This window comes from Capricornis sumatraensis, chromosome 19 (assembly GCF_032405125.1).
Source record: "Capricornis sumatraensis isolate serow.1 chromosome 19, serow.2, whole genome shotgun sequence".
NCBI lineage: Eukaryota > Metazoa > Chordata > Mammalia > Artiodactyla > Bovidae > Capricornis > Capricornis sumatraensis.
Window position 1 is genome coordinate 49,725,090 of NC_091087.1, and position 144,179 is coordinate 49,869,268.

Consider the following 144,179-nt stretch of genomic DNA (forward strand, 5'->3'; position numbering starts at 1 on the left):
TTTGACCACTTAATGTTCCCAGAAGTAAAAAATTGTAGTTTGTTTTCCCTTCTGTGTAGCATCACAATAATGAATGGCAAATTATGCCCTTCCCCTCATGTCTCCATTCTCCAAAGTGAGAAAAAAGAACTTGGACCCTGGAAGGGAGTATATTCATAGCTCCCTGGCTTAGTCAGACCACCCTCCCTGACCACCCTATCTAAACTTCTGCCATAAAGCTAAGCAAATAGTAGCTAAGTACAGTATATATTTAATGGGTTGTTTACATAGGTTGATGTAAATGAGGTGACCCTTGAGTCTTCTGTTTTCACCACAGAGTAAAGAAATGGACTAGGAAGGGCTGAGAATAACTTTGATACCATATCCTCAGAGACATGTTGTTAGAGGAAAGTGTGGCTTAAAAATAGGATTGGCAATAAATCTGTTTGGGAATAGTTTACACCATTATGTTCTACAGTGAAACTTTTTCAAACAATAAATACTTGAAATATCAAAAGATAAAAATGGGTAAAAAGCAGAATTACCTTTGGTGAGTAGAGTTTGGAGAGATCCCAGACTGCTGCATACTGAGACCCTTTAGGAAGTACCCTTCAGGCTTAATGTTTATAAACCCATTATTTCTATTAATGAGCAGATTAAAGGTCTTGGAGGGAGAACTGGACTTTTTATATTAGAATATTCTGCAATGCTGTACCTTATGGATCCATAATAAATAGTATGTGATTTTTGTTAATTGTGATTCTGAATGTGACTTCAAGATTTTCCAGGATCTGAGTTTGAAGATTGATTCATTTAGTCATCAAATACTTGATCTTCCATGTATGTCAGGCGCTGATCTGAGTGCTGGGAATATGGTTAAAAAATCTCCATCCTAACGCTTTATCCTGGATCCTACCAAGATACGCTTCCACGAAAGCTAATTTATGGGAATATGACTTTAGCATTCCTTTCAACCTTAAGGTTGTATGCTTTTACCTTAAAGAAAATACGGAATATGATTGACTCTCCTATAGGCATTAACGTTGTTTACTTAACTCTCTCTTATATGTTAAAATGGCTTTCTCATTTCCTCTTCTAATTTTTATAGCTTAAGTTTGTATTGAGATATACTTAAGAAAAGTATATTATGAAATAGGCAATATTATGCCACATTCATCTTTTAGTATACAGTTGATATTTTTACTCTAAAACTTTTCTAGGTAAGTTTATCTAAGATTGTGGAATATATGATCATCTTTGGGCTTGAATCTGTCTTCTGTCTTGAATATTTGTTTACTTAAGGGATATTTTCTTTATTTGACCTAAAAAAAGATGGAGCAGGGCTTCCCTGGTGACTCAGTGGTAAAGAATCCTCCCTGGTCTGGGAAGATCCTACATGGTGCAGAGCAGCTAAGCCCGGGTGCCACTACTGTTAAACCTGTGTTCTAGAGCCCAGGAGCTGTGAGTACTGAAACTTTGTGTGCCTTAGAGCCTGTGCTCCGCAACAAAGGAAGCCGCTGTAACAAGAAGCCTGCACACAGAAATTGGAGGATTGCCCCTACTCTCTGTGACTAGAGAAAAACCTGTGAAGCATCAAAGACTGAGCGTAGCCAAAAATAAATACATTTTTTTAATTAGAAAAAAAGAATGTAATTACAAAGCTGCTTCTGTGTAATTAGGCCTTTGAAATGTACTTTTCTGTAGTAAATGTTTGTGATTTAAAAAATGTTAGTGTCAAAAATAAAAATTAGGTGATTATTCTGACTGAATACAGGCATACTTTGTTTTATTGTGCTTTGCAGATCCTGAGGGTTTGCACATTGAAAGTTTTTGGCAACCTGTGTACACCAAGTGTATAGATGCCATTTTTCCAACAGTGTTATTTTTTGATTAAGATATGTACATACAGACATAATGGAAGCACAGTTAATAAACTACAGTATAGTGTAAACTTTCATATGCATTGAGAAACCAAAAAATTTGACTCACTTTATTGTGTATTTGCTTTTTTGTGGTGTCTGCAACCAAACATGCAGTATCTCCAAGGTATACCTGTACATTATTATAGACCATAGTTTTTATTCTGATACCTTAAATTTTGACAAAATTTTGGAACCTTGAATATATGTATATTTCCTCCATAAATAGCTTTATGATATCTTTTAGGTTAATAAATTGTAGCACTTATTTAGTAAGCCTAACATGCTTTACTTTTTTTTTTTTTTTTTAACCAGGGAATTAAGAACATTTGATTGTAGTATTTATTAGGCTTCATACATTTATTGAATAGCTACTATGTGGGAAGGACTATTTGGGGCTCTTGGAATATGATGATGGAATGAACAGATTTGTGCATTTGTACATCTTTTTTAAACCTAGAATGGGGAGGGGAGAGGGATAGAGTTAATGACAAATAATAAAGTTGTAAATTAGGATAAGCAAAGGGGAATTTGGAGATTGATAGGAAAAGTAAGGGCAAAAGTAGGAACATGTTTAGCTTGTTCAGGATTCTTCACTATGACTGGAATAGAATGAGGAATGAGGAGAATAAAATGGGAATAGGCCAGAGAGTAAGATATGGTTAGAGAAGGTAGATCTTGTAGTAAGCCATTGAGAAAACTTCACTTTTACTTTCTTTGGAGCCACAGGAGAGTTTTAACCTCAAGAAAGGGAGGGTCTGATGTATGTTCTAAAAGAAATAGTCTTGCTGCTCTGTGAACAGACTGAGGAAGAGGAGCAGGAGTGGAAGCAGAGAAATTAGTTGAGAAGCCTTTGGAGTAATGAAGAGCCAGAGATGAGAATGGAATGAGATCAGACTTACAGCAATAAAGGTAGTGAAAAGCAGTGATTTCTGAATGTGTTTTGAAGATGAGGCCAGCTGGAATTTCCTGACAGCATGTAGTAACTTGGAAGTGTAAAATATTTTTTTAAATATACTTTTTATTAATTCATGAGTGCAAGAGGTTTGTGAAAAGTTACAAAATTTAGTTTAAATCCAGAATTACTAAGAATCTTTCAGTTGGCTAGATTTCTTATAGAACTTTAAAAAAGAATTTTTTTATTTTTGCAGAAAGCCACCTCATGTTATTAAAACTCCATTAAAAGAATCGTGTTGTGTTTGAATGACTTAAAACATTTCAAAACTTAGTTGTAGAGGTAGCTTCATGTCAGCACAGTTGTCCAACTTTAAGATTATACATTGTCATTAATTTCTGTACAGATACTTATTCTAAACATTTCCTTGAAAGTTTATAGGATAATCTTAAAGGCAGGAGGAGAAATTACATTGCAGGTTATTACAAGTAGCACTAATGCTTAAGAAGGGCTTCCCTAGTGGCTCAGTGGTAAAGAACCTGCCTGCCGGTGCTAGAGACATGGTTGAATCCCTGGGCCAGGAAGATCTCCTGGAGAAGGAAGGAAATGGCAACCCACTGCAGTATTCTTGCCTGGGAAATCCCATGGACAGAGGAGCCTGGTAAGCTACAGTGCATGGGGTTGCAAAAGAGTTGGACATGACTTAGTAAACAACAGTGACAATGCTTAAGAAGGTAAAGGTTGGTCATCAAGAGATTCAACCCTATAACTTTGAGTAGGTCATTACTGCTTTTTATCTTGGTTTCTGTATTTTTTTTTTACAAAGATTAAGTTATGTCAAAAATAGAAAAGCTATGTCTAGATCGACATAGTCAAGGATTAACCATTAAAAATACTTGAAAGGGGTTTTCAAATTGAATCTAACAGCCTGCCTATAGACATTGGCCATTAGCTTATTAGTGGGAAATTTTGAAAAGGCATTCTTTTTTTCTCAGTACAGAAGAAAAACTACCTTGGTTAGTTAATGGAGTGCAATTTTGACTTGAATAGTGAGGGCCAGTAGATTAATTACATAAACTATCCAAGTGTCTGAAAGTAAATTTCCTTATAAACTTGTACAGAAAGTATAGCTTTCTTCCTTGAGGTAGTTATACCATACTCACTCAAATGACAAAATCTTTTCGAGGACAAGATGACAGTAGTTTTCTAGTCTAGGGTTTCTCAAACTTTTTTAAAATCTGAAAATACTTTTAAACTAAAGCTTCTGAGTTAAGTAAACCTGTAAATCAGATAAAGAAGGCACTGCTCTGGTGAAAAGTTGGAGATAGCAACTATTTATTTGTCCAGCATTCTTTCCTGCCTCTAGATAAATGAATTTTCTCACCAGATAATCACTGTATGGTGACTCATGACAAAAACTCTGGATCTGACTTCAAAAGGCCAGCAGGTAGCCTGTCTGAGAACATTGTTAGTAGAAGGAACATGGATGTTCTTCACTGTGTCTTAGTGATAGTTTACTGTGAATTTGGTCTCTAAACCACACATGTCACACAAAGCTACCTTGTTTTTAATTTGAACTTTAATATTTGTAAGTCAGAGACTGCCACTAATTAGGATGTGTCAAAGCCTTAGTACTGAAAATTTGTCAATACAAGAGTTTTCTCAATTAAATAAAAGCCTAGTTTTCAGTGATAAAAGGATGATGACTTCATGCTTCCATTCACCTTATGTTTAAGGGCTTTTTCTTTCTGAAACTTAAAAAATTCATTTTGTGGTAGTGTTTTTATTTTGACTTTTATGCTGGATAACTTTAGATAGAAAAGTATCTCAGTCTTCTGAGGTTTATGCTCTAGGAGAGCATGAATGATTCTTTTAATGTGTTTGGATAAGTATTTGTAAAAAATATTAACCAAGATATAACCATTATGATAAGGATTAGATTTGTAGTTGAAAATTTTCCACAATACTCTGGTCCATATAACATGCTGTTACTTCTCTATTGAAAATTTTGTGTTTCCAATTTTAAACTGGAAAGCAGGGAACAGTCTTTCACTGCTTTGAATTGCTCTTAATTTTCAGAATAGATGTTTGTCCACCAGAGTTAATCAAGAGCTCTGCGTAGTTCTGGTGTTTGTAGAATTCAATGTAAAAATTCCCCAAAGTAATCGCTGGTTATGTTTTCTTTTGGTGTGTACATTTAAAAGGATATCGTCTGCAATTTTTCACCTGTCTAGTAAGAAAGAAAGATAGACTTTGTGTTCTGCTGTTTGCAGGGTTTTTTTTAACTATTTGTTATGGAATCACTATGCTATTTTCAGAAACTAATTTCCCTTTTTATTGCTCTTTATAACTTTTTTATCCAGTTGGTTCAGTGTTTTCTTTTCAGTAAATATCCATTAAGTAGCCCAATTGTTGTTTTCTGTAGTTTAAGTAAAGAATGTTAAACTTGGTGCTCAGTGCAAATATTCAGTTTGATCACATTAAGTTTTAAAATTTTTTTTACTTGATAAAAGAGAGTTAATAGAATTGAGTGGGACTGCCCTAATTTCTTACACTGCTAGTTATTGTATGTACTGCTCTCAGATAAATACTGGTAAATCACCAGCCTGAACAAGTCATTTTTTTTTTTTTTTATAAATCTTCAACAGCTTCCTTGATTCCAACAATCAGCATTTTTTCTTTGCATTTAACATTAACAAAGAAAAACTTAGTTCTTAAATCTGTTTAGATAGGCAGCTCCATTTTATACATGGGGGAACCATGTCTCAAAAGATTTAGGGTTTTACTGTTGTTGTAAACTCATAATAAATGTTAGGAATTTAATTTGAAGTCATTTCCATTTATTCATGATTTTCTAGTACTGATTTTGGTGCTTCAACATTATATTACAAAAGTGAACCTAATATTTTGCTTGAGTGTTTGGTGGCTGATACATTTAAAATTAGTATTTCATTAAGGTTGCTAGGATAAACTTAGAGAATACAAGAATAAATCTTGAGATTTTATTTTAAAATATTATTGTATTAGAAATATTAGTCAGAATTTTAAATTGCAAGAATAATTTCTTTTTACCATTAATATAGCAGATGTGGACTATAATCTTAATACATATTTACTTGCAATTTTGAGGGTAGTGGAGAAACCACATACTTGGGGCAAACAGTGGTTATTTTCTGACCTTTTATTTTTTTTTCCCTCATGGTCTTTATGATCTTTTATTTTGTTTGGATTGAAGATATTTTTCATATATGTTGATGTACATGACTGGATATTTTCCTTGTGAAATTTGGTATGGTAGAAATTATGTATTGCTTTTAATTAAACATCAAAAGAATGTGAAGAGTCTCCAAATAAAACCATTATAAGAGAGTAATTCATTGTTTCCACACAGATAACCTGAATTAAATTGCATGCAAGTCTTATAGGTTATTTGTTGTTGTTTTTATATCAAATAATTCTAAAAGATTGTCTCAGATATATAATCTTTAAACTCTTGAGCTTTGTGCTACTCAGAATATGATCTGTGAGCTTTTTGTAAATACTCTGAGAGGAAATAAATGCAGGAATCAAGAACATTTAGAAAAAGTTTGGCAGTAATTTTTTTGTGTCTTGAATCTAATAAGAAATTGGGACCTACATTTTTTAAAAGATTTCATTCAGATTAAAAATTTCATTGTGTTTTTAAAAATTGACTTGCATATATGAAATAAAAATTGGTCCTTAGTTTGAGAAGTGTTGATCCAGTTAATCACTGTAATGATTTGTATTAACTTCATTTTTTTTCCATTTTCTTGTTTATGTATATGAATATATTAATTGTTTTTTATATAATATTTGATAGATTGCATAAGACTTAAAAATTCTAAGATCTTGCTAAATTCACATGAAATTCCATTTTAGGGAATAAGGTTTGAGGAACCATGTAATAGAAAGCAGATAGTTTTTTAAGTTGTGGAGAGTTGTTAAGGCAACTAGTTTGTTTTAGTTATTATCAAACATAGCCTCCAGACAGAGAAGACAGGAAAATTGAGGGAAGGGAAGGACTAGAAACAAAATGCATATTTGGTTAATAGGGTTTCATTTTAAAGTTTGTAAGATCACATTAAAATTTGTATTTAGTTTTTTTAGTTGTTAGATTTGCCTTAAATTTTGAGGTCGTCTTGCACTTTTAACGGTAAATCATAAACTGTCTTTGGTGATTTCTTAAAATACTGTGACATCGTTAACTTGTCTGGTGCTTTATTATGAACATCTTTAATGTGTATATAGTTCAGCATGTATAATTCATGACTAAGGTTTGTCCTTTTTCTCTTTCTAGGAAGATGATCCATATGATCTTCAAGACCTTTCTGCACAGAAATGAGGGAAATACAAAGAACCAAATGTAGTTCTGAAATGTGGGATCTGTATTTTGAGATGATTTTATTTTCAAAATGAGAAGTATATCTGGTTATCTTTATGAATGTAGAGACATGACAAGAGAGTTATGATGGCAAAAAACAAAGAGCCTCGCCCCCCATCCTATACCATCAGTGTAGTTGGACTCTCTGGGACTGAAAAAGACAAAGGTAACTGTGGAGTTGGAAAGTCTTGTTTGTGCAATAGATTTGTACGCTCAAAAGCTGATGAATATTATCCAGAACATACTTCTGTGCTTAGCACCATTGACTTCGGAGGACGAGTAGTAAACAATGATCATTTTTTGTACTGGGGTGACATAACGCAAAGTGGTGAAGATGGAGTAGAGTGCAAAATTCATGTCATCGAACAAACTGAGTTCATTGATGACCAGACTTTCTTGCCTCATCGGAGTACGAATTTGCAACCATATATAAAGCGTGCAGCTGCCTCTAAATTGCAGTCAGCAGAAAAACTAATGTACATTTGCACTGATCAGCTAGGCTTGGAGCAAGACTTCGAACAGAAGCAAATGCCTGAAGGGAAGCTCAATGTAGATGGATTTTTATTGTGCATTGACGTAAGTCAGGGATGCAATAGGAAGTTTGATGATCAGCTTAAATTTGTGAATAACCTTTTTGTCCAGCTATCAAAATCAAAAAAACCTGTAATAATAGCAGCAACTAAATGTGATGAATGTGTGGATCATTATCTTAGAGAAGTTCAGGCATTTGCTTCAAACAAAAAGAACCTTCTTGTAGTGGAAACATCAGCACGATTTAATGTCAACGTTGAGACATGTTTCACTGCACTGGTACAAATGTTGGATAAAACTCGTGGCAAGCCTAAAATTATTCCCTATCTGGATGCTTATAAAACACAGAGACAACTTGTTGTCACAGCAACAGATAAGTTTGAGAAACTTGTACAGACTGTGAGAGATTATCATGCAACTTGGAAAACTGTTAGTAACAAATTGAAAAATCATCCTGATTATGAAGAATACATCAACTTAGAGGGAACAAGAAAGGCTAGAAATACATTCTCAAAACACATAGAACAGCTTAAACAGGAACATATAAGAAAAAGGAGAGAAGAATATATAAATACTTTGCCGAGAGCTTTTAACACTCTTTTGCCAAATCTGGAAGAGATTGAACATTTGAATTGGTCAGAAGCTTTGAAGTTAATGGAAAAGAGAGCAGATTTTCAGTTATGTTTTGTGGTGCTAGAAAAAACACCTTGGGATGAAACTGACCATATAGACAAAATTAATGATAGACGGATCCCATTTGACCTCCTGAGCACTTTAGAAGCTGAAAAAGTCTATCAGAACCATGTACAGCATCTAATATCAGAGAAGAGGAGGGTAGAAATGAAGGAAAAATTCAAGAAGACTTTGGAAAAAATTCAGTTTATTTCACCTGGGCAACCATGGGAGGAAGTTATGTGCTTTGTAATGGAGGATGAAGCCTTCAAATACATCACTGAGGCTGATAGCAAAGAGGTGTATGGTAGGCATCAGCGAGAAATAGTTGAAAAAGCCAAAGAAGAGTTTCAGGAAATGCTTTTTGAACATTCTGAACTTTTTTATGATTTAGATCTTAATGCAACACCTAGTTCAGATAAAATGAGTGAAATTCATACAGTTTTGAGTGAAGAACCTAGATACAAAGCTTTACAGAAACTTGCACCGGATAGGGAGTCTCTTCTACTTAAGCATATAGGATTTGTTTATCATCCCACTAAAGAAACGTGTCTTAGTGGCCAAAACTGTACAGACATTAAAGTAGAGCAGTTACTTGCCAGTAGTCTTTTGCAGTTGGATCATGGTCGCTTACGGTTGTATCATGATAGCACCAATATAGATAAAGTTAACCTTTTCATTTTAGGGAAAGATGGCCTTGCCCAAGAGCTAGCAAATGAGATAAGGACACAATCCACTGACGATGAGTATGCCTTAGATGGAAAAATTTATGAACTTGATCTTCGGCCTGTTGATGCCAAGTCGCCTTACTTTTTAAGTCAGTTGTGGACTGCTGCCTTTAAACCACATGGGTGCTTTTGTGTATTTAATTCCATTGAGTCACTGAATTTTATTGGGGAATTTATTGGAAAAATAAGAACTGAAGCTTCTCAGATCAGAAAAGATAAGTATATGGCCAACCTTCCATTTACATTAATTCTGGCTAATCAGAGAGATTCTATTAGTAAGAATCTACCAATTCTCAGGCATCAAGGGCAACAGTTGGCAAACAAGTTACAATGTCCTTTTGTAGATGTACCTGGTGGTACATATCCTCGTAAATTTAATGAAACCCAAATAAAGCAAGCTCTAAGAGGAGTATTAGAATCTGTTAAACATAATTTAGATGTGGTGAGCCCAGTTCCCACCAATAAGGATGTATCAGAAGCTGACTTGAGAATTGTCATGTGTGCCATGTGTGGTGATCCTTTTAGTGTGGATCTTATTCTTTCACCCTTCCTTGATTCTCATTCTTGTAGTGCTGCCCAAGCTGGACAGAATAATTCCCTAATGCTTGATAAAATCATTGGTGAAAAAAGGAGGCGAATACAGATCACAATATTATCATACCATTCCTCAATTGGAGTAAGGAAAGATGAACTGGTTCATGGTTATATACTAGTGTATTCTGCCAAACGGAAAGCATCAATGGGAATGCTTCGAGCATTTCTGTCAGAGGTTCAGGACACCATCCCTGTACAACTGGTGGCAGTTACTGATAGCCAAGCAGACTTTTTTGAAAATGAGGCCATCAAGGAGTTAATGACTGAAGGAGAACACATTGCAACTGAGATCTCTGCTAAATTTACAGCATTGTATTCTTTATCTCAGTATCATCGGCAAACTGAGGTCTTTACACTGTTTTTCAGTGATGTTCTAGAGAAAAAAAATATGATAGAAAATTCCTATTTATCTGATAGTACAAGGGAATCAACCCATCAGAGTGAAGATGTTTTCCTGCCATCTCCCAGAGACTGTTTTCCCTACAACAACTACCCTGATTCAGATGATGATACAGAAGCACCACCTCCTTATAGTCCAATTGGGGATGATGTACAGCTGCTTCCAACACCTAGTGACCGATCCAGATACAGATTAGATTTGGAAGGAAATGAATACCCTATTCACAGCACCCCGAATTGTCATGACCATGAACGCAACCATAAAGTGCCTCCACCTATTAAACCTAAACCAGTTGCACCGAAGACAAACGTGAAGAAATTGGATCCAAACCTTTTAAAAACAATCGAAGCTGGTATTGGTAAAAATCCAAGAAAACAGACTTCTCGGGTGCCTTTGGCACATCCCGAAGATATGGATCCTTCAGATAACTATTCAGAACCCATGGACACAATTTTCAAACAGAAGGGCTATTCTGATGAGATATACGTTGTCCCAGATGACAGTCAGAATCGTGTTATTAAAATTAGAAACTCATTTGTAAATAACACCCAAGGAGATGAAGAAAATGGATTTTCTGATAGAACCTCGAAAAGTCATGGAGAACGGAGGCCTTCAAAATACAAATATAAATCTAAAACCCTGTTTAGTAAAGCCAAGTCATACTACAGAAGAACACATTCAGATGCAAGTGATGATGAGGCTTTCACTACTTCTAAAACGAAAAGAAAAGGAAGACATCGTGGAAGTGAGGAAGATCCACTTCTTTCTCCTGTTGAAACTTGGAAAGGTGGTATCGATAATCCTGCAATCACTTCAGATCAAGAGTTAGATGATAAGAAAATGAAGAAGAAAACCCACAAAGTGAAGGAAGACAAAAAAGTAAGTTTAATTTATGGTTCATAATGTTTCTAAAGATGTTTGTTTTGACTTTTAAAAAATTATTTTTTTAAGATAATGGATTTGACGTCAGTGAGAAGTTAGGCTGTCTGTCATTTAGTAAGTGTAATTGGTAGCTCTTTTTAATTTTCTGAATATTTTGTGAGGATTGATTATTTTTTGTTACTTCATTTTATTTACTTGTGCTTTAACTTATTTATTTCGTAGTCAGACATGACTGGGCAACCGAACAGCAAAAAGCTTATTTGGGGTGGGAGTTTGATTTTGTATTCTTCAGCATAAAAATTCTAGGTGAATATGTAGATTCTGTCTACAGAAACTTAGATATAAAATGCTTTTGTTCATTTTCTCTGTTTGTAAGCATCCTATTTGTCTGTTTTTCCCTTTTGACTTAGCAGTTTTGCAGCTTGATTTGTTGACATAAATATATTAATTTGATATATTGGCATATTTGATATATTGTTTTCTTGCGCTTTGCTTTTTGCGCTTCCCAAATACTGCATTTTTTACAAATTGAAGGTTTGTGACAACCCTGCAATGATCAAGGCTTCATAGCACCATTTTTCCAGTAGCATACTTCTTACTTGCTTTGTGTTACATTTTGGTAATTCTCAAAATATTCTAAATGTTAAAATTTTTATAATATTTGTTACAGTGGTCAGTGATTTTTGATGTTACTATTGCAAAAAGATTACAACTCACTGAAGGCTCAAATAATGATTAACACATTTTAGCTACATTTTAAAGTTGAGGTACATACATTGTTTTTTTTTAGGCATAATACTGTTGTACACTTAATAGACTGCCATATAGTGTACATGTAATTTTTACATGCACTGGGAAACCAGAGAATTTGTGTGATTCACTTTATTGTGATATTTGTTTTTAGGCAGTGGTCTGGAACTCAACCTGTATTATTTCCAAGACATGCCTATATAACATTGCTTTAAATTTTAGATTCATTGTGTTACAATACTTGAACTTAAAGAGAATTGGAAAACCTGATATTTTGGAAGTTTTTAGATTTATAAGTGATTTTTTAATCCTTCAGTGTTTAACCTTAAACATAAATGTCACTTAAATGTTTGAACCTCTGTTCTTAAAAAGATAAACATAGGTTACAGTGCAGCTTTATATAGTTTCATGCTGCAGTTACACTTTCGGGCTTTGTATTATATGTGTACAGTGAAGTGCCTTGGATGTCTGCAGGGCTAACTATTTATATCATAGTTATCCATGGTATTTTTCCTTTAAGCATTACAGAAAAGCTGGAGCATTTTAGTGCAGCTTTTGTTTGCCTGGAAATTATTTTCATTGTGTAAGCTGGACTTGAGTAAGTTGTCTTCTGTTTCAGTTTAGTGAGCATTCACTAAAAACCTGCTGAATGCTTAAGTCTGTACAAAAAGCTGTTGAAGGATATAAAAGAATTGAAGATGCGCATCCCTAAAAAAGCTTAAATGTTAGTTTGAAAGACAGTACCCTGTTTTTGGAACAGTGGTAGAAGAGTAATACTAGAGCACTGTAGGGAAGCATAGTGTAATAGTTAAGAGCACATGATCTAAAGCCAGACTGCTAGGATTTGAATCAGCTTACTAGCCGTGTAACTTCTGTATACTCCTTTCAAGGAAGATGGAAGTAAACATATTTCCCTATGAGAAATACGTTCATAGTTATTTAAAATAGTGCTTGCTGCTGCTAAGTCACTTCAGTCGTGTCCGACTCTGTGTGACCCCATAGACGGCAGCCCACCAGGCTCCAGGCAGAAACACTGGAATGGGTTGCCGTTTCCTTCTCCAGTGCATGAAAGTAAAAAGTGAAAGGGAAGTCGCTCAGTTGTGTCCGACTCTTCGCGACCCCATGAACTGTAGCCTACCAGGCTTCTCGGTCCATGGGATTTTCCAGGCAAGAGTACTGGAGTGGGGTGCCATTGCGTTCTCTGAAATAGTGCTTGGCATGTGGTAAATTGATTAAATAAAAAAGTATATACATTATTTTGTGATAATACTGTCAGATACATGTATTAAGTGAACACAAGATGAAATCACCATAGGGGTATAGAGTTAGGGTCACAAAACTTCATGAAAAAGGTAAATCACCAGTTTTGAGTATTTTGATTGGTTTTTAGGAAGAAGAAAAGATACTTTAAGAGGGGGAAGTCATTTGTACAGAGGTGTAAGATTGTGTCTAGGCAAGTTAAGATACAATAGGAAACTGTCCCAGTTGAAGGTATTGTGCAATATCATTGCCTTTATAGGGAGTTGGTGATGGACAGGGAGGCCTGGTGTGCTGCAGTCCTCGGGGTCACAGAGAGTTGGATACAACTGAGCAACTGAACTGAAACTTATGAGTCTGCTAAACTGAAGAGCTAGTTCAAATCCAAAAGCAGTTAGTTAAGCAGGGCCTAAGCAGTAAGAAAATTGTTTTGTACTTGAGATTCCAGATAGGAGGAAATTGGCATCAGGTAGTCTAGCTAGGAGGCTGATGTACATATTCAGTTTTGAAGTGATGAGTACAGAGACCAAATGAGAAATCAACAAAACTAGAAAGTTTTATTATATGAAAAGACTAGAAACATAGACAAAAATCTGGCAAGATCAGGTAAAAAGAGAAGGTGTAAACCCTGAGAGTGAAAAGGGAAATATAATTACAGATAGATCAGATTAATAAGTGGAGCAAGCAATGGTACCCCACTCCAGTACTCTTGCCTGGAAACTCCCATAGACGGAGGAGCCTGGTGGGCTGCAGTCCATGGGGTTGCTAAGAGTCAGACACAACTGAAGTGACTTAGCAGCAGCAGCAGATTAATAAGATAGTAGAAAATACTGTCAACAATTTAGATCAATAAATTTGGAAGTTAAGGAAAGTTGAAGTCCATAACAAGAAAGCTTAGAATAATCCTGTAATGTTAAATAAGTTGAAGTAGTAGTTACATCTTAGCACAAAAATACCAGGCCCAGGTAATTCTACAGGAGACTTTTTAAGGAACAGGTCATTCCAATGTTCTACAAATCCAGAAAATAGAGTAAGGGAATTCATTCATTCTCTGTGAAGTTATCTATTCTTAGTCCCAGAGCCAGTCAATGATAATATAAGAAAGGAAAATTATAGTCCCGTTTTACTTATGAGTGCACATGCAAAAATTTTAAACTGCAAGTCCACAGACCGTTAACTTCAACTTTGAAATCCATAACCTCTGAAAATCAAAAATTTTTGTAGAAATTTGGCAGCATGATCTGATTTACCCTGTTCTTGGGAAAATCCTACTTGAACTGGTGTGTGAGGCTACATATAATCATTGTTCGTCTTATTTAAAAAAAAATCCATGTAATTCACTGCAGGTATATTCATGTATTTGAACACAGGGTACTGACCCACAGTTTGTTGGGGTTGTTAGATGTATTTAAGAACAAAAAAAATTCAACAATATATAGAAACTACTTGATAAAATTTATTTCATTAGCTTCCTACTAATTTAGTGGAAAGCTACTAAATTATGAACAGATGAGAGCTTACTTGAGAGCAGGTATCTATAAATACACAAACAAGTGAAATCACTTTAAATAACATCCTCATGAAGGAAATGAATTCCCTTTTCACCCAGAAACAAGATAGAATGTTTATAATATCACCACTTCCAGTCAATATTATACAGAGATCCTAGTTAAAGCAGAAAGATAAGGAAAAAATAATAAAAGCATGAGTATTGGAAAGAAAGAAAATTTTCGTTAGTGGCTAATGATATGATTGGCCTATGTAAAAGCCAAATAGGATCCACAGATAAATTATAAATAAAACAGCAGAGTTAGTTCCATATATCATCAGTAATCAAGTCAGTTGCATCTCTATACATCAGCAATAAATAACTAGAAAAAATAATTAGAGAAGACACCATTTACAAAAGCATAGCAGATTATCTAGTGCCTGGGAGTAATTGTAACATGTGCAAACCTCTGTGTTGAAAAGCATAAAACATTATTTTAAGTCATTAAAAAGTATCTAAATAAACGGGGAGCTGTTGCCTTCCTGTCCCTGAATGTGGCTTGTCATAAAGAAGTTATTGTTCTTCAGGCTCTACATCTCTAGATTGTGTTGTTTCACTCAAAGTGTCAAAAGATTTTTCAAGAAATTTTACATAGATTCTAATACAAATATGGAAGAGTAAATTAGTAAATACAAGTATTGAGCAGCTAGGACACTTCTGAAGAAGAAAGGCAGAGGTGGAGTGGTGATATATGTGCTTATTCTGTCAAATTGTGTATAACTTTAGTATTTAACACAGTGTGGTATAGAGACAGTCACATTGACCAGTAAAATAGAAAGCTCGCAAATATACAGACCTCTAACTCAGAACTGTCCTTCCGAGTCACCTAAGGCTGTTGAACACTTGAAATGTGGCTAATCTGAATTAGGATAAACTGGTCTACAGGGTAAGTAAAGGCTTCCCTGAGACTTGTCATTTTTTAGATCTGATAGATGAATAGAACTTAACTAGGGGAGTGGTTGGGTGGATGGAAGAATATTTAATCCTGAATGAAAGAACATGTGCATATTCTTAACGGAGGTCACTGACTAGTCAGTGATCGAAAACAGTTGTTGACAAACTTTCTGTAAAGAGCTAAATAATAAATATATGAGACTTTGAAGGTGTAGTACATCCTATATCATAACTGCTCAGTTTTACTGTTGCAGTGCAAAAGCAGCCATGGACAATACGTAAATGAGTGAGTATGGCTACTTTCAAAAAACAGGCAACAGGGTAAACTGGTCCGCTAGGCCATAATTGGCTGATACCTGATCTATGGGAGAGAATGGTACAAGGAGAGATTTGAGAGTGGGGACTGGACTCGGACCTTTTTAGTACTGATGGACTTTTTGTTATTGAGCCTAAGAGTAAATTGAAATGAACAGAGTTAGTGAATCTGGAATCACTTGGTTTCAGTGTGTAGTATGGGTTGAGTGATATGGAAGACCAGTAGGCATTTACAGTAGCCTAAGTGAATCATGATGAAAGATTTGAATAGTTGGAGTCGGGAGGGAGAATGGTGGCAACAGATAGAATGGGGTGGATTTGGTGAATATATTGCATATATGAGGGAAGGGTAAAGACGATGAATGAGAGAGGAAAGATACCACCTTGGTTTCTAGCTTGTGCAGCTTAATCAGTGACAGTGCTGTTCCTTACATGAAGTGAAGTGAAGTCGCTCAGTTGTGTCCGACTCTTGCGACCCCATGGACTGTAGCCTACCAGGCTTCTCTGTCCATGGGATTTTCCAGGCAGTAGTACTGGAGTGGATTGCCATTTCCTTCCCCAGGGGATCTTCCCGACCCAGGGATTGAACCCAGGTCTCCCGCATCCTAGACAGACACTTAACGGTCTGAGCCACCAGGGAAGTTCCTTACATAGAGCATTGGAAATTTGCCAGGTTTGGAGTTGAGGGGTAGAAGTTAAGAGTTCAGGTGGAGGTGTCAAGTAGGCATTTAGATATGCAGATCTTCAGAGAAGAGGTCTGAGTTCGAGATACATATTTAGGAGACAGTGAAGCAGACATGGCAGTAGATGAAATGACATAGGGAGAGTGACTACAGTTGTCTAACACAGCCTTGAAGAGCTACCAACGTTGAATGGCCAGGTAGCAGAGATGATCCTTAAAGGTAGGGAGAGTAAACATAGATCACATACCCTTTCTTAGCTGATGGCCTCACCTGTAAATTAAGAATTAGAATATTTTCCTTGGAATAGTGATAGAAATTGAAACTATGTGTTTCAAATGCTTGACATGTAGCAATGCTCAATGAATGCTATTATAATGTGCTTCATGCCTGAAATATCCCAGTATACTCCATCTGTATTTTAGAATAGTCCTCTATCCCATTTGCTGGATTACTTTCCTGACTCATTTTTAAATTAAATACTCCTAAGTTTTGCACTTAGGTGATTTCTGTGATTTCTGATCCTAAGTTTATGCACTTTTCTTTCTTCTATTTTCTCGCTAAGAGAAAAGTTCATTCTCTTAACCTTTGTTCTTTGATTCCAGCATGGGAGCTATAGTCTAGGAATACTTCCTTAGGTTCCTTGACATCTGGAAAATCATAACATTTGGGCATTAGCAGCATTTAAAAGAGGCTCAGAGACCTGATTCTCCTAATGTGGGCTTTAATTGTCATTTCTGCCAATCAGAGATGGCTTTATGCTTAATTATCTTTTGTTCTGTACCCCAAAAGGAGTTTAGTATTAGTTGTGGGAACAAGAGCTGCAAGATATTTCTTGATTTGGAAAGATTTGTAAGGATTATTTTCTTAAATCATGGTCCATTATACATATATATCTGTGTAAAGGAAATTTTCTAAAACAATACCTACTTTGTAAGTTATTTTGATTTTCTAGCCTATTATAGTGAAAAAATAGGTGCTGGTTGTGATCTATTAAATTGATTTTGTAACTTACGAGCGCTTGTAAAATAGTGCTTAAGAGAATGAACTAAGTGAGAAATTTTGAGTTGTATTGATAAAATTGCCAGTTTTTCATATGTGCGTGCAGTGAAGTGAGGTACTTGTCTTTTCTTCAGTATCCATTTTGGTGCTATCCTCTTGATTCAAATAGTAAATAGTAGAATACTTGGTGAATTTTGTGGTGCCTTAGAATAAGCTGGTATTCTAATGATTTTTCATTTTTAGCCTTTTTAAAAGTTGTTTTCCTGTCGTTTCCAGGTTGTGAATCTTTTCATTTACTTAATTTTTATTAGTAACTACCAACTGGTATTTTACTTTCAGATGTTCCTTTCAATCCATATTATTATTTTCTTTTTCTATTTTATTGCTGTTTTCTTACTAAAACCCCTCTATCAGTATCTTAGAAGATTCTGCTGCTTTAGTTGTTATACTAGGGCTTAGAGCCTGTTAAGGAAAGAATACCAAAGTAGGTATGTTTTCTTCAAAAAAAAAAAAATGGAAGGGTTATCTATATATTGAGTCAGAAGATGTTAATTTATTATTAGTAAGTAGTGAATTGATACCAAGCTATTACCATGGTAGATCTTTTATAATAGTAAATCTTAAGTTTAGAATTATTAGACTCCTGACTTCTAGAACCTCAGTCTTTATTAAGTAAAATGCCCAGTTTGAAAATACTGTCAGGCCAAACAGTGGTAACAAGAATTTTCTCTTGATCTAGAAATTGTTCATCCCAGATACAAAAGTAATGAAATATGTGAAAATATGTCTGTGTTGAACTGCTGTTTGTCTCTATCAGAATGTATAAGTTATAGGGTAAGTTCCGTTTTTTTTTTTTTTTAATGTGTATCACTTTTTTTAGTGTAATCTTTCTGACGGTTGCTTAAGTGACTGTTGGTGTTCTCATCTGAGAGAAACTAGAGTCCTGAAAGAATTATATTTAAGGCTAACTGAAACTTGGATGCTTGAAACACTTACTATAGAAAGAGGAGTTCTTAGAGGTCAGATACAGATAATGTAGTTTGTACCTGTTTAATGAACAGGGTCATTTAACCAAGTCTTGAAGTGCTTGACAGTTTCAGATTTTCTATTTCTTACCTATTTTTTTTTTTAATCTAAAGATTTCTGGGCAGTTGATATAGGGTGCCCATTGTATCTATTATTACCTTGCAGACACTTCCTTCAGGGAGAGAATAAGGGTCACTTTTGTAAAGGAAGTGTGTTCAGAAGAATGAGAAAGCTGGTTTTCCCAGATTCCTCAGGCAGCATCTTTTCCAGTTTCATTGCTGTGAGTTGGGTCCTGTCTCCATTCCTAACCAGTGAAGTCTGGCCAGGAGAGTAGAATTATGCTGCTGAATGTTGACCTGAGCCTTTAGAGCTCTGGGTGAGGTTGGCTTCCCCCAAATTAGGGTAATTTCTAAGGGATGAAAACCAGTGTCTTCTGCAGGCTGGATTTATATCTTGTTCATAGTTAATCTCCATGTCCTCGCACAATGTGTTGTACTATGATCAATTGAAGTCAGTGTGAGTATATGACTTTTTTTTGTAGTGATAATAAAACAACCATTTATATATATTTTTTAATAATTGCATTTATTTGACTCAAGGAAATTGTTTTCTTATCCAGTAAGCCTCTTACTGAATGCTTGCTATGACAGAGGAACGCTGTCCAAAGTTATGACTTGGTCGTGGGCTCTGCTCTCAAGAATTCAGTCTAGTAAATTTGGTTTTGTTGAATATTAAGCATTTTTTATATAATTCATCAAGGTTAGTAAAACTTATGGTATCTCTCATTTGGAAAGCATTTACTTAGGTGTCTTTAGTAAAAGCTTCTATTGCTTTCATACTGGCTAATTGGCTAAATATGTTCTGCTCTGATTGATTAGTTCTAAAGTGTTTCAGAAATTTCTCATGAAGTTAAAATTGGTTTCTTTAGTAGCATTTCTGGTGCTGGTGACATCAATTAATGGTATGACATAAGTGTGAATATATGAGTATCATTTCTGCCCGTATTTTACTGTTTGCTGTTTCTTTGGATTTGGTTTTTGCTGTGGGTTTGACCAAGATCTATTACTCTTCAAATTCAGAATGAAATGTAATTCAGAATGGTTAGTGTTTAAAGTATATTTTGATTGACATGCTCTAATAAGACTTATTTTAAATGATTCTGTCAGTGGTATGCTTGTTTTTTACTAATTTAAGAGCAAATGTTAATGTCTTCAGTGTGTTTCTATTCAAACTTTGTGTTTTTTCTTAGCTTTCATAGTAGTATGTTGAATGTTTAGCAAAACCTGGCATGGCACAAATTATTGAAATTACTCTTAGTTCTATAGCATTATAATTTTTAGAATATGTTTAGTTAATGAAACTGGAGCCTATTATATGAAGTGAAGTAAGTCAAAAAGAATAACACTAATATAGTATATGAACATATATATGGAATTTAGAAAGATGATAACGATGACCCTATATGCAAGACAGCAAAAGAGATGTAGATGTAAAGAACAGACTTTTGAACTCTGTGAGAGAAGGTGAGGGTGGGATGATTTGAGAGAATAGCACTGAAACATGTATATTACCATTTGTGAAACAGATGACCAGTGCAAGTCCGATGCATGAAGCAGGGCACTCAAAGCTAGTGCTCTGGGACAACCCAGAGGGATGGGGTGGGGGAGATTCAGGATGGGGGGACACATGTACACCCATGGCTTGATTACTGTTGATGTATGGTAAAACCACCACAATATTGTAATTAGTCTCCAATTAAAATAAAGAAATTAATTTAAAAGATAAAAAAGGAGGCACTTAACTCCTATTACACAGAATGTGTGTTCTTACTATAATTTTATATCAGTAGGCAGTTGTTACTCTTCCAAGACTTATGAGTCTAAAGGGTTATCAATTTTATGTGCTCCAAAGTTTTATGTACTGCAAATTGTCCCGCTCAGCCCTAGAAGAGTTATTTCTACAGTAGGTATCGTTTTATTATTTTTAGCTCTTAACTTTTTCTTATCATCATAGTCAGTGTGTTGAAAGAGCCATCAATAGGACTTAATCTGTGACTATGTAAAGAGACGCCTCAGGGGAAGGACAGCTGCTTTTTAAAAGTAGTAATTTCTGATGTTTGTAGTTCTTAGAACAAAATATCAAGGGTATGACAAAAGTGGTCTTGAGAAAGTAACTTTGTCCAAATAAAAGGTACATTTTGCTTATGCATGTGTAATTGTTTTGAGTTTTCTGGAAATTGTTCTTAGCCTTTGAAAATCTAAGGAAGGGTTTGGGAGAAAGGAAAAACGCACATTTGCAAAACTTTAGTGGCATTTTAAAGGTTTCTTATGTAGTTACTAAAACTGGACTCTAGAACCTTTGTTGATGTAAGAGGAGAACACACTTGAATTTTTCTTCATTTTTTACTGATGTTCTGATTGTTGGATTGGCAAATATTAGAGTACCAGAAAGAACATAACAGATGACATGAAAAGCAAAGGGAGTAGTGGTTTTAAGAATAAAATGCTGGGTATAATATAAAACTTATTTTCCTTTTAATACACTTGAAAATAAATATTTAGGGAAGCTGGGAAGAAATCTACTCATCCTTTACTGGAATAGATTTTGCTAGGTCCCTCTCCTGGTGGTGGTGTTCAGTCGCTGAGTTGTGTTCAGCTTCCTCATCCTTCACTATCTCCTGGAGTTTGCTCAGATTCATGTCCATTGAGTTGATGATGTGACTCCAGATTTATTTTTTTTTGTAATAAAGTTGTTAATGGCATTAATAAAATGCCTGCCAGGTAGATAATATATGTGGAAATGCTTTATAGGAAGATGTAATTTTAGAGATTAATCAATGTGAGAACCATTTTGTCTGATTAGTATATACAAGAACCCAGACCAAATTTTATTTGCCGTCAGTTATTTTCTCTTCCCTCTTGAGAGAGTATTCACAATATCTCTCATTTGTAAAGTGTTCAGAGTCTCAGCACCTAACATTTCTTATAGAACTGGTTTTTTTCTAAAGTATTAAGTAGATCTTCACAGAATACTGCTGCTGCTGCTGCTAAGCCGCTTCAGTCGTGTCCGACTGTGCGACCCCATAGACTGCAGCCCACCAGGCTCTGCTGTCCCTGGGATTCTCCAGGCAAGAACACTGGAGTGGGTTGCCATTTCCTTCTCCAATGCATGAAAGTGAAAAGTGAAAGTGAAGTCGCTCAATCATGTCCAACTCTTCGCGACCCCATGGACTGCAGCCCACCAGACTCCTCTGTCCGTGAGATTTTCCAGGCAAGAATACCCACTAAAGTCTTCTTTCTTATATTGGTGTGTTACACTATGGGCTTCCCTAGTAGCTCAGCTGGTAAAGAATCTGTCTGTAATGTGGGAGACCCAGTTGGATTCCTGGGTCAGGAAGATCCCCTGGAGAAGGGATAGGCTCCCCACTCCAGTATTCTTGGGCTTCCCTGGTGGCTCAGCTGGTAAGAAATCCACCTGTAATGTGGGAGACCTGGATTTGATCCCTGGGTTAGGAAGATACACTGGAGAAGGAAACAGCTACCCACTCCAGTATTCTTGCCTGAAGGATCCCATGGACAAAGGAGCCTGGTGGGCTACAGTCTATGGGGTCGCAAAGAATTGGACACGACTGAGCGATTAGGCACACACACACATGCTCTGGTGTAGTATTCTTCCAGCATAATCACTTTATAGTTGTTTTACTGCTTTGTAGTTCGGTAAGTTTTATTTTTATTATTACGTTGTAAGCTTTTTGAGGGCTGTTATGATTATCATTCATCTTTGTGTACCCTATAGTTGTGATTCTCAGTCCTGAATTTAAAAAAAACTCAGACTTCTCAGGGCTATATTTATAGCCATCTCCCAAATTTGAATTCTCAGTCCTTGTTATTAGCCTAGCACAATGGTTCTCAACCAGGGTCAGTTTTGACCTGTAGTGAGCATCTGGCAATGCCTGAAGACATTTTTGGCTGTCAGAACTAGGGTGGGGGTTTGCTCCTGATAGCTGTTGGGTAAAGGCCAGGGATGCTGCTAAACACCCTGCAATTCAAAATGTCAATAATACTGAAGTTGAGAAACTCTGTCTAGCTGAATGGGTCTTTAAGGAAATTCCTGTGCGTTCTAGAAGTTGATCATACGAGGCATGTTTGTACCTGCTCATTAGGAGAGGCAGGTTTTTCCTCACAGGTCATAGATATTACTTCCCTATCCTCACCATGATTGGTTAAGAATGTTATTTCCATGAAGGAGGTACTCTGGGTCTAAGCTACATGCTATTGCTATTTATTTTAGTTGACTGATCTTTATTCTGCCATAAAACATGCTTCCATTTCATTGTCACGGTCTTAGTTGAGGTGGCTGTTAATTCTTCTTGTAGTTTTATGATAGGAATCACTATTTTGTATGAATCTTGATTTTATTAGGTTCAACTACTTAAGTTTAGGTATGAATCTTGATTTTATTAGGTTCAAATACTTAAGTTTAGGTACACCTATATATAATGACTCCCATAGGAAAAAAAAATTAGGTATAATGAAACTATTTGCAAAACTGGTTAATAAACCAACAGTACTTTTTATGTTTATTAACAGAATGCTAATGAATGCTTAGTGAATGCTTTTTCAATCTCCTGTTTATCATTTTGTTTGCTTCTTTTAGTGTTGACTGAGCACCCAGGTGCCAGATACTGTGCTAAGGTATAGGTGATGAAAAGGAAAATTACCCTTTAATAAAAAGGAAATACGCTAGGACAATTTCTAGAGTATTTTGGAAGTCCTACCAATAGGGCTTCTTATGCATTCACTGTAGAGAGTAAGGGAAAATCAAGGTTGGTTATTAATTTATGGTATAAGCAACGGTATAAACAATGGGTAGGTTTAGATTTGCTGGGATAGTGAAGAAGACTAAGCTAAGGGTGAAAAGTTTCAGATCAGAGAGAATCAGGACATCTGTTTTGTGCCTTTTATATTATGTTAAAATATCTGTGTTGACATCCCAGTGGAAGTATAAAGGTTAGATGTATGAATCTGATACTCAGAGGAAAAGTTTTCAAGATAGAAGAACATTGAAAGCCATGAGTTTAGATAAATTTGCATAAGGACAGAGAATGGGTGGAGAAGGGAGAACTTAGAACTGACACTGAGTAAACCAGAAAGAGTTATAGTAGATGAAACTGAAAAAGCAATTCTTGGGGAGAAAAGAGGAAAAACTAGTAAAGAGTTGTGACATGGGAGCCAAGAGAGCAAGTGTTTAAGGAAGAAGTGATCAATCAAGAAAGTTGCTGAGAGCTCAAGAGGAATGAAAAGTTTCTTTTTGATTTGATGGTGTAGAGGTATCTGATTTTAACAAGCATTTCAGTGGAACGAGAGAGAAAGCCAGATGGAAGTAGGTTGAAGAGTGAATGGGATGTGGAAAAGTAGAGATTGTAAATGTAGATGACATCTTCAAGAAGTTTTTCTGTGAAGAGGAGCGAGAATTGGGACAGTAGAGCTCAATATGGGATCAAAGGAGGGTTTTGTTTTTGTGTTTGTTTTTTAAAATGAGAGATAGTATATTTGTATATTCATAAGAATGACCCAGGAGAGGGATAGATGGATGAAATGTGAATTGAGGACATGAGGAAGAGAGAGGGTAGGTAGTGCTTGTAGTTACCTGAGTTCTTTAATTGCCCAACTTCTCAATTGTTTAGCATGCTGTGTGATACATTGAGAATCTGTGTGGGACAGAGTATGTAAGGAGAGAAAACTCAAATTGGAAGCTACTGGGGAAAAATTTGATTTCCTATCTCTTCCCTTTTTGAAAACAGGATTACAATTTATGTATTGTAGACAGTTTTTTTTCCATAGGCATAATTTTTTAAATGTTTTATTTTTTTTTCCTGGTTACACAAGTAATCTTTATCTTCTCAGAAAGCATTTTCTTTACAAAAGGAACTGTACAACTTAGAGTGAAAATTCTGTGTAACCTCACCCCAACCTTTTCTTTCTTTCCTTTTTTACCATCCTCTAAACTTAGAGGATTGTTGTCAGTACTTTAGTATTTGTTTTTTAATTTTTTCTATAATATTAACATAAATGATTTACTTTGGAATGAAATTATACTATTTATCCGGTTCCTAAACTTTAACATATATTAATATATATAAATCTGTTGAAATCAACCTTTTTAATTCATCTTTGTTATCCATAATTTTGGTATACTTGATCTGACAAGAACTAGAGAACATTTAAAATTTTCTGTTTCCTTAGAGGTACATATTTCTGCTATAGTTTGTTGTTGGCTACTTGATGGGTTGAATTCTGGATAATTGTCATGTGAGTCTCTTTTGTATGGTTCACAGCTTTTTGCTTTGAAGACAGCAGCAGAGTTAACATTGCTCTTGTAAAAACAAAAAAATCATTCTTTTTTCCATCATTTTGTTTTCAACTTTTAGGAGTGTCAGTTAAAATGACATGTGGTTAGTCGCGTTTAGTTTTTTTTTTTTTACCAAGTCTGAGAGTCTTTTATAACTTACCTGATCTTATTCCATTTAGATATTAAAAAAATTTTTTTTAATCTTCGTTTTTGGCTGTGCTAGGTCTTGTTGCTGTGTGGGCTTTTCTCAGTTTGCAGGTGGTGGGGCTACTCTCTAGTTGCAGAGCTTGGGTTTCTCATTGCATTTGCTTCTCTTGTTGCTGAGCTTGGGCTCTAGGGCACGAGGCCTTCAATAGTTGGCGGCAGTAGTTGTGGTTCCTGGGCTCTATAGAGAACAGACTCAGTAGTTGTGGCACACGGGCTTAGTTGCTGCGAGTCATGTGGGATCTTCCCGGTCCAGGGATCGAACCTGTGTCTCCTGCATTGGCAGACGGATTCTTTACCACTGAGTTACCAGGGAAACCCTCATTTACATTTATTTTTATGTTTCAGTTTGCTTTTTTCTTATTTTCTATTTTTATTTTTCATCAGCAAAAAAATGAAGAGAAAGGAGCTATTAGTTTATTTGAGGCTTCTTTTTAAGTTTATATTGAATCCCAACTTCAGTTTATCATCCTTAATCCTTCATAGTATATTGTGATACCCTGTTGCATATTAACATAATTACTTTATCTTTTACTCCCCACCACCTTTTTTAGGATAGGTTGAAGCTTTTGGTTCTGGCCTACTAGTTGTTTAATTTTTACTTTCTGTACATTGACTCACAAAATTACAGATAATATTCTGTTTAGTAGCTGTACCACTGTAACTCAGAATTAGTTTTAAGTGTTTATTTTTATGTTTTTCAAAGCACACATTTTCCAGATGTAAGTTCTTTAATACTGATAATGTTTCATTGTGGTTTAATTGAAGTATAGTTGATTTTGAATGTTTCATTAGTTTCACATGTACAGCAAAGTGATTCAGATATTATGTATGTGTGTGTATATATATTTTTTTCATATTCTTATATCTTGTAGCTTATTACAAAGTACTGAGAATAGGTCCCTGTGCTATGCAGTAGGTCCCTGTTGGTTATCTATTTTATATATACTAATATATATATAAATCCTAAACTCCTCTAATTTATCCCTGTGTCCCCTGCTCTCCACCCAATGATGTTTCATTATGTGATTAGGATTTGTAAGAAGGCAGTTTGAGAGTGCTGTCATTTAAATATTAATTATTACATATTTGAGAACTTTATAGTTCCTTTTAGAGTTGCTTATTACCCATATTTGGATGACGCACTAAGTAAAGGATCCTTGACAAATCTTTTCCTCATGAACATTCCTATAGAAGAGTTTTCTGACTTTTTAGGTTTTCATGAGACCTTTGAGGCTAGCCTGTTATTTTTTCACCATTGTTGGTCATTGGTTTCTTTTACCTAAATGCTTTTTAAGATTTCTGAAGCTTACCAGTTCTGCAGCATATCTGTAACTTGATGGTTTATTCCTATTTTTTGTTTATCTTTCTTGGTGCATGATGAGATTATTCTATTTGCAAGTTAAATTCATTATTTCAGAAGAGACCTTGACTTGTACCTTGACTTTGTACCTTTCTCTTCTTTACGAACAGTATTCCATATCATTAAAGTATATTAATGAACAGAGCAGATAAAAATCCCTGCCCTTGTGTGGATCTTAAATTGTAGCAGGCATACACCAAAATGATGATGATACATGAGAAAATCATATAGTGTTGTGGATAGGAAAAGCAGTGTTAGAGGGATTGGAAGTTCTGGGCAGGAGATAAACCATAGATTACAAATTTTAATAGTCAGTTTTTAATAGTCAATGTAGGCCTCATTGAGAAGGTAAAGGGAACAGACGTTCCAGAAGTCCTAAACGTAGGAGCATGCGTTGCATGCTGAAAAAGCAAGTAAGCCTTGTAGTTGGAGGAAAGGGACTAAAATGAAGGAGAAGGTAGAGGAAAATAAGGTCAGAATAAAAAGAGGCAGAGTTCAGGCATGCAAAATTGTATATGCCCTTAAAGGCCATTATTTGTGGAGTCATTACCCTGGTTGCTTTATTGAGAATAGTTTGTAGGGAATGATGGTAGAAGCAGGGAGGATTGATTAGGCAGTCAACACAATAAGATGGTTAAGATGTGGGTAATTGCTGTATCATACATTTGAAAGAAGGATGTGAGAAAACAAGAGGTATCAAAGATGACTCCAAGATTTTAGTCTGGCAACTGAAAGGATGGAATTGTCAGCAACTGAGATGTATATAGAAGGCTAAAGATGGAGCGCATTTTAAGGAAATAAATCATTAGGAGTTCAGTTTTGCACATGTTAGGAAATGTCTCAGATATGCAAGTGAAAATGTCGGGTAGAATGTTCCAAATGAGTCTAGAGATCAGGAGAAAGAGCTGAGCTAAAGGTATTGATTTGGGTTATCAGCATATGGGTGACATTACCAAGAGGGTGATTATAGATATTGAGGGGAAAAAAAGACAGACTGAGGCCTGGGGTGTTGCCAGTATTACAAGGTTGCCAAGAGGGACTAGCAAAGAAGACTAATAAGGGGAGAACAAGTGAGATAACAAAGGTAGTCTCCTGAAGTCTGTTCAAGAGAATAACTGTTGAAAGGTTAAGAGGAGAGCTGAAAACTGACTGTTGGAGAACAATCATTTATAATATTAATAAGAGCAGATTTAGTGAAGTGATGAAAGTGGTTAATTTCAAGTGAAGTCAAAGTCGCTCAGGTGTGTCCGACTCTTTGCAACCCCATGGACTGTAGCCTGCCAGAGTCCTCTGTCCATAGAATTCTCCAGGCCAGAATACTGAAGTGGGTAGCTGTTTCCTTCTCCAGGGGATCTTCTCAACCCAGGGTCTCCCACATTGCAGGCAGATCCTTTATCATCTGAGCAAAAGATTAATTTCAGTACATATAAAAGGGAATGGGAAGAGAAGAATTGGAAACAACTAGTATAGGTGATTTATGTGGAGTTTATTGTTGAGTTGCTCAGTCGTGTCTGACATTTTGTGACCCCATGGACTGGAGCACGCCAGGCTTCCCTGTCCTTCACCATCTCCCAAAGTTTGCTCAAACTGATGTGCATTGTGTTGATGAGGCCATCCAACCATCTCATCCTCTGTTATCCCTTCTTCTCCCCTCAATATTTCCCAGCATCAGGGTCTTTTTCCAATGAGTTTGTTCTACGAAAAGGAATTCTCATTCTGGAGCAGTTGCTTGCAGGGAGAGGAAGATTAAGACTTCTTTAAAGTGGTTTTTGGTGTGTGTCAGAGAAATGATATAGTAGAAAAGGGGACTCTGATGATCTTTTCCACTTTATTCTGATATTTTCAATCATTGAGTGTTTTACCAAAGAGGGTGTTCATTTCTTTAATGGGTTTTTTCTTCACTTTCTTTACATCTTACCTCTGGTTGTCTTATTTCTTCTTTCGTCTTTTATTTCAAGAATCCCAGCTTAAAGACAATAGAGAAGTCCAATATTTCTTGTTTCCTAGATTTATTCTTTGTAAACTACCTCAACTGTTTCTTGGTACCAAAGTTTTCTTCAGTTGGTTGATTACCTGTGAATTGAGATATTGTATTTTTTTCAGTGTTATTGATTATAGTATTTACTTCAGGATATTGCTTAGTTTTTTTCCTTTGTTGTGTTGCTGATACTGCTGAAGGGGAAGAGCCAATTCTGTAGAGAGCTATTTATATACCTTTTTCTGTTTACTTACTCTAATGATAGTTTTTAACATCTGCTAGACAATTAGTAACATTGTTTATATTATTCGTGAAATGGAATGTTTGTTTTACTAGATATGCTTTTGCAGACATGAGATTTACCAGAAAAAAAGACCATGGGTATTTGTATTTAAGCAGAAATTGAGATTTATATGTAATAATGAATCAGAAGTTTAATTGTCATAAATCAGATTTGTTTTCTTACTAACACAGTTATTTAATTGGGGGCTGCCACTTCTGACTAATGATTGGTCAAAAGCTATAGATGTAAATGACCAAATAACCATATGCCCCATCTTTTTTCTTGCATTTCAGAAAACCTTGATGGCAATAGAAGTTGTCATCATCTAGCCTTAGACAGTTTAATTTATGAAATAGATGTTATATTATATAAATTATTTTAAATTGGCATAAATTTGAAGCTGTAGATTAGCAACTCTTAACTAAGGGTTGTATGTTAGAATTATGTAGTTTTTCAAAATTCACATTTTTAAAGAACTCTCTGAAGCGATTTTTGTGCCTAAGAACTGTCACTTTATAGAGCTTCCCTGGTGGCTCAATGGTGAAGATTTCGCATGACAATGCAGGAGACATGGGTTCGATCCCTGGTCTAGAAACATCCCACATTCTCTGGAGCAACTAATCTTATGCACTACAACTACTGAACCCATGTGCCACAACTGCTGAAGCCTAGAGCTTCAGTACCTAGAGCCTGTACTCTGCAACAAGAGACGTCTCTGCAGTGAGAATTCCTTGCACCACAACTGGAGAGTAGTCCATGCTTGCAGCAACTAGAGAAAAAGACCAAATGCAGCCTAAATAAATAAATCGAAGAACTGTCGCTTACAGAAAAATGTTAGACATTTTTCTTCATCATGAAAGCTAATATAGGAGTGTCCAATTCAAAACTACTTTCCTACACAGTTTTATTTTGTAGCGATATAAATTAGTAGAAAAATTGGTAAAGTCTCATTAAGTTTTTACTCATTTTTTCCCCCACAGTGTGTATAACCTGTAACTTGACTGTCAAGCGGTTAGATGTTAGTAAATTATCCCTTTAGAGTTTGCCAGAAATTCCATGCTATAAGCCACCTAGCCTTTCATTCCCTCAAATTAGTGGTGTTGAATCTGCAGAATTGAGTAACTGACCCTTGTACCTTTATGGACCTTGGGAGATACCCCTCAGCATAACCCGGAGAAATCTAACCCCAATTCTAGTAAAGTGTTCAGAATTTAGATTGTTTCCTAAAGGGTAGTATGAAAAGCAAATTTCTTAAGAGTTGATTGGAGCAGTTAGGACTAGCTAGCTTACTTTTCTTACAACTTTTTCCTGTAGTTGACATTGCAGATTAAGATCTTTTATTTCTATTGCTGCTACCAAAGGCTAGGCATTGCTGTTATCATTAATCTGCTTAAGTATAGTCTTTTTTCACCACTTGTATTATCATTCTAAACAAAAACACCCATCATTGCCTTAGTTTTTACTTTTCTAATCAAATGGTGCTTCTAGTAGTTTGCAGACTAGAAAGCATCTTAGTGCTCCTCCTAAGAAGGACGACAACCCAGCCACTGTATCCCTACCTCAGCTCATTTCTGTTTTCTTGCACTTTGTTTTGGTGGTGGTGGTTAGTGGAAGGATTCTTTACGGAGTAGGAAGAATCCGCACTACTTGACTTGATGGGCCAGGTCTTGAGCCAGGTCAAGTACTCCAGTGCTTTGATGGTGACATTCCAAACACCTAGTTATACTGTGTGTAATCTGTATCACCAGAGTGATGGTATATGAAAATTTAGAAGTTGGATTTCATGAACTCTGGATATTGCTAGGTAGAGCAGCCTCAAATTGAAATGAAAGAAAGGACTTAATTGACTGTGTTAGTTGCTCAGTTGTGTCTGACTCTTTACAACCCCATGGACCTTAGTCCACCAGGCTCCTCTGTCTGTGAAGTTCTCCAGCAAGAATATTGGAGTGGGTTGCTGTTTTTCCCTCCAAGGGATGTTCCCGATCCGGGGATCAAACCCGGGTCTCCTGCATTGTAGTTGGATTCTTTACCATCTGAGCCACCAGGGAAATTGCGTAACTCAGAACTTGAAAGAATATTGAAAGGTCAATCTATCCAAAGGAGAGATTCCACTGGGAAGAATCGGAAATTAAAATGAGGGCTGTTGCTTTAAGCATTGAAACCTCAGCCTGTGCTCCCTTTCTGCCTCACCTCCTCCCCCCCCACACATTTTTCTGATTAGAAATAGCATGTTTTTATCTGATTTGTAAGTAAGTTACAATACTTATGACAGATATAAATACACCCTATTTAAGAAAGACTGACTCAGAATCTCCTTAAGGGTTGAATTTCAGGCAGTATTTCCTTCGTTTTTGAAATGTTAAGAAGCTATTTTCTCCCAATGCAAGATTGAAGTTAAACTTTGAAAATTGTTATGCAACTTTTTACTATTGTGAATGTTTTGTTCATTGCTAATAAAAATTACCTTTTTGGGTGCCTAGTAAAATGTTTTTAATAGAACTAAATTGACATCTCATTTCCCACTGGGATGTTACCTTCTTTTATAAAAAATATCTTAATGTTTAAGAAATATTCAGTAGATGCTATGGAAGAAAATGGGGAAATAAGACGTAAATGATGAAACTAGACACTCATAGAGTTGCATAGCTTCATTATATAATCAATAATTAAAGTTATGTTATGCTTACTAATATAGCTATGCACAAAAATCTCACTTGGAACTTCCCAAAGACCAAATAACAAATGCAGCAATTAACATACCACACTTGAACTGTGAATTGTGCGATGCTTACTCCTTTCAATGGCATTGAAAAATGATCTTTTCTAATTTTCCTGCCTATCCAGTTTTCTGTTATTTTCCAAAGAGAACAGTTTCTTCTGTTCAGCCATTTTTTGTCTGTTCACTTTTGTCTCTTTCTCTTGGTCAAGTTGCTGTTTATAGCAGAATTTGTTTATTGAATCCCATATTGATGGACATTTAGGTTGGATGTACATTTAGGTTGGATGTAACATTTTAGATACTGCTTTTGATACAAATTGTGTATTTATATTGCTTGATACTAATGTTATTTTAAAGGGAATTAATTAAAATACTTTTAACTTAAATATGTTTTCTTATAGCAGAAAAAGAAAACTAAGAACTTCAATCCACCAACACGTAGAAATTGGGAAAGTAATTACTTTGGGATGCCCCTCCAGGATCTGGTTACAGCTGAGAAGCCTATACCACTGTTTGTTGAAAAATGTGTGGAATTTATTGAAGATACAGGTAGGATAGAAGTTATCATTTCAAGAGGTTTGATTTGAAATTTTACTTTAGCTACACCAATAGTTTGTCGGATGTTCCTGATTCAAACTAAAATTTGAAAAAAGTATGTCATTCTCATTAGGATTAATTATCTTGCATATTTTAGACATAACCATCAGATATTTGAAAGCAGATTTTTTGTTAGCCAGTCATGCTTTTATTAGACTTCTCTTTATTAAATGGCAAAGTCAGATCCTAGAATGTTAAATTAATTCTGGAATTCAAAATAACTCAGTTATTAAATTATGCTACTATTTAATCATAGGTATGATTTAAGGTAGTTTGAATGTTTTCAAAATGTTTAAGTTTGATACTATTTTTTAACTCATTTTACACATGAATTTTTTCTTTTAAAATTCATAGCAATATTTATGAATACACAGAATTAGCTTGTTTGTGATGTTATTATTCAGGAGCACTAGCTTCATATGGTTTATATGATTTGAGTTGTATTTGTAAGGCGTGTGTAGATATCCTCACTGTTTTAAAAACAAGCCTGCTCTTACGTCTATTTCATCCAATCAATCTGTTACTGAGGGTTGGACTAGTCACAGTTGAGGAATATAGGCAGAATATTATGTTTATGTGCATTTAAAATGAATACAAGTTAACCATGAAACTGTAGTGATCTGAATAGACTACAAAATTTAATGGTTTGAAAACATGAGCTAATTTCATTACAGCTCTATTTATTCTTAATGACCTTTTGATAAGCTTTTTTTTTTTTTAAATGAAAAGTTAGGCGAATGTCCTATCTAGAAAGCTCATTTTTACTTCAGTGTAAATGGTGAAATTATATTAATTGATTTTTAAATATTAAACTAACCTGAGATTCCTGGGATAAATACAGCTTGGTCTATGTGTTATTGCTGGACCCAGTTTGCTAAAAGTAAGGATTTCTGCATTCTAATAATTAACAATTTATAGTTTTCTAGCAGTATCTTATATCTGGTTTTGGTATCAGGGTAAAGCTGGCGTCACAGACTGAGTCTGTTTTCTGGAAAAGATTGTATAGAATGGTAATAGTTCTTTATTAAATTTTGGTAGAATTCACCAGCGAAACTATCTGGACCTGGAATTTTGTGAGGAGGCTTTTAACTATAGATTAAATTTCTTTAATGGATATAGGACTGTACAGATTTTCAGTTTATTCAGTAAGCATTGATTGTGTCTTTCAGGGAGTTTGTCCTTTTCATTCAAGTTGCTATAAGGTGGTTTATAAAATTCTGTATCATACTTTTGATGCCTCTTTTGTTTTTGGCATTATGAATTTCTTTTTTCCCTCTTGTTAGAAGTTTGTTCCATTTTATTGATCTTTTCAAAGAACCAGCTTTTGATTTTTTTGATTCTTTTTTCTCTTTTGTCCATTTCTAAATTCAGTGAATTCTACTTCTTCTTTACTTCTTTTTGCTTTCATTTGATTTTTTTAATAGTTTCTTAAAGTATAAACCTAGATTAATGATTTTATCCAGTCTTCTACACTGTTTAGCATTTTAAATTTTCCTATAAACATTATTTTAGCTGTACACCACCGTCTTAATGCTATTTCCATTTCCATTCAGTTCAAGATACTTTGTAATTTCCCTTTTGACTTTTTAATTTAACACATTAATTTTTATTTAAAATGTTTTCCAGATAACTTTCTGTTATTCATTTATAGTTTAATTTTGTTGCAGTTGAAAACAGTTTGACTTCAGTGTAACTTTATAGAGACTTGCTATTTATAGCCCAGAATGTGGTCTGTTTTGAAGAATGTTCCTTGGGACCTTGAGCAAAATGTTTATTAAGCTATTGGATGAAGGATTCATCCAATATCAGGTCAAGTTCTTTGAGAATATTGGTCAAGTCTTATCTGTCCTTACTGATTTTTCTTGTTGACTTGTTTTTTTAATTGAGTACTGTTAAAATCTTTAATCATGATTGATACTTGTCTGTTTCTCCTTTGAATTGTGTTAGTTTTTGCTTCATGTGTTTTGAAATTTGTTTAGTTTCACATATATTTAGGATTATGTCTTTTTTTATGAAATAGTATCTTTATGATGCATTCTCCTTGTTTTGAAGCCTACTTAATCTAAAATTAATGTAGCAAACTGCATTTTCTTTTTTTCTATGTGGTATATCTTTTTTTAATCCTTTTAATTGTATCTTTTTATTTAATGGAGTTTCTCATGGACTGAGTCTGACAATCCACTCTTCTAAGTGGAGTATTTATTAGATCATTGGCTTTTTATGTAATTATCAATCTAATTGGTTTTAAATCTTCTGTCTTGTTTTTATTTATTTTTTGTCTCATGTAAACATTCCTTTCCTTTTTTTTGCTTTCTTTTGGATTAGCTGAAAGCTTTTTACTCTTATTTTAACACCAGCATCCAGTTACAATGTTTATCTGTTAGGGTTATTTTAAGTGGTACTCTCGAATTTTAAATATATATCTTTAATCACAATTCCTCTTCAGACAACATTATACCAGCAAATGTGTAGCTTAAGAACCTTGGAACAGTACATCTAACCCTCCTATCCCTTGTTCTATTGTATGCTTTAAATTTACAATATGTTTTAAGTATCATAGTATATGTTCATAATTTTTACTTTAAACAAGTAATTATCCTTATTTTTGAAAGATTTTCTTGTTATAATCCTCTTAGAAAACAGCTTATAAAAATATAATTCACATACTCTACAATCTACCCATTTAAATTGTACAGTCCAGTGATATATTTGTATGTTCACAGAGTTGTGCAAGCATCAGCACATTCAATTTTAGAGCGTTTTCATCACTTCCAAAGTAAACCCCATCCATTAAGCAGTCAGTTCCCCATTCTCCATACTCATCATCCCTTAACTTTCTGACTCTATAGATTTACCTATTCTGGTCTTTTGTGACTGTCGTCTTTGCTTTAACATAGTGTTTTATAGCATCCATGTTACCATCTCTCAGTACTTCATTTTTTAAAGTAATTTTTAATTATTTTTGGCTGTGCTGGGTCTTTGTTGCTGTGTGGACTCCTCTCTAGATGTAGGGCATGGGCTTCTCATTGCAGTGGCTTGTCTTGTTGTTGAGCACTGGCTCTGGGGCACGCAGGCTTTAGTAGTTGCGGACGTGGTCTTAGTAGTTGCAGCTCCCGGGCGCTAGAGCACAGGCTCCGTGGTTGTGGCGCATGGGCTAACTCAGCAGCATGTGGAGTTTTCCCAGATCAAGCCCTGAATTCATTTCTCCTGCATTGGCAGACAGACTCTACCACTGAGCCACCAAGGAATCCCCATTCATTTTTATTGTTGAATTTTCCTGTGGTCATGTATGGATGTGAGAGTTGGACTGTGAAGAAGGCTGAGCACTGAAGAATTGATGCTTTTGAACTGTGGTGTTGGAGAAGACTCTTGAGAGTCCCTTGGACTGCAAGGAGATCCAACCAGTCCATTCTGAAGGAGATCAGCCCTGGGATTTCTTTGGAAGGAATGATGCTAAAGCTGAAGCTCCAGTACTTTGGCCACCTCACGCGAAGAGTTGACTCATTGGAAAAGACTCTGATGCTGGGAGGGATTGGGGGCAGGAGGAGAAGGGACGACAGAGGATGAGATGGCTGGATGGCATCACTGACTCTATGGACGTGAGTCTGAGTGAACTCCGGGAGTTGGTGATGGACAGGGAGGCCTGGCGTGCTGTGATTCATGGGCTCGCAAAGAGTCAGACACGACTGAGGGACTGAACTGAACTGAATGTTCCATTGATGGGAATTTGTGTTGATTGCCACTTTTTGACAACTCCGAATATTGCTGCAGTGAACACTTATTACCAGTTTTTTGTGTGGACACGTTTTTCACTTCTTTTGAGTATACATACCTAGGAACAGAATTTGTAGATCATAGGGTACGTATGTGTTAATTGCTCAGTCATGTCAGACTCTGCGACCCTGTGGACTGTAGCCCACAAGGCTCCTCTATCCATGGAATTCTCCAGGCAAGAATACTGGAGTGGGTTGCCATTTTCTTCTCCAGGGCGTCTTCCTGACCCAGGGATCTAACCCGGGTCTCCTGCATTGCAGGCAGATTCTTTACCATATGAGCCACTAAGGAAACCCCTATGTTTAACCCTTTGAGGAATTTACCAGACTGTCTTGCAAAAAGTGACTGTACCATTTACATTCCCACCAGCAATATTCAAGAGTTCTCGTTTCTCCATATCTTTGCTAACATGAATTTTCTGATTTTTTGATTATAGCCATCTTAGTGGGTGTGAAAGTCTCATGTGGTTTTGATTTGCATTTCCCTGATGACAAATGATGTTGAACATATTTTCAGTTGTTTATTGGCCATTTGTATATCTTTGGAAAAATATCTATTCATATACTTTGCCATTTTTAAGTTGAATTGTTTATCTTAGTGTTGAGTTTAGTTCTTTATATACTCTAGATACAGTTCAGTTCAGTCGCTCAGTTGTGTCCGACTCTTTGTGACCCCATGAATTGCAGCACGCCAGGCCTCCCTATCCATCACCAACTCTCGGAGTACACCCAAACCCCTGTCCATTGAGGGGTGATGCCATCCAACCATCTCATCTTCTGTTGTCCCCTTCTCTTCCTGCCCTCAATCTTTCCCAGCATCAGGGTCTTTTCAAATGAGTCAGCTCTCTTCCCATGAGGTGGCCAAAGGATTGGAGTTTCAGCTTCAAAATCAGTCCTTCCAGTGAACACCCAGGACTGATCTCCTTTAGGATGGTCCGGTTGTATCTCCTGGCAGTCTAAGGGACTGTTTAGAGTCTTCTCCAACACCACAGTTCAAAAGCATCAATTCTTCAGCGCTCAGCTTTCTTCACAGTCCAACTCTCCCATCCATACATGCCCACTGGAAAAACCATAGCCTTGACTAGATGGACCTTTGTTGGCAAGGTAATTCTCTGCTTTTTAATATGCTATCTAGGTTGGTCATAACTTTCCTTCCAAGGAGTAAACATCTTTTAATTTCATGGCTGTGATCACCATCTTCAGTGAACAAGTTGCTTTCAAATATGATTTGCAGTTTTTTCCCCCAAATTCCTTGTTGGTATCATTTGAAGCACAAAATGTAAATTTTTATGAAATCTAATTTTTTTTTCGGTCACTGTGCGCATGGTATCATATCTAAGAAAGCTTTTCCGAAGCCAAGACTACAAAAATGTATTCCTATATATTCTTCTAAGAGCTTTTTTGATTTTACCTGTTACATTTAGGTCTGTGATTCATTTTGAGTTAATTTTTGTGTATGGTACAAGGAGGCATCCCAGCTTGATTCATTTGCTTGTACATATCCATTGTCCAAGCACCATTTATTGAATTACCTTGGCATTCTTTTTGAAAATCACTTGGCTGTAAATGTGAGTAGTTCTTCCACTTATATTCCATTGATCTATATGCCTATTCATTTTTGTCAGTACCACTTCGATTTCAATATTTTATCTCTGGGGTAATTTTTGAAACCAGGAAGTATAGTCCTCCAACTTTGTTTTTTTTGATTTCTAGGCTGTTAGATTCTTTTCTTTTCAGTTTTTTTAAAGATTGCTCCTCGTCTTCTGCATTACCAACAAATCTGTTTTTCTTACCAGTATTCCTCTGTATATGATGTGTTACCCTCTCTCCTTCAATTCCCAATTGCTTTTGAGATTATTCTCTCTGTTTTTTGCTGAATTTTTTTTATTAGCATATTAGGGTTTTTTTTTTGGTGTGGGTGTGTATTCTTCGGGATTTTCTATGTATGTAAGGTCATATCCAATGTGAATAGGGATAGCTTTACTTCTTCTTTTGAAATCTGGCTGTCTTTTTGTTTCTGTGTCTTGCTCTGACTTGAACTTCCAGTGTAGTATTGAATAGCTGTGGTGAAAGCAGGCATTGTTGATATTCCTTACTTTAGAGGAAAGCTTTCTTTCTTTTACCATTATCATGTTAGCTCTGAATTTTTCATAAATATTCTTTATCATGTTACAGAAGTTTCCTTCTGTATTAGTTTCCTGGAGTTGCCAGAATGAACTCCCACAAACTGGGTAACTTAAAACAATAGAAATGTATTTGCTGACAGCCTAAAGGCTGGAAATCTGAAATTAAGAAGTCAGTTGGGTCATGCTCCCTTAGAGACTCTGGGTAGAATCCTTTCTTGCTTCTTTCTGGCTTCTGGTGGTGTCTATCAATCCTTGATATTCCTTGGCTTACAGTAATGTTACTCCATTCTGTCTTTGGAGTTCTGGGTGTATCTGCCTTCTTAGAAGGATGCTAGTTGTTGGGTTAAGGACTCACCCTCATCTTACCTGACCTCATCTTATCCTAGCTGATTGTAGTGGTCTTGTTTGGAAGTAAGGTCCCTTTCTAAGGCATTGGGGGTTATGACTTCAACATATTTCTTGGTTAGACTAAGTCAGTCCATAAAACATTATATTCCTAGTTTGTAGAGTATTTTTTATTGTGAAAGGGTATTGGATATTGTGAAATGATTTTTCTGTTTCAATTGATACAATCATATAGGATTTTTTGTTTCATTCTGTTAATGTGAGTTGCATTATCTTTTTGTTATGTTGAACCACGTTTGCATTCCTGTGATAAATCCCACTACCTCATGGTATATAATCTTTTTAATGCTGTTGTATTCAATTTGCTGTGTGGGTGCTCAGTTGTGTCTGACTCTTAGCCCACCAGGCTTCTCTGTCCAAGGAGTCTCCAGGCAAGAATACTGAAGCAGGTTGCCATTCCTTAATGTAGGGGATCTTCCCAACCCAGCGATCAAACTCGCATCTTTTGCATTTACAGGCGGTTTCTTTCCTACTGTGCTACCTGAAAAGCCCTTCAGTTTGCTAGTGTTGTGCAGAAGTTTTTTGCATCTGTATTCCTAAAGAATATTGATACATACCTTTCGTTTCTTTTGGAGTCTTTGGCTTTAGTATTGGGATAATACTGACCTCATAGAATGAGCTAGGAAGTGTTTATCTTTTTATTCTTTAGAATATTTTAATGCTAGTTTTCTCTGTTATTAAAGAGCTATCTTCAGGAACTTTTGAAGCATTTCTATGTTAGAGATTTTCTAAAATTGTTTCTAGATTTTAGTCTTTCAGTTTTCTGTTTTGTTGCCAGTGTATCTTCTGCTGCTTGTAATTTTATTTTGCATTTCCAGTGTACAATTTCTAATTTGTTGTGAGTCAGGAAAACATATAGCAGAGTTGGTCAAAGTTGTGTTTTGGTTAGGTTGAATAGAATCTGGGAAAACAGGAGGTATTCCTCCTATCAAGAAAACAGTATATTTTAGTGCAGGGGTTTGTAACATCTTTTTGGCTATTTATAATCCTTTTTATTTGCGTTTTTTCAGTTATGATAGGTTAGGGGATGAGATAACCAAGTTCCAGATACATGAGGAATTTCTCTCACTATCCTAAAATTTATATTTGCATGTAGATGTAGTTAATCTGAAATGCCCTCATTATTACAAATTACAAAGAAAAGATTACCTCTAAAGCTTAGAGGTTATTTTTCTGCTCAGATTATGTTAAAAGCATGAGTGTCTCAGTGAGGTTCTTTAAATACTGGTCTGAAAATTACGTTGTTCCAATACACCAATGATAAATAATTGAGGTGAAATGAGTAGAAATGAATCTGTTTTATTGCTGAAATAAAGGTCACTATAATTTTGTTTTTATTTATACTTCATTATTCCCATTTGCCTTTTTGAAGAAGTCCTACTCATTTCGTAATCTAAATAACACTTTTTTCACTGAATGTCATTGCTTTTTCTCTTCTGTGCTTCCTTGTCCTACGTATATATCAGTCCATTTTTATATTCACTCCTTTGCATATCTCATCAACCCTCACCATGTTATTCTCTTGGCAAACTTCAACTTTGGTTAAACTAACTCTCTGCCTACTCTGCAGTTGGACGAGAAAAGTAGATCATGGCTGTAGAAAAACATAAACCATGCATTTCACGTTAAATATGTGACCACAAATCTGAAGTAATTATTCCATTTTGGAAAATTTTTGAACCTTCAGAAATGTTACGAGGATAGTATTATGAAGCATCCATACAACTTTGATCTAGATATACCAGTTTTGGGGGAGGAGGTTGCCACATTTCTCCCCAACCTTTTTTTTTTTTTTGGCTAAACCATTTGAAAGTTACAAATACCATGTACTTCACTCTTGAATCTTTTAGCATATATCTCCTAAGAACAAGAATATTTTCTCCATATAACCACAATATAAATATCACCTTTGGGAAATAAAACATTGATAAAATCTAACTTTTTAATATTTTTTTAATAAGCAGATTTCCATTATTATCCCAGTAATGCCCTCTTACAGCTTCTTTGTTGTTTCAGTTTAGGATCCAGTCAAGGATCGTGTATTTGCATTTATTGTTATGCATGAAGTATGTCTCTATCTTTCCTTGATCTAGAATAGTTCTCTAGCCTTACTTATATTTTCTTGACACATGTTTTGAAAATTCTTAAGTTTTTTTTCCCAGAATGTTCCTAAATTTTGTCTGATTCCTGGTCAAATTCAAGTTAAACATTTTTGGCTGGAATTCTACATAGGGCTGAGTTATCTTTCTTTGATGCATCACACTAAGAAACATATGATGCTATTTCCTAAAGGACTTTTTAGGTTGCTTTTGAAATTCTAGACTTAATAACCTTAACAGTGTCAGATAATGCTTAAAGTTGTGATCATTGACATCTGACTTTAATGATTCAAGAGTGACTTGTTTACTCTTGATCTAGCCGAGAATTATAAATTAGCCCTTAAAGCATTTCATTAGATAATTTTAGTATGCCTGTGTCTAGCAGAAATTCCTTAAGGATTTCTAGTATATTAATAAATTCCCTTTTTTGTTTTCTGGCTTTGAAACATATTTTTTATCTGTTAGCAAGAAAATTTTCTTCTTGAAGTAGCTGGTCATTGGGGCACAGCTAATCCTTTCTTTTTGTTTTTTTTGAACACCACAGCCATTAGACCATAATCTCTTAAGAGATTAAGGACCCGTAGCTCCTAAAACTGGGGGCACATATGATTAAATCTTTATTTAATAAATGTTTAAAAAATGAACCCTAGTTTCTTTTAATAACCCTACATGTGTGTCCTTGTGCCAATAGTAACACAAAAGTGATATCTTTTTAAGTCTTTATTTTCCAAAGTAGAATTAGCATTATTTTTTCCTACAACGCGTGCATGACCATTGCAAAAGATAGTGTGATTTCTTATAATTTAAATTTATATCAGTTCAGTTCAGTCGCTCAGTCTTGTCCAACTCTTAGCAACCCCATGAACTGCAGCACGCCAGGCCTCCCTGTCCATCACCAACTCCCGGAGTCCACCCAAACCCATGTCCATCGAGTTGGTGATGCCATCCAACCTTCTCATCCTCTGTCGTCCCCTTCTCCTGCCCTCAATCTTTCCCAGTATCAGGGTCTTTTCAAATGAGTCAGCTCTTCACATGAGGTGGCCAAAGGATTGGAGTTTCAGCTTCAAAATCAGTCCTTCCAGTGAACACCCAGGACTGATCTTCTTTAGGATGGACTGGTTGGATCTCCTTGCAGTCCAAGGGACTCTTAAGAGTCTTCTTCAACACCACAGTTCCAAAGCATCAATTCTTCTGCACTCAGCTTTCTTTATAGTCCAACTGTCACATCCATACATGACCACTGGAAAAACCATAGCCTTGACTAGATGGACCTTTGTTGGCAAAGTAATGTCTCTGCTTTTTAATATGCTATCTAGGTTGGTCATAACTTTTCTTCCAAGGAGTAAGCGTCTTTTAATTTCATGGCTGCAGTCACCATCTGCAGTGATTTTGGAGCCCAAAGTCTGACACTGTTTCCACTCTTTCCCCATCTATTTGCCATGAAGTGATGGGACCAGATGCCATGATCTTAGTTTTCTGAATGTTGAGTTTTAAGCCAACTTTTTCACTCTCCCCTTCCACTTTCATCAAGAGGCTTTTTAGTTCTTCTTCATTTTCTGCCATAAGGGTGGTGTCATCTGCATATCTGAGGTTATTGATATTTCTCCCGGCAATCTTGATTCCAGCTTGTGCTTCCTCCAGCCCAGCATTTCTCATGATGTACTCTGCATAGAAGTTAAATAAGAAGGGTGACAATATACAGCCTTGACATTCTCCTTTCCCGATTTGGAACCAGTTTGTTGTTCCATGTCCAGTTCTAACTGTTGTTTCCTGACCTGCATACAGGTTTCTCAAGAGGCAGGTCAGGTGGTATGGTATGCCCGTCTCTTTCAGAATTTTCTAGTTTATTGTGATCCACACAGTCAAAGGCTTTGGCATAGTCAATAAAGCAGAAATAGATGTTTTTCTGGAACTCTCTTGCTTTTTCGATAATCCAGCGGATGTTGGCAATTTTTTCTCTGGATCCTCTGCCTTTTCTAAAACCAGCTTGAACATCTGGAAGTTCACAGTTCATGTGTTGCTAAATCCTGGCTTGGAGAATTTTAAGCGTTACTTTACTAGCGTATGAGATGAGTGCAGTTGTGCAGTAGTTTGAGCATTCTTTGGCATTGCCTTTCTTTGGGACTGGAATAAAAACTGACCTTTTCCAGTCCTGTGGCCACTGCTGAGTTTCCCAGATTTGCTGGCATATTGAGTGCAGCACTTTCACAGTATCATCTTTTAGGATTTGAAAGAGCTCAACTGGAATTCCATCACCTCCACTAGCTTTGTTCATAGTGATGCTTTCTAAGGCCCACTTGACTTCACATTCCAGGTAATTGTTATTGTACTGAGCTGTTACATCATTAAGAATCCAGGCTTTACCTTGTGATAATAGTATTTGATGAAGGTAATACACAATGTGCAGAATGCTCTGGTTAATGCAGGAAAAGAAAGGCTGTTCTTAGGAAAAAGCTATGTCAGATACTTTGTTATTATGTTAGATGGAAACATGGAATTGTCATTTTTGTGATTGACAATCAGAAAAATTGTGATCACACTCGTAGCTCTTTTGTTTTTTTAATGGTGAAATTCCTGCAGGAAAATTAATGTTTGCAAGTCTGACGAAACACACTGGCCCTTCCTCTTTTTATCCCCATGGGGAAATAATTAGTACTATATTCAGACATTCAATATGGCAGTTATCCTTTTGTTTACATATTTGCTTATATTTTTATTTTCTAGGAAAAATGTCTGGAAATGAAATTATTATTCCAACCTCAGTGATAGAAAGCATGCAGAGAGAGGAAACCACCTACCATGAAACAAATGGGGTGGCATGTCAAAAAATGTTTCCTTTATGTATCAAATGAGACAAAGTAATGACTCTGGCTTGCCCAATGTCTTACCTTTAGCAAGTCAATCCACTTTTCAAAGCTTGTCTCCTTATCATTAACAGAAGGCCTCTTGTCAGTTATTTTGAAAATGAAATGAAAACAAATATGTAATATTTACTTAATATGAATTTTTAAGCATTTTATGTAAAGAATGTAGCAAAATGAAAGGTTGAAGTACTGTTGTTGGTTTTTCTCAGATAGTAAAGATAATGGCTAGGAAGTAGTGGTGTGTTTTAATACAGTGAATTCCAGGTGCAGTAATATTCCACCCCCATATGGGGAAAAATACTGCCGTTAGCCTTATTAATTGTTGTAGTATTCTTGTCCCTGAAGTGTCACTTACCATTGCTAAAAGACTTACTCCATTGATTTTACTTCCATCCTCATAACATTTTGATATCTATTTCTATATGTTTATATCTTTAAAAAAGTTTTTTTTAGATTTATAGCAGAATCAAGAGAGAGATTTCCCATTTACCCCCTCTCACACATGAAACTCTCCCCAGCCCCCATCACCAACATCACTCCCCAAAATGGTACATTTTTTGCCAAGGATAAACCTGTGCTGACACATGATAATCACCCAGAGTTCATAGTGTACATTAGTATTTACTCTTGGTGTTGTATATTTTATTGGTTTGGACACATGTATAATGACATATCCATCACTACAGTAGCATAAAGAGTGTTTTTACTGCCCTAAAAATCTTCTGTGCTCTGCCTATTCATCTCTCTCTACCTCCCCCACCCCTGGCAGCCACATACCTGTTTATTGTTTTACCTTTTTATTTTACCTTTTCTACAATGTATAGTTACAATAATCCAATATGTGCCCTTTTCAGATTGGCTTCTTTCACTTAGTAATATGCGTTTAAGTTTTCTCTATGTCTTTTCATGGGTTAATAACTCCATTCTTTCTTGACATTGAATATTTCATTGTCTGGATGTACCACCATTTAATTATCCATTTACCTTCTGAAGAACAGCCTGTATGCTTCTACGTTTGGGCAGTTATGCTATAAACATAGCTATAGCTACAAAATAAATGCTGTAAACACTGGTGTGCAGATTTTTGTGTAGACATTTTTCATTTCCTATGAGTAAATTAACAAAGAGCATTATTGCTGGATGGTATGGTAGGAGTGGGCTTGCTCTGTGGTTCAGCAGTAAAGAACCTACGTACAGTGCAGACGTGGCTTCAGTGCCTGGATTGGGAATATCCCCTGGAGGAGGAAATGGCCACCCACTCCGGTATTCTTGCCTAAAAAATCCTGTGGACAGAGAAGCCTGGTGGGCTACAGCCCAATGGGTTGCAAAGTGCTAGACGTAACTGAGTGACTGAGCACACGTGGTGAGAGTACCTTTAGGTATTTTTTGTTTTTTTGGCCTACCTTGAGGCTTGCAGGATCATAGTTCCCCAAACCAGAGATTGAATCCAGGCTCCTGGCAGTGGAAGCTCAAAGAGTACATTTAGTTTTGTTAAAAAACATCTTCCAGAGCATCTGTACCATTTTGCATTCCCAGCAGCAGTAAATGAAAATTTCTGTTCTCCACATCTTTGTCAGCAGCTGGTGTTGTCATTGTTCTGGATTTTTACATTCTAATAGTGATGTCTCATTGTTTTAATTTGAAATTCCCTAGTAACATATGATATGGAGCTTCTTTATTCATTTGCTATCTATATATCTTCTTTGATAAGGTATCTATCTATCTATTAAGGTCTTTGGCCCATTTTGCAGTGGAGTTGTTTTCTCATTACTGAGTTTTACGTGTTGTTAGTATATTTTGAATAGCAGTCCTTATCAGATACGTGTTTTGTAAATATATAAACTCTAGAATCAGTTTGTTGATAACCATAAAATAATTTCTTGGAAATTTGATTGGGTTGCTTTGAATCTGTAGATCAAGCTGAGAAGAATTGACACCCAAATGGTATTTGTCTTCCTATCCAAGAACATAGTATATCTTTCCATTTACAGTTGATCTTTGAACAGCATGAGTTTGAACTGTGTGTGTACACTTACACTTGGATATTTTTTCATAGTAAATAATATAGTACTAAACACAATCCAGGAGAAGGCAATGGCACCCCACTCCAGTACTCTTGCCTGGAAAATCCTATGGATGGAGGAGCCTGGTAGGCTGCAGTCCGTGGGGTCGCTAAGAGTCGGGCACGACTGAGCGACTTCACTTTCACTTTTCACTTTCATGCACTGGAAAAGGAAATGGCAACCCACTCCAGTGTTCGTGCCTGGAGAATCCCAGAGACGGGAGAGCCTGGTGGGCTGCCGTCTATGGGGTCACACAGAGTTGGACACGACTGAAGCGACTGAGCAGCAGCAGCAGCAAACACAATCCGTGTTTGGTTGAATCTGTGAGTGTGGAGCAACAGTGGATACAGGGGACCAGCTATAAGTTATACATGGACTAACTCCTGCATTGCTCAAGGGTCAGTTGTATTTAGTCCTTCGCTTTCACTCATCAGTCTTGTAGTTTTTCTCATAGAGATCTTGTATATATTTGTTAGATTTGTACTTAGGTATTTGTGTTTTTCATACTGTTTGTGTTCATGGGGTTCTTGGAGTGGTTTGCCATTAATTACCTCCTCCAGCCAGGGGCTCATCACTTCTTTACAAATAGCTGAGGAAAGAAGAGGAAAGCACGGGAGAAAGGGAAAGATACACCCAACTGAATGCAGAGTTTCAGAGAATAGCAAGGATAGATAAGAACGCCTTCTTGAATGAACAATGCAAAGAAGACTATAGAATGAGAAAGACTAGAGATCTTTTCAAGAAAATTGTAGATATCAAGGAAACATTTCATACATAGATGGACATAATAAAGGACACAGACAGTAAGGACCTAGCAGAGGCAGAAGAGATTAAGAAGACGTGGCAAGAATACACTGGGGAAATATACAGAAAATCTTAATGACCCAGATAACAACGATGGTGTGGTCACTCACCTAGAGCCAGACATCCTGGAGTGTGAAGTGCAAGTGGGCTTTAGGAAGCATTACTACCAACAAAGCTAGTGGAGGTGATAGAATTCCAGCTGAGCTATTTAAAATCCAAAAAAAACGATGCTGTTAAAGTGCTACACTCAATATGTTAGCAAATTTGGAAAACTCAGCACTGGCACAAGACTAGAAAAGGTCAATTTTCATTCCAATCCCAAAGAAGGATAGTGTGAAAAAATTGTCAAGCTACCATGCAGTTGGATGCATTTTGCATGCTAGTATGGTTATGCTCAAAATCCTTCAAACTAGGCTTCAAAAGTACATGAACCAAGAACTTCCAGATGTACCTGCTGGGTTTAGAAAAGGCAGAGGAACCAGAGATCAAATTGTCAACATCTGCTGGATCATAGAAAAAGCAAGGGAATTCCAGAAAAACATCTATGTCTGCTTCATTGTCTATGCTAAAGACTAACTGTGTGGATCACAGCAGACTGAAAAAATCTTAAAGAAATGGGAATGCCAGACCACCTTACCTGTTTCCTGAGAAACCTGTATACAGGTCAAGAAGTAACAGTTAGAACTTTATGTGAAACAACTGACTGGTTCAAAACTGGGAAAGGAGTACAACAAGGCTGTATATTGTCACTCTGCTTATTTAACTATATGCAGAGTACATCATGAGAAATGCTGGGCTGGCTGAATTACATGCTGGGATGAAGATTACTGGGAGAAATCAGCAACCTCAAATACGCAGTCATTTCTGTAATGACGGAAAGTGAAGAGCAACTTCACTCTTGAAGGTTAAGAGAGTGAAAAAGCTAGCTTAAAACTCAACATTCAAAAAACTAAGATCATGGTATCCAGTCCCATCACTTCATGGCAAATAGATGGGGGAAAAGTGAAAACATTAACAGATTCTGTTTTCTTGGACTCCAAAATCATTATGGACAGTGACTGCAGCCATGAAATTAGGACACTTGCTCCTTCCAAGGAAAGCTATGAAAAACCTAGACAGCGATAAAGGCAAAGACATTAATTTGCCAACAAAGGTCCAAATAGTCAAAGCTGTGGTTTTTTCAGTAGTCATGTACAGATGGACCATAAAGAAGACTGAGCGCTGAAGAATTAATGCTTTTGAATTGTGGTCCTGGAGAAAGTCCCTTGGAGAGCACAGAGATCAAACCAGTCAATCCAAAAGGAAATCAACCCTGAATATTCACTGGAAAGACTGATGCTGAAGCCAAAGCTCCAATACTTTGGCCAGTTCATGTGAAGAGCTGACTCCCTGGAAAAGACTCTGATGCTAGGGAAAGACCTAGCCAGAGTCTTTTTCCAGTATTAGAGCAGCAGCATCAGTCCTTCCAGTGAATATTCAGGGTTGATTTCCTTTAGGATTGCCTGATTTGATCTCCCTGCTGTCCAAGGGACTCTCAAGAGTCTTCTTCAGCACCACAGTTTGAAGGAATAAATTCTTTAGCACTCAGCCTTTTTCACTCTCCAGCTCTTAACATCCGTATATAACAACTGGAAAAACCACAACTTTGACTATATGGACTTTTGAGGGCAAAGTAATGCCTCTGCTTTTTAATATGCTGTCCAGGTTTGTCATTGCTTTTCTTCCACGGAGCAAGTGTCTTTTAATTTCATGGCTGCAGTCACTGTCCACAGTGATTTTGGAGCCCACGAAAATAAAGTCTGTTACTGTTTCCACTTTTTCCCCATCTATTTGCCATGAAGTGATGGGACTGGGTGCCATGATCTTCGTGTTTTAAGTGTTGAGTTGCTGGGCTAGGATGTTATTTTGTCCCACAGTAAATGATTATTTTGGTTATTTGGTGGTGTCTGCTGTGCTTTATACCCACTCCAGTGTTCTTGCCCGGAGAATCCCAGGGACGGGGGAGCCTGATGGATTGCTGTCTGTGGGGTCGCCCAGATTCGGACATGACTGAAGCGAGTTAGTAGCAGCAGCTGTGCTTTATTGAAGTTAAAACTTTGGATTTAATAACTTTGACCCATGAAACTTTTGTCAGTGGATTTTTGCTACCTTTGCGTGTTTGTGTGTTTGTGCTCAATCGCTCAGTTGTGTCCAACTCTTTGCAGTCCTATGGACTACAGCCTGCCTGGCTCCTCTGTCCATGGGATTTTCCAAGCAAGAATACTGGAGTGGGCTGCCATTTCCTTCTCCAGGGGATCTTCCCTTACCTTTATGTTCATGAATTTCTCAATGTTGATGTGTTTCCTGCAGTGTGAGGTACATTTTTTTTCCCCTTTCACATCTTCGTGTGTAAAGATGTTTGTGAAATTTAAAAAACAAAATATTAACAAAATAATTTAACCTGATGAAAATTAGAAGGGATTAATATATTGTCCCATACAAGCACCTTTGATATTGCTCTGGAACTAAGTTTGGCAGAATCTGCTATTCTATTCTTTTTTTTCCTCTTTGTGATCAGAAGAATACAATGCCTAATGAAATTGAGTCTCTTTTAGAAGTTTCCCATTGAACATAGGGATAGGTTTGGGGCTGATGATACAAATCTTGGTTCTTCTGTCGTCCCACAAATCACTGCAGCTCATCTTTTGTGTGTGTGTGTGTGTGTGTGTGTGTGTGTCTAATTCCTTTATGTTCTTTAGAGTGGATAATTTCTGTTGTTTGTCTTCAAGATCACTTGCTCATTTCTCTGTCATCATTTGTCTGTTGATTGCATTCAGTGAATTTCTTGTTTCTGTTACTGTATTTCTGGTTCTAAAATTACCATTTTGTTGTTCCTTATATTTCTGTTTCTTTGCTGAAACTTTCTTTTAGGAAGTTTGTTTCAAGTGTGTTTATAATTGTTCACCAAAGTGTTTTATGGTGCTCTGAAATCCTTATCAGATAATTCCACAACTGACATCTTTGTATTGGTGTCGGTTAATTGTCTTTTCTCATTCAGGTTGAGATTTTCTTGATTCTTGAAATGAAGAATGATTTTCATTTTATTATGGTTTTATTCTAGATTTTGAATAGTATGCTGTGAAACTTTGAGTCTTATTTAAATGTATTTTTAACAGGCCTCCTCTGACACTGTACTAGCTGGGGAGGAAGGCTGCCTCATTACTACAAAGTGAGGCTAGAAGATTGGACTCCCCACCCTGCTTGATCTCCACCAGCCTCTGTTGACCACTGTGGTGGAGAGAGGAGGGTACTTCTTACCTCAAGGTGGTAGTTAAAAACTTCAGACTTCAATCAGCCCTTGCTGGCATCTTGAAAGGGGAAGGGCACCTTTGTTACTGCTGGCTAAAGTAGAATTCTACTTGGTTGCCATTGTTGTGAATGAGGAGGAGTAGGTTCCACGGTGTTTGGCTGGAGTAGGGCAGTAATTAAAGAATGATTTTGCTTGCTAGTCTACACCTTTCGCAATCCTTTCACCAAAGAGAGCAGCTTTTCTTGTTGGTTTTCTAAGTGGTGGTTTGTTGTTGTTTTTATTTTTTTGCCTGTGTTCATCAGTGTTTCTGGGTTGCAGGCTTCTCTGCTGCCTGGTCTAGGATATATAAGGCAAAAAGAAAACCCAGAGAACTCAGTCATGGTGTTTTTCAGAGTTGCTGTTAATTCACTTTCTCTTCACCTTTCAGTGTCTTTTGAATTTTTTCAATATATCACAGTCAGGAAATTAGATGTATTTAGTAAAAGAAATAGGAAGAATGTTTCTTCTCATTTTTTGCATGGAACTGAGTAGCCTAACTGGTTTAAAATTAGTCCATTGTGAACTTACTTTAAATGAAATGTTCAAAATTATTTTATTCCTAAAAATATTTACCACCATATTTTATGTCATCAAGTTTACATAAGGTTAAGTATATTCTCTGTTGTACCTATATATGCATGTACAAAAGTCTCTTTCTTTATTTTAGGATTATGTACTGAAGGACTCTACCGTGTTAGTGGGAACAAAACTGATCAAGACAATATTCAAAAGCAGTTTGATCAAGGTAAAAAGATAATTATATAAGACAAAATCATCATTTTGTTAGTTTCCTTATTGAAATTTCATATGAAAACCTCCTTAAGATTATATATTATGGGAGAAAGTTTTGAAGTAGTATTAGGAGTATTTAATCAAACAGATACCAGAGTCAAGAAACAGGAGAGCTGTAAATCCATTACCAGAATTGGAAAAGCAATAAATTGAGTTATGATGCATCGTCATCTTTGTGTATACAGATTTACCTTTAAGTGCAATTTGAAAGTGTTTTTTTCCTTTCATGATACTGTGCCAACTGACTAATTAGGGATTTTTTAAAAAGCTGAATTTCCTACTCAAATTAACTCTATATGAGATCAAAGATTTAATTGAAAAAAATGGAAACTGTATGTACTAGGGAGAAAAATGAGTGAATATTTTTATAACGTTGGAGTAGGGAGAGGCCTAAACTTCACATGAAACCTAGTAAGCATGAACAAGATGATAAACTGGACTGCTTAAAAATGTAAAAACTTCTATATGGAACAGTGGATAAAACAAAATCAGGAGAAAAACTGCAAATCTAGGGGGGCTATGGAATTTCTTTGCTAGATTAAGCAATTCATTTCAGAAGAATAACATACATATGAAAATATGCTCAGCCTCTGTCAGTTATAAATAAATAAAAATTTAAACAAAAAGGTTATATTTATTATGAGAATGGAAAAGATTATTGGTAGGGCATAGGCAAACAGGTATGTTGTATATTATTGGTTGTGGGTACTTTAGATAGCTTTTGCTGGAGAAATTCCATTTGTAAATATTTATGTTACAAGTCTTAGTGTAAGCCTACCAATAAACTTATTGCAGTGTTGTTTGTATTTTGTTTTAAAGGTGGGGAGTCTACTCATGTTTACAAGCAGAATACTAGATAACCATATAGAATAATGAAGATTATATATGTTGAAATGGTAAAATTGTTGAGTGCTGGAGAAAGGGTTTTATGTGCTTTGTTTTGAAAGAGTATTGTTAGTGTTTCACTTTTAAAAAGTATTTTCTTACGAGAACTGTGTAGACTTTATCAAATCCTTAACAATTTTACTTCTAAGTAATAAAGGAAGAATAGTCAGTATCAGGGCCTCTTGATTTAGACTTTCTGGTTTTGTTTTCTAGTTCTACCACTTAACTGTGATAAGTTGATTCAGTTGTGCCCAACTATTCGCGACCCTTTGGTCTACAGCCCGCCAGGCTCCTCTGTCCATGAGATTTCCCAGGCAAGAATACTGGAGTGGGTTGCTGTGCCCTCCTTCAGATCTTTCCAACCCAAGGATCAAATCCACATTTCTTACATCTCCTGCGTTGGCAGGCAGGTTCTTTACCACTAGCGCCACCTGGGAAGTCACTTACTGTCTTTGTGACCCCTGGAAGTTAATCTTTCTAAACAGCAACTTTTTCATAATCTAGAATGGGAGTGATAAAAATAACTGAAGAATAATGAGATAATGCATATGATGAATTTTCTGTGCCAGACACTATGTTAAATGTTCACTGGGTAGCTTATATTTCAAGGAATGTAGCCTGCCTAAGGAAGTAAGTGTTAGTAAATACAAGTTTTTAATCATAAATGTCTTTATAGTTTTTTTTTTAATGAAATCTAAATCTTCTAATAGAATATTATGTAAATTTTATGTCTGGGAGAATGTTTTATAGTTGTTAAAATTGTTTATGTGTAGGACAAAATGTAAAGACTGGTGATTCTTGGTTAAGGGTATGTTTGAGTTCTTTGTATTTTTATTATTGCAGAATTTCTACAAGCTTGAAATAGCAATGAAATGTTTCCTGCTCCCTCAAAAAATTTTTTAAAAGTTGCTGGTGAAATTTTAATAACCTTGGATAATTCCTTAAAAATGAAATTCAATATAAAAAATATGTATGATTCTTTTTTTTTTTCAAATGAGCAGAAAAAGGATGAAAGGAAACATGCTAAAGTAGAAACAGTGATTATCTCTTGATTATGGGGGTACTTTTTTCTTTATCATAAGTATTCATTGTATTTATAAAAGGAAAATAAGACTTTAAAAGAGCAAATTAACCTTATAATACTCCTTTACTGTGTTCTGTTATTGTTTATTTAAAGTCAGAACTTCACTGATAAGTGTTCAAAGTGTTTTATATTAAAGTTTTTAAAGCATAAGTTAAAAAGTTGAAGCTTGAATTTATATGTATGATTCCTATCTTTGTGTCTCTGTTTCCTTATGACCTCTTTTAAAAATAGCTTACATTAAACAAAATGTTTTAAGAGAAGAGAGATGTTAAATAATATTGCCTGTATACTAATAAGCCTAATAGGTTTTTTTTTATTATAACAGAAAATGCTCCTTGCTTGGTTTTCTCTTTCATTATCTATAGTTTTATCAGGCAAACTTACATTAAAACAGTGGGGGAGAGATGAATCTGCCTTTAAATAAAGGTGATCAATGAGAAGACTTAAATATCTTTGGCTCTTCAAGTACCACTTAGCTTACTTCTCTTGTAATAAATTTAAATTCATTATAATTTTTTATTTTAATTTTTGTCTTGTAGATCATAATATCAGTCTAGTATCAATGGAAGTAACAGTAAATGCTGTAGCTGGAGCTCTTAAAGCTTTCTTTGCAGACCTACCAGATCCTTTAATTCCATATTCTCTTCATCCAGAGCTACTGGAAGCAGCAAGTAAGTATAAGCCTCTTTTTTTTATTTGAGAGGGATATGGTAGTGGGGTTCGTACATTGGTTGCTATGTGTTAAAAGAAGTCATTCAGTAGAATGTGTAGCAAATAAAAATGCAGCTTCTAGAGCTGTTTGTTAAAGTTCTTTCCGTTTAAATACTTTTAGCTAGCCTCCTAGATGACTAGGTCCTCCTAGAAGTTAGATCATAGTGCTGGAAGTTTGAGGTTTAGGGAAAAGAAGTTAATTCTTCAAATGAATGTATCTGTAATGTACTTTAGTAAAATATGTGTTTTTTTTTAATATAAGTTTTAAGTCAAAGAAATTAACTTTGGCCTCATGTCTTAAGTCAGTTTTTGAGAGAGTTAGACAGGAAAATGAATACCTATTCAGTATTGATTCTTAATTGGCATCATCATTCATCCAGATGTTTCTCCTTAGCAGATACTCATTTGTTATCTGGAAAATGAAAAAAAAAAAGGTCTGTTTGACTGTCAGGTAGAAAAGTAAAGTGAAAGTGAAGTAGCTCAGTCGTGTTCGACTGTTTGTGACCCGTGGACTGTAGCCCACCAAGCTCCTCCGTCCATGGGATTCTCCATGCAAGAATACTGGAGTGGGTTGCCATTTCCTTCTCCAGGGGATCTTCCCGACCCAGGGATTGAACCCAGGTCTCTCACATTGCAGGCACATGCTTTAACCTCTGCATCACCGGGGAAGCCTTATTGTGTTCTCAATATTTAGTTTCTAAATGTTTCTCTTCAGTGTGTCCTTCTGATTCCAAGTCTTCAGGCTCTTTAGAGTGAAGTTACTTTCTTACAATTTTGATTGTTAGAGGTCTCAGTTAATTTTCTTTTAATTAAAATCCACTTCAATATATTGGCACACGATCCAGTTGCCTTATACATAGTCTCATATATAAACTGGAAAATGGTCCATTTGATAGCTTAGATTTTCTTACTTTTTGACTGTAAACAATAGCCTTAGAACTTTCCTAGTTAGGAAATTACTGAGGGCTGATTTAGAAGTAATACGTGGCAAATGAGAAATTTGTTAGTACTTGGTTTTTGGGCTTCCCTGGTGGCTCACATGTTAAAGTATCTGCCTGCAGTGTGGGATATCTGGGTTTGATCCCTGGGTCAGGAAGATCCCCTAGAAAAGGAAATGGCTACCCACTCCAGTATTCCTGCCTGGACAATCCCATGGACAGAGGAGCCTGGTGGGCTGCAGTTCATGGGGTCGCAAAGAGTCAGACACAGCTGAGTGACTAATACACAGTAAGTGGTATTTGACTACCTGCCATGAGTTGCTATGCAGATTGGACCCCTCCAGAGGAACCCACTGTTACTTTTGAAGAAAGAAGTGAATGAGGAAGAGAAGCAATAGGGATGCTCTCTTCTCTCCTGCTATTTACAGCAGAACCACCTTTCAGTTATCCTGTTTCATAATTTGCATAAGTTTGAGAAGTAACTGACTGCCGTAGTGATTGTGAAAAAAGATGTTTGATAAGCTAAGTGAATTATAAATAAGTATATGATGATGCTTTAAATCAGGTGCTGGCAAACTGACCTGTAGGCCAAAAATTCAGCTTGCCATCAGTTTTCAGAAGGCTTGCAAGCTAAGAATGTTTTTTTACATTTTTAAATGGTTGAAAATGTTAAAAGAAAAAATTATATGATATGTTTAAATTATATGAAATTCAGATTTTTTTTTAAGTTCTGTTGGAACAAAGCCACTCTTGTTGCATATTGTCTATGGCTGCTTTTGTACAACTGCAGAGTTGAATAGTTTCACCCACAAAGCCTAAAATATTTACTCTTTGTACCATGAATATTAAGAGCTTAACAGATTTATTAGTAATTAGTTGATTCTAAGTCAGTATCTATCTAGTTAGATGTTGCTTTAAAAAATTACTAATACACAATTTTGCCATCCCCAAGTTATTCAGTTATTAGCTTTGTGAAAAGTCTTACTGTAATAAATGATAACCTATTAATTAGCAGATTGTTTACGTTTTCTTTGTTTTTGTTTACCTCTCCTAACATATTTCATATACATTCTTGATTGTTTTATACAATAAGCATAGCAAGAAGCTTTATCAATATTTTTTAATATCTGTGTTTCATACAAATTCCTCACTACTTTTACAGAAATCCTGGATAAAGCAGAACGTCTTCATGCACTAAAAGAAATTGTTAAGAAATTTCATCCTGTTAACTATGATGTATTCAGATATATAATAACACATCTAAACAGGTATTTTTATTTTTTTGTTTTTGCAAGTAAAATGCGCTACAGATTTCAACATGTAACTGTAAATTGGATAATTTTAAGATAGAGACAAACTAAACATACAGTTCAATTTTGAACCTCTAGATCATTTTTTCCTGGATTTGTAAAATAGGTTTTTCATGAACCTTTTTAAAGAAAGATATATGACCCTTTTAGTATACGTAATGATTTTATAAAAAGTAAGTGTGGTGAGTACTTTTTTTTGGTCATTGCTATTCTTTAACAGTTCTTTTCTGTAGAATCTTAGATTTTAGTTACAAAATGACACTTAGATAATTAACCAAATCAACCTGTTTGAAGTTGGAAAAATTGAGATTTAAAGAGAGAAATCATAGGCTCAAGTGACACATCTTATGATTAGAATCCAAATTTTATTAAGTGGTTTAATTCCCTCTTCTTTTGTACTATTTCTTTTGTATATCTTGCTTGTTTTGTTTAGATAGTCTTCATAGTGAAAGTCTATTAGAAACTTGAATTCATATTACCATCCTTCTTGACTGAAATGTATAACATTATCCAATATAAAAAACCTTAAATAATGTAAAGCTTCAAGTTCATGCTTTTCTCTATAAAGAAACTCTTGCCAATATCGTTCGTTAAATGAAAGAAAATATTGATATTGTATAATGGGATAAACTGTAAGACTTTGGAATTATAAATAGTTTTGGTTTTGAAACATTTTTTAGTTCTGTGGCCTTGGACAAATTTTTTAACCCTTCCTAAGTCTTGATTTTCTTGACTGTATGAGTGAGAAGAGTAACACCTCACAGAGTTGTTATTGAGACTGAGAGTCCACCCTTCACAGTATTTTCTACTAACATTGTAAAGAACTCATGTTTGGTTTTTTTAAGCTAATAATATCATTGTCCAAAACAAGTACATTTCAGTCTGTACCTCTTAAAAGAGAATATTAAAGATGTGTTGTTTTCAGTGTGGCATAAAATTATAAACATTTCTAGTAACTTCTCTGAAGTCTCCCTGTCTGAGAAAATACCAGCATAGATAACATTGCAATATAGGTAGTGGAATTTCCTCTTTTGAATATTACCATACAGATGGTTCATGCTTTAACAGATGTGTACAGAGTACTAGAAGAGATGTTGTCTTGTATGGAATGTTGGGATGGTATATGAACGTACTATTTTATAGTTTGATTGAAGTGCTGAAATAAGAATTGAACTTCATTAAAAAATAATATGGAAAAGGGACAAAGGAAAGAGCATGTTCAAAGAATCATGTGCTGGTCTACCGTCAGTGTTATGTTAGACACTTATTGTGTTTGACTCCAGTGATACAACAGTTAGTGACAACAGGCACATTTGATACATTGAGAAATAGCAAAGAAGCATACGTTGCTTACTACTCAGAGTGTAACCTATTGACTAGCTTTAGTCCTCAAAATATTTTCACAAGGAGGTTGCTTTCATGTATATCACTAATTTCAGTGTTGATTTCAACTGACATTTATAGGGGTTGGGATGGGGAACAAGTGTCAGTGAAAACATGGCATGGTTGTTTCTCTGAATGGTATGGGGAGCCACTAGAAAGTAGAATAGAGAAGTATCATCAGACTTAAATTTTAAAAGAAAAACTCAGTTATTGACAATAATGGGTTTACTCTTTGTGCCAGGTATTCTTATAAGTGCTATACAAACATCAGTAAATAAAATAATCACACATTTCATGGAACTTACATTCTAGTATAGGAAATAAATGATAAATGTATAATGGGTGATTGACAGATTGCAAAAATTAATCCATAGAGTTGTTCTTTAAATATATTCTCTTTCACCTTTCATATTCAGTGAGTTACTGTGGCAAATTAGTTTTTTCTCCTAATTATTTTTCCTGTTCATGCCTCTGCCACTGCTTTAGTTTTAATTTCATCATTTCTTATTTAGGGAACTCTAGTTTTTCATTGAGCTCTCTCTGCCAGTTTTTCTTTCTCCTTTGATCACAATGCCAAAGTGATCATTCTGAAAACTCTCTCTGTAAAGATCACTTATATCCTGAAGAACAAAATCCAAATTGTTTAACATTAAGTGGCCTGCTGCTGCTGCTGCTGCTAAGTCGCTTCAGTCGTGTCCAACTCTGTGCGACCCCAGAGATGGCAGCCCACCAGGCTCCCCCGTCCCTGGGATTCTCCAAGCAAGAACACTGGAGTGGGTTGCCATTTCCTTCTCCAGTGCATGAATGTGAAAAGTGAAAGTGAAGTCACTCAGCTGTGTCAGACTCTTTGCGACCCCATGGACTGCAGCCCACCAGGCTCCTCCGTCCATGGGATTTTCCAGGCAAGAGTACTGGAGTGGGGTGCTGTTGCTTTCTCCTAGTTCTAACTTATTCTGTTAAATTTCCGTTCTGTTTACACCACGTTATTATTACAGTGCTGCTGTATTAATTAAACTGATAGCATTTAACAAAAAGTATCAATTTGTACCTGGCTCCTTATCACATCTTAACATGACTGCCTTCAGTTCAGTTCAGTTCAGTCGCTCAGCTGTGTCCGACTCTGCGACCCCATGAATTGCAGCACGCCAGCCCTCCCTGTCCATCACCATCTCCCGGACTTCATTCAGACTCAAGTCCATTGAGTCGGTGATGCCATCCAGCCATCTCATCCTCTGTCATCCCATTTTCCTCCTGCCCCCAAACCCTCCCAGCATCACAGTCTTTTCCAGTGAGTCAGCTCTTTGCATGAGGTGGCCAAAGTACTGGAGTTTCAGCTTTAGCATCATTTCTTCCAAAGAACACCCAGGATTGATTTCCTTTAGAATGGACTGGTTGGATCTCCTTGCAGTCCAAGGGACTCTCAAGAGTTTTCTCCAACACCACAGTTCAAAAGCATCAATTCTTCGGCGCTCGGCTTTCTTCACAGTCCAACTCTCGCATCCATACATGAGCACTGGAAAAACCATAGCCTTGACTAGACAGACCTTTGTTGGTAAAGTAATGTCTCTGCTTTTGAATGTGCTATCGAGGTTGGTCATAACTTTCCTTCACAGGAGTAAGCATCATTTAATTTCATGGCTGCAGTCACCATCTGCAGTGATTTTGGAGCCCAAAAAACTAAAGTCTGACTCTGTTTCCCCATCTATCTCCCATGAAGTGATGGGACCAGATGCCATGATCTTCGTTTTCTGAATGTTGAGCTTTAAGCCAACTTTTTCACTCTCCTCATTCACTTTCATCAAGAGGCTTTTTAGTTCCTCTTCACTTTCTGCCATAAGGGTGGTGTCATCTACATGTCCGAGATTATTGATATTTCTCCCGGCAATCTTGATTCCAGCTTGTGCTTCTTCCCGCCCAGCATTTCTCATGATGTACTCTGCATAAAAGTTAAATAAGCAGGGTGACAATATACAGCTTTGACGTACTCCTTTTCCCTTTTGGAAGCAATGTGTTGTTCCATGTCCAGTTCTAACTGTTGCTTCCTGACCTGCATACAGATTTCTCAAGAGGCAGGTCAGGTGGTCTGGTATTCCCATCTCTTTCAGAATTTTCCACAGTTTATTGTGATCCACACAGTCAAAGGCTTTGGCATAGTCAATAAAGCAGAAATAGATGTTTTTCTGGAACTCTTGCTTTTTCCATGATCCAGCAGATGTTGGCAATTTGCTCTCTGGATCCTCTGCCTTTTCTAAAACCAGCTTGAACATCAGGAAGTTCACGGTTCACGTATTGCTGAGGCCTGGGTTGGAGAATTTTGAGCATTACTTTTACTAGCATGTGAGATGAGTGTAGTTGTGCGGTAGTTGTCTTAGTCTTTCTCAAAATTCAGTCCTCAAACCAGCAGCATCAGCAAAACCTGGGCACTGGTTAGGAATGCAAATTAACAGACCCCATCCAAGACATAATTATCAATCTAGTGTTCTAACAGGCCCTCCAGAAGATTGTGATAGACACTGAGAACCACTGGGAGGTGTTTTTTTTATTTTAATGTTGATTTACAATGTTATGTTGGTTTCAAATGTTCAGCATAGTGATTGAATTGCATACTTTCTCAGATTCTTCTCCATTTTAGGTTATTATGGAATATCAAATATAGTTCCTGTACTATACAGTAGGGCCTTATCGTTTTTTGTATTTTATATGTAGTAATGTGTATCTGTTAATTCCAAAGTCCTCGTTTATTCCTCTCCTGCCCTTTCCCTTTTAGTAACCATCAGTTTGCTATGTTTGCGAATCTTGTTTCTGTTTTGAACAAATAAGTTCATTTGTATCATTTTATTTTTTAGATCCCAGAAGTGATACTGTGTGGTATTTTTCTCTTTCTGACTTAACTTTGCTTAGTATGTCTCTAGGTCCATTCATTAACTACAGATAGCATCATTTCATTTTTTTTATTCCATTGTGTATATATATTTACCATATTTTTATCCTTTTATCTTTTGATGGACACTTAAGTTGCTTCCATGCCTTAGCTGTTGTAAATAATGCTGCTGTGAACACTGGGATGGATATATCATTTCAATTTAGAGTTTTCATCTTTTCTGGATATATGCCCAGGAGTGGGATTGCTGGATCATATGGCAACTCTAATATTTTTAAAAAACTCCATACTGTTCTCCATGGTAGCTGCACCAATTTACATTCCACCAACAACAGTTTAGGAGGGTTCACTTTCTGCCACACCCTCTTCACCATTTATTATTTGTAGACTTTTTTGATGATGGCCGTTCTGAGTAGTATGTGATGGTATCTCAGTATAGTTCTAATTTGCATTTCTCTAATAATTAGTAATGTTGAGCATGTTTTCATGTGCCTATTGGTCATCTGTATGTCACTGGAGAAATGTCTTTAGGTTTTCTGCCCATTTTTGATTGGGTTTGTATTTTTTTTGCTACTGAGTTGTATGAACTGTTTGTGTATTTGAAATTAACTCCTTGTCGATCATACTGTTTGCAAGTACTTTCTCCCATTCCATAGGTTGTCTTTTCATTGTGTTTATAGTTTCCTTTGCTATGCAAAAGCTTGTAAGCTTGATTGCTAAGTCACTTCAGTTGTGTCCAACTCTGTGCGACCCCAGAGACAGTAACCCACCAGGCTCCCCCGTCCCTGGGATTCTCCAGGCAAGAACACTGGAGTGGGTTGCCATTTCCTTCTCCAGTGCATGAAAGTGAAAGGTGAAAGTGAAGTCGCTCAGTCGTGTCCGACTCTTAGCGACCCCGTGGACTGCAGCCCACCAGGCTCCTCTGTCCATAGGATTTTCCAGGCAAGAGTACTGGAGTGGGGTGCCATTGCCTTCTCCAGTAAGCTTGATTAGGTCCCATTTATTTTTGCTTTCATTTCTATTGCCTTGGGCAGCTGACCTGAGAAAGCGTTGCTGTGACTTATGTCAGAGAATATGGCTTCCCAGGTGGCTCAGTGGTAAAGAATTTGCCTGCCAATGCAGAAGACACAGGTTTGAACCCTGGGTCAGGAAGATCCCCTGGAAAAGGAAATGGCAACCCACTCCAGTATTTTTGCCTGGGAAATCTCATGGGCAGAAGGGCCTGGTAGGCTATAGTCCATGGGGTCAACAAAGGAGTCTGATAGAACTTAGCAACTAAATGACAATGTCAGAGAGTATTTTGCAGATGTTCTTGTCTAGGAGTTTTATGGTGTCATGTCATACATTTAAGTCCTATGCCGTTTTGACGTCTTTTTTTTTTTTTTGTATAATGTAAGAAAGTGTTCTAATCTCACTAATTTACATGTGGCTGTCCAGCTCTCCTACTTGCTGAAGACAGTCTTTTCTCCATTGTGTATTCTCCTTTGTTGAATATTAATTGTCCATAGATGTGTGGGTTCATTTTTGGGCCCTCTATTCTGTTCCATTGATCCATGTGTCTGTTTTTATGCCAATACCATGCTGTTTGATTACTTTAGCTTTCTAGTATTTGAGAACCACTGTTGTGACTGAAGTACTCTCCTAGTGTTTTACTAACACCCATTACCCTTTGCTCAACTCACACATTACCTCCCTTTTGTTTGTTTTGACTCAACGATTAGACTTGCCCCGGTTCGTGTCTTTCAGATTTATAGGCATTTTCAGAATCTTTATTTGACTACCACATAGACACACCTGACTGGGCCTCACTATACACTGTATTTTAAGAAAAGGTTGATTTTATTCTGAGTATTCTTATTTAGTCTCTTAACAAAAGATAATGCTTTTTTTTTTTTACCACAGAACACATGTTCTTAGTGCATTTATTTTACCTCGGATGAACAATTCCTGTGTTTGGGGATGTGGGTCCTTTGGTTTAAGTTTTAAACTTTTTGATATGCCCAGTTAAGTATAAAATTTTCCTGCTACTTTGCATATTGAGGTATTTCTTTATGTGTGAAATGAGAGCGTTGGATAAAATATCTAAAACTTCCTCCCCATTTAATAATTTTGAGTTAAAATTCAAGATTTGATTCTTCTTGATTTTTATATATGGTGGCAGTAATGCTTGCTCACATATTTAAAAGACTGTAAGTGCAAATTAGTAATATAGGGTCATTTGTAAATTATTTATTGTTAAATAAATGTGCTTCTGTGAACTGTTGTCAGAAATTAAATTTGTGATGATGTGCAAAGTAGTTGATGATTATAAAGATTGTTTTTTCAGAATACTAGGAACTTAATTTTTTTTGAAAGTTAAAAAGTCTGCTGGTTGGAAGTAGAATAATTTTTCTGGAAGTAAAAACCATCTTTGATTCCCACAAGGAATGGATTTTACTGCTGTCTTCTGTTATTAGAATGTAGTTGAACATGGAATGCACAAGAAGAAAATGTTTCAAATTTGAAGTTAAGATTTAAAAAAAAAAGTAAAGCCAAATCATCTGAAATAATTTCCAACTCATGAATTCTTTAATTGTAATAAGTTTTGACCAGTTTCTAATTGTTCTTTTATATCGTAATTTCAGGGTCAGTCAACATAATAAAGTCAACTTAATGACAGCAGACAACTTATCCATCTGTTTTTGGCCAACTTTGATGAGACCTGATTTTGAAAATCGAGAATTTCTGTCTACCACCAAGATCCATCAATCCGTTGTTGAAACATTCATTCAACAGTGTCAGTTTTTCTTTTACAATGGAGAAATTGTGGAAACTGCAAACACTGTGGCTCCACCGCCTCCTTCAAACCCAGGACAGTTGGTAGAACCAATGGTACCACTTCAGTTACCACCACCACTGCAGCCTCAGCTGATACAACCACAGTTACAGACGGATCCTCTTGGTATTATATAAGTAAGAAGGATTGCAGACAGCCTGAAATTGGACAAAAGAAAATCTAGACATGCATGTTTCAGGGTTCAGTAGTATACTTCATGTTTCTTACATATAATTCACATTCAAAATGATGAGACATTTCCTCTTTGAACTGTATGGTATTCCTTACTCATTTACATTACAAATCTAAGACCATGTGATAAGCATGACTGAGAGGTTTAATTTTTATAAACAAAAATAGCTATAAAATACAAAGCTGCTGTTGCATGCAACCTTATTGCAATCAGTATATCATTCCTGTGGCATTTTCTGTCACATTATATTGTGAATAAAATTTTTCTATAGAAATTAAATGATTTAAAAACTCACATATATGAAACATTTAATGCTTTCCAGCCTGCTTTATGGCTGGTTTTGTTATTTGACGTGTTAATTTGAGCAACTTAATTTAGTAGTCTGTGTAGGTAACTAAAAAGCCCAGTTAAGTATTTGATTATTTCAGGCTACTTATGCCATGCTTGGGATATTGTTTGAAGGAAAGAAAAATACATTTAACATATTTCTGCACCTTCATCTTCTAAGTAAACCTGTGGACGATTTGATGGGGGTAAATGAAAATATTTCTTGTACACACATACCAAGGACATGCTTGTGGCTAAAGTGAGTTGATAATGTTGTGCAAAGGATAGTTGTCACCAACTCATTTCTTTATAGTCCATAATGAAACCAACATCTTGTATACTGTTAATTCTGTAAACAGATGCATGTTCAAAAGATCTATTATGGTCTTGTAATCTTAATCTAATATATTTTAGATATTTTAATTTTTTCCCTCTTGGGAAATACATTTAGTATAGTGTAGAAAATACTTCATGACATTTTCATATAAGGTTATATAACTTTTCATACATAAACATGAAATTTGTTGTAGAAAATTCTTTAAACCAAACATTTTAATCTAGGACTTCAATTTAATCTGTCCCTTGAATCTATTTTTATGTGGCCCTTAAAAAAACATATCCAAAAATCCATTGCTGATATAGCAATAAAAATACTTTGGGTACTGACAGCCTCTTTGGAGTATGTATATATAAAGTTGCAAACTTGTATTCATATTCTTTTCTGTGATATGTTGTACTAAAATCCAAAGTGGCTTTTGCACCATTTTGTAAAACAATTATTTTCCTTTGATGTTGGTACCAGATTTGCTGTAAATGACTGCTGCTTTGGAGGTTAAACATTTTGTTAGCAAAGTTACAACCAGAACACTAAATTACGGATAAAATTTTCAGAATTAAGTGGCATAGGTAAATTTTGTTAGGATTTATTCAAAATTTGTTCATTATCAAACCATGCCCTTTTTTTTCCCCAGAAAGAAAAAAAAAATGTTTTTTTTTGTTGCTAGGTTATATTTTGTGTAGTAAAGAAAAATTTCTTCAGTCCATGTTGTGATCTTCATACTGCAATTTTAAGGTTGTCTAATGTATACTATAGTAAATAGATGATTTTGAGATTTGAGGCTCCTAAGAGTTTGATTTGCTCCATTTTTTCCTAAAATAAATACTGTCTTTCCCAACTGTTATGTCCTAGGTATTGTACTTCTAATTTTGACTTCAGAATCAAGATGTTGACATGAACCAGGCTGCTGTGGAAGTACATGTATATTATAAATTATCTTATTTGTGTTATACTCTTACATGTTACTATCTTTTCTAAGAAAACAAAGTCCCTATTATTCCTATTGCAAAGCACACAGGAATTAAGAAAGTACAGTAATTTTTAAAAAGAAAAATCTGGTAAATGTAGTATTCTTGTTCTATATTACTTATAACTATTGTCTATATAGCTTTAATTTATAGCTGTCAGTTTAACATCAGCATGTCTGGCAAAGAAAATTAAACTGTAAGAGTTTTATAAACTGTTTCTAGGTTGCTAAAGAATTTATTTTTCTACTATATATGGTATAGACAAAGCTCAAAACTATGTACAGGAAAAAAGCCTGACTATTTCTTTTGGAAGTAGGCTGAAAAGAGAATTTTCAGAACTGTTCATGTCTTCAGTTCATTCGGTCATAACTTTGCTATTGTAATATGTGAATCCCAGTTTATTTAAGCTATTCTCTTTTATACTGTGTTAATTTAACTTTCATGTACATTTAGTGCAACTTTTGTTATTAAAACTAGCATTTACCATTTTCCACACTTACTACCTTACAGCTTCCCCAAAATTTATCTCCACTTTTCTATGCATTCTATAATTGATTTGAAAAGTTTCATAGCGGATCATTTAAAATTCTACTTTTGGTTCAGTTAACCAATAGGTTACAGTTAATTGATAATTAAAATACAGTTTAAAGCTCAGTCTGTTACACTGAATTGATTGCGTTTGTTTTTGCCAAGGGTTTAGATATGTTTTTTAATGTTAGAAAAGTAATTCTACAAGCAAAATAATATAATGAAACATTTTTTCTGGTAAGTTACTAGAAGGTTTCACTGTTTTAGGGACCTGTCATATATGAAACTTCTTAAAGGATGAAAAGAATATTAGATAGTCTCATAATTATGGGTAAATATTAAGGCATTATATTTTACAGTTTTAAATAAAATTCCATCTACACACATGTTGCCATCGTTTCATTTAAGCTTCAGTGCTTAGTTCAGTATTGTACTTAACACTATCTAGATTAGCAATATAAAGCAGCATAGTGGAACTGTCTAAATTTTCGGTAGATTTATGGGAAATCAAATTCTCTTCAGCAGACACTTAGGATATACAGTTAATTTTAGAACAAAATTCCAGGCAAAATATATTTTCATTTTAAATGGTATTTGTTAGTAGTTTCTCCCTCTAATATTTACAATGTAAATAATGTAGGTACCAGCAATCTAACTTAGCCAAAAAGCAGCTTTTATTTTCCATACTGTATGTAAATAATGTAGACTTTTTTTTTTTGAGGTACTGGAATTTAATTTCTTATATCTCTTAGATAGTAACAGAAAGGAACAGTTGGATTAAGAATTTAGGCCTTAGCTTACATGGTGATTTTTAGTTTTTTATACGGTAATAATTGTGATGCTATTTGTCAACTGGATATAAATATATATATAATTTTAAAAAGTCAAAAGTGCTTTGTTTCTTTGTTGATAATGTAATTTTTTGTGCTTCACCAACAGGATGCTGCAGTAAATTTAATATCAGTGAAGCTTCTGTGTAAAGAATGCTATGAATAAAACATTAAGAAGCTATGTGATTATAAGTTATAGTTGCCTCTAATTTTACCATTTCATTGGTAAAAATCAACTTTTTTTTCATAAAATGGGAAAATATTTTTTAAATTATGTCAGTATGGTGACATAATTTACTTTGAGAAGTATGTTATTGAGCTTTTACTGTACCATGAGAGGAGATCCAAAATCTGTTCTGTATGTATACCTACAGATAATAATTTAATTTTAAAATGTCTGGAAAAACAAGGTTGCACAGGTTTCTTAAGACTCAAATGTTACCTAGGTCTGAATTTTTAGTTGTGGCTAGACATTTTGAGCTACTGGAAGTATTGGAAGCCTATTCTAGTTTATAACAGAGGTGCTGACATTGAAGAATATAATAATTTTGTTTTCTTCATGGTTCATGAATATTACAAAGTTTATGGGACTGTGTTACTAGATTCTATGGATCTGGTAAGGTCAGTGACCTGAATGATGATTGTATGTGTTTTATCTTAAGTTTAATCCTTTTAACTACCTAAATTCTTAGGCTGAACAATTTCTGATTTACTTCAAAACTTTATATCCCATTTAAAATTTTTTATTGTATCTGAACTCTGGAAGTTCTCAGAAGCCTTTTCAGTTTATCAAATGTCTGAAAATAAAGTTTTCTAAGATTGAATAAGGGAAGGAACTACTCTTCAACATTGACTTCTTATGGTACGGTCTGTGTTTAGTTGAGAAGACTCTTCAAGCATGAATAACATCTGATCTCCAATGTCCAGTCATTAGAAGTGATCCAAGTACCATGATCTCTTAAGGTAGTTAAAGTCTACTGACTAATGAACTTTGGGGATATTCACTACTTAGGATATCAGGATTGCCGGGAGAAATATCAATAACCTCAGATATGCAGATGACACCACCCTTACAGCAGAAAGTGAAGAACTAAAGAGTACTTAATTAATCTCATCATCATTCCTATGAGCATGATTCCATTTTTTCCCCCTTACAGTATTAGTTTTATCTCCGTGCTGTTGGGATCGAGGAATTGGTAAGGTTTTATCTCTGGTGCAGGGCTGGGTGGGAAGGGTCCGCAGTTTTCATGTTGTTTAAATCTTAAAGTGTTCAATATTAATCTTTTATAAAAATCTTTCAGGATCTTAGCTTGATGTATTAAGTTTTAAATCTTGGAATTAATGCATTGTTGGCAGTTCTGGTTTAGTTACTTTTACTCATCGTTGGAAGAGTGCCAAGACCTTCAGTAGAATGGACTTCTGCTGTAAGTAGATGTCAGGGAATTTATAGTTTAGGAACAACCTGATACTTGTTTATTTCCACAGTATGGATTTTCTGTTCAGCTTTCTTTGCCTTGTAAAATTTATTCTGAACTATTTAATAATGGTTCTTGTTCTAATAGCTTGTCTGGTACTTCCCCCTGGTATTAAAACATATTTTTTCAAATTTCTTTCTATTTTGTATTAAATCTTAATCACAGTATACATGATGTTGGATTAGGAGTTGACATATTTACTAATTGCTTAGTAATTCATCCAAATTAGTTATGTATCAGTATTCACCAGAGCTTCCCAGGTGGCTTAGCGGTAGAGAATCTACCTTCTAATGCAGGAGCCCCAGGAGACACGTGTTTGATCCCTCAATGGAGAAAATCCCCTGAAGGAGGAAATGGTAACCAGCTCCAATATCCTTGCCAGGATAATCTCATGGACAGAGAGAGGAGTCTGGCAGGCTACAGTCCATGGCGTCAGCAAAGAGTCGAACATGGCTGAGTACCAGATTATTTTTTATGACCTTGAACTCAGTAGTCTGTCCTATTTAATATTTTTAAGTCCCTACCAGTTTTTAATACGCAAACTATGAACTTCCAGATGTTCAAGCTAGTTTTAGAAAAGGCAGAGGAACCAGAGATCAAATTGCCAACATCCGCTGGATCATGGAAAAAGCAAGAGAGTTCCAGAAAAACATCTATTTCTGCTTTATTGACTGCCAGAGCCTTTGACTGTGGATCACAAATTGTGGAAAATTCTGAAAGAGATGGGAATACCAGACCACCTGACCTGCCTCTTGAGAAACCTATATGCAGGTCAGGAAGCAACAGTTAGAACTGGACATGGAACAACAGACTGTATCCAAATAAGAAAAGGAGTACGTCAAAGCTGTATATTGTCACCCTGCTTATTTAACTTCTATGCAGAGTACATCATGAGAAGTGCTGGGATGGATGAAGCACAGGCTGGAATCAAGATTTCCGGGAGAAATATCAATAACCTCAGATATGCAGATGACACTACCCTTAGAGCAGAAAGTGAAGAACTAAAGAGTCTTGATGAAAGAGGAGAGAGAAAAAGTTGGCTAGAAGCTCAACATTCAGAAAACGAAGATCATGGCATCCGGTCCCATCACTTCATGGCAAATAGATGGGGAAACAGTGGAAACAGTGTCAGACTTTATTTTTTGGGGCTCCAAAATCACTGCAGATGGTGATTGTAGCCATGAAATTAAAAGATGCTTACTCCTTGGAAGAAAAGTTATGACCAACCTAGATAGTATATTAAAAAGCAGAGACATTACTTTGCCAACAAAGGTCCGTCTAATCAAGGCTATGGTTTTTCCAGTAGTCATGTATGGATGTGAGAATTGGACTATAAAGAAAGCTGAGCACCGAAGTATTGATGCTTTTGAACTGTGGTGTTGGAGAAGGCTTGAGAGTCACTTGGACTGCAAGGAGATCCAGCCAGTCCATTCTCGGGGAGAACAGTCCTGGGTGTTCATTGGAAGGACTGATGTTGAAGCTGAAGCTCCAGTCCTTTGGCCACCTGATGTGAAGAGCTGACTCATTTTAAAAGACCCTGATGCTGGGAAAGATTTGAGGGTAGGAGAAGGGGATGACAGGATGAGATGGTTGGATAGCATCACCGACTCTGAGCATGAGTTTGGGTAAGCTCCGGGAGTTGGTGATGGACAGGGAGGCCTGGTGTGCTGCAGTTCATGGGGTCACAAAGAGTCAGACGTGACTGAGCGACTGAGCTGATCCAGTTTTTAAACTATCTTATCAGTTTTAAATTTCAAACTCTTACTTTCTCTTATCTCTAGATTCTTGGTATTTCATTTTATCCACATAAATATCTTTGTAGGTGTTTAACGAAGCCAGCTTCTATTTAATAACTTAAAATGATAAAGTTAGAAGCAGTGTTCTTGGTCCCTACTGTGGTTAATTATTGTATAAAGTGAATTATTTCAAATGTGTAGGTGAAAAGGTTTTTTTAAAACTAGCTATGTGAGAGATCACAGTCTTAGATACTCTTGAGATTTCTTGAAATTTTATTTCCAAATTTTTCATCTTTGTTGGCACTCAAAAGTACAGTTTTAGTTTATATAGAGAAACCATTATTAGCAATGTACTCTTTTAAAAAATACAAACTGTTTCATCCAGTTCTTCTTTACAAAATAACTGTTGTAAGTTACATTAAAATCCACTTAAGGGCTTCCTGGGTAGCTCAGTGGTAAAGAATCTGCCTGCCAATGCAAGAGACACAGATTTAATCCCTGGTCCAGGAAGATCCCACATGCCATGGAGCAACTGAGCCCCTGCAACACAATTATTGAATCTGCTCTAGAGCCTGGGAACTGCAACTACTGAGCCCACACTTCACAGAGCCCATGATCTGCAACGAAAGAAGCCACCAGAATGAGAGAGAGGCCCACGCCACAACTAGGGAGTAACCCCCACTTGCCGCAGCTGGAGAAAACCTGCACACACCAGCAAAGACACAGCACAGCCAATAAGTAATTAAAAAAATTTTTTTAATCCACTTTAATAATTATGGTATAGATCAGGGTGAGCAAATTTGGTTAAAGGACAGGCAGCAGATGTCTTTAGACTTAAGTCATACAATCTCTGGCACCATTCAACTCTTGTATGGTGCAAAAATAACCAGAACAATACAGAATTAAATGAATGTGACTGCATTCTAATAAAACTATGTTTATAAAGAGGCAGCAGACTGGATTTGGTCAACAGAGCTTAGACTGATCCTTGCCTTAGATGGTTAGTAAAATTAATCTTCCAAGTTTTATTCATGTTGAATAATGTATGATAGAGTAACTCAGAATAATGTAGGTCAGAGTAAAATTTTACAAAGGGTAATGACAGTTGCCCTCTATTCATACCAATTTCCCACACACCCCCCACCCCAAACTGAATGATCTCTTTTTTAGTTGTAAATAAGAAGTAAATGAGAACTGTGTGGAATAGTTTTTTTTTGAAAGATCACAGTACATTAATAAAACATTGCATCTAGAAGTTAGGAATGGTGATAGAATTTTATACATCACAAATGAATTGCTTTCACAGCTTTATTTCTGTTCTTAGTATTTTTGAGGGTAGTAATTTAATCTGTAATCATGACCATACAGTGTTTTCATATAGGTTAGTGAAGTGATTAGTATCTTTAAAGTGCTAACCAAAAATAAATGTCCATACTGGACATCATCCATTATGTCCATTAAAGTGTGTGACCATCATTTAATGGGTAATCTCTTCAAACTATAGATCTTTACTTCTGAAATTTTTTTGGTTGGTTTATGTAAGTGCTATATGAGGGTTATAATGACAAATCCTAATAGATTCATTAAATTGAAACAAGTTCCTTCAGGTAAAACTAACCTTTCTCAAGTTTTAAGAATGTGCTGGCTTTCGAGTGTTTTTCTGTTTATAGCAGTGGTTTCCGTATATCAAAATCACTTGTCAGAGCTTCTTAAGCTATCCAAAAGCCATACAACTATACAATATTAGGTGTGAGAGTAAGAGATTTATTCCCTGTCATGTGCCTTTATACTCCATGTAGAGAGGACAAAATGGGAGTTCCCAAAGGAAAAATTTTATATGGTAGCAGTTGATCACAGGAAAAACCTGGGCATTCAAATTTAAACTCGTAACTATATCATGTAGGCTTGATAGTAACAGCAGTTTTACAATCACACATTGTATTAAGCTAGTCAAAGCTAAGCTTTTTAATGGTAGAGATCTGGGCATGTTAAGCGTTTTAATGCTATTTCCTAGAAAATTAAAGTGTTTACAATTCCTTCTCTCCCATTTTGTGAATAAAGGGTTCAATCAGAGAAAGGGAGAAACTGATAATAAAGGCAGTAGGACAAGGATTTGGGGGGAAAGGACAGTAATTTAGATCAGTCGCTCACTTGTGTCCAACTCTTTGCTATGCCATGGACTGCAGCCTACCAGGCTTCCCTGTCCATCAACAACTCCCTGATCTTACTCAAACTCATGTCCATCTCATTACTGTAGGTTAGTCATAGCTTTTCTTCCAAGGAGCAAGCATCTTTTTATTTCATGGCTGCAGTCACCATCTGCAGTGATTTTGGAGCCCCCAGAAAATAGTCTCAATGTTTCCATTATTTCCCCATCTATCTGCCATGAAGTGATGGGATCAGATGCTGTGATCTTCGTTTTCTGAATGTTGAGTTTTAAGCCAGCTTTTTTACTCTTTTTCCCTTTCATCAAGAGGCTCTAGTTCTTTGCTTTCTGCCATAGGGTAGTGTTATCTGCGTATCCGAGGTTGTTGATATTTCTCCCAGCAATCTTGATTCCAGCTTATGCTTCTTCCAGCAATGCATTTTGCATGATGTACTCTACATAGAAGTTGAATAAGCAGGATGACAATATACAGCCTTGATGTACTCCTTTCCTGATTTGGAACCAGACTGTGGTTCTCTGTCCAGTTCTAACTTGCTTCTTGACCTGCATACAGATTTCTCAGGAGGCAGGTCGGGTGGTCTGGTATTCCCATCTCTTGAAGAATTTTCCACAGTTTGTTGTGATCCACACAGTCAGAGCCTTTAGCATATTGAAGCAGAAGTAGATGTTTTTCTGGAATTCTCTTTTTCAATGATCCAGCATGTTGGCAATTTGATCTCTGGTTCCTCTGCCTTTTCTAAACCCAACTTGAACATCTGGAAGTTTTGGTTCATGTACTGTTGAAACCTAGCTTGGAGAATTTTGAGCATTGCTTTGCTAACATGTGAGATGAGTGTAATTGTGCATTAGTTTGAACATTCTTTGGCGTTGCCTTTCTTTGGGATTGGAATGAAAACTGACCTTTTCCAGTCTTGTGTCCACTGCTGAGTTTTCTGAATTTGCTGACATATTGTGTGCAACACTTTCACAGCAACATCATTTGGGATTTGAAATAGCTCAGCTGGAATTCCATCACCTCTTGCTGCTGCTGCTGCTAAGTCGCTTCAGTTGTGTCCGACTGTGCGACCCCAGAGATGGCAGCTCACCAGGCTCCCCCATCCCTGGGATTCTCCAGGCAAGAACACTGGAGTGGGTTGCCATTTCCTTCTCCAATGCATGAAAGTGAAAAGTGAAAGTGAAGTCGCTCAGTCGTGTCCAGCTGTTAGACCCCGATATATTAATAAGTACATTGAATTTTAAAAATTGTTCTAAATAAGTGATACGAGAATCAAACCAGATTTTTTAAATGACAAAATCATAAACATTTATAAGGGTCTCACTAAAAGTCTTCAGGATCAGAAATATTAAGGAAAAGTTGATATAAACCACTGATACCTATTAAAATGAATTTGTAACTTAAAAGTACATAGTGTACCTAGACCTACATGGTTTTGCTGATGAAGTTTACCAAGTGCTAACACAAATCTTACATAAAGTCTTTAGCAGAACTGAAAAATAGTAACATTTAATGAGGTCAACAGAATCTTGATAATTAAATTCAACAAGGACATATGGGGCAATCTCAAGAATATAAATTAAAAAGATATTTTCAGCATTTAGCCAAATATTAGGAAGAAATAGAGTTGGTTCAACTTCTAAAAATCTGACTAATTTGCATTTATGGAATAAGGAATATGTATGACTATCAAAAGGTAGACATTTTATAAAAAATACGCAAATACTAATAGCTGGTATTGTCATACTATTATGAGACAGTATAAGGCAAAAAACATTACTAGAGATGATATTTAATAATGATAAAAACTTTACTCAGTAAGAAGAGAGAGCAATTCTAAATTTGTAGGAACCTAATAGCATAGTATTAAAGCAAAAAAGAAATAACAAAAGTTTACAATCCCAAGTATATTAGCACCTCTTCATTACTGAAGCAAATATCCATAAAGGTATCAAAAATTTGAACATGGCAAGCAAACATGACATAACGGACCTATATATTAGTCATTGTACCCAATAACTAGATATTTACGTGAAACAAAATTGAACATATGCTGAACCACAAAGGAAGTCTCACATTCTAAAGGATTTAAGTCACAAAGTTTGTTCTCCAGTTATATTAGAATTGAGATAAAAATCATTAAGATAAAATCCTGAAATGTTAGGATAATATATAAAAGTTCATGAGTGAAAAATAGAAATATTTTAACTAAAAGATACTGAAAATAGCATCAAATCATGTGGGATGTTAATTGTGAGAGATTGCTAGGGCCATGCTTAGGAGGAGATTCATGGCTTTGAATGTGTAGCTGATAATGCATATATTAGGAAACCTAGATTATCAGCAGGGAAAAAGTAAAAACTAAAGTAGAAAATAGATGCACAGAGTAAAGTCACAACTCAGATTTTTTAAAATCTTTTCCCAAAATGAAGTAGTTAAAAAAATTTTCTATTGAAGTATAATTGGGACTTCCTTAGTGGTCCAGTTGTTAAGAATCTGCCTTTCTATGCAGGGGACATGGGTTCAATCCCTAGTATGGGAACTAAGATCCCATGTGCTTTAGGGCAACTAAGCCTATGAGCCACAATGGGCCTAGTACAGCCAAAAAAAGTATAGTTGATGTACAGTGTGTTTCAAGTGTACAGCAAAGTGATTCAGTTATTTTTATGTGTGTGTATATATATATTATTTTTCAGATTATTTTCTCAGATTATTGCTAAATATTGAGTATAGTTCCCTATGCTATACAGTAGGTCCATCCATGGTGGTTATTTTACATATAGTAGTGTGTATGTATTAATCACAACTCATATCTTTGAAAAGACAAGCAGAATTACATATATTTTTAGGTATGTGATGGGAGAAGACAACATGTGACATTTGTGGGTTCCCCAATAGGAGAATCACAGCAGAGATTCTTAGGGCTTTGAAGCAATTCATACCATCTGCAGCCAAAAATTACATACTTTTCAGAAAGTTCCTGGCATGCTTATGAGCCATGGATGAGACAGCAAGCATGATCATGGATTATCAGTGACCATGTGGCCAAAACTATTTAAGATGAGGTAGGTTCTGTCAAATCTATCAAGGCATCATCAGGTCAGATGGAGCCAGCAGCAGTCTCTCATAGAAGTGGTACATCTGTGAGTGGACCTCTGCAGGGCTGGAGGACCCAATCAAGTTGAATAAGCAAGTCATCCAGATTCCCATCTCATCAACTAGTATTGCCCTAGTGCCTCTTTCTCAGTTCAAAATTATGTCCATATGGTAACCATGGAAGTGCACCACTGCTCAGATCTTTGCCTCTAGGATTCCAGTCAGCTGACAGTTCTCAGCTGCAACACTGTCAGAATCTACTGCAGCATTTAAACTCAAGACGTACTATCCATGGGCACCTGTAGCCAATGACCAACTACTTGGTGGTGGTGAACAGATACTGGGATCTAGACATTTCTGCATCCATCAAGACCAGCAGGAATGGACTTCTGAGAGGGACACCAGTTTCACTAAAGAGTGTAGTGGTGGCTTCTCTCATCTGCAGACTGGGGTTGATGATAGGAAAGTGGTCACAGAATTGAGCTAATTAATAGAAATGACAGCATCCCAAAGTAGGTGGCACGCTAAACTGCAAGAAGTCACAAGGTCAAAATTACAATAATGACCTGCAAGGTTGGAGGGAGTAGTTTCAGAGGCTTGACCAGGGAATTGTGGAGATGGCTAATAGAACATGTCATATGTAAGGGCAAAAGAGATGGACATTAAGTGAGGATGCTGTTGAACATCTAAGAACAACAACAAAATTTTAACCAAGTATGGAGAAACAAGAGGCCAGAGTCAGCCACTCCAAAAAAAAAAAGTGAAAATCCTTTACTTAGTTCCCTGACCTGTATTCACATCCAGAACCAACTGACTAAAAAGGTGAATGGGTCTCCTGGAGGAAGACTCCTACAACAACTCAGCAAGTATAATATTTTCTGTCTTTTCCCAAAACGACTGAGGCCATTACTTGTTGATGGTACACTGGAGAAAGGAGAACCTTGGATTTCAAAGAACTTTAGACACAGAGGCTGAGTTGATATTTGATCCCTAGAGACCCAAAACATCATCCCCACCCGTTTGTTAGAAATTCACTAGTCTGCCCTCTGAAGAAACCAGATGGATCCTGGAGGATGACTGTAGGCTGTCATAAATTCAACCAAAAGGTGGTCCTAATAACAGTAGTGTTAGGCATGATATCACTGATGTGCTTGGTTACTCAGTTGTTTCTGACTCTTTGCGACCCTATGGACTGCAGTCCACCAGGCTTCTCCGTACATGGGGATTTTCCAGGCAAGAGTCCTGGAGTGGGTTGCCATGCCCTCCTCCAGGGAATCTTCCCAACCCAGGGATCGAACCCAGGTCTCCCACACTGCAGATGGATTCTTTACCATCTGAGCCACCAGGGAAGCCCAATATCACTGATCAGTTAAGTCACTCAGTTGAGTTCGACTCTTTGTGACCCCATGGACTGCAGCCCGCCAGGCTTCCCTGTCCATCACCAACTCCTGGAGCCTACTCAAACTCATGTCCGTCGCATTGGTGATGCCATCCAACCATCTCATTCTCTGTTGTCCCCTTCTCTTCTGCCTTCAATCTTGCCCAGCATCAGGGTCTTTTCCAGTGAGTTGGTTCTTCATATCAGGTGGCTAAAGTGCTGGAGTTTCAGCTTCAGCATCAGTCCTTCCAATGAATATTCAGGACTGATTTCCTGTAAGATTGACTGGTTAGATCTCCTTGCAGTCCAAGGGACTCTCAAGAGTCTTTTCCAACACCACAGTTCAAAAGCATCAATTCTTCGGCGCTCTGTTTTCTTTACAGTCCAAATCTTACATCCATACATGACCACTGGAAAAAGCATAGCTTTGGCTAGACAGACCTTTTGTTGGTAAAGTAATGTCTCTGCTTTTTAATATGCTGTCTAGGTTGGTCATAGCTTTTCTTCCAAGGAGCAAGCGTCTTTTAATTTCATGGCTGCAGTCACCATCTGCAGTGATTTTGGAGCCCACCAAAATAAAGTCTGTCACTGTTTCCATTGACTTTGCTAGCGTGTGAGATGAGTGCAACTGTGCAGTAGTTTGAGCATTCTTTGGCATTGCCTTTCTTTGGGGTTGGAATGAAAACTCACCTTTTCCAGTCCTGTGTCCACTGCTGAGTTTTCTAAATTTGCTGGCATATTGAGTGCAACACTTTCACAGCATCATCTTTTAGGATTTGAAATAGCTCAACTGGAATTCCATCACCTCCACTAGCTTTGTTCATAGTGATGCTTCTTAAGGCCCACTTGTCTTCACATTCCAGGATGTCTGGCTCTAGGGGAGTGATCACACCATCATAGTTATCTGGCTCATGAAGATCTTTTTTGTATATCAGTGATAGCATGTATTAATAATATACATATCATTGATTTGGCAAGTGTAAGAGTATATTCCAATTAGGAAAGAGAAGGAGAAACAGTTTACTTTCAAGTGAAGCAGACAATAACATTGATTTACAATTTTACCTCAGAACGATGTCAATTCTCTTAACATCTGTTACATTTTGAAGAACTGAAAGTGTCTGGGCATCCATGATCCATTACATTGATGTCACACTGACTATACAGGTGGAGTCCTTGATGAGACAGTACACTCCAGAGGAGAGAGAGAAGCCTTTTTCAGATCAGGGAGCTTCAGTGGAATTTTTAGGGTCCCCCTCAGAGTAAGGGAAATTTGCTGTTACATGTCTTGCATCCCCTACCACAAATAAGAAAGTACAGCACCTGGTAGGCCTCTTCAGGCTCTGAATGGAACACATTCTATGCCAGAGTTTTTCACCCTTGGCACTACTGGCACTTTGGACCAGATAATTCTTTGTAGGGGGAGCTATGCTGTGCATTGTAGGATGTTTAGCAGTATCCCTAGCCTCTACCCAAGTTGATCCGAAAAGCACTACCCTTACTCTGGTCCTGAAAAACTGGCTCCAAACTTGGCCAAATGTCCCCTGGGGAGCACAATCACCCCTGGTTTGGAACCTTTGTTATATACCTAGGAATTCTGCTGTCCCATAAACTAAGTGACAGGGAAAGCTGCCTTTCCCTTCAAGGTGGTCCAGAATAGAAGAGCGTCCAGAAGAAGGTAAAGCTTTGGTACAAGCAAGTATACAACAGTATCCAGCAGACCCTCTGGTCTTAGAGGTGTCAATAGTGGAAATGTAGAATTTGTTGAAAATCCTAAAGGGACAGACCCTTGGGGTTCTGGAACGAGATCATGCCATCTAGAATACTTTGTTTTGAAACACTGCTCCTGACACATTCCTGGGCTCTGGTGGAGAAAGGAACACTTGACTGTGGACACCAAGTGCCCACGTTCTGTTGTAGGGATGAAGGTGGGACAGTAGAGATACTGGGTCATCACATGACAGAGGAAGAAGAAACCTTAACGAACCTCAACATTCCTTCCCTGAGGAAGCTGAGTTCAGAGAGATGACTGCTTTGCCTAAAATCATTAACAGGTTAGTGGCAACCAAGCTAGGTGTCTTCTACTCCAGGTTGGTGAGTATCTCACTTCATAAATTGAAAATGATTGCATTTCCCTGTGGAATATTGTTCCACGGTTCTGGGGTTGTTTAATACTGTGGCTGTAGATTAAAGAGAATTTAGTGGACTGGTTTGATGTCTTTCTCTTACAAGATGCATTCTGAGTCCCCCAAAACTTACAAAACAAACTTGAACATTGGAAACTACTTGGTATGTGTGTGTGATATGTGTGGGTTCTTGGGTTTTAGATCAACAAGAGGGAATCTCTTCCCCTACCCTTGCCCTATCATATAGTGGACAACAAAACTTTTGCCCAGGTTACATGGAGCAGCAGCTTTCAATTCTCATTTTGACCAAAACCTGGAATAAAAATTATTTTGACAGGATGATTCATTTGTGTATGTGCACACATATACACCTACATGTAGAACATAGATATGAAAGTTTCCCAAACAGAACTTGCCCTTGCCATATATTAATGCTTTCAAATATTTTCTGTATTTTTTTAGTGTTGATCATAACCAATTAATTATAGCTGCAATCCTCCTTTGCAGGTGATTTCACTGCCCAGTAATAGGTTAGGTCCCAAAGTTTAAAAAAAAAAAAAACAGCAACAAAAAACCCCACAAATGTTGAGAGTTGTAGGCCTAGAAACTAGATTTTAAATATAACTTGATAAGAATAGGTATTCAAAGGTTAATTTGTCAAATATGAACTACTTATTGGAAGTCGTTTGTTTGAATGGAAATACATCTCCCACTGGGAAAACATCTCTTAAGGTATAAAGCAGGTCAGCCCACAAAAAGTTTCTTTCCTTAAATTTATACACAGGAGTAGGATGTCAGCTGGGCAGCATCTTGGGGTGGGTGGGCAGTCAGCCACTTCACTGATGCCTTATGCCTTCTACAGCCATTTCAAAAACAGGACATTCTCTTTTATAATACAGCCCAAAAAAAAAAAAAAAATCTAATCAGCCGCCTTGAACAGTGTGATAACCAAAAATGCAAAATTTCTTGAAATGGAATTTTTTTTGCCCAAACAGTTGGATTATTAAATATGTAATGTTTATAACTTCCAAAGATTCTAGGAGAAGCATTTTCACTGTGTATGAGTTATACCCATTTAAAAACATGTTATCTCCAACACTGAGTAGGAACCAGGGACAAGAACTACACAATAGAGCACCTACAGGCTCTACAATAAACACTTTCTATTCAAACAGGTCCTGTCCTGGGCTTAGTAATTCTATGAACAATATTTTAATTTTGCAGATGAGGAAACTGAAATGTAGATATTTAAAATGTAATTTTTTCAAGATTATACAAGCTTTATGGTGAATTTGTACCCTGATTGTTCTGACTTCAAAGTACATGTTCTTTTTTTTTTTTAAGGCATTTGAAAATTTTTACAGTGAATATTTTGGTTGCACTGGGCCTTCATTGTTGTGTGCGGGCTTTCTCTAGTTTCAGAGCGTGGGACTACTCTCTAGTTGAGGTGTGCAGACTTCTGTTGCGGTGGCTGCTCTTGTGGAGCACAGGCTCTATGTGCATGGGCTTCGGTAACTGGAGCATGCGGGCTCAGCAGTTGCTGCTCGCTGCTCTAGAGCTTGAGGTCAGTAGTTGTGGCGAACGGGCTTAGTTACTCCATGACATGTGGAACTTTCCCAGACCAGGAGTCAAACCCATGTCCCCTGCATTGGCAGATGGATTCTTATCCACTCTACTACCAGGGAAGTCTAAAACCCATGTTCTTGCACAGTCTTATCTGCTTCTTACTAATTTGATAGGTTGACTGGGAAGAAGTGGCTGTTCTTTGACAGATGGTCCTTTGAAGAATTCCATAGTGCTATGAATTCTTACTGTACCAGGAAGTGGCAAGTAAGCCTGCAAAGCTGAGGATGCTGCAGTTTTGATCAACTTGGAAAAAACTACAAAGTCAATGCTGTATTACCTGAAACTTGAATTTCTGAGATTGAACATGGCAACATAAAGAAAACTAGGGAATTCCCTTGGCAGTCCAGCAGTTAGGACTCTTCGCTTTCATTGCTGTAGGCCAAGAAACTTTAAGCCCTGGTCAGGGAACTAAGATCCTGCAAGCCACAGGACGTCACTAAATAAATAAATACAAATGAGGTCAGAATTCTGAAAAGATTTTTCAAAAAAAAAAAAAAAGAATGAAAAGAAAATTAGCAATGGTTTACAATAAAAACTCAAACATAATTTTATACCTTGTATCATCTTCTATGGGGTCTTTGGGGTCGCAGTGAGTTGGACATGACTGAGCTGCTGAACTGACTGACTAATCATCTTCTATTGTTGATAGGGTACTGATGTTTAGGCCTGTCCCACCCCACCTCCAAATGTAATTTGTCTTTCATTATACCATCAGAGGTTTAGCATGAGATGTGAGAGTTCAGATAATCCTTCCTTTTCTGGTCAAGAAGTATCCAAACAATCCTCTAAAAGATCACCCCTTTCTGGTATGAGTCTGACATTTTTTTAAAGAATTTGAAATTTACACCATCCATAACCATATCAATCTGATTTGAATGAAGTATTTTTGCATGAAATTGTCTCATTCATCAAATCTTTCAAATCTATTGTCACAAGTTATATGTGTTTACTTTATTACCTTTTTTATTCCCTCTGTATCTGTAATATCCCTTCCTCTACATTTTAAACAATGCTTCTTTATACCTCTTCTCTTTTTGTGTTGATTAGTCTTGCCCAAGTTTGTTAATTTTGTTAGTTTCCCCCACCCCCCACAAAAACAACTTTGGGGCTTATTGGTTCTTTCAAAAATAGGGTCTTTGTTTTTATTTCATTAAATTCCTCTTGTTATCTTATCAATTCCTTCTACTTTCTTTGGGTTTATTGAGTTATTTTTATAATTTATCAGGTTGATTGCCTAGATCATTAATTTTGTTTTTTTTTTTCATTCTTTTAATGTGCATTTAAAGCTCTAGGTTTTCCTATACATAGTACATTAGCTATATTCTACAAATCTTAATGTAGTATGTGTTTTTATCATTGTTTAGAGATACTACTTTGCTGACTAAGGTCCGTCAAGGCTATGGTTTTTCCAGTAGTCATGTATGGATGTGAGAGTTAGACTGTGAAGAAGGCTGAGCACCGAAGAATTGATGCGTTTGAACTGTGGTGTTGGAGAAGACTCTTGAGAGTCCCTTGGACTGCAAGGAGATCCAACCAGTCCATTCTGAAGGATATCAGCCCTTGGGTGTTCTTTGGAAGGAATGATGCTAAAGCTGAAACTCCAGTACTTTGGCCACCTCATGCAAAGAGTTGACTCATTGGAAAAGACTCTGATGCTGGGAGGGATTGAGGGCAGGAGAAAAAGGGGACGACAGAGGATGAGATGGTTGGATGACATCACTGACTCAATGGACATGAGTCTGAGTGAACTCCGGGAGTTGGTGATGGACAGGGAGGCCTGGCGTGCTGTGACTCATGGGGTCTCAAAGAATCGGACATGACTGAGCAACTGAACTGAACTGAACTGATTCTGAAATATTTCCTAATTTGTGTATTGTTAGAAGCATTTTTAATATTTTATATACAGAGGGTTTATAGTTATTTTGAATAGTTTCTAATTTATTTGAATTTTTAGAGATCATAGTCTTTTAAAAAAATTTTCTTATCTTGCTATAAAATATAAATTTTATTTCATCATAATCAAAGTCAGCAAATTGCCTGTGATTTTTTTCAACCAAGAGAAAAGATCGATGAAAAACACTTCAGCTGGGAAAGCTCAAAATTGGGATTCTAGCTGGTGCAACTCACACATGGAAGAATTGTAGAAATCATAATCTTTCTGATAATGCTTCTTTGAAATTACTTGAGATTTATGGAGAGTACATCATCAGTTTTCTTTCCATAGGCACTAATTTAGCTACTGTATAGCTAATGTATAACTCAATCATCATAAAATCAAACCGTGTATCCACTACTCAGATCCAGAACACTGCCAACTCCCAGGACACCCTTGAATGTTCCACACACCCCCACCTATGATAATTGTCTCCTTGTTTTCCTTTTCAAGGTAATTGTTAGTCTTTTTTTTTGTCATCCTCAGTTCAGTTCAATTCAGTTTCTCAGTCATGTCTGACTCTGCGACCCCATGGACACGTCATGCCTCCCTGTCCATTATCAACTCCCGCAGTTTACTCAAATTCATGTTCATTGAGTCGGTGATGCCATCCAACCATCTCATCCCCTTCTCCTCCCTCCTTAGATCTTTCCCAGCATCAGGGTCTTTTCAAATGAGTCAGTTCTTCACATCAGGTGGCCAAAGTTTTGGAGTTTCAGCTTCACCATCAATCCTTCCAATGAATATTCAGGACTGATTTCCTTTAGGATGGACTGGTTGGATCTCCTTACTGTCCAAGGGACTCAAGAGTCTTCTCCAACACCGCAGTTCAAAAGCAACAATTCTTTGGCGCTCAGCTTTCTTTATAGTCCAAATGTCACATCCAAACATGACTACTGGAAAAACCATAGCTTTGACTACATGGACCTTTATCAGCAAAGTAACGTCTCTGCTTTTTAATAAGCTGTCTAGGTTGGTAAAAACTTTTCTTCCAAGAGCAAGCATCTTTTAACTTTACGGCTGCAGTCACCATCTGCAGTGATTTTGGAACCCCCGAAAATCTGTCACTGTTTCCATTGTTTCCCCATCTATTTGCCATGGAGTGATGGGATCGAATGCCATGATCTTAGTTTTCTGAATGTTGAGTTTTAAGCCAACTTTTTCACTCTCCTCTTTCAATTTCATCAAGAGACTCTCTAGTTCCCCTTTGCTGTTTTCCATAAGGGTGGTATCATCTGACTATCTGAGGTTGTTGATATTTCTCCCGGCAATCTTGATTCCAGCTTGTGCTTCTTCCAGCACTGCATTTCACATGATGTACTCTACATAGAAGTTAAATAAGCAGGATGACAATATACAGCCTTGATGTACTCCTTTCCCGATTTGGAACCAGTCTGTTTTCCCCTGTCCAGTTCTAACCATTGCTTCTTGACCTGCATACAGATTTCTCAAGAGGCAGGTCAGGTGGTCTGGTATTCCCATCTCTTGAATTTTCCACAGTTTGTTGTGATCCACACAGTCAAAGGCTTTGGCATAGTCAATAAAGCAGAAATAGATGTTTTTCTGGAACTCTCTTGCTTTTTTGATGATCCAGTGGATGTTGGCAATGTGATCTCTGGTTCCTCTGCCTTTTCTAAATCCAGCTTGAACATCTGGAAGTTCATCATTCACATACTGTTGAAGCCTGGCTTGGAGAATTTTGAGCATTACTTTGCTAGCATGCGAGATGAGTGCAATTGTGCAGTAATTTGAGCATTCTTTGGCATTGCCTTTCTTTGGAATTGGAATGAAAACTGACCTTTTCCAGTCCTGTGGCCACTGCTGAGTTTTCCAAATTTGCTGGCATATAGAGTGCAGCACTTTCACAGCATCATCTTTTAGGGTTTGAAATAGCTCAACTGGAATTCCATCACCTCTACTACTTTGTTCGTAGTGATGCTTCCTAAGGCCCACTTGACTTCGCATTCCAGGATGTCTGGCTCTAGGTGAGTGTGAGTGATTACACCATCATGATTATCTGGGTCATGAAGATCTTTTTTGTACAGTTCTTCTGTATATTCTTGCCACCTCTTCTTAATATCTTTTGCTTCTGTTAGGTCCATACCATTTCTGTCCTTTATCGAGCCCATTTTTGCATGAAATGTTCCCTTGGTATCTCTAATTTTCTTGAAGAGATCTCTAGTTTTTCCCATTCTATTGTTTTCCTCTCTTTCTTCGTATTGATCACTAAGGAGGGCTTTCTTATCTCTCCTTGCTCTTCTTTGGAACTCTGCATTCAAGTGGGTATATCTTTCCTTTTCTCCTTTGCCTTTTGCTTCTCTACTTTTCATAGCTGTTTGTAAGGCCTCCTCAGATAACCATTTTGCCATTTTGCATTTCTTTTTCTTGGGGATGGTCTTGATCCCTGCCTCCTGTACAATGTCATGAACCTCTGTCTATCAGAACCCCTTGAATCTATTTGTCACTTCCACTGTATAGTCATAAGGGATTTGATTTAGGTCATACTTGAATGGTCTAGTGGTTTTCCCTACTTTCTTCAATATTTGTCTGAATTTGGCAATAAGGAGTTCATGATCTGAGCTACAATCACCCCCTGGTCTTGTTTTTGCTGACTGTATAGAGCTTCTCCATCTTCGGCTGCAAAAAATATAATCAATCTGATTTCAGTATTGACCATCTGGTGATGTCCATGTGTAGAGTCTTCTCTTGTGTTGTTGGAAGAGGGTGTTTGTTATGACCAGAGCGTTCTCTTGGCAAAACTCTGTTAGGCTTTGCCCTGCTTCATTCTGTACTGCAAGGCCAAATTTGCCTATTACTCCAGATATCTCTTTACTTCCCTTTTTTGCATTCCAGTCCCCTATAATGAAAAGGACATCTTTTTTGGGTGTTAGTTCTAGAAGGTCTTATAAGTCTTCATAGAACCGTTCAACTTCAGCTTCTTCAGCATTATTGGTCAGGACATAGACTTGGATTATTGTGATATTGAATGGTTTGCCTTGGAAATGAACAGAGATCATTCTGTCGTTTTTGAGATTGTATCCAAGTACTGCATTTCAGACTCTTTTGTTGACTATGAGGGCTACTCTATTTCTTCTAAGGGATTCTTGCCCACAGTAGTAGATATAATGGTCATGAGTTAAATCACCCATTCCAGTCCATTTTAGTTCACTGATTCCTAAAATGTCATCCTATAAGGGATGATTTCAGATCTTCCATCAGGAATTGCAGTGAGAGAACAGAGTCCTAATTACTGGGCCGCCACAAACTCCCCTTCATGCTAATGTTTTCATTTGTTTGCTTCAATTTGTTATTCTTGTGATCAGAATTCTTACGGTATTTTGACCCAAAAGTCTTTGGAATGTCTGAGGGCTCAGAGAGAAAGGGATTGGGAAATTCCTTACTGGATTGTCATTGAGAACTCTCATCTCTCCTGAAAGGGAGACTTGGGCTCATGCTGTGCCTTGAATAGCAGTATCCCCTGGCCACCTGCCCCAGCTCCAGTCTGCATTGTGCAGTGGGTGCTGCATTGGGCACTGTGTATATTTACATCATTTCATCCTCAAAACAGACTTGTGAGATGAGAAAACTGAGGTTCTCTAAGGTCACAGAGTCAAAGGAAAAGATAAAGGAAAGAAAAGTTGCACTTAATTCAAAAATATTCAAAACCATTAATTTATTCACATTTTTCCCATAGTAAAATGTACAAGGCATTTGTACATTTGGCCCCACGTGACTGATTTGAATTTGCCTCTTTAAAGTGTTTTTATAATTGCCATTTACTTTATATATGGAGAACTTGAAAAAAATAAATTTTCTTGGATTAAAGCATGTTGAATATATTTAGGGCTCACTAAAATTCTTATGACTGCTTAAAAATGTATCATGCATACATATAGTCAGCTGTACTGTAAATTGCAGCTAATGGATGTTCAGTTGGCAAAAAGTGGAATTGTTTGGCTGATTACTCCTTGGGCTTCTCCTGTTTACTGGAAAACTCATCTAAACATGCATGTCACAAACTACTTTCAAGACAAAAGCAAAGCCTCAGATGAGTGGTGAAAACAGATAGCCCCGTCTAACCTGAGAAGACTGTCTGCCTGAAGGGAAAGGCCATCAGTCTAAGTGAATGCTCCAAAAAGACACTTCTAAAAATAAAAGCAACCTGTCTATAGGAAAAAGAAATATCATTAGACATTTTGACTGTGGTTTTATTTCATTAAATTGCTGAGTGTATGCTGAGTTACAAGAAGTAAAATGCAATATATAGTTTCCAAGTGCCTTCTCTGTTTAAGGCACTATGTGGTGGGCTCTAGAGGACACAAAAATGAATGATCTGCCATCTTCACTATTGAGGAGGTTATAATCAAAGGAGGGGTAAACAGCAAGAGAACATTTTATAAGCAATGTGTGATAAGACCTATGAGAAAGAAACGGATGTGAAATGAACCAAATAGTTATTTGAGTACCTTTCATAGGTCAGGCATGTTTCATAAAGCATCTTATCTTTCAGTCTTACAGTAATGAGGTTGGTACTGTTCCCAATTCAAGGAACTGTGAGAAAGCACAACCAAAAAACTAACCCAGGATCATACAGGCTGAGATTCAAATCCAGATATGTCTCCCCGAAAGTTTGTATTCCTAACAACCCCATTGGTTAAGAGCCGTGTGATAGTTAGAGAAGAGGTCCTTGCTGACCATGAGTCTCAGAATGATTAGAAAGGAGTCGGGAGAATGAACCATTTTAGGGTGACTTCAGCCACCATTATGGATGCCCTTCAGGGATGATTTGGCATTATTTTCTTAGCCTAGAGTGTAAAGTGGACTTCCCAGGTAGCTCAAATGGTAAAGAATCTGCTTGCAATGTGGGAGACCTGAGTTCGATCCCTGGGTTGGGAAGATGCCCTGGGGAAGGACATGGCAACTCACTTCAGTATTCTCGCCTGGAGACTCACCATGGACAGAGAAGCTTTGTGGGCTACAGTCCCTGGGGTTGCAAAGAGTCAAACAAGACTGAGCAACTAACTTTGCCTCTGCCATCAGCTTCAAACTCTGATTTTAAAAGATAAAATAAATTGAGTTTTATTGTTCATGTGAGTACAAACGCTGTGGATATATTTTCATGAAAAAAAGGGAAAAAAATGCTAGCATCATCATATAAATTGTAAGTATCCATTTTCACTCTCATTACTATTACTATTTATGTGTTCATTTTAATTCTTAATTATCTTTTTACTCAGGTAACTATGTAAACCCAGTTGTCCTTCTCTTTGATTGCTTGCCTTCACTTGAATACCTGCCCCATGGTTTCTCAAGACCTATCACCAATGTTGTTATCATTATTTTGCAAGGTGAATGAATATAAATGTATAATTTCATCATGTATAGACTATGTTGACAATCAGCAATGATTTTTCTTCCATATGAATTGTGTAGCTGAGATGAAATGCTAGAAGATTAACCCAGAATGGACAATTCATCGCTCTCTGGTTATTTTCAGTTCTATAAGTAAGCCACTGAGCAGACCACACTGCCCTTTGGAACAGTGTCTGTTTCTAAGCTGCTGCTGCTAAGTCGCTTCAGTCGTGTCCGACTCTATGCGACCCCAGAGAAGGTAGCCCACCAGGCTCCCCCGATCCTGGGATTCTCCAGGCAAGAACACTGGAGTGGGTTGCCATTTGCTTCTCCAATGCGTGAAAGTGAGAAGTGAAAGTGAAGTCGCCCAGTCCTGTCCGACTCTTAGTGACCCCATGGACTGCAGCCTACCAGGCTCCTCCATCCATGGGATTTTCCAGGCAAGAGTACTGGAGTGGGGTGCCATCGCCTTCTCCCTGTTTCTAAGCAGGTGACATTAAAGATGCTTGTCTCTGAAAATCATTCAGAAATTATTTTCCCTGAAGTGCTAATAGAGTTTGCTAATGAAAAAAAAAAAAAAAAAACAAACACCACTTCTCAAAGTGATATAAAGCATCACAGAAATGACAGGAAATTATTTCACCCACGTTTTGGCTTGCACAGGCCTGCTTGACTTTGGGAAAGCTGGTTATATGACAAGGGTTGATTGGCCATAGTGAAGACCACTACAGTTTTAGCTTTTCATCAGCTGCAAACAAAGCTAAAGGCACCAGTGGCTCAAATCTTTTTTCTGTTCCTCCACTGATGAGAATCAAAATAAACTTTAAGATATCAAAGGCAACAATACTATTATTTGGGAACAGATTCTTAGACTGGTGAAATCCTGTGGCTCAACTGCATGACTCTAGAATAATTTCAATGAACTAGGTGCTATGACTTTAGAGTCAAACTTTTATTATACCTTACATGTTATACGAATGAAAGCTTGGTATGTATTAATAGTATGATTTTCTTGGGTCATTTGAAGCCAAAAGGTTTTAAAATCCCAGCCAGTAGTATACCTTCTTGAATATTCAAGCCTTGAGAAGAAAGTGTGAGTTTCCAGGGAAACTGAAGGATGATAGTGGATCTGTCACAGTCCATGTGCTCTTAGTTTATGTGTGATGATCTGATGAATTGTCAATCTGTCCTTTTAAAAAGAGTGTGTGAGAAAATGTACATAAATGTGTACCAGTGAAACAGGTCTTCATGTTTTTATGTTTTGAAAGTGTGTTTTCTTCATAGAGTGAGAATGAAAGTATATGAGAATTGATCTTTGAAATATAAGGGAGCTAAATATAATTTGATGTGCAAATATGTGATTCACACATCCTGCTTCATAAATAAGTAAAATGTGGTCAAAGATTTCATTTTATTCATTGCATTTATCACCATCTGAAATTATCTCATTTATTTATTTGAATACTTTAAAAATCTCTCTCTCACACTCAGCTAAAACTCCATGGTCACTACTCTACCTCTGGTACCTGCTATGTAATAGATATTTGATAACTACTTTGTTTTTTTAACTTATGTGTCTGCTGGGTATGCGTTGCTGTTTGTGGGCTTTCCCTAGTTGTAGTGATCGGGGGCTACACTTCATTGTGGCGTGTAGACTTCTTATTGTGATGTGTAAACTTCTCATTGTGGTGTGTAGACTTCTCATTGTGGTGATCGGGGGCTACACTTCATTTTGGTGTGTAGACTTCTCATAGTTGTTGCTTCTCTTGTTGCTGAACACTGGCTCTAGGTGCATAGGCTTAGTAGTTGTGGCTTAAGGGTTTAGTTGCCCAAGGCATGTGGAATCTTCCTGGACCAGGGATTGAACCTGTGTCCCCTGCATTGGCAGGCAGATTCTTATCCACTGGACCACCAGGGAAGTCAGATAACTACTTATTAAATAAAGAAATTACTGTGTGTTGAGGGCTTCCCTAGTGTCTTAGATGGTAAAGAATCTGCCTGCAATGTGGGAGACCTGGGTTCGATCCCTGGGTTGGGAAGATACCTTGGAGGAGGGCATGGCAACATACTCCGGTATTCTTGCCTGGAGAATCCCCATGGACAGAGGAGCCTGGGGGGATTTCATCATGTGCAGACTATGTTGACAATCAGCAAAGATTTTTCTTCCATATGAATTGTGTAGCTGAGATGAAATGCTAGATTAACCCAGAATGGACAGACAATTCATCACTGGGGAGCCCTAGGGGGCTCCTCTGTCCATGGAGTCTCAAAGAGCTGGACATGACTGAGTGACTAAGCACACACACTGTGTGTTGAAACATATTCAGTGCACTACTTTAGAAGTATATGTATCTATTTCTCAACTCAACCTGATGAAACCTCCACAAAGGCTATATCTACCAGCTTTTAGTTCAGTTCAGTTGCTCAGTCGTGTCTGACTCTTTGCGACCCCATGAATTGCAGCACGCCAGGCCTCCCTGTCCATCACCAACTCCCAGAATTCACTCAAACTCATGTCCATCGAGTCGGTGATGCCATCCAGCCATCTCATCCTCTGTCGTCCCTTTTTCCTCCTGCCCCCAATCCTTCCCAGCATCAGAGTCTTTTCCAATAAGTCAACTCTTCTCATGAGGTGGCCAGAGTACTGGAGTTTCAGCTTTAGCATCATTCCTTACAAAGAACACCCAAGACTGATCTTTACAATCGACTGGTTGGATCTCCTTGCAGTCCAAGGGACTCTCAAGAGTCTTCTCCAACACCACAGTTCAAACGCATCAATTCTTCAGTGCTCAGCTTTCTTCACAGTCCAACTCTCACATCCATAAATGACTACTGGAAAAACCATAGCCTTAGTAAATGCCTTTTTACTACATGGGATCAATATATGTTTAGTAAAAGAGTATGGACAGAGAATAAAGTTCCAGGAACACTGGTTAAAAACAATGGTGGTTAAAAACCCATCAGCATTGGATTTTAGCAACAGCGAAGAGCTGATTCATTTGAAAAGACTCTGACACTGGGAGGGATTGGGGGCAGGAGGAGAAGGGGATGACAGAGGATGAGATGGCTGGATGGCATCACTGACTCGATGGACGTGAGTCTGAGTGAACTCCGGGAGTTGGTGATGGACAGGGAGGCCTGGCGTGCTGCGACTCATGGGGTCGCAAAGAGTCGGACACAACTGAGGGACTGAACTGAACTGAACTGATTCCACTGTATACTACAACTTACCCAGTTTCCTGTTGATGGAAACCATTTGGATTGTTTCCACTGTGGAACTATTATGAGTAAAGCAGTTGCAAACCTTCCTATATGAATCTTTGTGTACATATGTCTTAATTTCTCTGGGCAAATATGTGAAAGCTTGTGTAAGTGTATGTGTAAATGTATGTTTATCATTATAAAAAACTGGCAAGCTGTACTTTGAAAGTTGTATCATTTTATACTCCCACCAACAATGTATGAGAGTTCTTAGTTGATCCACATAATTGCCAATATTTGGTACTGTCAATCTTTTATATTTTAGCCATTCTAATAGGTGTGGAATACTATTCATTGTATATTAACTAACAATTCTCTAGTGATTAATGGTGTTATATCTTATTATTTGCTTATTAGCTGTTTGAATATCTTTTTGTGAAGTATCCAAGTACCCCAAGTCTATGGGGTCTCAAAGAGCTGGACACGACTGAATGACTGAACTGAACTGATATTCTATGTATTGATTGCCCAAGAATATAAAAATAGTTCTTAAAGATTTTCCTGGTTAAACCTGTATTAGAGTTTCTCTAATGTTAGATAAAATTATAGAATAAGAAGCAGCATTGATTTAGATTCTGAGGATCCTGAGTTTGAATGCTGGCTTTCCCCTAACCCAGTATTGTTACTCATATGAATTTATACAAGGCGCATAATTCCTGTTAGCATCAGTTTCCTCAGCTGTAGAATGGGATAATAATTGCAAATATTAAATGCAATCTTATACATCTACCAAGTAGTTGGTGCTTAATAACTATTACTCTCTCCTTTTCTATTTCTAATTCTCGGGTTGTCCTCTCAAGAAAAGAACACATATAAAGATGTACAAACTCTAGAAAGTAGATTTTTCTATATCAACCTATAAAGTGTTTCCCAAACTGGGATATAGAATCTTTTAGAGTCTTAAAACAGGTTCTCAGGGGTCAGAGTTTTCTACTGGATTTTGAAGAGAGATTATTTATATTTGGATGATTATCCTAAAATATTAGAATAAGCAGAGTCTGAAACTTCTGAATAAGTTATCTTTAGTTTACAACTAAGCATTGCCATGAAATTTCAATATAAATTTTCATTTACCTTTGAAATTTCAACTTTCTGAACTAAGGAAACATCAGTGTGTCAGTGCTATTTGGTTGGCATGTCCTACTGTCTATAATAAATGGTAGCAATGGCCAGTGTCTGCCACTGTATTCATATCTGTGAAGGCAAAATTTCTATTTCCCTAGTAATAATATACATATGAATAACATTTTCAATGCTTGTCTTTAGTTTCTTACTTTTTAAAAGAAATCAGTACTTTGGTTTCTCATCAAGAAAATGATATGCCACCGAGTACTATACTATTTTGTAGGGGCTAATGAGAAATGAACAGAGATAAACTGAATAATATAAGTGATGTATTTGCACCAAGAGAAATCCAAATGCTTTCAGGACAGTCTACACAAATAAAGATTAAATGGTAATTTGAATATTCTAAACTGAAAACAGAGTGGAAGCAATCATAATAAAGTCTGATTTATGATCAATTTTGAAATGATGTGAATGAGGCAGTTTGTAATTGCCTCTGTGAAATGCTGCATTCTCAAGCCTTATTCATGGCCAACATGGTATGGAACCTGTTTGAAAATCCATGAGGCTTATGATGCCTGTGTCAGACTTGTTTCTCTGTAGAACCTGTCTGCCTTGTTTTGGGGGTGAGAGGGTAATTTTGATTATACAGCCTCTCTGTTAATCCTTTCCTCTCTTGCCAACAATTGTTGAAATATTGTCCAAATGGAGTCCCAATAAGAAGTAAACAAAACACTATGAGAAAACTAGTTACTTCTTAGCTTTCAATTGTCTGACTATAATCTCAGGGCTGAAACTGGAAAAAAAATGTTAAAAAAATATTTGAGAGTTTAAAACTCACTCCATATAATCTTATCTTGTTCTAAATTTCAGCAAAATTTGATTAGATATATATTTAGTGCTAATTTCAATTATGCTGTTACAACAACTCCATGTTGAAATAAATACTACAGCTTTATGGAGTCATCAGTAAAGATTGCTTACTGCAGTGTTAACTAGGAGGCCTGATATTCTGAAACTACCCTATTTCATAGAGTCTCAGTGCCCATCTATTGTGTGCTATGGCCTGATTTAAAAAATGCCAAAATATTTTTAAAATATGTTCCAGTATCTATAATTTGGTAGTAAACCAAGGCTCACTTTTTTCAGAACATACTTTTGTGAATTGCATTCTCTGCATGAGTCAAAACACAGAAGCAAGTTTAGTACAGAACTAAATCTGAGGCTACATCTTTCCACTATCAAACCCATGAGTGTTTACTGAGTTTCAGCCATACACATTATCTACTGCAATAAATTAATGTTGTTCATTTGAATTATATTGATTTGTAGTTGTGTATTTAATTTGTAAATTTGCTTTGGTTTTAGACTATGTAACAGCTATGAGATTGCCGGGAGAAATATCAGTAACCTCAGATATGCAGATGATACCACCCTTATGGCAGAAAGTGAAGAGGAACTAAAAAGCCTCTTGATGAAAGTCAAAGAGGAGAGTGAAAAAGTTGGCTCAAAGCTCAATGTTCAGAAAACTAAGATCATGGCATCTGGTCTCATCACTTCATGGGAAATAGATGGGGAAACAGTGGAAACAGTGTCAGACTTTATTTTGGCGGGCTCCAAAATCACTGCAGATGGTGACTGCAGCCATGAAATTAAAAGACACTTGCTCCTTGGAAGGAAAGTTATGACCAACCTAGACAGCATATTCAAAAGCAGAGACATTACTTTGCCAACTAAGGTCCGTCTACTCAAGGCTATGGTTTTTCCAGTGGTCATGTATGGATGCGAGAGTTGGACTGTGAAGAAAGCTGAGTGCCGAAGAATTGATGCTTTTGAACTGTGGTGTTGGAGAAGACTCTTTGAGAGTCCCTTGGACTGCAAGGAGATCCAACCAGTCCATTCTGAAGGAGATCAGCCCTGGGTGTTCTTTGGAAGGAATGATGCTAAAGCTGAAGCTCCAGTACTCTGGCCACCTCATGCGAAGAGTTGACTCATTGGAAAGACTTTGATGCTGGGAGGGATTGGGGGCAGGATGAAAAGGGGACGACAGAGGATGAGATGGCTGGATGGCATCACCGACTCGATGGACGTGAGTCTGAGTGAACTCCGGGAGTTGGTGATGGACAGGGAGGCCTGGCGTGCAGCAATTCATGGGGTCGCAAAGAGTCGGACACGACTGAGCGACTGAACTGAACAGCTGCAAGAATGAGTTTATACCCAGTTTTATGTTTACACATATTTAAATAACAATGTAATAAAAGTAATTACAGCAATATAGGGAGCCTAGAGAGAATTTATTTCTTTAAAGGGGGTCATGTGTAAATTACCTGTGAGAAATTCTGTTCTACTCCTTGTCATGACTTGAAAATCACACATTTTTGCTATTTCTATGCATATCTGATAATTTAAAGCCATTATAAAAATTTGATCTTTAGTCAAATTTCACATTTTTTTTCTGTCTGTAGTAAAACTTTTTCTCTTTTCAGAATATGAAGGGCTTAAACGTGGTCACCTAGAAGTGTAACCTGACTGAAGTTTACAACTTGTAGAGACATCAAGTTCATGTCATTAGAACTCTGACCAACTCCATATTCCAACTATGAAGTGAAAGTGAAAGTCACTCAGTCGAGTCCCACTCTTTGTGATCCGACGGACAGTCCATGGAATTCTCCAGGCCAGAATACTGGAGTAGGTAGCCTTTCCTTTCTTGAGGGGATTTTCCCAGCCCAGGGATCGAACCCAAGTCTCCCGGGTTGCAGGCAGATTCTTTACCAGCTGAACCACAGATTCCTCTTAACATGTATCCTTTAAAAACCTGGCTGTACGGTTTCTAAATGGAGTAAGAACATGAGGGGCTTTGATATATTTCTTCAAATCATAAAACTGAACATCAATTTACTATTTCTCAATAGCTCTGAAGTCAGAAATGCTTATTGAAAAGACAGGCCATTCGAAAAAATGCATCAAAGCATATTTTATTTCTAATTGGACGATTTAATTCAACAGACTGGTATTTTTGCCTGATCTGGGGAGAGGTAAGAACAATATATTTTATTGCTTCTCAAAGTCTGTGAACGAAGAGAATTATAACTATAAACATAGAGAAAGATAGGTTCAGCAATAATCCATGTAGGCTTTCTGCTCCTTTCTCTGTTTTTGTCTCATCAATACCAGAAATTCTTAGATGGGTTCACCCTATTTTCTTTTCGTACATCATAAAATTGGATATCAATTTTAAAACTCCTCAAAATTACTGATCTTCCACAGATTTTTACTTCAAAATACTGTGTTGTGGAAAGGGTAGAACGACCAAAAGAAGCAAAATCCCACTTATTCTCTAATATGCCATATGCCTTGTTAAGGGTGCCATTTTAACACAACGCAGGCAAGCTTATGCCCTTCACTTTAATTCAACATATGGAGGCTTTCAGCTTTGGACCTCAGTTCACAACGTGTCAGGCTGCTACTTGAGCAGTAGTTAAAATCAGGATGTTTAACACTAGCATTCTAGTATGTCTTGCAGGTAGATCTGTCCGGCACGTTTGTATCATAATAGGGTTAGGTTTAGCGTGTGAGAAGTACGCGGAAGCTCAAGAATGATTCTCCAGTTCAGCTCTAATACTTTAATTCTTCTAATCGATCTTTCAGGCCAAACAGCTGTGTTTCAGCGTGTCCTTCAGTGTTCCAGCAGGTTGGAGGCCAGGCTACAAAGTGGCCTCGGGGAAAGACACCTGTGAGGGGCGTGGCCATCCGTCCAGGCTGCCCCTCCCATCTTACTGACTCCTGCGCAGAATGGATTCAAGCCGGATCCACCGGTGCTAACGCTAGAGGAGCCCGGGGCATCTTTGAGTGTGGTTCTGACCGTCATTATCTAAGTTGGTTTAGTTGTTGGGAGGAATCTCCCGGAGGGCTGGACGCTAGGCTTATATCAACAAAGCCTCTGGAACTGGCACAAGGCTACTATGTCACGGGTGAAATATTGGTGACAAGTTCCACATTTTGCTGGGAGAACCCGAGCTCGATCCAAAATCCTAGGGACCCAGCATCCTACTGGCCCAGCAAAGCAACCGATTCGCAAATTCTTAGACTTGAGGGAGATGCTACTTGTTCCAGGCAGGCCCGTACGGCTGCCTCAGTCTTCGCAGCTGGGCAGCCCACTCCGCATCGCGGCCGCATCATGGACCGCGCGTGTCCAGCTTGCTAGCAAGCTCCTCAAGAGAGTCTCGCTTGCCGCTCCCGGCATGCTCCGCGGGGCTCAGCGCCCCAAAGGATCCGTCGTCCGACTTGGAGTCGGTGACAGGGCCCTTACCCAAGATGCTACGGGCACTGATTTGCATGTCCCAGCAAGAGGCGAACTCGACAAGTTTCGCGATCTAGCAGTCAGAATACCAAACATGCGAGCCCTGTGCGTGGATCCGTGAGATCAAATTTCCCTAAAAGTTTCAGAGTCATCGAAAAGATGCACGGTTCGGTCACCGTAACTGTAAAGAGATAAGGCCTTTTGGATTTTATATAAGCGGTGGACGAAAGCTGAAGCGTGCTCGCTTCGGCAGCACATATACTAAAATTGGAACGATACAGAGAAGATTAGCATGGCCCCTGCGCAAGGATGACACGCAAATTCGTGAAGCGTTCCATATTTTGCGCGTATTTCCCACCTCCAGACACTATTTACCAGATTAACACAAAAAACTGTGAAGTATTGACAGGTAGTTTTGGAGGCAGACCCCCGGTTTGCGCTTTCCGACGTGCATCCCCAAAGCGTGAGGACACCTGGAATTCTTTCCCACCGGGTCCTCTGCCCTCCCAGCGTCGATTTCAGCTCGATGACTGCCTGGCATCCCCCCGGCCAACCTGTCTCACTTCTATTAAGTTACCTAGCTAATCTTAGTGTCTGCAGTCGAATGCTTGTTTTTACTGGTAAAAATACACTTTGGGTTTTGGGCGCTGAATTTTTATATTTCCCATCACAGAATCCACCCGGTTTAGGTAAAGCGACATTTTGAGTGCCCCTTAGAAGTCAGATAAAAACAGGCATAGAAAACCCGTCTCAGAAAGACTTAGTAACGGGCTTGCTGCTTCTAGCCAGTTTTCAATGGATCCGGAAGCTCTAGGATCTACCGGCTAACATTGAATTCACTCTTTGGTAACAGTCCCTGCTTTTGTGTAGCTCACAATCTGAGAAAAGAGTACGAATTCCAGTCAAAAACGACCGAAGTCACAAAGTAGGCCCGAGAAATGTGTACTACTGTTGCTTACTTCCTATAGCAAGGATTCATTAACTTAGCAATAATTCATTTATTTAATAATTTAGAAATGATTTGGTAAGGGTTCATTGAGCATTTCATGTGTCAGGCAGCCTTTAGTGAACCAAGAGCCAGACCCACCTGCCCCTCTGCTTTGTGTTGTCTAGGGAGACAGATCAAAAGGCGATTTCAGAACTTTCAATTCTGTTAAAGAAATGCAAGATTTCTCATCTCCAAGATAACATAGAAACGACATCAGTTAGTCGCTCAGTCGTGTCCGACTCTGTGACTCCATGGGCTGCAGCACGGCAGACCTCCCTGTGATCACCAGCTCCCGGAGTTTACTCAAATCCATATTTGCACAAAAATTTACAGATGTAACTCAGCTTCATTCTCACTTCATAGATTGCCTTGAACGAATATTTTTTATAACATATTTTATAGTGAAAAAATCACAAATTCAGCATTGCGTGCCCGACGTTGTGCTTGACCCAAGGCGTTTCCTTTGAGCTTGAGACAGTATCTGGACCGTGGGAAAAAGAGCAAAATATGGAACGCTTCACGAATTTGCGTGTCATCCTTGCGCAGGGGCCATGCTAATCTTCTCTGTATCGTTCCAATTTTAGTATATGTGCTGCCGAAGCGAGCACGTTGCAAACTTGCCCCCACAGCATATATAAGGCACAAATATCTTTCATCCTTTACAGTTATGGCGACCAAACTAGCGTCTTCCCAGCGAAAGCGAAACGTTTAGGGAAATTTGATTTCGTGCAACCACTCAAAAAGCTCGCACGTTTGGTGCTCTGACAACTAGATCGCAGTCTATTTCACCTTTAGGTGGGACATGCAAATGAGCGCCCGGAGCATCTTGGGTAAGGGGTCTCTTCGAGGGACCCAGGGCCCCGGGTCCTCCTGGGGGAGTGCTCGGCCCGTGGAGCATGCTGGGAGCGGCGAGCGCGACAACGGCCCTCAGAGCTGCGCGCTGTAGGAGCCCGCGGGCTAGCGGGACACGCGCGCTCCGTGAGGCGGACGCTCTTCGGAGTGGGCCGCCCCCGCCTCCCTTTAGAGCTCGTAGTTTCCCAGTTAAACTTTCTTTGATGAGTTCTTGGGGGAAAGAAAGAAAAGTAATCACCCATTATCACACCTCGAAAAGTTCGGGTAATTCCTTAGTATCACCTAATATTCACTCTACGTTCCAATTTCCTTGGTTGTTTAAAAGATTCCTTCCAAAGAAGGTTCTGTCCTCCCACGTTGTGTTTGGTTGCTATGCTTCTTCAGTTCAGTTCAGTTCAGTCGCTCAGTCGTGTCCGACTCTTTGCGACCCCAAGAATGGAAGCATGCCAGGCCTCCCTGTCCATCACCAACTCCCGGAGGTCACTCAGACTCACGTCCGTCAGTGATGCCATCCAGCCATCTCATCCTCAGTCGTCCCCTTCTCCTCCTGCCCCCAATCCCTCCCAGCATCAGAGTCTTTTCCAATGAGGCAACTCTTGTAACAGCCCATCTCCACTCCCTCCTCCCCCACCGCCATTTCTCTTCATGATACTGATTTGTTGGGCGAACCGGATATTTACACCATGAAACGTAACATTTCTTTCATTTGGCTCGTTTATCACTGATGATGTCGTTTAACTTGTTTCTCCATGTGTTTTGAAAGTTTATAATTAGATATAAAGCTGCAATTAGATCCTGGTATAATTTACTAAGCTTTAGAGGCGCACTGGTAGCACGTATCCTTTCCTATCGCATCTCAACAAAAGGCAGGTAATGTCTGGCTGAATCAGTGAGTTCAGGTGAGGTCACCAGCCCGAACCCTCAATTATCAAGTTTCCCATACACCTTTCACTTAATGGTTTTAGAATACAGTGATGAACGTTTCCCAGGTAGAGGGTCTGGCTGGCTGGCTGGTTCTCGGTTTGTTTTTAACTTTTGGCTCGTGCGCTATAAAGAATGTCAACCTAAGGCTCTTGGTACCCCAAGGAAGAAATTGAGAGAAAAAGACCAGGATGAGAAATGAAGGAAGAGTATCATTGTCTTTTGAGCCTCCGGATCATTCAGTCCTTTCCATAGTTTGGTTACATGAGCTAACAAATTGCCTTTATTTCTTAAGCTAGATTGCAGTCCTGTTTCTGCCTCCTCGCTACCGAGAGGCTCTTCTGGAGCCATTCAGTGGGTCTGTAGGCCCCACCTCCCTCACAGTCTTCTCTCCTTCAGCTACAGTTTCTTGCCACCCACCCTCGTTACTATTTGCATGCAGGCTGTTTCTTTTCTGGATATTTTCTGAATGTTTTTTCTGTCAGGTTATACATTTGTTAAAGGCCTCATCCAGGATAACATTGTTAGAGGCGTTCAGTTAGCCTCTTAGATTTCCTTCCTCTCTTCTCTCCTTTCTATTACACAGTTGTCGTCCCCCCCCGCCCCCCCCCGCCCCCCCCCCGCCCCCCCCCCGCCCCCCCGCCCCCCCCCGCCCCCCCCCCGCCCCCCCGCCCCCCCCCGCCCCCCCCCCCCCCCCCGCCAAACTCTTGTGTTCCCCTAGTCTTCTCTACCTGTATCTTCTTTCCCTCATCCTGTCCCTCCTCCATCTACATGGAATACCTCACTGAGCCTGCTTACCCAGTTCACCTTCTGCCTTTGTAATCACCCTCATGTGTTCAGGCTACACATTTGCAACATTGAAACAAGCACTATTGGCTTCTGCCAAACTAAAATAAATTCAAGATCCCATGATTAGATTTTGACTAAAACAATTCTTGCTCTTATCACCAGTTAAATATGTGTAAGTCTCTAATCACTTTCTTTGGGGGGTGGGCACAGATAGTGTTCTTTAACACATCTTTTGGAAGTTATATAGGAAACTTTTGAGGTAGGTTGCTTTTTAATTAGATAATCTTTTGTATCTTGGCACCCACTCCAGTGTTCTTGCCTGGACAGAGGAGCTTGGCGGGCTACAGTCCATGGGGTCACAAAAGAGTTGGACCCAACTTAGCGACTAAACATCAGCATGAGAAGAAGGGAGTTTCAGTGGGCATTTGCAGCAAATTGACTTTAGGAAAGATTTATTTAGAGGTTTTTTTTCTCAGCTTATCTTATTGACAAGAAAACAAAGTTTTTATTTTTATATTCTGTAACATTAGACTGTGTTACCAATAGATGCTGTCATAATTCTAACTATTTACATTACAGATGGAATAAAACAGTCATCTGTGTTTTCTTTGTGATATGTAAAACTGGTGCATCTTACAATCAGTGGCATTATAGATCCAAAGAGATGAAAAATCTTATTTTCGGAGAAGGAAGCTAAGTGTGAGTTAAGTGTTTAATGATTTCCATGGGCAGTACTGGCACTGGTCCTACCTATCTTCTGAGACCAAATTCATTTCTTTTTCCACTGGACTGCTTGTAGTATTACTAGGTCATACTTGCCTACAATGCAGGAGACCAGGTTCGTTCCCTGGGTGGGGAAGATCCCTGGAGAAGGGAATGCCTACCCACTCCAGTGTTCTTGCCTGGAGAATCCCATGGACAGAGGAGCCTAGCGGGCTACATTCCGTGGGGTTGCAAAGAGTCAGACGTGACTGAGTGACCAACACTTTGACTTCACTTTACTCTTTGCAATAGCTTAGAAAAGAAGAAAAACTTCAAGACTTATTTTACAGCCATATTTCTGAGTTCTTCTCATCTTACTGCAACAACTGGATAACACACACTGATAAGTGGAAAATCTACCTTATTCTTTTTCTTTTTACTCACAGGAAGGGAACATTCAGTGATATGACACAATTGAAATGGACAAAACCTCTAATCATTTCCTCTTTAGGAATTTTGCTCTAATTAAAAAGGAGCAGCTCAACTAAAATCCTCACATCCTCTTGAGCAGGGAATAAATGAATCACAACCTCAGTATCAGTGACCAGCTTTACCTGGTGTGAAATTGGTGAGCTTGAGCTAAGGAACAGAGATTATAAACCTGGGCTACAGTTTGTAGTCATCATGGGGGCTTTAAAAAATATCAGTGCCAGAGCCCTCCCTTGAAGTTTCTGATTTAATTGTTCTCCATTTCTCTGTCTCTCTCTACTAACGAATCTCATTGGTGCTCTTCTCCAGCCCCCTTCCTTTGCTATTCTCTCTCTTTTATGGCTATTCCCCCTTCCCTCACTTATCCATAGACTCCTCAGAACACCTCCAAATGCCCCACCTAGAGAGATCTCCAAGGATCTTTCAAAACTCACCAGGACTGGGTTTTATTTCTTCAGGGCTTTTCTGGCTAACCCCGTAAACTAAAATGTGGTAGAGCAGTGTTTCCCAAACTTGCCTAGTGATAGATTTCCAGAATATTGGGCTGTGAGGATTTGACTGTACTAGTCAAAGGATGATGATGTTGTTCAGTTACTAAGTTGTGTCTCTTTGTGACCCCATGGACTGCAATATGCCAGGCTTCCTTCCCCTTCACTGTCTCCCGGAGTTTGCTGAAACTCATCTCCATTGAGTCGGTAATGCCATCCAACCATCTCATCTTCTGCCACCCCCTTCTCTTCCTGCTTTCAGTCTTTCCCAGCATCAAGGTCTTTTCCAGTGAATCGGCTGTTCAAATCAGGTGGCGAAAGTATTGGAGCTTCAGCTTCAGCAGCAGTCCTTCCAATGAATATTATATTCAGGATTGATTTCCTTTAGGATTTACTGGTTTGATCTTGCTGTCCAAGGAACTCTTGAGAGCATTTTCTAGCACTGCAGTTCGAAAGCATCAATTCTTTGGCCCTCGGCCTTCTTTATAGTCCAACTTTCACATCCGTACATGAGCAGTGGAAAAACCACAGCTTTGACTATATGCTGATGTTTGTCAGCAAAGTAATGTCTCTGCTTTTTAGTATACAATCTAGGTATTTCATAGCTTTCCTTCCACGGAGCAAGTATCTTTCAGTTCCTTGGCTGCAGTCAACATCTTGGGCTTTGGGAGCCCAAGAAAATAAAATCTGTTATTGTTTCCACTTTTTCCCCTTCTATTTGCTGTGAAGTGATGGGACCCTTTGCCATGATCTTAATTTTTTAATGTTGAGTTTTAAGCCAGCTTTTTCCACTCTTCTCTTTTACCCTCCTCAAGAGGCTCTTTACTTCCTCTTCACTTTCTGCCATTAGAGTGTTATCACCTGCATATCTGAGGTTGTTGATATTTCTCCTGGCAGTCTTGATTCCAACTTGTGATTCTTCCAACCTGGCATTTTGCGTGATGTCCTCTGCATACAAGTTATGCACAAGATGATGCCCAGATGATTTATATGTGTTTTTTGGGGGAGAGTTGTGCTGGATCTTGGTTGCTGTGTGGGCTTTTCTCTCGTTTTGGTGAGCGAGGGTCCTCTCTGGTTGCGGTACTTGGGCTTCTCATTGCTATGGGTTCTGTTGTTGTGGGGCGTGGACTCTCAGGGGTGCAGGCTTCAGCAGTTGTGGCACGTTGCCTCTAGAGCACAGGCTCAGTTGTTGTCAGGCCCTAGCTTCACTGCTCTGCAGGCATGTGGGAACATCCCAGACCAGGGATGGAACCCTGCGTCTCCTGCATTGGCAAGTGGATTCTTTACCACTGATCCACCAGGGCAGCCCTGTGTTTTAAAGGCTACTTTCAGTGAAATGAGAAAGTCACTGTGGCAAGGCTGGTGTGAGATATTTTTATGCACGGAGCCCTTTCACAGCAACTAGTTGCTTTACTTTGTAGTAGCAGATAGCCTCATATTCTCCCTCTCGTATTACTGGGGAGAGGGGGAGGAGAGAAGGGGGGAAAAGGTGAAAGCCTGCACAAGAGACTTATCAGTGATGAGCTTCCTTAATTTCCAAAAGCCTGGCTCAGAACTCACCATTGAAAAAACTAGGATCATGGCATCTGGTCCCATCACTTCATGGCAAAGAGATGGAGAAAAAGTGAAAACGGTGACACATTTTATTTTCTTGGGTTCCAAAATCACTGAGGATGGTGACTGCAGCACTGACATTTTAAAAAATTAGTCACTGAATGGCAAGTACAAATTTACTTATATTCATACAATCCCTGTTTCTTCTGTTTTCATGGGAGAAGTGTCTCTTGTGTGGGAAAAATGTGTGCCCAGGTGGATAACTGCATCGTCTAGAATCTAGACAGTCCCCTAGGCTTATCTGATTAGAGTTAAATGATTCCGAATCTATGAAAACTGTCTTAAAACTGTTAATTGTAGAAAACTGATTGTTGTTGTTTAGTCCCTAAGTCATGCCTGACTCTTTGCAACCTCATGGACTGTAGCTGTCAGGCTTCTCTGTCCATGGGATTTCCCAGGCAAGACTACAGAAGTGGGTTGCCATTTCCTTCTCTAAGATAGCTGATAGTGACACAAAATAATTCTTGTTTATAGACATGCAAAATCTGTCCTGACTAGTAGAGATTCAGTTGACTTCTGTCTGCCACCATGGAAGAAGCTTGTTTTGCTTCCATTTGCAGATTCATTTCAGCATTCCTTTACTCCATATAAATTTGTGATTTTTGATTTCTCGTTTGAGCTGTTGCAATATCTACCTTGTTTCTTCATTGATTAATACATTCAATAAAATCTTTAACACATGTTCATTTTATATCTGTATGAGAGGCATGATTTTAACTTTTTTTTTTCAAATATACTTTAACATCTTGGAGATCTTCTACTGAGCTGCTCAATGGATTCACCTAACAAAACTAGGTATAGTTTTCCCCAGAGAAATGCAACTCATGGGTTGCTTAAAGCTTAGACACATCTTTTGTTTTTTGGCTCTCAAAATGACAGTAACTTTGCTTTGCTCTCTGTTATTTTATTTTTAATATTGTTCTCTATTAATTTTGTGGTTTGTATGTGTTCTGCTTGCAGCGGTATCATTGCCCTCTCTTGGTAGCAATGATTGGGAATTTGGTGTTATGTCTAACTATAAGATGTGAATGGATCAATGATTTGTAGAGATCGGGTCTCTGTTGGATGAGAGACAACAGAGAAACTAGTTTGTTAGTCTTATTTGTTTGGTTAATCATTTATTTGGGCTCAAAAAAATTAAGAATATTGTATTTCACCAAGGAGAACAGCTCTTTGCTATCTGAGCCAGTAAATTTTTTGTACTTCTGTGTTTACTCTTGACTCATGACTGGAATTAAACTCTGTGTTTGTATGTCTGTAATTCAAAAAAAGTCTTTACATCTCATTTTATGGACGTATAACGTTTTTCCAAATCCAGATGGTGCTATTAGTTGATAAAAATTTCCTAAGTTAAAGAAGTCCTGTTCTTATTGGCTTTTGAGATAAATAGGTGCCTATTTAAATATAATGTTCCTATAATTCTCAGAAAATAAGGAATGGGATTTCTGGGATTTAAAATGTGCTAGATTTTAAAAAGTAAAGGAATCAGCTCATTTTAAGAGTTTAAGTTTGTATAATTTAGGTAAATCCTTGAAAACTATTTTAATGGTAAGATCCTTGAGGCAGTGTATTAGAATGGGCTTCAGAACATGAGTGAACAGACATTTCTTTAGTGGAAAGGTCAGGCTCCTCTTCTGAGAGCAAAGGCAGAGGGAGCAAGGATGAGAGCACATGCAGGTGAGCTTTCACGGGTGTGTATGGAGTGGAGTGGGAAGATACAGGGAGATTGCTTGATGGAATTCAAGTCTGAAGGACTCTCTATTTAAGTATGTAGGAGGTGAGGGAGCCTGCTGAGAATGAAGGGGTAGCTCTGGGCAGAAGGCCTGGGAGGGTAGAAAAAACTTAGGAAGTATTTCACAAAGTGGAGGAGTTATCCTACTGATGTGCATGAAAAGATTTTCCTGGGTACCTAGGCAGAGTTGTTTTTAAAATTTTAGTAGTTACAAGTTTATTTTATTTTATTTTATTTATTTAATTTTTTTTATTTTTTAAGTCTCTATGTCTTTTTTTTTTTAAATTTTAATTGGAGGTTAATTACTTTACAATATTGTATTGGTTTTGCCATACATCAACAGGAATCCGCCACAGGTATACACGTGTTCCCCATCCTGAACCCCCCTCCCTCCTCCCTCCCTGTCCCTCCCATCCCTCTGGGTTGTCCCAGTGCACCAGCCCCAAGCATCCAGTATCATGCATCGAACCTGGACTGATGATTCGTTTCATATATGATATTATACATGTTTCAATGCCATTCTCTCAAATCATCCCACCCTCTCCCTCTCCCACAGAGTCCAAAAGACTGTTCTATATATCTATGTCTCTTTTGTTGTCTCGCATACAGGGTTATCATTACCATCTTTCTAAATTCCATATATATGTGTTAGTATACTGTATTGGTGTTTTTCTTTCTGGCTTACTTCACTCTGTATAATAGGCTCCAGTTTCATCCACCTCATTAGAACTGATTCAAATGTATTCTTTTTAATGGCTGAGTAATACTCCACTGTGTATATGTACCACTGCTTTCTTATCCATTCATCTGATAGACATCTAGATTGCTTCCATGTCCTGACTATTATAAACAGTGCTGCGATGAACATTGGGGTACACATTTCTCTTTCAATTCTGGTTTCCTCAGTGTGTATGCCCAGCAGTGGGATTGCTGGGTCATAAGGCAGTTATAAAATAAAAAAATAAAAATAAAATAAAAAAATAACCCCCCCCAAAAAAAACTGGAAATACAAGTTTATTTTAATGCAAAGGTTTTTTAAAAATTTTAATAGTTTTGTTTTTAAATGTGTACTTGGAGAAAACAATTAGCACATCAAACCTAATATTTTATGCATATTACCTATAAAGCAAAAGTACTATTTAAAAATTAAGTTGCTTTGAAGAAAGGGATTAAGTTACTGTTAGCTCTGGTGTTACTTTGATATGGCAAAAATCCCAAAAGTAGTGCTCAAAAAATTTGGAAAACAATTTGGCTTAAATAAGATATCCAATAGGGCATTTGGGAAAAGAGGAGCACCGTGAGTGAAAAGATTGGTGAGCGATGGTGAGACTCAACCACCTGAAATCACAGCTCTTAGCAGTGGCTTAGACCATAATTCTTCACTGAGAAGCCGTCATGCTTTCATGGGGATGTTGCCAGTAACTGCTGAAAAAATAGAATTTGCCAGAATCAAGCAACACATTACAATTCTTTAGATCAGAAGTCTGATATGGATCTCACTGAGCGAAAAATCTGTTGGCAAGGCTGATTTCTCTTCTGGAAGTTTTACGGAAGAATCTGTTTCTTCACCTTTTCAGCTGCTAGAGGCCACCTGCGCTTTTGACCTGTGGCCCCATCCGTCTTCAAAGCTGGTAATGCCATCTGAGTCCTCCCACTGCCATCTCTCTGATTCTCTCCTACTGCCTTCTTCTTCCAGTCCATTTTTGAATTCAGCAACTCCTCCCCCTCTTGTTGGGCTTCATGTCTCTGGGAGAGGAGAGGACAGCATATATAATTATGATAACTAATAACACAGTTGTAAAGGTATGAGCTCTGCTAAGGAAACAGGTGAGAGTTGCTAACCAGGAAAGATAGAGACGATAATTTTGAGGTGATATTTCACCAGGTGGGCAGGGTTGATGAAAAACTAAAAGCTCAGAGGTGTGGAAGGGCATGGTGAGTAGAGGGTGTATGAGATGATCCAAAAGGCCTAACTCAGATGAACTCTTCCTAGACTTGATGGCTGAATGTTCTTCTAGTCACTAGAGCAACGCATTTTTGCTCAAATTCTAAAACATCCCCTTTTAAACAGTGATACCTTTCTAGAAGGGCTAAGGCAAGAAGCTGTTACCATTTCTTGGGTTTATTTTTAACTCAGTCTTGATGATGAGTGTGGGTCCTGGGATGGAGAACAACATAAGAGCAGCCGAGTATCTGAAATCTGTGGTTGTCTGTGTGGAGTATTCAAGGGAATATCCCAGAAAATCAGAGGCCACTGATGAATTAGGGAGGGAAAAGATCAGTTCCCCAAAGCGGCTGACTCAGTGAGGACCATTCATATATTCATTCATTAAATATCTAATGAATGATGCGTCTCACTAATGTAGGAAATTCATTTAGTGGTCCACCTAGTCCTTTAGTTTCTAGGTCTAATAAATTTCAAGACTCCTCAGTAGAAGATGATGATGGTGATGTTTTTTGAACCTGTATGGCCTTCCCAGCCTTCGGCACTAGTGATAACTGGTCAGAGAACCATAGCATTTATATCATCAAAAAATTAACAGCTACAATGAAATGATTCCGAAATTCTCCCATCCTCAGGAGCATTGGCTTCTCAGAAGGAAAGTGTGAGGCAATGGTCATTGGTGATGAAGAAGACATGGAAACAAATCAAGGGCAAGAGAAAAATTCCTCCAGTTTTATTGAATGGAGACCACCTGAGACTACAGCTAGAACCCATGCTGTGGATTTCTCCACTTGCAGCTTTTGAGGAAGTAAGACCAAGACTGCAGTGTGTGTGTGCATGCTAAGTTGCTTCAGTTGTGTCCAACTCTTTGACTCTGTGGACTGTAGTCTGATAGGCTCCTGTGTCCATGGGATTCTGCAGGCAAGAATACTGGAGTGGGTTGCCATGCCCTCTTCCAGGGGATCTTCCCAACCCAAAGATCAAACCTAAGTCACTTACATCTCCTGCATTGGCAGATGGGCTCTTTACCACTCGATCCACCTGGGAAGCCGAAAGGACTGGAGAGTGCCCACAGGTCTCAAATCATCACCCTTGAAAGGATAATTGAATCATGATACAGTCGAAGGAACTGCTGAGCTATGAAGACCTTTTAATCTTGGTAGAATGAATACGGCAGGAGACTATTTAAGAATGAAGAGTCTGCAACTCATCATAATACTGATTTGGGGATCTCCCAGTCAGCATCGTTTCCCTGTAATTAGGAACAGCCAGGGGTGGGTTCTTTATCACCAGTGGTCTTGCTTACTTAACAAATTATCCAGTCTTCTTCCAAATAGCAACCCACTAAACCAGTTAAGGGGAAGGCGATGGCAACCCACTCTAGTACTCTTGCCTGGAAAATCCCATGAATGGAGGAGCCTGATAGGGTGCAGTCCATGGGGTCAGAAAGAGTCGGACACGACTGAGTGACTTCACTTTCACTTTTTACTTTCATGCATTGGAGAAGGAAATGGCAACCCACTCCAGTGTTCTTGCCTGGAGAATCCCAGGGACGGGGGAGCCTGGTGGGCTGCCGTCTATGGGGTCACACAGAGTCGGACACGACTGAAGCGACTTAGCAGCAGCAGCAGCAGCAAAGCAGTTAAAGTCTCTTGTGCGAACTGCAAAAAACCTTTTCAGAAGGGATAGATTATTTTAATAACTTGGTTTAATAAAACAGCTATATCTTCTTTATCAGCATTATATATAATGCAAGTATACATTTATATTATATTTGGGTATGTTTTTTCTAAACTTATACAGGTTTATTGATCAAGTAAGCTAGCATTACTTTGAATTAATGCTTGCTTATGATAAATATAAATCTGTATTTGACCAAATTAATCCTTATTCTGATGTACTTTATTTAATTAGTGTGATAATTATGTTCTGTGGTATGTCAGCTTGAAAATAAATTTCCAAGATCTCAGTAAGTTAAATCTTGGATTGACATTAGATGAGGCTAATTAATGGAAAGTCATTAAATACCTAAATCATTTGTAAATATGATGGAAAAAATAAAGTATTAATTATTAAGCATATTTAAATTTTTTTATACTTTAGCTTATTTTTATATACTACAGAAAACCTATGTCATTGGTTCATGTTAGTGAACATCTTTGTTTCTACCATTTTGAGAAGTGGTATATGGAATATTAGTGACTGTAGAACGTTATATGTGAATTCATGAACTCTGCTAGTCTGATTAAATGCTGGGGTGTGACAATTCACATTTTCCACGTGAAATGTTTTCTATGCAAAATAAGTTATTTTGTTTAAAAGTTACAGTGATTATAAATGGTTGAGACTGCTCTGAGAAGCAGTAGTTTCAGAGACTGTAACTGTGTGTGTGCTCCTGTGTTTCCAGGAAAAGATGAATTTTTTCCTAAATCAGCGGCATGAAGTTTTTCATAATATTATTCTGTTTTTCTTTTAATCTCCCTAGTGTTTGTAATGAGGTCTCCTCCTTTGTTCCTGGTGTTGGTAATTTGTGTTTTCTCTCTTATTTTCTTGATTTGTCTGGCTAGACATTTATTAATTTTATTGTATTTTGCCAAAAACTCCCACCAGTTTTGGTCAAAAAATTTTTTTTTCTACTTCTTGTTCTATATGTTGTTAATTTCTACTCTTTATTTCCTTCCTTTTATTTATTTAGCTTTAATTTACTCCTCTTTCTCTTGTTTCTTATAGAGGAAATTTGGATTATTCATTTTAGACCTTTCTTCTTTTCTAATAGAAGCATTTAAACTTGCCTCTAGACAATTTTATCTGTTGTAGCTGTACCCTACACATTTTTTAAATTAAAAAAACATTTATTTAAGTATAGTTGATTTACAATGTTGTGTTGGCTTTTGCTGAACAGCAGAAGGACTGTTATATATATTCTTTTTCATATTATTTTCCATTATGGTTTATCACAGGATACTGAATATAGTTTCTTGTGCTATACAGTAGAGTCTTATTGTTTATCTATCCTGTATATACTAGTTTGCATCTGCTAATCCCAAACTCCCAATCCTTCCTTCCCCACCCAGCTACTTTTTGGCAACTGTAAGTCTGTTCTCTGTGTTTGTGTTTCTTTATGTTTCATTGTTGTTCAGTTCCAAGTCATCTCCAACTCTGAGACCCCATGGGCTACAACACACCAGGCCTCCCCACCCCTCACCATCTCCTGGAGTTTGCCCAAGTTCATGTCCGTTGAATCGGTGAAGCCATCTAACCATCTCATCCTCTGTTGCCTTCTTTTCCTCCTGCCCTCCCTCTTTCCCAGCATCAGGGTCTTTTCTAGTGAGTCAAATCAGGTGGCCAAAGTATTGGAGCTTCAGCTTCAGCATCAGTCCTTCCAATGAGTACTCAGGGTTGATATCCTTTAGGATTAACTGGTTTGATCTCCTTACTGTCCGAGGGACTCTCCAGCACCACAGTTTGAAAGCATCAATTCTTTGGCCCTCAGCCTTCTTTATGGTCCAACTCTCACATCCGTACATGACTAATGGAAAGATCATACCCTTGACTACATGGACCTTTGTTTGCAAAGTGATGCCTTTGCTTTTTAATATACTATCTAAGTTTGTCATAGCTTTCCTTCCAAAAAGCAATCATCTTCTAATTTCATGACAGCAGTCACCATCTGCAGTGATTTTAGAGCCCAAGAAGAGGAAATCTGTTACTGCTTCCACCTTTCCCCCTTCTATTTTTCATGAAGTTATGGGAGTGGATGCCATGATCTTAGTTTTTTTGATATTGAGTTTTAAGTTGGCTTTTTCACTCTCCTCTTTCACCTTCAAGAGGCTTTTTAGTTCCTCTTTGCTATCTGCCATTAAAGTGCATTTATCTGCATATCTGAGGTTGTTGATATTTTTCCCAGCAATCTTGATGCCAGCCTAAAACTTATCCAGCTGGGCATTTCACATGACGTGCTCTGCATATAAGTTAAATAAACAAGTTTCATAGGTATGTTAATTTGTGTTGTATTTTAGATTCCGAATGTAAGTGATATCACATGGTATTTGTCTTTCTCTTTCTGACCTACTTCACTTAGTCTGATAATCTCTAGGTCCATCCATGTTGCTGCAAATGGCATTGCTTCATCCTTTTTCATGACTAATATTCCAATGTATATATACACTAGCTGTTCTGTATTCATTTATCCATCAGTATAAATTTAGGTTGTTTCCCATGTCTTGGCTACTGTAAATACTTCTGCTGTGAACATAGGGGTGTATTTATCTTTTCAAATTATAGTTTTTCTGGGTAAATTCCGAGGGGTGGAATTTAAAAAAAATTATTTATTTACTTGGCTGTGCTGGGTATTAGTTGTGGCATGCGGGATCTTTGATGTGCATTGCGGCATGTAGGATCTTTTAGTTGTGGCATGTGAACTCTTAGTCATAGCACATGGGATCTAGTTTCCTGACCAAGGATTGAATCCAGGCCCCCTGCATTGGGAGTGCCAAGTGTTAGCCACTGAAAGTCCCCCAGGAGTGGGTCTGCTAGATCAGGGACTTCCCTGGTAGCTCAGATGGTAAAGAATCTGCATGCAATGCAGGAGACCTGGGTTTGATTCCTGAGTCAGGAAGATCCCCTGGAGAAGGGGTTGGCTACCCACTCCAGTATTTTTGCCTGGAGAATCCCATGGAAAGAGGAGCCTGGTGGGCTGCAGTCCATAGACTGTAGCACAAAGAGTTGGGACACAGCTGAGCAGCTAACACTTTTTTTCTTTTTTCATGGCAACTCTATTTTTAGTTTTTTGAGGAACCTCCATCCTGTTTTCCATAATAGATGCACCAGTTTGCATTCCCACCAACAATGCAAAAGGGTTCTCTGTTCTCCACACTCCCTCCCCAATTTGTTTTTTGTAGACTTTTTAGTAATTACCATTCTGATTGGTGTGAGGTGATACCTCATTATAGTTTTGATTTGCATTTTTCTAATAATTAATGATAATGAGTATCTTTTCATGTGCCTCTTGGCCATCTGTATGTCTTCTTTGGAGAAATATCTATTTAGGTCTTCTGCCCATCTTTTGATTGGGTTGTTTTTGTTGTTGTTGTTATTGAGTTGTATGAGCTGTTGTATACTTTTGAAATTAAGCCCTATCAGTTGCATCATTTGCAGATATTTTCTTCCATTCCGTAGGTTGTCGTTTCATTTTGTTTTATGATTTCCTTTGCTGTGCAAGTGTTTAAGTTTGATTATGTCCTATTTGTTTGTTTTTGCTTTTTAATAATTTTATTTATTTTTTATAACACCGAAAACATTTTGTATTGGGGTATAGTCAATTAGCAATGTTGTGATAGTTTCAGGTGAACAGTGAAGGAACTCATCCATACATATACATGTATCCATTCTCCACCAAACCCCACTCCCATCCAGGCTGGCAGATAACATTGAGCAGAGTTCCATGTGCTATATAATAGGTTTCTGTTGGTTATCCATATTAAATACAGAGTGTATACTTGACCTTCCCAAAGCCCTTAACTATCCCTTTCCCCTGGCAACCTTGAGTTCATTTATCTAAGTCTGTGAGCCTTTTTCTATTTTGTAAGTAAGTTTATTTGTATCATTTCTTTTTAGATTCCACATATAAGGGATGTCATTTGATATTTCTCCTCCGTCCGACTTAGTTCACTCAGTATGACACTCTCTAGATTCATCCATGTTTCTGCAGATGGCCTTATTTCATTCTTTTTAATGGCTGAGTAATATTCATGTATATATATATATGTGTGTGTGTGTGTTTGTGTATATGTATATGTATATATATATGTGTGTGTATATATATATATATATGGGCTTCCCTGGTGGCTCAGATGCTAAAGAATCTGTCTGCAATGTGGGAGACCTGGGTTCAATCCCTGAGTTAGGAATATCCCCTGGAGAAGGGAGTGGCTCCAGTAGAAATGCCTGGAGAATTCCATAGACATAGGAATCTGGCAGGCTACTGTCCTTTTACTACATCTTTATCCATTGCTCTGTTGATATACATTTAGGTTGCTTCCATGTCTTTGCTATTGTAAACAGTGCTTCAGTGAACATTGAGGTGCATGTATCTTTTCTGGCCATGTTTTTTGCTGGATATATGGCCAGGAGTGGGATTGCAGAGTCATATGGTAGCTCTATTTTTAGTTTTTTAAGGAACCTCCATACTGTTCTCCATAGTGGTGTACCAATTTACATTCCCACCAACAGTGCAGGAGGATTTCCTTCTCTCTACACTCTCTTCAGCATTTGTTGTTTGTGGATTTTTGGATGATAACCGTTCTCACTGGTATGAGGCAATATCTCATTATAGTTTTGATTTGCATTTATATAATTACTAATGATTTTGAACATATTTTCATGTTCCTGTTGACCATCTGTATGTTCTTTAGAGGAATGTCTGTTCAGGTCTTCTGCTCATTTTTTGAGTGGGTTGTTTTATTTTTGCTTTTATTTCTTTTGCTTTGTGAGACTGACCTGAGAAAATATTGCTGTGACTTATGTCAGATAATATTTTGCTTATGTTTTATTCTAGGAGCTTCATGGTATCATGTATTATATATAAGTCTTTAAGTCATTTTGAGTTCTTTTTTTGTATGATATGAGAGAATGATCTAAAAAGATCAAAGAGTCCAACACAACTGAGCGACTGAAGTGAACTGAACTGAGAGAATGATCTAACTTTATTGATTAGCATGTGACTGTCCAACTTTTCCAACATCACTGGCTGAAGAGACTGTCCTTTCCCCCTTGTATATTCTTGCCTGTTTTGTTATAGGTTAATTGCCCATAGATGTGTGGGTTTATTTCTGGGCTCTCTATTCTCTATTGATCTATATGTCTGTTTTTGTGTCAGTTCCATGCTGTTTTGATTATTGTAGCTTTTCAGTACTCTCTTAAGTCTGAGAGGTTATGCCTCCTGCTTTGTTCTTTTCCCTCAAGATTGCTTCAGCACTTGTGGGTCTTGTATGGTTCCAAATAAATTTTAGGATTATTTGTTCTAGTTCTGTGAAAAATACCATGTGTAATTTGATAGGAATTATATTAAATCTATAGATTGCTTTGGGTAGTATGTTCATTTTAACAATATTAATTCTTCTAATCCAAGACCATGTTTACCACATATATTTTAATGTGCTGTGTTTGTATTTTCATTTAGTTCAAAATGTTTAATATTTACCTTTTTTTCTTAGCTACATTAATCATTTAGATGTTTACTTTTAGTTTCCAAATATTTGGGGGATTTTCTAGATATCTTTGTGTTATTTTTTTAATTTAAAATTTAAGTTTTAAATATTGAAATCATGTGATTTCAATATTTTAAATTTACTGAAACTTGTTCTACAGCCCAGGATATGATATGCCTCATGAATGTTCCTTGTGGCCAGAAAAAGACTGTGTAGTTGTTGCCTGGAATGTTCTATAAATGTTAATAAGTCAAGTTAGTTGATAATGTTGTTCAAACTGTGTATATTCTTACTGATTTTTTGTACTACCTCCATCAATTATTGACTGATGGCTAGTGAAATCTCTAGCTATAATTATGGAGTTATTTGGTCTTTCAGTTTCAACACTTTCTGCTTCATACATTTTGAAGCAAATATTGCCTAGCTATATATGCATTTAGGATTGCTATGTCTTGAGGAATTGGTTCTGTTATCATTATAAAATATTCCTGAACTATCATATCTAATAAAATTAATCTTATGGATTTTTTTATGGTTTATAAAAAACATTTAAAATGGAAACACAACTTGTATTTTGTGAAAGCCACATCCTCTTTATCCTGCTTCAGTTTTTTTCCATGGCAACTGTTGTCCATCACACAACTTATTTGTTTTTTCTCTTCTTCTGCTAGAATAAAACTTACAAAGTGTAGGACTTCATTTGTTTTGAACACTGCTGTATCCCAACTACCTGTCACAACGTCTGACCTCAGTAAATAACTTTCTGAATGAATTAATGATGAAAATCTGTAGCAGCTGTGAGAAGATAATATTTCCATGACTCTATCTCATTTACTCCATGATAACATGGCCTCTGCTCACACAGAGGCTATTTCAGAAATAATTTCTATGCTTGTGTGCTCTCATACACACAGTTAGGGCCACAAAACTGTGTTGCTTTGGGTTCTCAGGGTCTCAGGAAGATGTTAGTGAGATGGTCTTTGTTTTAGTTTGTTCTTTGTAGCTCAGCTGCCTCTGCTGTAGTTAAGATTTAGTCCTTAATCATTCCAGAATGGCGAGAATCCCTGGATTGTAGGGTAAGGAGGAGTTTGATTGTTATACCAAGACCCCAGCTGTATAAAGCATTTATATTTCACGTCTCCTTGGCCACACTGTGGTTTTACTTCCCCCACTAACTCTATTCCTTCTTGCAGGTAAAAGGTTTTGTTTTCCCAGGAAATTTAGGCTTCAAGTTCACCAGAAAAACTGAGCCTGGCATCACTGAAATATTTGATGATGTAAACTGCAGATAAAACATTTACCAATCAAATTTTCCTTTCAGATTTACTTTTTTTAATATTAATTACCTAATTTAAAAATTATAATATTTACTTATTTAGCTGTATCAAGTCTTAGTTGCAGATGTTGATCTTTAGTTGCAGCATGAGACTCTTAGTTGCAGCATGTGGGATCTAATTCCCCCACCAGGAATGGAACCTAGGCCCCCTGCATTGGGAGCATGGAGTCTTAGCCACTGGACCACCAGAGAAGTCCCTTAGATTTACTTCTGAAAAGAAAAGAAACCCTTTTAAATTAATAATGTGTTTCATGTATTGTGAAAAGATTCCTGAGCCTGATGGTCAGGGTTCAAATCCCAGTGCCATTCCTAAGACATAACCCTTCCTGTGAAAGGGGAAAATAATAATATCTGCTTTGCTTCCCTCTGAGGAAGACTCTGTGAGAAATGCATGGGAAAGGGCCTTGTGTGTTGCAAAGCTTTGCAGGTGTGTAAACTGCTGTTGTTACCCAAAGAAGCTTTTTCAGCTTTAAGGTTTGCAGTGATTGAATATTTTTGCTCATTAATTCCTGAAGAGCACTTGGGTATTTGGATCCGAGGCTTTCAGAACATTCTGAACAGCACCTGCCTGCAACTCTTAAACTGAGAGGAATATGACCTAGTATCCTGTGGCTGTTACCTTGGAAACTAGGACCATTTTAAAAACACTGGAAAGGAAATAATATAACTGGGAGGAATAGTACACTTGGGGCAAATCACCTTTTTTCTTCCAGAGCTTAAAATATTAGACACCTGTTTAAACATTTCCTAATTATTTTTTTTTAACCCAAAAGTTGTTGTTACATACTTGATGAAAATGAGAGACATTAAGATCTTTTCTTACTTTGGACAAGATAATACTTAAAAACTCTACTACTTGATCTACTTTGTACCTAATGTTAGCCTATAGGTTTTTCTTAATGTCCAGGATGCAATCAGCAGGCTCAAGCTATATTCTTGGTCAGTCATAGGAGTCCCGTTTTCTAGGACTTCAGAGGAAAAAAAAAATCCAAGTACCCTGTCGAACTTTGTCCACATACTCCCTCATCCTAGTGATAATGTATAATTCTGTCCTGCTAAGCTCACATACTCCTTTCTTTGTGTATCCTTCGCTGGCTACTCTTTGTGACACATAACTGTTGAGACCGCACCTCTCCACCCTAAGTGTTAGTACTTGGATCCCGCTCTCCTCTTCAGTAACTTTGGGTAAGCTCAGCCAGTTGGAGTTTGGGCTACAGAGTGCACACATCCATCTCTGGTGGGGGTCACTCCAGTGCACTCAGTACCTCCCTCCTCTAAACTGACTTAATCCAGATTCCTAGGATAGTGGTTCAGTGGGTCTGAAGTGAAAGTGAGAGTGAAGATCACTCAGTCATGTCCGACTCTTTGGGACCCCATGGACTATAGAGTCCATGGAGTTCTCCAGGCCAGAGTGCTGGAGTGGGTAGCCTTTCCCTTCTCTAGGGGTCCTTCCCGACCCAGGAATCAAACCCAGGTCTGCTGCATCGCAGGCGGATTCTTTACCAACTGAGCTATGAGGGAACCCCAGTGGGTCTGGAGAGGAGCCCTGAAAATTGCATTTTAACAGGCACAAGGGTGGGGTGTGGGGGACGGGTTGGGGTGCGGTGGTGAGGGGATGGGGGCATTCTGATGCAGGGCTCTAAGGGCTACTGTTTGAGAATCACTGTCACCATATTCACATGCTGGCCTGATTTTTATCCTTGATCTTTAATCTTAAATTTAATGAGTCTAAAATTCACCTCCATGAATAGAAAGAAGTTTCTCTATACTGTCATTGTGCCTGGACCAGTTTTGTAATTGTAATCAATGTAGTCTTTGTTCTTCCATCTTCCCTTCTTTCCTGCTGCTGCTAAGTCATGTCAGTCATGTCCGACTCTCTGCAACCCCATGGATGGCAGCCCTCCAGGCTCCTGTCCCTGGGATTCTCCAGGGAGTGGGTTACCATCGCCTTCTCCAGTGCCTGAAAGTGAAAAGTGAAACTGAAGTCGCTCAGTTGTGTCTGACTCTTCGCGACCCCATGGACTGTAGCCCACCGGGCTCCCCCGTCCATGGGATTTTCCAGGCAAGAGTACTGGAGTGGGGTGCCATTGCCTTCTCCACCCTTCTTTCCTACTCCCTCCTTTTTTCTTTCTTTTTTTCTCTCTCTCTTCCAGTTATTCTCAGTCTGGGTTGGTTCCTCAGCCCCAGTCTTCATTCACAGTACATCTCATTTTAACGACTGCTCCTTTAAATCCCCTCCCTCATCAACTCACGTATGGACCATCCAGGTTTTCTAGCCTCTCTCTTTCTGCTCTAATCCTTCTTTGATGTTTTCACCACGTTATTCACCTATTCAAGAATACATAGTATTCTCTGTTTCCCATGTCAGAACTGAACTTCTCTCCCTAGCATTTTGTGTTTTCCTCATTACTACTAAATTATATATTTTTAATATATATTTATTATATATACTTTTCTGAACTAGTACCTTAGTCCACAGTTTCTTTATTCTTGCCTTTGAGTATAGAGTCTCAAAATATATTCATTGCAAACTTCTATGGACATACAATTTATTTGTTAGGAATTTTGTCATACTGACTACATTATTATAAATTTCTTCTCATAGGCGAGGGCTAGAGAGGAAACCAAGTGGACTGGTGGAATGGATTAAATGAGAACATTACATTCCTCTATTTTATTGCAGAGTCTAATTTCATTTTGGTGGTTTCCTTAGATTAAATGAATTTCTCTTGTGTGGTGAACTTTGAACTTTAGAAGGATTAGTTTGCCTTTTAATAGGCTGTCTATTTTTAGTAAAATTTTCCTAAAGCTGTTTGGCCAAGATTTTAGGTCAGTATATTTGAACACTTTAAAAACTATTTTCTGTCTTGAGCACGTGTATATTTAGTTAAAATGAATCTATACGACAAAGCTCTGACATGTTTTGAGAATTAGAAACAAGTACTCAGAAAATCAGGGGAGATAGCTGGTCACTATCACAACAGATTTTTGTTTGTTTGTTCTTCTTATTCCAGTCCTTTGATGTCTCTGGTAGCCATGGAGAAGCTCATGTTGGAAATGGTTTAAGTACTTGATAAATCCAAAAATGTTTCTTTTCAGGATGCTTCTCATCAAGATTGACCACTGTCTACCATCTTGAGAAAAAAAACTAAACGGTTCTCAACCTCTTTTTCCCACAGTATAACATCCTTGAGGGATCCCTCTCTGACAATAGCAGAGGTGTACTACGTTAGTTTTCAGGGGATCTCTCCTTTCCTTCTCTCTGGGTAAGGTACTATTTGAAAAAGTTCCTCAAATGGTTTTGAAACCCCCACCCATTCTCCATTAGGAGTCACAGCTTTCAGATATCCTAATTGCTCTTTCTTTAATATAACTAAAATTTATTGGCTTGATTTATCTGTTACGGAAACATTTGCCTCTGAATTTACAGTCCTGAAAAAATTTCATTGTAATTCTATCACTTTTGCTTTATTTAATGAGGTGCTTACAAGTTCAAGATCGTTTCATCTTCTTAGGATATTTTTTTGGTGAAATGAAGTGAAGTTGCTCAGTTGTGTCCAACTGTTTGCAATCCCATGGACTGTAGCCTACCAGGCTCCTCTGTCCAATGCTGAGGCACTACCTTTTATGTTGTCTGATATTAATATTGTTATGTATTTTTTCTTCTGGTTAATATTTGCTTGACATATCTTTATCAATTTCCTTGTTTTTAAACCTTTGGTGAGATTTTAAATAATTATGTTTTCTGGTAAATAGCATCATTTGAATCTTTAAAAACTGTCTTGATCTCATCCCATTTTTTAATAAGTGGGTTTAATCTAGAGGTCGGCACTCTTTGCTTATAGAGGACTGGATAGTAAATATTTTCTGGCTCTGTGGTACATATGGTCTCTGCTGTATCTACTCAGAAATAGCCACTGACAATAAATGAATTGACTGACATAAATCCAGGGGCCCTAGCTTCCATGGATCTACTGCATGGTGATCTGAGGTGGAGCTGATGTAATAATAATAGAAATAAAGTGCACAATAGATGTAATGCACTTGAATCATCTTGAACCTCCCTGCCCTGGTCTGTGGAAAAATTATCTTCCATGAAGTCAGTCTCTGGTGCCAGAAAGGCTGGGGACCACTGCATAAATCAATCTACAGGTCTAGATTTGGCCTGCCAGGTATAGTTTGCCAACCCTTGAACTTAAGTTAATCCATTTACATTTTTGTGATTGATAATATACCTACATTATTTTTTGCATTTTCTATTTACCATCTGTATTACTTAGGGTAGTGCTAGCTGAGATTAACAGATGAACCTGGAAACCTCAGTAGTTTAACCTAATAGAAGTCTATATTTTGTTATGTAAAATCCTATCAGTGGCATGGAGGGGTATGGTCTGCCGCACACAGTCATTTAGAAACCCAGGTTCCTTCAATCTTGTGGCTCTGCCACTCCTAACATATAAGTTCCAAGATCACCATGGAAAGGGAAAGACAGGGTTGAGAAGGCATGCCTGCTTCTTAACCACATCAGCCTAAAAGTTATTTACATCACTACAGCTCATTCGATGAGAACTAGTCAGATGGTCCTACCTAGAATTAAGAGGGACCTGGGAAATGTAGTTCTCGGCCTGACAGCCACTTACGAGCATCAGTTCCTCACTGAGGGAGAGAATCACAGATCTTTGGCAGACATCTGGGTGCTTCTGCTGCAGCCACCCTTTTCCTTTGCTGCTTTCTGTGCAATTGATTTTTTAAAAAAAAATTTTCTTTCTTCTCTTTGTTGCTTGTAATATATATGATGCATTCTCTTATTTTAGTGGTTTTCCTTACAGTTTTAACATATATACCTGATTTTTAAAATTTTTATAAAGTCTATGTTTATTCAGCATATCTCTTCTCTTTTGGATAAGAAAATAATTGCTTTGTTCCTCTCTTCCTGCTATATAGACTTTGCACATAGCTGTCTTCATATTGTTATCTAGAGTTTTATTTAAACTTAAAAAAAACCAGAAAAATAGTTATTATTTTTATGGTTAAGGATTCAATATAGTATTATTATATATTTTTTTTTATCAGTTTCTATATGAATTCTTCAGTCTTTTGTCTTTTCAATGAGTCTCTGGGTAGTAATCGCCCCTAGTCTATGATAACTGAATAGCCTAGTACAGAAAGGTAAATAATTATATTCTCTCAGTGAATGGAAGATATTACTCCCTTTTCTTTTGGCATTGATTGTTGCTGATGATACACCTATTTTCAGTCCAACTGTCATTCCTTCATAGGAATTTGTCTTTTTTTCTCTAGTAACTTTTACCGTGTTCTGTACTTTGATCACGCAATATAGTTGTGAATTTATTTTCATCACCTTGCCTCTTGGAGTAAGTTTTCAAACTGTGGATTCATATTTCTTCGATTCTTGAAATTAACCCTTTGAATATTGCTTCTTTTCCATTAATTCTTGGCTCTTGTGGAATTGGTTAGATGTATATGCAGATGACACCACCCTTATGGCAGAAAGTAAAGAAGAACTAAAGAGCCTCTTGATGAAAGTGAAAGAGGAGAGTGAAAACATTGGCTTAAAGCTCAGCATTCAGAAAACTAAGATCATTGCATATGGTCCCATCACTTCACGGCAAATTAATGGGGAAACAGTGGAGACAGTGGCTGACTTTATTTTGGGGGCTCCAAAATCACTGCAGATGGTGATTGCAGCCATGAAATTAAGACACGCTTACTCCTTGGAAGGAAAGTTATGACCAACCTAGATAGCATATTGAAAAGTAGAGACATTACTTTGTCAACAAAGGTCCGTCTAGTCAAGGCTATGGTTTTTCCAGTGGTCATGTATGGATGTGAGAGTTGGATTATAAAGAAAGCTGAGCACTGAAGAATGGATGCTTTTGAACTGTGGTGTTGGAAAAGACTCTTGAGAGTCCCTTGGACTGCAAGGAGATCCAACCGGTCATCCTAAAGGAGATCAGTCCTGGGTGTTCATTGGAAGGACTGATGTTGAAGCTGAAACTCCAATCCTTTGGCCACCTGATGTGAAGAGCTGACTCACTGGAAAAGACCCTGATGCTGGGAAAGATTCAGGGCAGGAGGAGAAGAGGACAACAGAAGGTGAGATGGTTGGATGGCATCACTGACTCAATAGATATGAGTTTGGGTAGAGTCTGGGAGTTGGTGATGGACAGGGAGGACTGGCGTGCTGCAATTCATGGGGTTGCAAAGAGTTGGACGTAACTGAGCGACTGAACTGAACTGAGCTGAATTTTGGAGCTTCTCAATGTATTCTCCATGAATCTTAGCTGCTCTTTCATACTTTTCCTCTCCTTAGTGGTTTGTTCTCAGTGTAAGTTTTCAGTTTTCTAATCCTTTGTACAAACTAGAGTTTCTGTATTTTTCATTTATTATATTTTTCCTCTTCAGTTCAGCTCAGTTTAGTTCAGTTCAGTTGCTCAGTCGTGTCCGACTCTTTGCAACCCTGTGAATCACAGCACGCCAGGCCTCCCTGTCCATCACTAACTCCGGAGTTTACCCAAACTCATGTCCATCGAGTCGATGATGCCATCCAGCCATCTCATCCTCTGTCGTCCCCTTCTCCTCCTGCCCCCAATCCCTCCCAGCATCAGAGTCTTTTCCAATGAGTCAACATTTTGTATGAGGTGGCCAAAGTATTGGAGTTTCAGCTTCAACATCAGTCCTTCCAATGAACACCCAGGACTGATCTCCTTTAGGGTGGACTGGTTGGATCTCCTTGCAGTCCAAGGGACTTTCAAGAGTCTTCTCCAACACCACAGTTCAAAAGCATCAATTCTTCGGTGCTCAGTTTTCTTTATAGTCCAACTCTCACATCCATACATGACCACTGGAAAAACCATAGCCTTGACTAGACGGACCTTTGTTGACAAAGTAATGTCTCTACTTTTCAATATGCTATCTAGGTTGGTCATAACTTTCCTTCCAAGGAGTAAGCGTGTCTTAATTTCATGGCTGCAATCACCATCTGCAGTGATTTTGGAGCCCCCAAAATAAAGTCAGCCACTGTCTCCACTGTTTCCCCATTAATTTGCCGTGAAGTGATGGGACCATATGCAATGATCTTAGTTTTCTGAATGCTGAGCTTTAAGCCAACGTTTTCACTCTCCTCTTTCACTTTCATCAAGAGGCTTTTTAGTTCCTCTTCACTTTCTGCCATAAGGGTGGTGTCATCTGCATATCTGAGGTTATTGATATTTCTCCCGGCAATCTTGATTCCAGCTTGTGTTTCTTCCAGTCCAGTGTTTCTCATGATGTACTCTGCATATAAGTTAAATAAGCAGGGTGACAGTATTTAGCCTTGACATACTCCTTTTCCCTTTTGGAACAAGTCTGTTGTTCCATGTCCAGTTCTAACTGTTGCTTCCTGACCTGCATATAGGTTTCTCAAGGGGCAGGTCAGGTGGTCTGGTATTCCCATCTCTCTCAGAATTTTCTACAGTTTATTGTGATCCACACAGTCAAGGCTTTGGCATAGTCAATAAAGCAGAAATAGATGTTTTTCTGGAACTCTCTTGCTTTTTCCATGATCCAGCGGATGTTGGCAATTTGATCTCTGGTTCCTCTGCCTTTTCTAAAACTAGCTTGAACATCTGGAAGTTCATGGTTCACATATTGCTGAAGCCTGGCTTGGAGAATTTTGAGCATTACTTTACTAGTGTGTGCTGCTGCTGCTGCTAGTCTCTTCAGTCGTGTCCGACTCTGTGTGACCCCAGAGATGGCAGCCCACCAGGCTCCCCTGTCCCTGGGATTCTCCAGGCAAGAACACTGGAGTGGGTGTGAAATGAGTGCAATTGTGCGGTAGTTTGAGCATTCTTTGGCATTGCCTTTCTTTGGGATTGGAATGAAAACTGACCTTTTCCAGTCCCATGGCCACTGCTGAGTTTTCCAAATTTGCTGGCAGATTGAGTGCAGCAGTTTCACAGCATCATCTTTCAGGATTCAAAATAGCTCAACTGGAATTCCATCACCTCCACTAGCTTTGTTCATAGTGATGCTTTCTAACGCCCACTTGACTTCACGTTCCAGGATGTCTGGCTCTAGATGTGTGATCACACCATTGTGATTATCTGGGTTGTGAAGGTCTTTTTTGTACAATTCTCCTGTGTATTCTTGCCACCTCTTCTTAATATCTTCTGCTTCTGTTAGGTCCATACCATTTCTGTCCTTTATCGAGCCCATCTTTGCATGAAATGTTCCCTTGGTATCTCTCATTTTCTTGAAGATATCTCCAGTCTTTCCCATTCTGTTGTTTTCCTCTATTTCTTTGCATTGATCGCTGAGGAAGGCTTTCTTATTTCTCCTTGCTATTCTTTGGAACTCTGCATTCAGATGCTTATATCTTTCCTTTTCTCCTTTGCTTTTTGCCTCTCTTCTTTTCACAGCTATTTGTAAGGCCTCCTCAGACAGCCATTTTGCTTTTTTGCATTTCTTTTCCATGGGGATGGTCTTGATCCCTGTCTCCTGTACAATATCATGAACCTTTGTCCATAGTTCATCAGGCACTCTATCAGATCTATTCCCTTAAATCTATTTCTCACTTCCACTGTATAATCATAAGGGATTTGATTTAGGTCATACCTGAATGGTCTAGCGGTTTTCCCTACTTTCTTCAATTTAAGTCTGAATTTATTATTCCTTTGTTTTTCTCTGAGGAGCCTGAAAACACAGAAATGCTTTTTAGGTTAGTCTGTTATTTTCATTGCGTTTGTAATGTTAGCTGACTTTTGTTGGTTACCCTTTTTGCTTAAGATTCTCACATTTTCTTCAGCATTTCTGTCCCTGAAAGGTTGTCTCTACTTCAGCCTCCCAGGACCCTTTTTCAGAATGAGGTATTCTATTGTGGTGAGAGAGTGCTGCCCTGGCTGCTACTAAATAGGTTGCAGGTCCATTCCCTGCATTCATGCACAGCCTTGCTCAGGTCGGCTCCATGCCAGGATTGTTCTAGTTTCTTCCTGGCTCCCTAGGTTTGCAGCTTCACAGGAGGCTTACCCTCAGACAGCACCTGCAGTAGCTCGCTTGTCATGAGGGCAGGGGACACTGGTCCCACCCTGATTTCCACCATGAAACTGGCTCATGAACCCCCCAGAGCTGCAAGTAGTAGGTTCTAGGGAGATCCTCATGCTGCTTTAGAGCCCACCTTTTTAATGTGTGTGTGTGTATGTTATTCGCTTAGTTGTGTCTGACTCTTTGAGACCCCATGAACTGTAGCCCGCCAGGCTTCTCTGTCCGTGGAATTCTCCAGGCAAGAATACTGGAGGGGATTGCGATTCCCTTCTCAGGGGATCTTCCTGACCCAGGGATAGAACCCTGGTCTTCTGCATCGCAGGCAGATTCTTTACCATGTGAGCTATAGGGAAGTGCTAACCTTTTTAATACCTTCCTTTAAAGTTTATCTGTTATTTTATGTTTGGAGCAGTGGTGAGGAGGTGTGGTCAAATTCTTTTTTTAGGAACTAATCCACCCTGATTTGAGTACTTTCTCCATCCCTTTTGATTTTTCCATTGATGATAATACTGCTTGGCCGATTTTTGTACCTCACATCACTGTTGAATCCCCACATGCACTCACAGCAAGCATGGATTGTTCTTGATAATCATTCTTAGAGACAGATGGTGGTGAGTGAGTCTGATGATAGGAGTGGGTTGGGTCTCAGTGGCTGTGTCAGAGTGAGGTTAGGACATGGCTGGCTTGACTATAAGTTCTGGCAGGGCCACTGTATTCCTGCCACCCTTGTTCCTCCTAACACCTCTGCCCTCAGCTAGCCTGGCACAGATCGATGCCCCAACACGCAGAAGGGTGTGAGAAGACTGACCCAGGCATGACACTTGCCATCTTTTCTGACACTGTGCCTTAACCCTAGTAGTTTCTAACCTTTGAGCTATGGAATGGGACAGCTTTGTGAGGCTCTGTGTTGTGCACTACTCCTGAGCACAAATCATGCCCATGTTTCACCCAAGCTATGTAACCACAGAGCTGTATCTACTCAGAGTGAGGGAAGGTCTTCTCATTTACATGAAGATGCAAGTTAGACCCTGGTGGTCATACAAGGATGCACATATAATCTCTCTCTAGGTTTCCTGTCATCACCTCAGATAAGATGGTCAGGCTGTAAGACTCCTTTTTTGTCCCCCTTATAGACAGGGTGTTGCTAAACCCTATCCTGTTGATGCTTTCCTACTGGGGTATGGAGAAGGGATGGTTAGGGCCTGGCTTCAAGTTGTCATGGCACCTGACAGGCAGGAGAAACTCTGGAACCTGGGCCTTTATTTCTTATTTCAGTGTAGAGCTGACAGGTGTGGTGTCAGCTTCCTCTTCTGTTTGGACCAGACCTACCTCATTTTCTCCAACTAGTGACACCCTCAAAGTGCCAAGGGACCAGGGCAGTTCCTGACCTTTGTTTCCTCCAGGGGCCAGCTTTTGTGCACAGTGCCACTGAACCCCTGGGCCTGGATCTAATTCCTGTCTCTCTCTGCACCCCGCCCTCCCCAAGTTGTGCAGTAGTTTCTGGCCATAAAGCTATTAGAAATTGGCACCAGCAAAGGAATAAAAGGAGTTGCTGGAAACCCAGCCCTTGATACAAGGGAAGTCATGGTAAACATCACTCTGCAGTGCTACTGAGATATTAGTATTAAGCAATGTTACAGTTTGACTCCTTTTCAAGGGACCGTTCTGCGCTAGTGCCTAAGATAGCACTGAAGCATGTGGTTTCCAGAACCAAAAGCATGCTCCTTTCACTTTTTTTTGGGGGGGGGGAGGGGTTTGCTTTTCTGTTTGCTTTTTTTGACTGGTCTTCAGCATTCTTGCTACTTTTTGCCAGAACTTGCTAGAGAAGTGCTTCAGGGAGGTTTAGGAGATGACAGAAAGAAGAAGAAGTTCATTTGTAATAGGAAGAAGAGCAGTAATTATGAAAAGCATAGAGGAAGCTAGAGAAGGAAAATCAAGGAAAAGAGACTGGAACAAGTCCAGTCTGAGAGACTCATGTTGTGGTTGGTAGATTTGAGTTGAGTGTCTGTTTCATAAGAATGCCTTGTGCCCATCACTGTCCCTGAACCCAGTTAATAGGACAAGGAACGGAATTCAGGGACCATAAGAAATCTATCTTGCAGTTAGGGTGTGGGAACATGCGAGTCAGCCTAGCAAAGCTAATGTTTAGAAGTACGGAGGCTTTTGATTCATTTCTCTTCTAGGAAGCATTTTACTAGACTAGACAGAGTTTACCACTGTAGGGGTGGGAGAGCTGCATTGCTGTTTGGAGCAGGACAGTTCTTCCTTGTGTCCCCTTGTATGGGACACTATTTTCAGCTAGGCAATGAGAGCATTTGAAAGTCAATAGATGTCATCTGTGATTGTTATGAAGAAAATGCCTACCATGGACCCTTAAATTCAGCAAAGCAGTGGTAGGTAGAATTCCTAGGGAATTAAGTGGGCATGGGTTCCTACATCATAGAACTTATCAAATTTTCCATAAAATAGAATATCAGGTGGTTGTTTCCACTCAGACCAGAGAAATCAAATGTAGAGATATGAATGCCACTGGTACCATGGGAGAGATGTAGCAATTACACATAAGAACCTATCCAGGGAGTAGAGAATGTGTTCCTATGATGGCAGCATTCAGAGTGCAGGAAGGGGAAATTTGTAGGTAGATTATATACTAATAATGAGGCTGGAGCTTGCAACCCACCAGAAAAGCCAGGTTTCCATGAGTGTGGCCATTTGGGATGCTGAGAAGGCAGAGTCTGGGAAAACTTTCCCACATTATGTTCATGGTTTATTCCATTTCTGTTTCAGTTTTCTCTCTACTTATATTAACACATTCATCCCATCTGTCCTACCCCTACCATTTTACCATGTAGTCACAGTAATTGTTCCTATCATCATCATCAAGAGAGCTTCGGCAGGGCTACCTTCTCTAAGGCATCTTTCTCACCCACTGGAAAAAAAATAGAGTTCCTATAATGTGCTGGGGTTTGTGCAGTTCGCATGCATCATCTCATTTCATAGTCCCAGCAATTCCATGAAGTAGTTACAAAAGAACTTTCTGGAAATCTCCAAATGGAGTTTAAGATCCCTGGGTCTAACTATGTAAAGGGGTTTCCATCTTATAGGAACAGTGGGTATTGGTGAATTGTGACCACTATTTTTTGTTTTAACTTTTTATTTTGTGTTGAGGTATAGACGATTAATAATATTGTGATAGTTTCAGGTGAACAGGGAAGGGACTCAGGCATACATAAACATGTATTCATTCTCTCTCAAACTCCCCTCTTATCCAGGCTGCCACATAATATTTATCAGAATTCCATGTACTATATATGGTCCTTGTTGGTTATCCATTTTGGTTACCCATAGCAGTGTGAACATGTCCATCCCAAACTCCCTAACTGTCCCTTTGTGACCACTATTTTTTAGGGAAAAATGTGTAACACATGCTTTGTTTAGGCTCCTTTTAGTAAAGAAACATGACTGGGAGTCACGTTTGAATCAATGAGTGTCAGTAGCCAGTCAGAGAATGTTGGTACCTTTATAGGAAGGTGTAATGAAGTAATGTGCCTTGCCAAAGGAGAAGCAGAGGTTCAGATTGCTGTAACATTGAATGCACTCGACAACATACACTGACTTAGGAGAGACCTGAAAGAATGAGCGATTGATTTCTCAGTGATGGACCTGAGCTGGCCAATTTGAGCAAACTTGTTTATTGAAACTCTATTTTCCAGCTAAAGACAGATGGACTGTTTGATCTGAGATGTTTTGCTGTGCTCAGGAAGCGCTTAGCCAAGGCACAGCCAGGCATTGTGTGTAGAGTCAGTTCATTTACCAGAAGTTACCCTGATGAAGTTTATATAATCCAGAGCATCTGATTGAGGGAAAGACTGGGGCAGCAAAGGAGTGTAGAGATCCTAGCCTTCTGTTTAGGGGTGTCAGAAGACAACTAGTGGAATGTGGGAGTAGGAGATGGGATTGAACATGCACTTCATGTAGGGCTGATGGGAGAAAGAAATTCTCCCTGACGAGCTGATTAGTCGTGGATTCATTGAGCTTGAGCGACGGGTGGAGCTTAAGCAAATAAGGCCCTCATTGTGCAGAGAAATTGAGTCTATGCAGCAAGGAACGAATAGAATGGGATTCCAATCCATATCTTCAGTCTCTATAATTTATTGTTTTAAGGTTTATTTAAGGTTCCTGATTCAGTCTGATGTGGCCAAATGAGTCTCTTGCTTCTTTTTACAAAGACAGAGAATATAGATCTGCTATTATTTCCTTATTAGCAGTAATGCCAGAATCTCATAAGAAGTGTACACACCAAATAATAAACTTCCACTCATGGTCTGAAAGAAAGATTGAAAAAATTACATAAAAATATCAAAATCCCAAACTTATTAATGGATCCAGTTCTTACTAACATTCCTTTCCCCTCCTACTTCTCTTTATTTTTATGATGGTTCTGGGCTTCCTGGAGTGAAAGATGATTTATCTTGAACAAATGGAGTTTGTTCTTGAATCCTGCTGGTGTAAATGCTTAGGTAAATAAATGGAAATGGAAGTCCCAGAAATAAATCAGACTACTTGCTTAAAAAGCAAGCATGTAATTCAGCCCTTTCTTTTTGGTAGATTAAAAAGAAGCCACAGGGTTGAAAGTCTATCTCCCTGTCCACATGTAGGCCCTAACTCAAGCTTTTTGTTTATTTATTCATTTGTAGAAATATAGGGTTTTCTTCCTCCTTTGCTTCCTGATTTCCTTGTTGTCATTTATCCTTCATTCTTGTGAGAGGTCTCTGAAAATTCAGAAAAAAGAGACTTTGTCAGCACAAAAATATATTGAAGTCATGCTACAAAACGTGGTGAATATTAGCAAAGAGAGATATATTAGAAGTGGTGTTCCTCTGAGACACTGAAGGACTTAAAATAATCAGGACTCACAGGACACAGAGTCGCTGATTCACACTCCTCACCCCCAGAGGTAGAGCCAGGACATATGAGAGAAAACAGGGATAGCAGATTTAAGGACGACATGGGTGAAACGGTAAAACAGGAGACTAGAGAGAAGCAGGCCTCACCAAGTCCACCAAAGACAGGTCTGCAAGGACTGAGGAGTGACTTGGTTGAAAAAATAAAGGGCCCCATGTGTATTTGTGATCATCTAATCCATGGAAAATATTCATTTTGCTGATAGACTGTATACCCAAAGTAAAATATAATGCTGTCCAAACTGATACTCTTTCGCAAGTGAAAGGTGCCATTACTGATTATGGACATACAGTTATAGACTGTACCTCTCCCCCTTCCAGATCTCATGGATGTAACTAAGAGATTAAACTTTCACTCAAAGCACAGTTATGACTGTGCCCGGCATTGCACTCAGCACTGAGGGTACAAAGCTGAGCTGTTGTTTCTGCGGCAGATGAGTAGTTTTCTCTGTGGCTGAGACTTTCGTGACACTAAGGATCAAGGCAAAACCTTCACAGCAGTTAACCAATTAAGATGCTTCTTAGCGGGGCTTGTGTATATGGCTCCCACCTGGTCTCCCCTGCATGGTGGTGGCTGCACACCCTGAAGCGTGATGAGTCAGAGTGGTGTGATTTTGTTCTGCTTCTGCCCTGCATATGCTGGTTTTAATCAAATGAATGCTTAATCCTGTAGCGAATCTTATTACGCCCTTTGCCCTTTCCCATTCCATCTGTTACATGTCTCGTTCTCTATCCTCCAAGTGGAATAAGCTGTGTGTTTTTTTCTCAGACTTTTTTTCTTTCTATGTTTGATGTCTTTCAGAAATAGGCCTGGAGCCAAGAATTACAATCAAGCTGAAGTGGGTCTGTCTGAGGATTTTCAGTATCCTACATTAGTTTCTCTAATGCTCTGTTTCTCTTATCAGCAAAGCCTCCAGTTTTGATGACTTTTAATGCAGGGTACTAGGGAGCTCTGCAGTTGGCTTCACAGATCTTCCTGTTAGGACTGCAATTACTGTCTCCCCAGGGTGTAAAAGACCCTCAGGCACACAGGGATGGTGGCATCCACTTGAATCAGTAGGTCTGTGTCCCAGCCATGCTGCAAAGCCCAGATATCTGCTGGTGGATGGATCATAATCTTGTCTCAGTGAGCCTTTCTAATCCTTTTGATCTCTTTGGCTTTTTGCTATCTTACTGACCAAATCATTCATATACATCAAAACCAGCTCTACTTGAAAATAGACTCCAGGGCCTCTGTCCTAGGAATAGCAAAAGAGTATAGACAGATCTTCCTCAAGGAGCATATTTCTGTTTATTGTAGTTTCTCTCCTTGGCAAGTATAATAAGATTTTACCCTGGAGGAGTGAAAAATATTTAAAAGGTATTGATGGTATGGCAGGTTCCAAATTTGGTTCTCTTTCCACAAGCACAACCCCATACACCTGGGCTCTGTCTCTCATATTATTTAGGTTTTGTCTGTGTGTTTCTTCCATTTTTAAGGTCCTGTGACCAACCTAGATAGCATATTGAAAAGCAGAGACATTACTTTGCCAACAAAGATCCGTCTAGTCAAGGCTATGGTTTTTCCAGTGGTCATGTATGGATGTGAGAGTTGGACTGTGAAGAAAGCTGAGCGCTGAAGGATTGATGCTTTTGAACTGTGCTGTTGGAGAAGACTCCTGAGAGTCCCTTGGACTGCAAGGAGATCCAACCAGTCCATTCTACAGGAGATAAGCCCTGGGTGTTCTTTGGAAGGAATGATGCTAAAGCTGAAACTCCAGTACTTTGGCCACCTCATGCGAAGAGTTGACTCATTGGAAAAGACTCTGATGCTGGGAGGGATTAGGGGCAGGAGGAAAAGGGGATGACAGAGGATGAGATGGCTGGATGGCATCACTGACTCAATGGACGTGAGTCTGAGTGAACTCCGGGAGTTGGTGATGGACAGAGAGGCCTGGCGTGCTGCGATTCATGGGATTGCAAAGAGTCGGACATGACTGAGCGACTGAACTGAAGGGAGAGTTCTTGTTTCTAATCTTTCAAGCCCTTCATCCTAGTCTAACCTATCCTAGTGCTAAATCCATTGTTTTCAATAGAGAAGGTAATTGATACATGTTTCCAAACTCAATACATATTTTTGACTTGTAAATCAGTAATCTCCTCATTTGATACTTCCTTTAGACTGAAAGACTTACTGACAGTTCTTAGATAGAATACAGGGGTCAGTGTCCTTTGAGTAATAAGGCCAGGCTAGAGATGTGGAAAATATGAAGGTCACTCCATGTACAGTCCTTTGAGGGAGATTTTGCTGCCCCAGGTGTAGAATCTTCAGGCCTCTAGGGATGCAAATAAAACGTGAGATTGATGCTGCATTCAGTCTTTTGACTCTCCTGCTTACTGCTGTGGCTGACATACACTGACAAACTTATTTTGCAATAGATGGAAGGAAAGGTGTTTTAGACCTAGGAATACAGCTAAACTAAGGTCCAGGACCTGCCTTAAAAGGAGCATTCAGAATCCTTGGTTGGATCCCAAACCAAATTAGGCTAGTATATGCCCCACCTTGAACTAAGCAGAAATCAACCCCAGCCTTAAAATCAAAAAGAATGAGATGCAGGACAAATGGCCACTTGGGTCTCTGCATTCTGTTCCTATTTTATTGTTTCAACTCGAATGTTGCATGCTCCCTATCCTGTTTGACTCTTTCATGTTGCTTCTTTCTATTAATAGTCATTTGGCTTCTGGTCAGCCAACAATAATTATGATTCATTACCACCTCTGGGTAAAACTTGGTTGCCAGAAATTCTCTTTGTATTGTATTTGAGAACAATCCAAATTTTCTGCCTTATTTCGGAGGGGGGGGTTGTGGGTCAGGATTGACCATTATGAACAAATAATGAGTTTAAGGCATTAGGAATCTTCACATGAGTTTCCAAGTAGAGAAGTATGGAAAATGTAGTAATGTTCTCTATTTTGAAAGTAGACCCCCTCTTGCTGAGGGCTGGGTGGTGAGAAACTCGAGATAGTATCTCCCATTTATGTAGTGATAGCCATAAATTTGAAAGGCAGAGAGGTGCCATTCCGGGCCAACCACGTGTAGACATGTGGGGCATGCCAAGCACAAATCCTGCCTCCAGACAGTCAGGAGGAGGGGGTGACTTTTTGGTCATTTGTCTGCCCAGAGGGATGCCTTTTTGAAATTCTGTTAATCTTGAGCCTTCTAGTCAGTCACCTGCCTACCAAGAAGAAGGAAAACCATCACTAAGATTGCATCTCTGTTATAAAATCACATTCAAACTCAACAGAGACATAGACTGTAGTCTGTTGATTCTAGATAGGTGTTCTTTGCCTTGTTCCATCGTGTTGCTCTGTGTGTTCAGGAACAGTCCAGAAATGCTGTCTATTCTATTTCTTCAGGGTGCCTCTTCTTTCTACCCCTTTCCTGAGTCCCAGTATTTAAAACCTAAAACTCCTGTCCAGCCCCGACCAATGCAACACCACACATAATGCTGAATTTCAGGCTCCTTGGAATTCCTGGGGAACAATGCCAATTAGAGTGCCATAAGCAACAGCTGAAAAAGTCAACAGAACTAAGAGCTTTCTAACTTAGGCATTAACAGCCAGTGCTGCTTCTTTGAAATGTACAGATTGGGAGAGGGTATGTGGGCCCTGAATTGGTAGAGAAGGGGTGAAATATTCTGGTAAAAGTGAGTGTAGGCACAAACCAGTTGTGTCAGGAAAAGATGGTCCCTTAGCATGGCTTGAACTTAAGTTTTAGGAAGAGAACTACATTTCAGGAACTTGAACTTTTAAACTCAGGGTGCAAAGACACTTTTAAACTCAAGTGAACTTGGTGAGATTTCAAGTTCCATAGGCATGGGTTATGTCATACTTACTAAATGTCTTTGCAATTGCCAAGATGGTATTTTACCCTTCGTGGACAGTCAGTAAATATTTATTTAATTGGATTGAGTTTTCTGAGGAGGAGGAGGAAATTGCTGAAAAGCCCTGATTTGGAGATTTTCCAGTCCCTATTCTCTGTGCAATTCTGTGACGCTAGGAAGGTCAGGAGGTGAGAGAACAGCAGATTTGAAGGTCTGAAAGAGATTCTGTGGGGCTGAAACATGAAATGTGAAGGAACTCTGGTGAGAGATGCGGCTGGGGAGCTGTGTGGAGACAAAGTTATCCAGGATCTCTTCAGTTGGTTAAGGCACTTGGACTTCATCCTAAAAGCAGAATGGAGCTACAGGAGGATTTTTAGTCAAAGGTGTCGCATGCTTAGATAACAGGTTAGAAAGATCACTGAGTGCAACATAGAGAATGGATTAGAGAACTCAAGTAGGGACAGGAGAACCAACTGGGAGACTTATGTCAACTCTGGGAAATAATGATTTTTACCTGACCTAGGTTAGAGGTCATGAGAGTGGAGCAAAGTGGATGGATTCGAGAGAGGATCATGGCGGTGTTGACACTAATTGGATGTGAGGGACCTTGAGTGGGGAAGAACAAAGAATGAAGGATGACTCCTAGGTCTCAGATATGGGCAATGATAGAAGATGGTGCCATCAACAAGAGAAAAGAGAAAGAGAAATGGGTGCGAAGAGGTGTGGAGAGAGATGATGATGAGTCATTTTTCTACAGGTTGAGACTGAGGTGCTTGTGGCACATCACAGAGGGCTGGCAGTTTCACGGAATGGGTCTGAAGTTCTGAAGAGAGATACCAGTTGAAGTACAGGTTTGGGAATATGTGATGTCTCCATGGGAGTAGGTGAGCTTGTTCAGGGAAATACCAACATTTAGCTTGGCAGAGGGAGAGGGACACATAAAGCAACCTAACTGTGAGTGCTCAGAGAGGTAGGTGGCAAACACAGAGAGGTGTGCAGAGGGGAAAAGAAGATTTAAAGAGAGAGGGAATGGTCCAGCTTCCTTGCCTTTAAGTCATCCAATCTCTAGGTTCCCGAATATTTCAAATTACTTTTGGCAAGTAAACCCTAGATTAGGAAAAATGCGTATCCAGCCACTCCTGTGTGAATTGTTGTAGCCTAAGGTCATTGGTCTATTTTATTTAAACATATCTAGGTTCTGCACCCTCTGAAGACTTTATCTAATGCTAAAGAGAGAAGAGAAGAAGTCCTTGTCATACTCTGTATGACCACACTAAAAGTTGCCAGCAGGGAAATTAACCTATAAGTACTCTGAACACATTAAGGTAAATACATTTTAGAAAAAATGTTATGTCCCTTGGCTATGGTCTAATGTGATGATGGGTAGAAATGGGACTGAAGAGTGACGGGAAATATTAATGGAAGGTAACACACAGTCCTTTGGCCTTAGATAGAGGATTGGGCTATTTCTGTTGCTAGAGGGGAAGTTTGATAAGTAATGATCTTGATATACATTTTAAACATTCTGACAGTGACATAATGGGTGCTGTTTTTCCTCTTTGGATGCCAGATTCTCCTTTGCTCTACTCTGGTCCATTACCTCAAGTCTGTTTAAGGGCCACCTGAGGGCAATGGAAGCATCACGACACCTGTATTCCCGTTCTAGACAGTGGATGCTGTAAAAGGCATGCTATAAGAGGCTGTAGGTGGGTGCTGTGACATAGGGCTTGCTTTCCCTGCAGAGAGAAGGGCTCCAATCCAAGGTGTCAAGAAGGCGTGCTTTCCCAAAACATCCCACTCCCCAGGTTGCTGATGATTCACATTTAGCTGCCCTTCCACCTCCACTCCCTTCCTAACAACACAAAATTTAAGTCAAGCTTGAACCCTGCTAAGAAAACAGATTTGCTCTTTTTAGTCTTAGCAGCCCTCTCTTTTAAAAGGAGAGAGTATGTGGGAAGGCAGATCCTTAGTTCCCTCCTCCCCAAGCTGTTGCAGGAATTTCAGACCTCTGCTTGCCAAATTGCTTTTATGGAGCTCAGATTTTTTTTTGGTGGGGTGAGGGAATACCTTCAGTGACTCCTCCTCTCCCCTGTCTGAGCCACAGTTTTGTCTTCCCTACAAAGGGGCCTGGGTTAGGGGATCTTAGAGGGCCCCCAGGCCTAGCCTGTGTCCCCATCAGCTGGCCCCATCAGCAGAGAGCTTGTTATCAGTGAGGCCCTCTACTGGTGAGCCAAACTGGCTGGAAAGGACTGTGCTATATTTAGACAAAGCAAGTCACAGTATTTAGTTTGCAGAAAGGTTGCTGTTTGGAGTGAAAATACCACGGGAAGAGGCTTCTAAGTTGAAAATGCACCTATCCAGTGGGATGGGGTGAAGACAGGGAACCCCAGTTGCTCTCAGGGGTCTGGAAATCAGAATAGGTAGAGTTGGCCTAGACCTGCCAGGGCTGGTCTTGATTCCTTGGCCTCCTCAGTTTGGGTTTGTGTTCACTTGTGAAGAGGCTCTCTGCTGAGAGAAGGCGTGGGAGGTAGATGAACCTAGCTCTGTCCCTTGGTCGTTTTGTGATCATAAGTTGTTGGACTCTTGCACCTTGTTATCTGTTAAGCAAGGATGCTTTATAGGCCTGTATGAGGATTAAATGAGCTCACACACATAGAACAGCAGGACAGAGTCTGGTATAGGGGGCAGTTACCTCTTTCCGTCCCCAGTCCTCCTCTTTTTGTACATTTGTTCGTATTATTCTCCCCTCCTGGACCATTCTTCCTGCTTCTCCAAAGTTAGCTTACTTTTCAGTGCCTAGCAGGATCCTCCCACCGGCTCGAGTTCTCCTGCTGCCCCCAGCACACAGCACCTGACTTCACATTCTGGTAACTGCCTTCTTTCTTGACACTGTTTTGCTGATTTTGCCCATTTATACTGCTGCTCTCTGAGGGAAGACATCTGTCAAATGAAAGTTATCTTTCTGTAATATCTGGTAAGATGTTAGGGGCCTAAGCCATATTTGAATGAATGAATACAGAAAGATAAAGTTGCAGGGAGAATGAGGGGGTAGTGTGTACTGTGGTTAAGGGTTGATGCTGGAGCTAGCTTGCCTGGGTTTGAAACCTGGTGTTGTCAGTTATGAACTGGCAGTTAATGCAACTTTAGCAGTTGTTGCATCTCTCTGTCAGGCTTCCTTGGTGGCTCAGATGTTAAAGAAATCTGCAGGCAATGCAGGAGACCTGGGTTCCATCCCTGGATTGGGAAGATCTCTTGGAGAAGGAAATAGAATATAGTGCCTGAGAACTGGTGGCTTTTAGAAGCCTGCTTCAATCTTCTAGGAGCAAAAGTTTTAAGTGTTTGAATGAAGAATCATTGCAGTGGCCCAAGTCCCACTTAGGAAAGTGAAAACCCGGGGCTTTCCCTGACTGGGATGGTTGAGAGAAAAGTCGAAAGCGGGGTAGTGAGTACCTTGTTGGAAGGAGTAGAGAAGGTACTCTGTGCTGGTTGATACGCTGTCTCACCAAAATCCTGACCAAATTAGGTCATTAGAAATACATTTGGAAGGAGCTGGAGACTTTTGCCTCAGTGAAATTCCAACACAGGTCCAGGCACGTCACCTTGCTACACAGCTTTGATTATGTAAGGTGTTTCCAGCGTTTTGTCCTTATGTAGACAGCTGTGTTACTGTCATTGTGATGCTGCAGGTGTGGGTGAGTGGAGATGCGCCATCCTCTGCCAGCCAAGTGGATCTGTGATTCTTGTTTTCTGAGAAAGTAACGTTTGCTAGTTCACAGCTCATGTAACTGAGGGGTACCACGTGGCCTCTTCTGAAGCTAACTTGGTATTTTGAAAGTCCTAATTTCTAGGGTTTAGTTGATTCTCACCTCGAAGGTCTTCTTTGGTGCTGAATGATGGTTTAGGGCTTAAGGGGGTGTATCTCTCCTTAGCTGCTGGCCAGCAGCGCGAGGTTGACTGCTCTGTTCTTTGAGGGCGGAGGGAACGGAGTAGTTTCAGTCAGGGGCCCCACCAGATCCACTGGCCTTGAAGGGAGGCGTGGGAGAGGGAGACAGCACAGGGAGGCAGAGGGAGACCTCGCGCTGCCTGCTGGCTTCTCCCCACGTGGCCGTGCGGTATTTGCCCCAGGACTAAGGGTTTGAAGCTCTTCTCCAGCACCATCTGGATCTAAGTTTAGACATTTCGTGATTCAAGCTTCTCACGTCCCTTTCTTCTCTACTGCTTCTTTGAATTTAATGCTAAATTCTGCAATGCAACAAATCCTTTGGTAAGGAGACATAACATATTCTACCTCAGAATTACAGATTTGCTGCATATTTGCTATATTATTTCACCATTTCATTAACCTCTTGTGGCTTCATTGTTAGCAGTGCCAACAATTGGTTTCAATTGTCAAGATAAAAGTACCCAGTTCCTTTTTTTCATTACCTCAGAGTTCTTTATGATTGCCTGTTCCTGCATACTCAGTCATATCTGATTCTTTGCAACCCCACAGACTATAGCCTGCCAGGCTCCTCTGTCCATGGGATTTCCCAGGCAAGAATACTGGAGTGGGTTGCCATTTCCTCTTCCAGGGGATCTTTCCAACCCAGGGACTGAACCCGTGTCTCCTGCATCTCCTGCATTGGCAGGAGGATTTTTTTTTTTTTTTTTTTACCACTGCACCACCTGATTACAGTCTTATTTTTACTCTATTCAGGTGAGAGAGCTCTCGGCTAAGTTCATTTTGAAGAATAAAAAAAATCAGATATGGGAAAGTTCAAAGAAAGCAGTGAATTACATTTAGGTAGGTGGGCCTGGATACCCCAGTTCAGTGGCGCTCAACCTGGCCATACACCTGAGGAGTTTGAAAAGATCCTTGGCTCAGGACCCACACTAAGCCAGTTAAGAATGACAGTCCTCTGAGGTGGGGGCAAGGATAGTTAAATCTTTTTAGGTAAACCCAGTAAGTAACTGTGGTTGTGATCTCTGCTGAATTTACTGAGAAAGCAAGACTTTATTTTCACTGTTTGGATTAGGAAATCACAGGAATGACTGTGAAACAAATTGAAAATGTAGCAGATAAAGTTAAAACTTGCTTTCTGCTATACCTTTTCAAACTAGTCAGCATTTTACACATAAAAGTTTTTAGTTAACTACAGGTTCAAGACTCTGTCTTTGGGTTTTTCATTTTAAAGACTGAAACTTCAGGGTAGGGCCAGAAACACCCATTGTTTATCAGGACCTCAAATCATGAATATATTGGTATTACCCACCCTTTCTGTCTTTTCCTTATGATTGTGTTAACCTAAGTGATTTCCAGTGAGATTAAGCAGAGTCCCTCCAGGGAGCTATTCAGTCACTTTTTCAGAGTGTGCCTTTTTCAAACGTATTCTGCCCCACATCACATCTCCCAGCCTCCTCATTCTGGCTTGCTCTCTGCAGTAGTCAGCTTTTGGAAGTAATGGGAGAATACCTTTTGGGTATGTGAGGGTGGAAATTAAGAGAACTTTCTTAGAAGTTTCCACATCACTCTGTTAAGTATGGTATATTTATCCTTGTCTTTAGAGCTTTATGTGGCAATGTCAAGCTAGTTATTGCAGAAAACCTGGTACTGGAAATTCCTTGCATTTCATGTGAAAATATGATGTACCTGTAATTGGGATAGTGTCCTCTGTAGGGCTGGGGTTCAGAGCAAAAGGAAACTGTTCTCTGTAAGATTTGCTCTAAAATGGCACCTCTGACTGACTGAGTCCCTCTTGAACCACGTTGGGATTCTTCAAGTTTCTAGCTTGGTTGGATTGCTTTTGGAGCCAAAGAGAGTTCTGATCATTAGCATTAGTGAGTTGTTGCTCATTAGCATTTGTGTGGAGTACCCAAATCACTGCAACAAAGGGTGTGAAACCTAGCTGGTGGTGGGGGGAGGGTGAGCGGGATTGTTTCTTCTTGGATTAATACCAGAGTTACTTCCCTTGGTGCAGATCTATTCTTCCCTGTGTGGGAATGTTTAATGTTCATACTGTTAGGTGAGAGCCTCATTCAGAGAACTGAAAAAAAAAAAAATACACATTATCCTCAACTTATCTTAAAAAAATGTACAAACCCAACAAAAGAATACTTTCTTTGTACAGTGACTTGTTCAAAAATTTGAAAAGGACTTATGCTGCATGAGAGAGCTTTTCCCGCAATGCAGGTCCACCAGTTATTCAAGCAAAGAGTTAATTGAGGCCAGGGAAGCTTCTCTGGCAGCCTGCAAGCTTTGTGCAATAGCCAGGCTGGGGGTTGAGAGAGGCTGATATTCATTTGTTTGTGTATGAAGCTTTCATTCCCAAAGTCTTAGACATCACATACCAGGAAAGATGATTGTGAAAAGCAGGGACAAACTCAAGTGTTTCCCGGCTGTTCTGGTTGCCTTTGATACATCTGATGCTGCCTGACAGTGTTTGCCGCTTGGTTGTCTAAACAGAATTGTCTTCTCCTGAAATGAGTGAGAATTAATTATTCCCATCCAGCCATCATCAAAAATACTCTGATATGAGCTTGTATACCTAAATGAGTCTTACAGTAAGTAAAACCTTTAGTTTGGAGATCTCCAGTCCTCCCATTTAATTGTACCGTGTGTAAGCTTCACCTTGGAATTGTAGAGTTTGAGGAGGTGTAACACTCTTTGATTCTGAGAAACTGTGCAGTGGGTTTGTGCAGAGAGGCCCAGATAGGAATGTCTCCCAGGACCCTGAGAGCTTGGTCACTTCCCTTTCCTCCCTGACTCCAACATCCTTGGGTCTGGCTATAGCAACAGCACCCCCTAATGTGTGAAAGGGTGAGGATGGGCTCCTGGTTAATGAGGTGAGGTGCTTGGGCTTCGATGAGTGAAGAGTGAGAGACAAGTGTCTTGGCCTTCTGTAATGAAAGGACAGCTGAGCCTAAATCTGCAAAAGCAGCACAGCTTCTAAGTTGCTGAGAAAGGAAGATAGAGGCAGCAGGAGAATAGGGTTTTAGATTATTTTACAAGATGTGAAAGCTAAGGAGAGCCTCAGGAGGGAATCTGTAGGCTGCTGGGGAAAGGTGCTAATGGCCTGTAAATAAGTTTTTTGTTCTTCCAAAGACTTCACACCTTGGTCATGTGCATGGGGAGGAAGATGGATATGGTCTGGCCATAGAGACCTTTCATTGTTGACTGAGACTGAGCCTGCAAAGGGGCCAAAGCATTTTTCCAAACAGTTCAAGCAGTGGTTTAAAGGCTGCTAAAATGTAGAATTGGAGAAGGCAATGGCAGCCCACTCCAGTACTCTCACCTGGAAAGTCCCATGGACGGAGGAGCCTGGTAGGCTGCAGTCCATGGGATCACTAAGAGTCGGACATGACTGGGTGACTTTACTTTCACTTTTCACTTTCATGCATTGGAGAAGGAAATGGCAACCCACTCCAGTGTTCTTGCCTGAAGAATCCCAGGGATAGGGGAGCCTAGTGGGCTGCCGTCTATGGGGTTGCACAGAGTTGGACACGACTGAAGCGACTTAGCAGCAAAATGTAGACTGATAGGTATTGCCTGACAGCAGAGTTTCGATTAAAGGAACTAGACTTAAGTATAAGAGGAAGCAGAGAGTGGGTAGAGATGGACTCTAGAGAGGATGGAAGAGGGATGCTCCCTTCCTTCATTTTGTTCATCACGCAAATATTTATTGTTGAGCTAGTATTCAGTGAGAATTCTGTTCTAAATACTGGGAATGAGTTCATACTAGGTGTGAATAAAAGGGAGTCCCTACCTTCACGGTGCTTGTATTCTTTGTGGTTGCCTGATGGTCCCATAGCTCCATGCTCCGTGCTTATGTTTTTTAAGCATAGTCTGTTTACAGGCAGAATGTGATTTGAGGGCATGGAAAGTACCTACTGTTCAAGATCGTGTCTGCTCCAACTGGTCTTTCCTGAACTTTCCAAACCAAAACCCCTTCAACAAAGATCTGTTTTCCAAGAGAAGTAATAACGAAGTCAGATACTTTGGCCCCACACTTCTTGTCTGGAGAAAATGAACAATCTGATAAGACCTGGAGGGATGGGGATAACTCTGGCACCAGCCAATTGTGGCCTGAGGGAATTTATTTTTCAGAGCCAGGGTTTCTTCATCTTTGGAAACAGCGATATTAATTCCTCTGTCAGAGCCTTTCTGGCTCTAATATTTTCTTTTGCATGGCAGGCATCATCCTGGAAAGCACCGAGTGTGGTGCGTCCCTGGGAGCACTGGGTACTTGTTTGGCAGTACTTGGGGCAGGACCAGATAGACTCTGAAAAAAAAAGGAGAGTGTGGAGAAGGAGCATGATTTGAAAGTCAAATTTAGGCTATTTAAAAAATGTTTCTAGGGCATATATTCCTGGGACCATTTTCTGACTAGAAGTTGCCTGGAAAGGAGGGTGGTAGTATAGATATGTTTGTTGCAGATTTTTTTGGAAGCTTAATTACTGGCACTTTTGAGGATACTAATGAATTTTTTCAAAGATTCTCTACAAAACTCATGGTCATAGATCTGACCGCTGAGCTGCAGTTGCTGCTGTAAAGAGCTTTAGGATTTTCTTGTAGTGTGGAGTGCTTTCTTTAACTCTGCTGTTCAGGATAGAAATGGAGTACCACAGGCTGGTAGTCTTTGAATCCTAGAGAGCAAGTGACCTACTTACTTACTATTGTGTCTGAAATATTCAATTAGAGCATATTTTAGGAAATACTTTTTTTAGCTCGGAACATGATTTTGCTTTTGTGAAAACACACTCCAGTAGAGACACAAGATTCGTTTTCTTGGCTGTTCTGACCCACCGTGTCAGAAGTAACTTCGGATACTGTATGACTTCTCTCCTTGGAAAGAGGCAATGTAAAATCCATCAGCTTCTTTAGTAAAGACAGTTCATAACTGTACTTTTATAGGCACATGTGATAAAAATTAATTAAACAGATTAACAAAAGCTTTCGGTTTAGAATTTTAAAAATACATGAATTATTTGCTAGGCTTTTCTAACATCTTGAAGCTGTTGATCCTGGTCCTTGCAGTTTATGGGTCAAGCTTTCTTTACCTTGTGGCCTTTCCCTTTGCAGAGAGTTTCAGCCTTTCTGTGAAGTACTGTGTAAACAGGTTTCTGGATGAAGTGTGGGTGGGACTTTTTTCTTTGTGAAATTTCTTCTTTTAAGACTTAAAGAAATCATACCCGGGACCAACCAAGAGGCACAAGCCCTGGGTGGCTTTGGAGTTTTCTATGTGTGTGTTCTGCCATCTGCTGGAAAAGGATGACCAAGCTGGGAACGCTGACAGGCAGTGTGGAAGAGGGTGCGCACTCCTGCCCCCTCCATCCCTCTCCCAGGGCTGCGCAGAGGGCACAGCAGAGCTTGTAAGTTGCCAGGACGCACTTGTTTTTCTGTTGGATCCCCTTAACTCATACGTGGGGTTATCTCTCAGGGATTTCCCTACCAGTCTGCCGAGGTGAGGGCCAAGCCACTTTCGGAGCCTGCATCACGGGATCCTCTGGCCTCATTCTTTGGGTACACAGTATGTTCTGGGATTGCCGTGAAGTACTTTTCACTGGTTTAAATTGGAACAAAACAGAACATTCAGTCTGAGTAGGGGGCAGGGTGTGATGTTAGTATAAGAGGGCCAGCTGATATGTTCAGGAAAGGTCAACCCTTTTTCTCTGAGATCATAATCTCCCTCCTTTCTGGTATTCAAATGCCCTTTTACAAAATGACAGTAATAGATGAGAGTTATCATCTTAAGCATTTATTTGCAGGGCAAAAGTAAAAGTTAGCAACTGTGAGTCAGTTTTTAAAAACATTTTCTTATGTCTGTGAGATCCCAAAGTCTGGGTTTGCTACTCCCTGTGGTCTCACCTTTTCCTTCATGTGACAACTAGAGTAGAAAAGTAAGGTCAACAATCCTCAGCAGTAACTTCCATATTTTCCCTGGCAAATCCTCCATGGATTTTTCTGTGCTGTGACCCACATAGAGACATAAAAATAATAGCATGGTAGAATGAGGATAATGTCTCCGCACTAACTGGGTCACTGCTTTATAGATGGATTTTGGTCTATAGTAAATGCTTGGCCTTGTTTCGCACCCCTTTGGATCATTTTCTTCCTCTGGAGTTCTCCATGGGATGTGACCTTCCTGGCTGGATGTGTCTGTGAGACTCCCCTGGGGAAAGACTTCGATTTTTGGCCGCCAAATCCTCAAGGCAACGGGGACAGGATGTGAAAGCCCAGCCTTCCTGTTTCTTCTTAAGATTTCTCAGAGGCTTATAATCCTTTCAGAAGATTTTTAAATGGAAATATGACATTTTGATATCTACTAGTTAGAAGATTCTAGTAACTGAAGTAATGAAACTGACCTTCTTCTTTATTAAGGTTTATACTTATGGAAACATATGATTTTCCCCCAGTATGTTTTAAAGCATTAATTCAAATAAAATTATAAAGATTAAAGAAAAAAATATAAGTGGAGCTGCTCTAATTAAGGCAGGTTTGGTATTTGGCTCTGGGGACCCTGAATTGAAAATTGCTAGTGTGTAAAAATTGAATAGAAATTTATTTTTGAGGATTATTTAGCTAAGAGGGCAGATAGTTGAGATCTTAGTAGGTGGAGCCTGGGAAAGTAAGTTTGTACAGAAGCCAGAACACGTGGTGTCTTCATTGGAAATAGATGTTCCCAGAGAATAAACTTTTTTGTATATTTATCTGTTGATAACAACTGCTTCTGAACGAGCAAGGACTTTCAAAATTGCAGGGTATGAGTTTCCTATGGACACACACAGAGGCTTGTGACCTAGAGGCCATGTGAAGAAGGTGGAACAATCCTCCCCAGTTACATGTTCATGGGCCAGATTGTTAGAAACATGTCCAAGAAGTGATTTCATAAAACTTTTGAAAATTGGCTGAAAACCCTGGCAGATCTGTATCATCTGGTAAATATTTAGGACCTTGTGTATATTATTTTCAAGGAAAGGAAATAAACTGTAGGAAAAAATTTCTTCAGCAAAAACAAAACACTACAGGACTGTTAGCTTTTAAATTAGAATTCTTTTTTTCCAAGGGTGGGGGTAGGGGAGAGGGAAAGAGGTCTTATTTCTGAAAGAATTCAGTTCAGTCTCTCAGTTGTGTCCGACTCTTTGCGACCCTGCTGCGACCCATGAATTGCAGCACACCAGGCCTCCCTGTCCATCGCCAACTCCTGGAGTTTGCTCAAACTCACGTCCATCGAGTTGGTGATGTCGTCCAACCATCTCATCCTCTGTCGTCCCCTTCTCCTCCTGCCCCTAATCCCTCCCAGCATCAGAGTCTTTTCCAATGAGTCAACTCTTCACATCAGGTGGCCAAAGTATTGGAGTTTCAGCTTTAGCATCAGTCCTTCCAATGAACACCCAGGACTGATTTCCTTTAGAATGGACTGGTTGGATCCCTTTGCAGCCCCAGGGACTCTCAAGAGTCTTCTCCAACACCACAGTTCAAAAGCATCAATTCTTCGGCGCTCAGCCTTCTTCACAGTCCAATTCTCACATCCATACATGACCACTGGAAAAACCATAGCCTTGACTAGATGGACCTTTGTTGGCAAAGTAATGTCTCTGGTTTTTAATATGTTATCTAGGTTGGTCATAACTTTTCTTCCAAGGAGTAAGCGTCTTTTAATTTCATGGCTGCAGTCACCATCTGCAGTGATTTTGGAGCCCCCAAAATAGGTCAATTTAAATTCTCTTTTCATTGAAAGTGACTGGATCAAAGTTTACTATGATTCGCTTGTTAACTTAGGAACATCTGGACATATGATATCTTCATTTTTTATCACCTGGTAGTTTTGGGGTTTTATTTTTATTTAAAATTTTTTTCTTGCTTGAAAGACCTTATGAGAATTCAACATTACCTGATCTCAAAATCTCAGTATATATCTCAGAGGCAGTTGAAAATGTGAATTTGCCTGTCTAGTAGGAGAATTAGATAGCAGAAAGGTAGAGTTCAGGAAGAATACTCCCAAAAGGGAACAATCAAATGTCAAGGCCATGTTTGTTTCCTCAGGACATCGCCTTCTGTTAATGATACCATCTTATATTTCTTTCCCAGTGGGGTTCACATCTGTCATGCCATTTGTCTTTCACGTGTCTGTTAAGGCAAATGGCTGTAACAATCATGCCACTATTATACTAACTAGGAAACAGAGTCTTAGAGGAGGAGTTACTTTCCTGTTTCCCTTTCCCTCAATTCCTCATTCTTTTGGTAATGAGGATAACACAGATGTCAATCACTTATATATGCCAAGCACTTTACATGTATTATCTCATTATTTCCTATGTTGTAGGTATATTTTTATTTTTATTT

General features: G+C 38.4%; 1 protein-coding gene and 2 non-coding genes across 4 annotated transcripts; 2 read left to right on the top strand and 1 right to left on the bottom strand.

Annotated features, from left to right (window-relative positions):
• The first annotated feature begins 7,279 nt into the window (after positions 1-7,279).
• Positions 7,280-65,427, top strand: ARHGAP5 (Rho GTPase activating protein 5). 2 transcript variants are annotated; one of them, XM_068990934.1, is made up of 6 exons: positions 7,280-10,999; positions 31,775-31,922; positions 50,100-50,177; positions 52,733-52,864; positions 55,005-55,110; positions 62,041-65,427. In XM_068990934.1, exons 1-6 carry the CDS (start codon positions 7,280-7,282, stop codon positions 62,366-62,368), a joined length of 4,512 nt encoding a protein of 1,503 aa, XP_068847035.1. In that variant the 3' UTR covers positions 62,369-65,427. The 2 variants fall into 2 exon arrangements, with proteins under 2 accessions (XP_068847035.1, XP_068847036.1); XM_068990935.1 differs by having other exon boundaries at positions 31,778-31,922.
• Positions 65,428-95,161: 29,734 nt separating this feature from the next.
• Positions 95,162-95,268, top strand: LOC138095641 (U6 spliceosomal RNA). Its single transcript, XR_011146386.1, has one exon. It is a non-coding gene; the product is annotated as a U6 spliceosomal RNA (small nuclear RNA).
• A 1,145-nt stretch (positions 95,269-96,413) lies between these two features.
• Positions 96,414-96,520, bottom strand: LOC138095642 (U6 spliceosomal RNA). The gene has a single exon (XR_011146387.1). It is a non-coding gene; the product is annotated as a U6 spliceosomal RNA (small nuclear RNA).
• Positions 96,521-144,179: the final 47,659 nt, after the last annotated feature.

Coding starts and splice junctions, on each gene's coding strand:
- ARHGAP5 (XM_068990934.1), top strand. CDS start 7,280: ATGATGGCAAAAAACAAAGAGCCTCGCCCCCCATCCTATACCATCAGT. Junction 52,865..55,004: donor AGAGCTACTGGAAGCAGCAA/GTAAGTATAAGC, acceptor CTACTTTTACAG/AAATCCTGGATAAAGCAGAA. Junction 55,111..62,040: donor ATAATAACACATCTAAACAG/GTATTTTTATTT, acceptor TCGTAATTTCAG/GGTCAGTCAACATAATAAAG.